General features: G+C 50.0%; 1 protein-coding gene across 15 annotated transcripts; it reads right to left on the bottom strand.

The window, feature by feature from the left end:
* Positions 1 to 2,641: 2,641 nt before the first annotated feature.
* On the bottom strand, positions 2,642 to 50,822 carry ZNF362 (zinc finger protein 362). Of its 15 annotated transcripts, none has more exons than XM_084651520.1 (10): positions 50,145 to 50,198; positions 47,979 to 48,063; positions 42,072 to 42,290; positions 11,437 to 11,596; positions 10,456 to 10,702; positions 9,548 to 9,863; positions 8,383 to 8,607; positions 5,295 to 5,373; positions 4,610 to 4,768; positions 2,642 to 4,049 (listed from the first exon to the last, which is right to left on the bottom strand). In XM_084651520.1, exons 4-10 carry the CDS (start codon positions 11,593 to 11,595, stop codon positions 3,933 to 3,935), a joined length of 1,302 nt encoding a protein of 433 aa, XP_084507646.1. In that variant the 5' UTR covers position 11,596; positions 42,072 to 42,290; positions 47,979 to 48,063; positions 50,145 to 50,198; the 3' UTR covers positions 2,642 to 3,932. The 15 variants fall into 15 exon arrangements, with proteins under 15 accessions (XP_084507646.1, XP_084507639.1, XP_084507644.1 ...); XM_084651513.1 differs by having other exon boundaries at positions 11,533 to 11,596; XM_084651518.1 differs by lacking the exons at positions 42,072 to 42,290; positions 50,145 to 50,198 and adding an exon at positions 50,295 to 50,493.
* Between the last annotated feature and the right edge of the window lie 71,074 nt (positions 50,823 to 121,896).

Raw genomic sequence — 121,896 nt, 5'->3', positions numbered from 1 at the left:
CATCAATTCAGAAACAAAGGTCAGGGCAGAGGGCAGGGTAAAAAGAGAATCAAATTAATAAACAGAGTAGGCAATAAACAACCTGGTAAAACAATGATATAGTTAAGGCTTAAAAAGTGTATAAAAATAACACAGTTAATATCCAAAACGGAACCAAAGAGTACATAATATATATGAGTTTTTGTCTAGTCTTTTTTGGAGGGCTGAGGGACGTGGGGCATTCTTCCTTCTCTATACATAGGTGTTATGTGTGTATATACACACACACACACACACAACTCCATGTATCCATCCATCCACAGGCATGGGCATGGCTTTCCAAACAGGGAGGCTGGCAAGGAGCTGGGCAAGTCCATCTACTTGCTGCTTTAATACTATATTGAATTGGTTTCACCCAACAGGAAGGGATCTATGGTTTGCTGCTGGGAGGGGAGAGGGATGGGATAGATCCACTCTGCTTTTTTAAATCTCTCATGGTTGGGAGGGTTTCTGTTCTGGCAGTGAAAGGCTTCAGTGGCCACAGGCGGCTGTATCACCTCCTGCTTGGGAGGATGGTCTCTCTGGCAATGCACAGCGCCTCCTGCTGGGAGAAGCTGGGTTAGTGTGTGAGCAGCCAGCCAGTGCTTCCAGCTGGAGCAGTGGTGAGCTCTCCATCAGTCCCAGCTCCTACCTAGACCCTACCGTGGCCCTGCTGAGCTGAGCTAGCTCTGAGCTCCCGCCCAAGAAACGCTGCCGTCATTGACTCTGGCTGGGCCAGGCCCCTCCAAAGCTGCTGCATTGGAGGTATTTACACATGGTGAATAATTCTTCCTGCTGCATTTGCTTCTTGGTGACAGGTACGTGGGGTTCTGCAGGGCAGAGAGGCAGATCCACAGCACCCTCGGCTAGGGGAATCCCCCTCCAGTCCATCTGGCCAGAGAGCAGGGTCTGCAGCTCCCAAAACAGCTCAGTGCCCACAAAGGCCAGAGATCAAGCTGGTGCCCCAGCTGTCCCGAGGGAATCACATGGAGGGCAGTAGGATCCATGCCTGCGGTACCTCTACTGTACCCAGTGGGGTGACCCCAGGGAAGGGAAGGGCCTCATGTCTCACGTTGCTGGATTTCTCCCTCCTAAGCTTGCTCCAAGGTCCCTGCCATGGGACTGCACTGCTGGGGGGCTCATTTCCAGGAGGTGCCAGGGGAGGTGGGGAAGGAACGCCGCTCCGGGAATACAGACCTCTCTGCGTTTCTCCCATCGCTCGTCTGACCAGGCACACGGTCCCAGGACAGAGCGAGCCAACCCCCTCAGGCACTGCCAGTCCCTGCTACTGGGCATAGCCCCCTGGGCACACAGGCTTTCCTCTTCCCCTTTAGTGCTTTAGTTTGCTCGGGAGGGAGCTGGTTTGTTACCTGCATCCCAGGAGGGCTCACGGTCTGATCCTGCCCCACTAACCTCTGGAAGAGCTTTGTCATGGCAGCAGAATCAGACCCCAACAGATCAGAATTTCAGATCCAAGCGGTGCTAATGTCCCAGCTCACCTCCGATGCCAGCAACAGGGAGCAGGGGCAACACAGGCTGTCCCCTGCACTCTCCTGCTCATCTCCCCAAGTCCTGCAGAGCCCTACCGTGCTCAATACAGCCATTTGCAAGTGACCCTCAAATCTAATTCTAACCGGCCCTGTTTCACACAGCACAAACCAAAGCCCAAACCACGGTGCCGGCTGCGCCCAGGTAGGGTCAGCCAAGTTCAGAACAAGTGACTTGTGCTGACAGGTGCAGCCGGGTCAGAAATGGAGCCAGTCACAGGCCCTCGTGTGCACAGGGCGAATGGGAGCTGTGCCCCGCCAGCAGCTGTTCCAGTGAGCACCAGGCCAGCCCCCAGGCGCATCTGCAGGCTGGCGTGGGAGTCCCTGCCCCAGGCAGCTGTCTCCCAGCTGTTACTGTGCCAGCCAACAGGTGCTCTGCAGGTGGGCTCATTACCATCCTGCAGACACGGCAGGCGCCACAGACTGCTCCAAAGCCCCAGGGCACAGAGTCAGCACTAGCCTCGCCGCAGGGTTCAGGGACCCAGCGAGAGGCAGGGACCGGCACCAGACGAGGTTTCTATGTGAATCCTGTGAAGGTGCAGAAAGCGCTTGCCAGTGCCCTGCTGGGAACCTGGAGGGAGGAGCAGAGTTAAGGGAACCCTTAGCTGGGAGGGCCAGAGCTGGCGTGTAGGAGCCCGCTGTACTGCACTGCGCAGGGGATGGTAGCTGGGGGTCTGGAGGGAGCTTTCCCATGGGGCGGACTCCCCTCTCCCACATGCAACACTCTGCCTGGGGCCCAGCCCCTTGATAAGCAAACACAGGATCCAGGAGGTGATGGTGAGAGAGGAGACCCCAGGCTGCCGCTACTCTGGAAACCCTGGCAGGCTGCGTGGTGCCCCGGCTTCCGGAGCAGCAGCCCTAGATGCCCACAGTGGGGAAGAGAGATTGAAAAGTAAAATCCATGCCAAAGAGCATAACCTGCAGCGAGCCCCCTGCACCCATCTCTCACACTCGCTCTTCTGTAGCAAACGCCCCTTCATAGCTCAGGACAATCCCTAGTTAGCACCAGGTGGACTCGGGGGGAGGTAGCAGATCGTGGGCAGCTGAGGCTCCCAACACCCCCCCTGCCCCCGCCCCCCCCCCAGATCCTCAGCACCATGACCAGTGCTCCTCCAGTCCCATACACCATGGCTGGCTTAGCAGAGCTGGAGTCTGGAAAGGGGAGCCCCACAGCTGGGCCTATATCAGAACTGGCCACAGTCTGCCTGACTCCTGCCCCAATCCTATAGACTACAGCTCCCAGCAGGCAATGTGCTTTCCCGATCTGGCGGGATACTGCTTAGCTCACGCTAGAGCACGGCATGCTGGGACCCGTGGTCTTCATGGGCTGCATCTCTGGATTCCACAGAGGCATGACCAGCCCTGCTCTCCATGAACTTGGCCAGCCCCAGCTGTGTCCCTGTCGTAGGCTGAGCGCCTCCTCCGGCAGCCACCACACTTACCCCCGCTGGGCACAGCCCCAGCAGCGATGCCTCGTGCCGCCGGGGAAATGTGCACGGACCACGGCGTGGCCGCAGGGACAGCCAGTCCTGCGCAGCTCCAGCCGGGACAAATGAAACAAACAAAAGGAAACAACCAAAATGTCCCAACGAGGTTGGACAAAGTGGCAGAGGGAGGAGCCCCAGTGGGGAACAGCGACGTCTGTGGAACAAAGGTCTCCCTCTTGCGGCTGCTGCTCCAGCACCAGCAGATCCCACCTCTCCAGCCAGCAGGTTAACCCATTCCCTCCTCAGCCGGCCTCACGCTGGCTCCCAATGGAGAGTCCCGGAGGGGCAGCAGATACCAAGCGCCAGGCTGGGTACGTCCCAGAGTCTCATCCTGAGGCTGAAGGAGCCCGAGCGCCAGGCCCTAGATCCTGCCTGCCACGCCATCCAGCGCTTCTCTGTCCAGTTTGGGTTTTCGGTTTTAGCAGCACCAACTTCTTGGCCAATATATATATATCTATATCTCTCTCTCTATCTCTCTCTCTCTCTACTTGTATCCAAAAGAGAGCAGAAAGGAGTACGGAGGATGGGGCAGAAAGAAGGGAAAAAAGAAAGAAAATGAAGGAACCAAACAGAGATTCAAAGTGCTCTGAAATAGTCTTTGGATGTCACCAAAACTGTGGACGAGTCCCTGGCTCTCCCGGCAGGGTGCTGGGGGTGGGGCCAGGGCCGAGGGGTGTTTTCCAAACATTAATTCATTCATTAATTTCTCCCAAAAGATGAGGGTCTTCACAGTCGCTCCCCGTGACTCGGCAGGCGCGGGCACTCGGTGGCGGTGCTGGGGGGTGGTGGTCCGTGTGATCGTCTCCAAGCTGCCCCCTGGCGATCCGGAACTGGGGGGAGGAGAGCTGCGCAGGGTAGGGGTGGGCAAGGAAGCCCCAGATTAGATGAGCGAGATCCGCACTGGGATGCTGGGTGACTCCGTCCTTTGAGGCGAGTGCTGGCTCACTAGGTGTTCCACCACGGTGTGTTTGGACATGTGCTTCATCAAATACGTCTCCTGCGGGGAAAGAGAGCCGGGAGCAGGGTAAGCGCTGCAGCTAGGAGGGTTGGGCCCACTGCCTGCCTCCAGTGGGGATGGAACTGACCCGTCCCCGGCACCCTCTGTGCCCAGAAGGGAGCCCCCACCCCATGCCCCCACCCGGAATCCATCCTCATTCACCTGCCTGGGAGAGCTACAGGACAACTCAGAGGTGACAAGCTGATTGGCTCTCCCAAGGGATCTGCCTCCACCTGGCGGGAAGAAGCCCAGGCTTCAGGCTCTAGCCAATAGAAAACAATTTTCTCTTACCAGCTGGTTTGCGAGTGGCTGAAGCCTGATCCCTGCAGCACCGTAAGAGCCTCCCTCCCAGTGCTGGGATGACTGCTGCGCTAAGGAGCTCCTCACCCAATGAGCACCTGGCTGTGGGCAGAGAGACCCTCCCTTTCTCATCCCGCATGGCTGAATTGGCGCAGGCTGGGGGCATGAGCCGTCTCTGGAACACACCCTGCCTGCGGCATCGCAGGCCCCATCCCTGCCTTGGCTGGTGCTTGGCTCCCCACGCCTCCTGCCACACTCACCGAGGTGTAGGCCCTCCCACACATGCTGCAGCAGTAGGCCTTGGCGTGTTTGATAGCGTGTGCGGAGAGGTGGATCTGCAGCGATGCCGAGTCTGAGTACGCCCGGTAGCAGTTCGGACACTTGTAGGGCTTATCCTTGTTGTGCTGTCGCTGGTGTGACTGTGAGGGCGGGGAGGAGGCACGGGCAGCGTTACGTAGCACAATCCATGGCAGCTCTTGGGCCGTGCCCGCCCCCCCATGCCCAGCGGCTGGGGGACCACGTAGAGCAGCCTGCTCTGCTCCCAGGATCCACACCAATGGCAGACCAGACACCCCTGTGGGACAGGGGCCAACGACTATCGATCCCCACAGCCCCCTGCCTGGCTCAGGGCATTGGCGCCACCTCCCCCTGTCCTAGGTCCCCAGGCACTGAAGCTGCTCCCTGGAATCACATCCATTGGGTTGGAAGAGATGTCTCCCCCTTCACTTCAACTACCCAGCTCCATGACCTAAGCCAGGGCTTTACTCCTCTTCCCCTTCCCCCATCAGCCTCTTAGTTTCTGTTCCCCACCCCAATCAAGAGCTCTCTGCCCCACTCCATCCCCATCCTGCAACCACTTGTGTCTCCCCACTCCAAGGGCTCGGCCCCCCCTGGGCTGACCCCACTGGGCTGGGCACATGCCGGGCACCCAGCCAGGGCACTGACCTGGAGGTTGGAGAGCTGCGTGAAAGCCTTTTCACAGCCAGGGTGTGGGCACTTGTAGGGTCTGTCGCCAGTGTGAATTCTGCAACACAGCAACAGGCATGTCAACCCAGGCCCTGCCTAGAATGGGATCAACCCCCCTGCCCTACTCTACCGTGGGGATGCACCAGCCCTCTAAGGCCCCAGCACACAGAGGGTACCTGGACAGCCCCCTTCTCTCCTGCCCCACTCAGTGAGCAAGGTGGCTCTGTCCCCAAAAAGGGCTGCGTCTGTTAGCATGCTGGATTCCAGCCCTGCGAGAGCCACAAACACAAAAGCAGGAGCCACCCCCCACCCGCAATGGGGTGGAGCCGGACCACCCCAGCTGCAGGGCAGTGGGCCCCCAGCATGCTGTCTAGCCAACGCCAGCTTGGGGCAAGCCTCCACTTGCCTCCCCTGGAGTTAGAACCCGAATGTCCCGTTCGCACCGACTCCCTCACTCGGGTCCAGTGGTGCTTTTAGCTCGAGCTGGCTGGCCCGAGACGTGCACCACTTGTCACCTCCCCTGCTGTGGGGCCACAGACTAGTGCCACTCTGCCACAGCCTTCCCACCATGCTCCCCCGTTCCCGGGGGGCAGATCAGTTCTTCCTCAATCTCCTGGGAAATACCGGCAGAGCCGCCCAGCCCCCTCAACGTGAACGCCCGGGGCTGTGCCCCCAGAAGTCCTAGCACCTCACACCAGCGCGGGCAGGGCCAGCGCAGGCCTGGCAGCGGGAGAGCTCTGACACAGCCTGGCCGTGCCCACTGGAGCCGGGCTCTCTCGAGAGGAGTCCCACGCTAACTCTGTGGTGAAGACAGGCGCTGCCAAAGCGCTGGCACCACCTGGCAGTTTAGTTATTTCCTGATCAGCAAGATCATGGCGTCTGACTTGTTCAGCCCGGAGGGAGGGCAGAGCTGCCACCTCTGAGTACAAAAACCCAGGACAACCGGGATGCTCCTGGGCCCATTAGACTGGCCAGGTACTGAGCACCCTGACAGATCTCCCAGTACAGCTACCTCAAAAGAGGGACGATCCTGGGCAAAGCTGGACAGGTGGCACCCTTAAGGGAAAGAGGGAGGGAGGTTTATAGGGCCAGTCCAAGGAGGCAGGCAGAGGATGGCTGGCCTGTCCCAAGGGCTCACAGGAGGCAATTGTCCCTCTGGCTTCATTCCATTCAGGCGCCCAGAGTAGAGGGGCCAGCCTGCTCCTTCATGTTTGACGCTAGGGGGCAGTGCAGGAACCCAGGGGCAAAGGGAAAGGAAGCCAAGGGTGGGAATAGGAGTCAAACCCTGTATCATTCTAGGGGTCCTGAGGTGGCCAGAGAAACGCTCTCCCAGTCAGGCCCAATCGGAAAGCCTGGGCTAGATAGCAGCCTTCAACTACCTGAAGGGGGGTTCCAAAGAGGATGAAGCTCGGCTGTTCTCAGTGGTGGCAGATGACAGAACAAGAAGCAGTGGTCTCAAGTTGCAGTAGGGGAGGTCTAGGTTGGATATTAGGAAAAACTATTTCACTAGGAGGGTGGTGAAGCACTGGGATGGGTTACCTAGGGAGGTGGTGGAATCTCCATCCTTAAGAGGTTTTTAAGGCCCGGCTTGACAAAGCCCTGGCTGAGATGATTTAGTTGGGGTTGGTCCTGCTTTGAGCAGGGGGTTGGACTTGATGACCTCCTGAGGTCTCTTCCAACCCTAAACTTCTATGATTCTAGATTCCACAGCTCCATGCAACAGGATGGCTGGGCACCTGTTCACAGGCAAAATCTGGCACGAGACACCAGGGGCACGTGCCACACACCCTCTGCATGCAAACACTGGTGCAAGGGGTGCAGACCTATCACCACTGAGCCAGGTCTCATAGGTTCTGGTGAATTTTTACATGGCTCTCGGGGAGCTCAAGGCTGGACAGACCTCAGTGGTACAGATGAAGTGGGGGGCTACCAGCAGCAGGCTCCTGACAGGACAGCAGTGGCATACCCAGGCTGTGCTTATCCCAGTGCATTCTGGGACTCCTGAGGCTGCTATCCCATAGTTAGGGCCCTACCAAATTCACAGCCATGAAAAAACGTGTCATGGCTTGTGAAACCTGGTCTCCCCCTGTGAAATCTGGTCTATTGGGTGCTTTCACCCTCTACTCTACAGATTTCACAGGGGAGACCAGAGTTTCTCAAATTGGAGGTCCTGACACAAAAGCAGGGTTGCCAACCTTCCAGGATTGTCCTGGACTCTCCAAGAATTAAAGATAATATCGTGTGATGAAACCTCCAGGAATTCATCCAACCAAAGCTGGTAACCCTACCCAAAAGCGAGCTGCAGGGGGGGTTGTACAGTTATTTTAGAGGGGTCACGGTATTGCCACCCTTACTTCTGTGCTACCTTCAGAAGTGGTAGCCAGAGAGTGGGTGGCTGTTGGCCACGTGCCCAGCTCTGAAGGCAGCGCCCCACCAATACCAAACCACGTCACCTTTTCTTCTGTGCTGCTGCTGGCTCTGCCTTCAGACTGGGCTCCCGGCCAACAGCCACCACTCTCCAGTTGCCCAGCTCTGAAGGCAGCACCAGTGCAGAAGTAAAGGTAACCATATGAACCCCCCCTACAATAACCTTGTGACCCCCCACAACTCCTTTTTGGGTCAGGCCCCTTACAAGTAGAACACCCTGAAATTTCAGGTTTAAATAGCTGAAATCTTGAAATTTACGATTTTTAAAATCCAATGACCGTGAAATTGACCAAAAAGGACCATGAATTTGGTCCCTCCCCTACCCATAGTGCCCGGCGCTGTTGATGGGTGAAGGTGGCTAGGGGTAATCTCCCCATACAAAGCACTGCACTGTGGGACCATCGGGGGGACAGGGGAACTGGTGAGGCTACAGCTTCCCAGCTGCTCTGGGACAAAGGCTGTGGGACAAAGCAGTTCAGCCAGACAGGAGTTACAGGCTTGGTCCAGCTGTCAGAGGCCTGTTTGCTCTGGGATGCCACGGGGCAAGCAGGTGGCATCTGCTCAGAGCCAGCCAGGCATTGGCCATTGCAACGCTCCCCAGTCAGCTGGGCCCCATTCCCTGGGCAGCCCCACCCCTCACCTGGTGTGCTGCTGGAGATGGGAGAGCTGGCGGAAGGATTTCTCACAGTAGGAGCAGTGATACGGCTTCACGCCCAGGTGGATGCGCAGGTGCTGGGCCAGGTAGGAGGCGTTGGCGAAGGATTTGGAGCAGTGCGGGCACTTGTGGGGTTTGGCCTCTGTGTGTGACTTGGAGTGGATCTGCATCTCCGACTTGGTGAAGAAGGTAAGGGGGCAGACTTTACACCTGGGAAGGGACAGCGAGAGGGGCCCAGGGGCATCAGCAAAGGAATGGCAAGCAGCACGCCCCCCCGCCAGGCCCTGCACCTTGGAGACATGCTGCCAGCTCTAGGACGGCGTGCCCTGCAGTGCTACAAGGACCGGGGTCTGAGAACAGTGCGGGACATGAGGCCATTGCAGCCCCGGCCTGCCCCGGGAGTAACTCCGGCCTGGCTGCCATGGGCCAGATCCACCGAACAGGCCTGGCTTCCTACCCAAGACTTGTCCCATTCCCTGGTGATGGGCACACACTGTTCTGTAGGCTGCGCGGAGCAAGGGGAAAGTCCATGGGAAGCCAGTGTGGTGGGGCAGGGCAGCCAGTCTCTGATGGGTCCCACAGCAGCATCATGGCTGCAGAAGCTAACAATGCAGAGACTGAGGACAGCTGGAGGGGGAGCACAACTTCCGCTCACCAGCACTGGGTCAGTAGCCAAGGGGACCATCTGACCTTTCAGTCCACACAACTGTCCCCCACAAGACAGGCAACTGTGAGCGCCACATTCCACGGATGGGGACACTGAGGCACAGAAAAGGGAAGCGACTTGCCCAAGGTCACCCAGGGAATCAGTGTCAGAACCAGGAAGAGAAGGAACCCAGTCACCCTGATTCCCACCCCCCTCCTAAGGATGGGACTAGGACACAGGAGTCCTGGGTGCCAGTCCTGTGCTCATGCCCCACTCTGGCACAGAGGGTGGTGCATGGAGGGTGGGGCCACACCTCAGTAGAGGCCTGGCCAAACGAAGGCCATAGGGTGGCACCCGAACAGAAAGGGGCTGTTCCTATGCCAGGTGCCCCTCCTTCAGCAGAGGGAAGGGAGCAGCCAGCAGAGCCAAGCTGGTGTGGGGGCTGCCCGCCTGCCCAGGGCTCCTGGGGCTGAAGAAGTGGCACTTTGCTGTGTATGTTCCAACCTGTAGGTTTTGCCCTCTTTAGCGGTCTCGCCTGAGGCCAGGATGGGGTAGGGCACCACGAGGACGGGTGGCCCCGACGGGTTCTCCGCCTTGATCTTCTTCCGCCCTCGCTCTGACTTGGGCGCCCCCAGCAGGCTGTGGCCCTGGATTGTCTTGATGGAGTCCAGGAGTGGGGGGCTGGTGATCCCTGAGATGAGGGTGGGCGAGGAAGCGATGAGTCTGCTCTGGCTGGTGGAGGTTGGGGTGGAGGGGGTGCTGGTACCAGTGCTGGATTCCGAGGTGCTGACCGCGGGGGCACGGGAGGCCAGCCCCAGGCCTGAGAGGTAAAGGGGGAGGGTGGGGGGTCACTGGCACGCAGCTCAGCAGGGATGGAGCTCGCCCTTCTCCCCCAGGGGGCAGCCAGCTTTCGGATACTAAGCCCCCATCTCAGGGAGTTCCCCGGACAGGCGTGGCTTCCCCGATACAGCTGATCCCACTTAGGGGACCCAAGCCATGGGGGGGGGGGGGGGGGCTGACCCAATGCCCCCCCAAAACTCCCAGCCCCTGATAATGGAGGCAGGAGGGGACCCCCTGCAGCTGCAACATAGCACACGGGGGTTCCATGTGGCAGAAACACAGCACTGAGAGGTTCCGTACCCCGTCGGCAGAAAGGGCAGTGGGTGAAACAGAGCGTCCTGCCAAGGGGGTAAGCATGGCTTAAGAGTTGGTGGGCAGAGCCAGCCTCTGCCTAGGGATCCTGCCGGGTAATCTGGGTTCCCTCAAACACAGGGGGCCCCGCTCCTCTGGAGTCCTGTCCCTTCCTGCCTGGGCAGAGATGCACATCCCTACCCCTCTAACCCTGCTCGGAAGCCCCTTCCCTTCCCTCCCCCCCCACGCTGCTCCCCACGGTGCTGCTTGGCTGTGGTTACCTGTGACCGTGCTGGTGGCCGGCCGGGCATGCAGGGCCACGTCAGGCTGGGGGACGGCCTGTGGGTGCAGCCCTGGGACCTGCTGCAGTTTGGGGAGGGACATGATGGACTGGCTGCTCTCCGCAGGCGAGGGGGGCACCAGCAGGGGCTGCTGGGAGGACACCGAGGTTGGGGGCAGGTGAGGGGGCCGGATCTTCTCTGCCATCAGCTGCTCCTTGATTTTATTGATCAGAACCAAGTTGTCCAGCTGGGACGAGGAAAGCAAGATGCACACGTCACTGCCAGAGGCACGGGAGCATGGCAGGTACTGGCCTCACGGGGAAGCTGCCAGCCCCGGCACAGCACAGGCGAGGGGACACTAGCTCCCACCCCCCAACTGTGCCACTGTTCTGGGGCATGGCCCCTCCTCTGCAAATCCACATGTGGAGAGGGGAAGGGTGCTCCCACCCGCGGCCCCACCTCTGCGACTGCTTGGGGGAAAGAGGGCCAGACTCTTGCTGGAGCTGCATGCGTCCCAACATGCAGTGGGGCCCCCAGCACTGGCAGATCCTATGCCAGCATGTGGCCCTGAGCTTCCACCCACCCACCAAGCTAGCTGGCACACTGTTCTGCGCTGGGATGCCTGCCAAAGGCTGCCCCTCACCCAGCCAGCCACAGCTGGGGTACCTGCCATAGACGCTGCAGATGGAGCAGAGGCAATAGCTCATCTAATGCACTCTCTCGCGCGCACACCCCCCCCCGGAGCTCAGGGCTGGATTGTCCCTTCTCGTCTACCCCTGAGTCTCGCAAAGGGGCTTCCTTCCCTGGCTCCCCAGCCCAACAGCTCCGTGGGTCCTGAAACATGGTCTCTCATCGCCACTTGCCACAGGACTTTAGCAACCTTAATCTCTCCCCAGGGGTCAGTCCCTCCCGGCCGTGGCCCTGCCCACTGCTCTTCCCGGGGTCTCGGCTGGCCCTGCCACAGCCCCCAACAGCCACTACCTGGGATCGTGCTGCTCTGCAGCTGGACCTCACCCACGACTGCAAAAAGCTGCCCCTCCTCGCTTCTCTTGCTGCAGGGTAGGGAGGGGGTCTTACCTGGCTGGGCATGGTGGGAGGGGGCGGCCAGAAGTAGGGGTTGTTAAAGCGAGGCTCCGCCATTCTGCAAGGAGGCAAACAGAGAGAGGGTCACAGTGTGGCACTTGCTGCTGGGCTCCGTTACCCCCTCCACAGCTCAGTAGGTGCCACACAGCAAGGCCTGGCTAGGTCACGCACCCACCCACTCCCTGCCAGGCCCAGCCTCCTCCCCATGCAGGACAGATGGTGCCAGAGCTGGAACTTTGACATGACATGAGTTTTATCCAGAGCCTGCTCCCGGACACCGCTACGGGCCTGGGACCGACTCCATGGGGCAGGGGCACACGCAGTGGGTTTATTCAACACATCTGTGCATGGTTTATCCTCTCCCGCTCCGCACACCAGGCCCACGCCCCGGCCCATCTCGTCAGGCTCAGTGCATGAAATCAGTGTCGGGGCCTCTGCTCCAGGGCAGCCCCTCTGTCCCCTGTAGGCAGCAGGTGACAATGTGGGGTTCCTGCCCCCAGGTGCCAGCTGACAGCAGCAGAAGGCTGCCCCTCCTGCCCCAGGAAGGGCGATGGCCCGGTTGTGTTGGTCTTTTATGAAAGGGCCTGTGAGGCAGAAGGGTGCCCCTCTCCCCCACCAGCATGGCCCTGGGGTTCAGTGTAGTCGCCATCTCGGGCGGCAGGGCTCCCACAGCCATAAGGATTCCCCCTTCACTCCCTAGAGACCACCCTCTGGTCCCTTCACTGGAGCCATCCACCTCCAGCTCAAGGGCCTGGGAGACAAGGGACTCTGCCTGGCTGGGGTGAGCTGCAGCACCCCCAGGCCTGGCAATCAAACCCAGATCCTGATGGAGCAGGAGGGTGCTAAGGAGCAGCTGCTCTAGGATCCTTTTGGCTGGAAAGATAGTGGCAACAACACAACATTTGAGGGTCGAAGGCAAAGCAGGGCCAGGTGGGAGGAGTCCCCAAGGGGTCAGAGTGGGATGAGGACGGCACCCCTAAGCCCCATGCAGGAAAGCCCTGTGGCTCTCAGGGGGTAACCAAGATGGAGGGTGCCTTCCCCAGACCATCCCTGCACAGAGAGTGTGGGATGATGGAGGATCACAACAGACCTGGAAGACAACGAATCAATAACAGCCCACACCACCTCATACCCCTTCATGGTTCAGCAGGAACCCACTGCCCCACCAGATCTCACCAGCTCCTCTCAGTAGAGAAGCAGAGACTAGTTAGGGCCCATCTAATCCAGCACGGGGGGGGGGGGGGGGAAGGAGAGAGAGAAGAGTCCCCTGCAATCGGCTCCCTGGGCTTTGTGCAATGGAATGGCAGAGCCCCCAGCAAACAGGTTCCCAGAATGTCCCCAGGGAGACGATGGTGCAGCCGAATAGCTCCGACATGCCCATTTAGGATGAACACGATCCCTCTCCTCACAGCACAGACCCCTAACGTTCTTCCCACTCCCTCAGCAGGATGGATTTCCATGGGGCTGGCCCTGCACTTCTTCTCTGTCCCGCTGTCTACCCATGGCTAACACAACTAGCCTAGCCCTGAGGTTACGCGCATCCCATTCCTCAACAGCAACATTCGGGCCCCTAACTCACCTCTGGTCATTGCAACTGAGAGAGCACAAGGGTGGCCACGGCATGTGTTTTTCTTTAATCCTGCACCCCATCTCTGCACTACACTGATCCCCCCGGCAGGGAATGAGGAGCCAGACAGGTGGGCCTACATCCTACCCACAACCACCAGCCGGAACAATCATTCCTTCTCCCTCCTTGGGTTTTACACCCACAAACACCTGTGCAGGGTCACCATGGCCATCTCTCTCCAGGCGATGCTCAGCTGAGTCGTCAAGCAAGAGATCTCTTAGCAGCTCTCCCTCCTTACCAGGGAGTCCCTCTGGGGATACAGGAAGGGAGGATTTCACAGGCCCAGCCCCGAACGCTATCTACGCTCACCCTTGCACATTCTGCCTCAAAACCTCACTGACAGCTCTGTTCGCACGTGACCTCTGCTTTTAGGTGCCTTGACTCGGCATTGCCTGACATGAGACACCCTGAGCCGGATTTCTAGCACTTACAGCTCTCATTGACAACATCTGAAGATGTGGGTGCTCAGCGCACTTGCAAGTCCGGCCATAAGTGTCTCAAGCTGGGACCAGAAATCAAGGCAGGCACCCAAAAATCAGAAGCTACTTGAAAACGTGGTTCTTCACGTCCATACCCTTGTAAGGCTGAAGGGCCACAAAGCTGGAGAATTAATGCAAATGCCACTGTCTAATTTGCATAGTTGATGAATATGCATTTCTTCATTTACTTGCAGATCAGAAATTAACTGAGTTATAATTTTTCAGGATCATAACACACCACCCACTGCCTGTCTGCCCTGAGCTATTTCTCTCTCCCCCCTTCTCAGTCGTAAGTTCCTCCCCGCAAGGAGGCAGCCATGGGAGTGACCTGATACCCGCATGGAGATGGCTGTGGGCCCAAGTGGCACCTGGACACCTTGAGGCAACTGAAGGTGGATCAAAAAATGACACGAGTAAATAAATAAAATCTGGGCTGTCTGATGAGATGTTTGCATGATTGTTGGCAACATTAACAATAGGATCATGGCCCCTGCTATACATATTTGTTGAGATAACTGGCTCTGTGGATACAGGGAAAGCGGTGGATGTGCTATATCGTGACTTTAGCAAAGCTTTTGATACAGTCTCCCACAGTATTCTTGCCAGCAAGTTAAGGAAGTATGGGCTGGATGAATGGACGATAAGGTGGATAGAAAGCTGGCTAGATTGTCGGGCTCAGCAGGTAGTGATCAATGGCCCCATGTCTAGTTGGCAGCTGGTATCAAGCGGAGTGCCCCAAGGGTCGGTCCTGGGGCCGGTTTTGTTCAACATCTTCATTAATGATCTGGATGATGGGATGAATTGCACCCTCAACAAGTTCATGGATGACACTAAGATGGGGGATACGCTGGAGGGTAGGGATAGGGTCCAGAGTGACCTAGACAAATTGGAGGATTGGGCCAAAAGAAATCTGATGAGGTTCAACAAGGACAAGTGCAGAATCCAATGCACCGCTACAGGCTGGGGACTGACTGGCTAAGCGGCCATTTGGCAGAAAAGGACCTGGGCATTACAGTGGATGAGAAGCTGGATATGAGTCAACAGTGTGCCCTTGCTATCAAGAAGACTAATGGCATATTGGGCTGCATTAGTAGGAGCATTGCCAGTAGATCGAGGAAAGTGATTATTCCCCTCTATTTGGCACTGGGGAGGCCACATCTGGAGTATTGCGTCCAGTTTTGGTCCCCCCACTGCAGAAGGGATGTGGACAAATTGGAGACAGTCCAGCAGAGGGCAATTAAAATGATCAGGGGACTGTGGCACATGATTTATGAGGAGAGGCTGAGGGAACTGGGATTGTTTAGTCTGTGGAAGAGAAGAATGAGGGGGGATTTGATAGCAGCTTTCAATTACCTGAAGAGGGGTACCAAAGAGGATGGAGCTAGGCTGTTCTCAGTGGTGGCAGATGACAGAAAAAGAAGCAGTGGTCTCAAGTTGCAGTAGGGGAGATCTAGGTTGGATATCAGGAAAAACTATTTCACTAGCAGGGTGGTGAAACACTGGAATGGGTTACCTAGGGAGGTGGTGGAATCTCCATCCTTAGAGGTTTTTAAGGCCCAGCTTGACAAAGCCCTGGCTGGGATGATTTAGTTGGGGATTGGTCCTGGTTTGAGCAGGGGGTTGGACTAGATGACCTCCTGAGGTCCCTTCCAACCCTGATATTCTATGATTCCTGTGAGGACGTGAGAAATCTTGGCTTTCACAAGATTTCAGGGAAGCAAAGTACAGTGAGTGAAACTCCTACGTGCCATGCCCAGGAGACATGGGAAGGGCCACTAAAATACAAGCTCAGAGACCATGAGTTCTAGCCCCAGCTCCTCCGCTGCCTGCTGTTGCAAGTTCCGTGCCCTTTCTTCACCCTTATTCTGAACCCAGCTCTCATAACATCATTCACCCATTTTACAGGCCAGGCTGACACTAAAAAGCTGTGCTTGCAGAGCTACATTGGCTAGTCACAGCCCTAGGTGACACATGCTGGCAGAGCCCCCAGTGCAGCTAAGCCAACAGGAGAAAGTGCTTCTGTTGACACATCCTTCGGGGAGGTAGAGTTACTTCCGGGCAGAAAAGCTCCTTCTGTTGACATTGCAGGGGTCATGCTGACATGGGCCCTGTGGCGTAGACATGGCAACAGATAACTGAGCTCGAGGGCTTGTTCTCACTCCCCTTCTGCCCCACTGCCCCGTACACACACAAAACCCCTTCGTGAGTATGAAAGCACTTTTAACTCCAGTTGGCTGGCCCATCAGGGTCTGGGCTATCACGGGAGTTAGCACAACCGCACTGCTGCTAATCCAATCACTCTGGGCAAGCTGTGTGCGACTTCACAGCGTGGCCTCTCTCCCTTGAGCTCCGTTAACTTGAGCAGCATTAACTCATGTGTAGATCATGCAAGTGAACTGTTAAGACCTGGTGTAAGAACCTGCCTACTTCAGGCAGAGCTAGGAACAGAATCAGGGCTCTTCTGTAACACAGCCAAGTCTCCTCCACTTTGCCACGTAGGATCTGTCTGCTCTGCAGAGTTAGGGCATGTCTACACTACAATTTTAAGTTGACCTACGTTAGGTGATATCCACACTACCCTTCTTCTGTTGGTGGTTCCACTGACTGAAGAGGGGCAGCGTGAGGTGCTGAGCACCAAGGCTCCATGCCAGGAGTCCAGCTGCCTCCGAGCTTCTTGCCCCCCACCCCCGGCTTGGAGCGGTGGGGCGTTGTGGAGCTGTGCAATTGACAAGTCAGCCAACAGCTCATGTAGGGAACACAGTGTCTCACCCTAACTACACCAACATAAGCCCTTCGCCTCTCGTGGAAGAGGAGTTACTATGTTGGGGTAGGAGCAGCAAAGAGTCCGGTGGCACCTTATAGACTAAGAGATTCATAGATTCATAGATATTTAGGTCAGAAGGGACCATCATGATCATCTAGTCTGACCTCCTGCACAACGCAGGCCACAGAATTTCACCCACCACTCCTGCAAAAAACCTCACACCTATATCTGTGCTATTGAAGTCCTCAAATCATAGTTTAAAGACTTCAAGGAACAGAGAATCCTCCAGCAAGTGACCCGTGCCCCATGCTACAGAGGAAGGCGAAAAACCTCCAGGGCCTCTTCCAATCTGCCCTGGAGGAAAATTCCTTCCCGTCCCCAAATATGGCGATCAGCTAAACCCTGAGCAAGGTTCAGAGATGTACTGGAGCATAAGCTTTCGTGGGTGAATACCCACTTCGTCGGATGCACGGCACAGGATTCTTTGCTGCTTTTACAGATCCAGACTAACACGGCTACCCCTCTGATACTATGTCGGTGTAGTAAAGCACTTACATCGGCAGGAGCACGGCTGTAGTGTAGACACTGACATAGTTAGGTTGACATATATATTGACCTAACTCTGTAGTGCAGACCAAGCCTTATCCTGGCTTCTTACCAAGATGCTTGCCTGCCCCACCCCACCCCCCCCAAATCCCTCTGGCTTGAGTGTGGCATTGCTTTCACCCCAGGCTAGCTGGCCCAGCTTGGGGGAAGGTTTAGAACCCAGGTTCCGCTAACACTGGTAACCTACCCACTTTGTGATGAGGATGCCACAGAGGTGCTGCCAGTCCTCCAATGCCTTCCCACCATGCCCCTCACATGCCAGGACAGAGAAGTTCTCCCACAACTCACAGGGAAAGAATCACAGAACGGCTCAGGTTGCTGCAGTACAAACCACCATGTGGATGTTCCCCTGACATCCTAGTGACACACACAGGGAGTGCAGCATCCGTGAGGACATGGTAAGCCAGGTAGGGTTTTGCAGCGCAGCTGCTCACACCTGGGCTACGCCAACCCAAGTGCCAATCATATGGGATAATTGCAGCGAAGACAGACCCATAGACTGTTAGAAGGAACATGGCAAATTAGAGGCTTCTGAAACCCACAGTAACAAAGGGCAGCTTCGTGTTACTCTCTAGCCACTTGTCCACGTAGATGTTTGTGACTCCGATACTACATCGCTGCTAGCTTCAGTGGTACAGCTCCCATGTTTGCACTCAGAGGTCCTAAGCTCAGTCCCACAAGTAACCCAGCTGGGGAGTGTTGTGACATTTGGCTCTGCTGTCTGGAATCACTCAACTGCCGTCCGCTCCCAGAGCCAGGAATCCTGCTGCCCAGGTGAGCCATTGCCAGCTCACACACCTGTAACCCACCAGCATGTATGGGCCGGTCCACGCAAGGGGAATAACACACCTTCCCAAGCAGTTACTTCTAGAGCTAATGGGAAACAGGTCTGTGCTGTGGATCTGTAGAGTGTGGGTTTAAACCCTGTTGATGACCCACTATGGAGGAGAAAAAATATATTTACCTGGGAAGCTGGCTTAGCTGTGGGAAGAATTTTATATGGCAAAGCACTGCTTTCAGCAGTGAATTTGGATGGTCTATTAAAAGGTGTTTCACTATTGCATTTGTTTGTTATAAGTGGGAGCTGTCCCTTTCAGAACCAGCTGGAGACAGAGCAGAGAGGTGGGAGATGTTTCCTGTGCCCAGAGCGGAGCAGACCCTGCCTGTGACAGGGCCACAAAAGGGCAGAACCTGATTTAATACATTCATCTTCCCACCAAGCAGCCTCATTCCCCAAGGTGTAACGTGGGTGCTTACGGGCACTGGATCCCTCAGGGCTCTAAGAACCCTGGGCCTGTAGGTCACCAGTGCGAACCCAGGCTGGGCCCAGCCAATGGCTGTTTGGGGAGGATCTGTTCCAGCTCTTACATCCCAAACTCACCATCATGCTTTGCACTGGACTGCAAGCTCTTTGGGGCAGGGTCTGTCTCCTATAAGGTGGCCATTCACCCAGAGACTCCGGTACCTCTGGGAATGGTGTAAGCCTGCCCCTGCCAAGACCCTACCCAGATGACCACGGAAGCACAGTGCGTGCGAGGTCACGCTATGTGGGGGTAGGGCAGCAAACTCTTAAAAATGGCACCCACCTCCTGTGCAGTGGGACCTCACACACAGGCCACATGGAGGGGAGGGGCATTTTTCACTGCTCCACTCCTGCCAGCGTGACCATGTGTGCAAGGTCACGCCAGCTGGGGTGGAGAGGCACGCTCTTTAAAATGGCGTCCCCTGTCTGACGCCTCAGGTCCAATTCTGTGCAAGTACTGGACTCTGCAAAAGCAGGACTGCCCAAGAGGCTTGCCTGATATCTTCCTGTGTGTCCATGCAGTGCCTAGCACAAAGGGCCCAGTCTCAGCAGGGCCGCATGGGAGTGCCTCATTTACTATGAATGTAAGAGAATCGGCAGCCCTGGCCCCGTGGCACACACCCGTTACTCGGTGCCTGGGAGAGCATGCCAGAATCAGGAGCATCCCTGGAAATTGGGCATTGCATGTCACCAAGTCACCCACTGACACTCCCAGAGAGTCACATTTTAGCTCCACCCACAAATAATTCTCTAAGCCCCATCCTCAAGGGATGGCTTCAGCAAGTGGGAGGAAAGAGCAGCAGCCTTTAAACTGGTTGCTGGAGTAAAATGCAGTGTTATTGCAAGTAAACTACATAGGAGAGTAGCTAAGAATCCTGCCTAGCGACCTAAAGGAAAGCTGATGTCCTATCCCGGACCTAAATCCAAGGACACAGAACAATGGCAGCTTGTTCTAAGAACTGGGATCACTTCATAACTTTCCAAGCAGTTAATACTGATATTCCAGCTGGGGTAGGATTAAAAACCATAAACTCAGGGCTTGTCTACACTTAAAATGCTACAGCGGTGCCTCTGTAGTTCTTCAGTGTAGACATACCTACACCGACAGGAGGGATTCTCCCATCGGCATAGGGAATCCACCTCCCCTAGAGGAAGAATTCTTCCATTGACCTATTGCTGTCCTCATGGGGACTTAGGTTGGCTTAACTAAGCCGCTCAGGGTGTGGATTTTTCACTTCCCCGCCTGATGTAGTTAACGAACCTAATTTTCTAGCCTCCGTTTCAAGGCTGTTTGCTGCAAATGCCACGATATCACATATGGGTTGAACATGACATGATAGGACAGAGGAATCAGCAACACTGGTGATCCATCCAGGACAAAATAAATAAATAAAATAAATAAATAAAATAAAATCCATTTGCCCTGAATGAAAAGATAAAAATTGAGCTTTGTAAAATGCAAAAGCTTGGGGCTGTACAAAATCCAAATAACCTACATCTCGGGTTCATTCTAGGGCTGTAACTGAAAAGCCAAACATAAGTGCAGATATGCTCTGAGCCGTATGATTTAAATAAAGACATAAATGGAAACGTAATCCACTGAAAACTGTTCAAGGAGCAGCAGCTAAACTCTCTCAAGAAAAAAACGCAACATTCTCAGTATTAGATGCATGATATGCATTTTGGCAAGAGGAGTCAGATGAATCAAGCACTAAGCTAGTGACTTGTAATATGTCATTTGGATATTAGAAGTTGCAGTGAATTCGCCCCGTAGGTATTAGTTCTGCTCCTGTAGTATTTCAAAGTGTTACGGCACAGACTTTTCAAGGATTACAAGGTGCTCAAGTTATAAAGTGAATAATGTTTTAATTTAGTCTGGGCAATGAAAGACTTGGGCAAGTTTGGCAGACAGCGAGGGAGACACACCAAAACTCAAAAACCCTTTCAAAACCCAAAAACCAAAGTCCAACTGAAATTTACCTCAATGGCTGATCCAGATAAACTGAAATGCCTCATCTCTCAATGTCAAGTGGAGGCAAAAATTTATGGGGATGATAAATTATTTGGAAAAATTCATTCCAAATCTATCATTGGCTAATAAAAACCATTTTAGAGGAAGCTCAGAAAAGTGAAAACAACATAATGACTTGACATAAATAGCAGTTTAAAGCCCCACTTCTGTGAAGCTCTTAAACATGGGCTTAACCTTATTAAGCACATGACCAGTCCCACTGAAGTCAATAGGACAATTCACATGGGTAAAAGATAAACGTATACATAACCCTTTCCAGGATCAAGGCCTGCATCACTGATTAGTAATCTGCTAGTTTTAAAAGAGCGTTTAATTAAGCCAGTTGCAGCTGCCACTTCTGACAGACCGAATGCAAGCCCCTTATACCAGAACAGTAGCCACTTGCATTTACACTGAGAACCCTAAACAAAGGAGAAGGAAACTGTCCAGATTGAAAAGGAGACGTTGAGTATTGCGACTGACTGTTTGAAAGTCATGCGCAGACAGGATGGATTAGATTAGCTGCATGAGAAAGGAAACAATACTGTAGAATTGATCACAAGCCATCACAAAGTTTCTTTTGCACTAACTACAATCAAAGACGTGACCTCCATGTGGAATATAAATCAGTCAAGAATTGGATTCCCTTACTAGGGAAGTAAATAGATCAACATCACCTGATGCCAAGACTGATGAACGTGAAAGTCAAGTACGGAGGCATCTGACTATTAGTATTTAAAAAATTAGCAAAAATCTCACATTGAAACAGAATGAGCGTGAATCATCAGTTTGACAAGGAAAGGCCAGCAGCATGAGACCTGAAACTGAAACCACACTGGCCAGTTAGGGAAGGCAACGAAAAAAACTTGACTGTTCCAGAAGCTCTGAGAAAAGATGCTCAGTAAAAAAAACAAACAAAAAACACATTGCCATCATCAAGGTATCGAGAAACGCAAGCGAAGGCCAAGAGAGATTTTGTTCTTGCCTGAAACAATTGCTCAAATAAGAGACATGCCTGCTTGCTGTAATGCATGTAATCATTTCCCAAGAGCAAAACCAAAACGAGGCAACACAACATCAAAAAGCGCCAAAGAGACTGAAGCAAAAGCTGGGGAGAGATTTATTTCAGGTTGGCAAAGTACCCATTTATTCATTACTAGCAAATTCACGGAGACGTCAAACTATCGGACACAAGCAGCACTTAGTGCTTACCCAGATCCCATCACAATCAGCAAGACCTGAAATTACCAACGCCTCTAATTACTGACCCACTCTCAGGCGCAGAATCTCAGGAATTTGCCCTGACCTGCCATCACCTCCTTGCCAGTGTATCCCAGGGTAACGGGACAGCCAAGAGAGTTATCCAGACAGTGAAAATCTCCCTCAAAGAAACTAACCGAGACAGAGGTCTGCGTCCAGCCCTGCTGGAACTCAGAAATATCCAGAGAAAAGGATCTGTTTTACCAGCACACCTGCTATCAGCCAGACAAGGTTTTGCCTCTCATAAGACTGCAGTTGCTCAAAGCTACAAAAAGAACAGACTAGACAAATACGCACTGGAAGGAAAGCAAGAGAGACAGAAATTTGCCTAAGACACACACACAAAGCCACTGTCCACACTGCCGTCTGGACATGCAGACTACCTGGGAACAGCAGGAAGGCAGCAAAAACTGTTACCCTACAGCAGAGACACAATTACAAGCTGTGGAAACAGACTGTCTGTCTGGGCCAGAGAAAGGGAGATTTGCCTGAAATACCTGAGATGTGCAAGATACCTGCTGACACAGGAGAAAAAGGTGATAACTGGATTCCTCAATGAACAGAGGATACAAGAGGCTCTGTATCAGCAACCACAGGAGCACACCAGGTACCGGTATCACCAGGGTTATCACTTGCAAATTATCCAGACTCTCAGGTAGTGCCTCGCTGAAGCCTCACTATTAAAGGGGGCACTCTCAGAAACTGGGTTTGAAAAAAAAAAATACTATCTAGTGAACAGCTTTTCACCTGCACATCTCAGAGCGCTTTCCAAAGGCAGTCAGCGTGCCCATCACCACCATTCAGGTGGGGACACTGGCGCACAAAGAGGGGAACTGACTTGCCCAGGTCACCCAGTAAATCAGTGGCAGAGCCAGGACCAGAACCCAGGTCTCTTAAGTCACAATCCTGGGCATTAGCCACTAGGCCATACTGCCTCTCCAGTAGGGGGTGGAAAAAAATCATAGTTGACATTGGGCAACTATCCAGCTGACAGGCTGGATTTTTCCCCAACATTTGCCCCTTGGGTGGAAATCATATCCCCCGACCCCACCCCAGACACTAGGGCCATTAGCTTGTGACTTGGGCACTCCAATCCCACTATGGCTATTTATTGCAAATGGGACTCCCAAGACCCATTATGGATGTTAAAAATGTTGCTAAGAGACCATCCCCGGTAGAAATGACAGTGGGTCACTCCAGCTAATCAGGATGTCTGCCCCCTCTTTCTGAGTGATCTTTCTAATCCATTCACATGGTTTCATTTACCATCTTTACACTGACGACTCAACAGCTGCCTTCCCATTCCTGACTCATCTCCCTCCATCCAGTCTCTGGCTCTTTGACATCTCCGGGATGTCTTGCTGTCAGGTTCAACTTAACATGTCTTTCAGCCAGGCCTCACTCCACTCTCTCCATCACTGTTCAAACCCTATCATCTTCCCTGACTACAGGCCTGAGGGACATCTTCCCCCATCTTCCCCCCAAGCCGTGTCCAAGCCCTGCTGTTTACTGCTCCTCAGCATCTCCATACTTTCCCACCCAGACAGCCAAACTCAAATTGGAGGATTGGGCCAAAAGAAATCTGATGAGGTTCAACAAGGACAAGTGCAGAGTCCTGCACTAAGAACGGAAGAATCCCATGTACCGCTACAGACTCAGGACCGAATGGCTCGGCAGCAGTTCTGCAGAAAAGGACCTAGGGGTGACAGTGGACGAGAAGCTGGATATGAGTCAACAGTGTGGCCTTGTTGCCAGAAAGGCTAATGGCATTTTGGGCTATATAAGTAGGAGCATTGTCAGCAGATCGAGGCACGTGATCATTCCCCTCTATTCAGCATTGGTGAGGCCTCATCTGGAGTACTGTGTCCAGTTTCGAGCCCCATACTACAGGAAGGATGTGGACAAATTGGAGAGAGTCCAGCAGAGGGCAACAAAAATGATTAGGGCACTGGAACACATGACTTATAAGGAGAGGATGAGGGAACTGGGATTATTTAGTCTGTGGAAGAGAAATGGGGGGGGGGGATTTGATAGCTGCTTTCACCTACCTGAAGGGGGGTTCCAGAGAGGATGGTTCTAGACTATTCTCAGTGGTAGAAGAGGACAGGACAAGGAGTAATGGTCTCAAGTTGCAGTGGGGGAGGTTTAGTTTGGATATTAGGAAAAACTTTTTCACTAGGAGGGTGGTGAAACACTGGAATGCGTTACCTAGGGAGGTGGTGGAATCTCCTTCCTTAGATATTATTAAGGTCAGGCTTGACAAAACCCTGGCTGGGTTGATTTAGTTGGGGATTGGTCCTGCTTTGAGCAGGGGGTGGGACTAGATGACCTCCTGAGGTCCCTTCCAACCCTGGTATTCTAGGATTCTATGATAGTCTGAGGCCTCATGGACACCTGTCCTTATCTCCAGTCCATAAAAAATGCTGCTGCTAAAATAACCCTCTTTGCCCATCACACCCCCCATGTCACCCCTTCTGTGAACTCTTCCACTGTGCAGAAGATTCAGGTTTCTTGCCATCATATCAAGGCCCTGCCTAACTCTGCTCTTTTATCTGCCCCCTTCACTCCCCAAGCGATGACAGCCTTGAGTGCCATCTCTCAGCTTCTCCCACCATCTGTTTTTTCACACACTACCCTGATGCCAGAAGTGCCACCCCTGATCCATACGACTGTTACCCTCCCCAAAACCCACTTGTGCACAGATACCTACAATCTCTCAGTAACACTGGCCAGCTTGCAGGGCAGCTGGGCAGAGCTGAAATTAGCGACTTAGCAAGAGAAGGAGAGAAAGTGCTTTCAAATGATTCAGCCCCATTAAGGAATGGGCAGAACTCATCCATGGGACCCTTATCACTGTCCTCTGTGCTTCCCTCCTACTGTCTATTAGGAGTCCTGGTTTAAATTAGATTATGTGCCCTTCAGGGCAGGGACTGTGTCTTCATCTGCTTTTGTACCCACACTGCATAATGGGCTTTTGGGTGCTTGGCAATGCAAACAGAAGTGACTGGCCCAAGGCCACACACTGAGCCAGTGGCAGAGGCAGAATTAGAGTACAGGTGCTCCTGGCTCCGAGCCGGGAGAGCTGCAAAGGAGACACCTCTTGTGACATCAAAGGGTGTTAAAATGCTAAGGAAGCCTGGATTTAAAACACTTTCCAAGAGGTCAATCCCAAGGAAGCAAGGTGCCCTATTTTTGTCCAGCTGAGGACCAACTCTGCATCTTTCCCAGACTCAGTATGCTGCACCCAGCTGGCACAGAACAGATTTCCAGCTGCCCTCATCCATAGCACAAAAGTGCACACCAGAGAGACTGGATCCCAGCATGCATGACTGCCCACAGACCACCCTTCCGGATCACAGACAAGGAGGCTGCAGGCTGCACTGTACAGCTCCCAGGATCTCCGTCTCGGAGCTGCATGTCAGCTATCCCTGTTCTGTTAGGGCACCAAATGCCTGGGATGGCCTGGCGCAGCAGCTTGGCTCTGTGCTGAACTCCGGGGGCAGCTGAGGAACACAATGATTTTCCAGGAATGGCTCAGTAATAAGCATTCATTTTCCCCGATGGCTCCTGCATCCTCACTCCAAATCCCAGCCATCAGAGCAACCGTGGCTCTCAACACAGCCCCCTCCAGTCCCATTAATCACTCCCCAGCTCCCACCCGTCTGCTACACGACTCACGCATCCAGTCTGTGAGAGATCCTGGCGGATGATGGGGAAGGCTGCGGAGATCCTTTTACTGATTAGCAGATCAGCTGAGGGCACTGCTGAACCTCACGCCAGCAGCCCTGAGAGCTGGGAAATGCGGCTCCTCGTGACAGAGCAGGCACTGGGAGCGGGAAGGGGGAGAGGAACTGGTTGGTGGGGCTATTCGGATTTCATTCCTACAGCACCGTGCTGCCAGGAAAGGTATTTACACTCATCTGCTATTACAACAATGCACCTCTACCGCTACTGACCAGAGTGGCTGGCTCGCGTTTCCTGCAGCCCGGGGGACTCGCGTCTCCACGGCAATGCACTGGTGCCGCCCATACACCACAGCACCGGGAACACATCTACACAGTCTCAGTGCGGCCAAGAAGAAGTCCACTCCCTCTCTGGGATTTTCCTATGCGGGGTTTTCCCCATTATCATCAAGGATGTCCAAGTAGATTTTGCTCCTGGGCTAGTGAAAGGGCATGGCAGCTCTGCAGGCTGCCTGGTACCTTGCTCCTCCCTGTGCACCTTTCTTCCAAGGATTGAATTAAGTTTCCCAATAAACCCTTAGAAGGCGAGGATAGGCCCATAGGAACTGCCTGAATGGATCCAAGCTGGGGTCCATCTAGCCCAGTATCCTGTCTGTGACAGTGTCCACTTCCAGATGCTTCACAGGAAGGTGTAAGAACCCCAGAGGAGCAGACGTGGGATAATCTGCCCCCACGTAACTCTCATCCTGATCTCTAATATTAGAGGTTGGCTTAACCCCTAAAGCATAAGGGTTAATATCTCTTCCACAATTATTGTTGTTGTTGTTGTTAATTATGACAACTCAAGATGTTCTTGTCATCCATATAAATACCCAATCTCCTGTTTGAATCTTGTTAAGTTCCTGGCCTTTATTTAGTATTACTCTCCTCATTTGAGATGGGGAAACTGAGGCGCAGGGCAGTGAGTCATTCACACAGTGAGTCAGTAGCGAAGTTAGGAACCCAGGAGCCCTGATTCCTAGTCAGGATGAAATATTATATATACAGAACAACAACTATGGACAATACAACAGCATTTCAAAACAGAAGTTACAAAAAAAAAAAAAAAACTAGTATGAAAACAACTTCTCCCTCCAAAGTAATTGTGAAAATAAATATCCAAGAAGAGCCAAATCCTGGGAGGTGCGGAGTCCCCACAGGTGTGCAATATCTGTGTCCTAGCCTGTACCGCACTTACTCTCAGCTCCTCCACATCAACCTGACTCAAGGCCCAGGGCAGCAGCGGGGGCTGCAGATCTGCTGAGTCACCGCCTACGGTCCCAGAGTCCCTATTTATCGTTGGGAAGAGATTTGTTCCTATGCACGTCTCTTGGCTGCTCTATTCTTACACCGTGCTCCCCGCCGTCGGATCTCAGTGCCAGTGCTAGGGAGAGAAGCCAGCTCTCCGATTTCCCCTCCTGCTTCTCCTCTGCCAAGGACTCCCCAAGCCCGACACATGAGCTGGGGAAGCTGAAAAGCCCAACACAAACCTGGCCAAGAGAGAAAGAAGTAACCCCTGAAATTCAGGCCTGAGAATGCGCCATATCCAGCCTGACTCCACCCCTTCCTAACTGGGGGAGCCCCCTTCTGCCTCTCCAGGCTCCGAAACGATGCGGCTCCCTTGTCCCTCATCCCCCTCAAAGGGGGACCCCTGTATTTTGTAATCAGAAGCAGATCCCTGGCAGGGCATTTAACTAGAGCAGATCCCATTCAGGAGCATGAGGGAGTTCTGAAGTGCCGCACCAACTCAGCCTTGATAGGAAAGCCTTGGGACATGAGCACTTCCTAAAAGGGGGGGCATGGCCCTGCCCCCTCCATGCCCCGCTCCCCGCAGCTCTCCACAGGTGTCTGGGCTCCCTGGGCCAGGCTCCAGCTTCCAGTCTGGCTGGGGGGCAGGACCTTGGGGGGAAGAAGAAGAGCAGGGGGCCAGGCCCGTGGTGAAAAGTGGAAAAGCCATGGCCCCTTGGCCCCCTTGTTCCAGCACCCCGGCCCCCAAAGCGAAGAAACATAAAAAGGAGACTCTCAAGAGAAGGACGCAGTCTCCCCGGCTGGCCATGCTTGGGCGAGGGCAGAAGGCAGACAATTAAACTGGGGTGTGCCTTCCCCAGCCCAGGCCTACAGGCTGCTGCAAGTGGTCAGGTTAGCAAGGATCCAGCCTGCTCCCCACAAACCAACAGGCATTCCCCGGGACCAGGATCCAGCCTGCAGGGCACGAGCTGCTTTTCCCCGAGGGACTGGGATCCCATCCACTACCACGCTGGTGGCCAAGACAGGCTTGTTCACCAACTGCAGGGAGCCAAAGCTGGAGTGACAGCCTCTGTGCCCTACCCCCCCAGATGCTGCACAGCTCATCCGGCTGTGGCTTTGCCGACTTCCTCCAGCAACAGAGAGCGACCACATGGGCACTCCAACACCCACGGGTGCCGCCTGCTGCCCAAACATCGCATGGAGAATGAGCAAGAGAGTAAATGTGGCACATACAGGGAAGGGGGAGAACAGATGGATGGATGGATGGATGCACTGAATCAACATGACAAGACTGCCTCAGGTGAGGAAGAGAAGCAGAGAACAGAAGCAGCACAAAGCCCGAGTGAGATGCAGGGCACTGTTTTTAGGGGGTCACAGATGGGAAATCTGGGGGAACATAACTATCTGATTTAATGATGGTTTCTCACACAAGCAAAGAGTGAAAATGTCCCCCAGGTTGGGCCAGGGAGAGGGGGACATCACCAACCTCCAGATCTAATCGCCCCCCTCCAGCCGCTGGAGCTCCCCACTGAAGCCTAGTAAGTGGAAGGCCTATAGCACGGGAAGCTGAAATGTCCCTGGGTCCCTCCTCAGCCCAGGCCGCAGGTTCTGGAAAACAGGAAGTCAGGGCTATGATTAGAAAAGGTTCTTGGAACCAGCCCAGGTTAACAGGGTTGGACAGCAGCTCCTCTCCCCTGAGGAGCAGGTGACGAGCCACACGCCTTTCCTTGTGGTACAAAGAAGCCCTGCACTGCCCCTCACCCAAAGCCAGCCCTCTCCCCTCTCCTGCTACCCAGCCCAGCTTCACGGCTGCTCTGCCCTGTTATTTCTACCATGCTGTGAACATGGTTACACCCATTCCTCTCCAGCACGACTGAAGACACAGATTGGTCATGTGGGGTTTTAATCATGCTCCTGAGCTGTGCTACAGACGTGGGCTGGCAAAATCGCAAGGCTCCTGCATGGCTGATGCAAGGATCACCGGGAAACATGCAAAGGCATCTTTAGCATTTTCATTGCATAAAACACACATCTTTGCATTGGCCAAACTATCCCACACAGCAAAACCGCCAACCGCCTCTTGGGGCGCACACACCAGCCCTATTTAAAGGTCAACTGTCAGGTCAAGTTTAGCCCCATAATTTAAGCTTGGTAAGAACAAGCTGCTAAGGAATCCAAGACCTAGAGAAATAGCTCTGCAAAATGGAACAGAAATTCCAATGGACGCAAAGAAATCTCCCCCTGCAGCACTTGCAACCCAAGCATTGCTGCAGGCTGCTAGCACAGGAAAGCCACAAAGCAAAATCAACTAAACACTGACACTGAAACAAAAGTGACGGAGACCCATCCGTTTTCACTAACTCCCCCACTGAGAGGGGGCACAGAAACACGCACACTAAAAACTACCTGAAGAGTGAAATCCTGGCCCACTGAATTTAATGGGAGTTTTGCCACACGCTTCAATGGAACCAGGATTTTACCCTGAACGTTTACATCATTCTTGCAGGTTTGAGAATCTGAAATGCCACCAGCTCAGGGCAGGGAGAGGGCATCCCCTAGGATCCTGTCTGCATGACAACTATAGCCAAAGCAGAGGGATCTGGTTACAACACACAAAATTAGTATAGACGGACCCTATCCACTTCACTGTAACTGGGCTAACACGTTGGGCTGGTTCTGGTTTTAACCCAGTTATGGGTGTCCAGCTACACTGTAACCATCTCCTCTGTCCCACTGGAAAGCTCCTCTCCCTCGATAGTTCCAATGTTCTCAGCCCCATAGTGTTGGGTGACTCCAAGGCACAAACAAATGTTCTCTTCACTGCCCCGCTGGGAGGCAGGGAAGGGTTATAGATTCATAGATATTTAGGTCAGAAGGGACCATTATGATCATCTAGTCTGACCTCCTGCACAACGCAGGCCACAGATCATGGTTTTGGTTATCATGGTTTTACATCTGGAGAGAAGGCACAAAGTGGATTAAGTGACTTGTCCAAGGTCACAAAGGAAACTTGTGGCTGATCCAGGAACTGGGCTCAGGGGTCCCGAGCGCCAGACGAGTGCTGTAACCACAAGGCAATCCGTCCTTCCCCCACAGTTTTATTCCTGGCATGAGTCCTGCTCCTAGACCAGCAAGTTACAATGGAGTTTAATGGCAAATCCCTCCTGAGAGCTCTCCAGCCCTGGCAGGTCCATGAGGGACAAAGCCAGATTTTGAGCCACAGCCTAAAAGTCCCCTGTGGAGTCCCAGGACACAGAAATCCCAGTGCAAGGAAAGTTCACCCTGAAAATGAAAAGTGGTCGCTGGGCAGATCCCTCCTTTCCCCTCTGGGCCAGGATATCTGGGCTTGGGCCTGGCACCAGCCCCACAGCGTTGGCAGAAAGCATTGCCCCAGGAGAGAAACAGCGAGTGAGTCCCCTGCCCTGTCCTCTGATAGGCATCCAGGCCCAGCCCTGGAGAGTCTGCCACGAGGCTAGGCCTAGCTCGGAGCCTGGAGCTCACAGGCCCTGCCCTGCTGGGACCTAGCTCAGCCCAGGCCTGGTGCTCTTCATCCACCAAGCAAAACCAACCCGGGAAGTGAGGAGACACAGTCCCCACTCCTCCGTGGCCCAGTGCCCTGGGCAGGGCCTGCAGGAAACCCGGGAAGGGGGAGTTCAGTCTCCAGGGCTTGGGCAGGCCTCACCCCTTAGTCCCTGTGCAGTGCAGCGAGCCGTGCCCAGAGCCAATGCCAGAACCAGCTGCTCCCTACCCACCACCTGCCTGGCGAGTGTCAGCTAGGGCCCCAGTTCCCCAGGGAAAAGGAGTCACGTTCCAAGCAGGATGGGAAAAGCTTCTCAAGCTCCCTTCACCTTGGGTGTTGCCCCACATCCTGTCCCCCCGGTTCTCACCATGCCCCCCCGCTCTTCTCCCCTTTGCACTGCTCTGCACCATGTGCTTCTCCCCACACCCTGCAGCCCCTCCCCCCACTGTGCTCCCCCCCCCACTGTGCTCCTCTCTGCACTGCCCTGCACCCCCTCTCCCCACTGTGCTCCTCTCCCCGCCCAGCACCCTCTCCCCCCACGGTGCTCCTCCCTATGCTGCCCTGCACCCCCCCCATTGTGCTCCTCCCCCCATTGCCCTGCACTCCTTCCCCCCCACTGTGGACCTCCTCCCTCCACTGCCATGCACCCCTCCCTCCACTCTACTTCCCCCTCCCCACTGCTCCAAGCCCCCTCAGCTTGGGGTGTGTCTTGGGCTGTGAGTTCCCTGCACTCTCTGGCCTCCTTTCAAACCATGCCAACTGGCTCCTACCTGCCAAGGGTAGCAGCCTGTCTGCTTCACATCCTGCATTCTTCCCCAGGACCCAGCACACAGAGCCAGTAGCCTGCTGAGCACCTCATTTCACCGCCTGGTGCTGCTTGGGCCACAGGCATCCCAGCAAACCCAGCAGCTGCCAGCCAGCAAGCAAGGTCCCCCCTCCCCGACACTCACAAACCAGGCTAGGGGCAGCTGAGGAGGACAGGGTGACTATTAAACCCCTGTGAGGCAATCACCCAGGAAATGAATTTGGTGGGTCTCAGAAGGTCAGTATGGAACATCTGTCTGCATCCTCGAATCCTACAGCTGTATACAATGCCATGAAACGAGTCACCTGTGTGCTGCAAAGGCCCAGGACCTCTGTAGCTGGGGGCCTGCAGGGCAGGCTTGAGGGCCAGTGTCTCACCATGTGGGGCTCAAAGCAGCACAACTAGGGGGGTCCTGCCCGTTAGAACTGAGGCACGCCAGGGGAGCCTTGTGTGTGTGGGACTGGAATAGCAGGGGTGCTGCAGATCAGGATGGAGATGCATTGGCTAAGCTTTCTGTGGGGGAGCTATCACAGGGCCTGCTTGTCCTGTCCCTGGCAGCCGTCAGGGTTACTAGACTATCCCTTCCCTGGATCCTACAACTCAGAACCAAGGGAAAGCCCATTTCAGGAACCACCCTCCTAGCCATCAGCTCAGCAGCAAGTCACTGCACCGCCCACCAGTTTCACAAATCTGATTTTTATGAAAGCTTTGGGTGTCCCCCGAGTCAATCAAAAAGATGAGAGATTTACTAGGGCTGCTACTCAGACTGCAGCTGTGCTGTGCAAAATCCCCCACGAGTGAAACATACAAGAACCAAACTGCCTCGTGATCCATTCAGGTTGAGGTACATGGGCTGGATGCCAGGGAAGCGTGTGGACAGAGGGCTGCAGTCTCTAGTGCTGGCACGTCCCACCACCTCTGACCTCACACAATATTGATTTGTAGATGACGTGCCAAGGGCTATCCCAGCTCCACCCAACAAGGCCTGGAAGTTTTCTAGGGCCTGCTGTACTAGTCCTTTAGGGGCAGTGCAAAGGGAGAAGCTTTGGGCTTCTTTATGTATGTCAGCTGGCCAGAGCCCCCTTCAGTTTTCCTCTCCAGCTCATTGGGGCAGGGACTGAGTCCGTCGGTCACTGCCCTTCACCTGGCTCATCTCCTGGGTTGGGAAATCTCTCTCTTGTTGCCCACCACTTCTCTCTAGGTTGCACTCCACCCACTGGTCACTCCTGGGGGCCCCAATACATCTGTGTACCCCTTGCACGGCAGCAGGCTAATCTCTCTCCACCCTGGCAGAAGCAGGGATTGGAATCCAGAGGGGAAAACAAATGCCCAGTGCTGCCGTACCAACACCGCAGCAGCCAAACCCTGCTAAAGACACACCCCACAGAGTGGCTGAAGATGAAACCCACTGCTGGGATCCCTTCTCCTTCAGGGGGAAGGGGGTAGAGCAGAGTCGCCCCTACAGCCTACTCTTAAGGCTCTCTCCAGATCAGCTTGAAATTACTCAAGGGATGGGACTCGCATCCCCTCTCTTGGGCAGATGGTTGGGAAGCTTTTCCCAGTAGCCCCCCGGCCCCATGTCCCTTTGCTTGGTTCCCATCTTACCCCTGTTACATCCCCTTTGGGCTGCCTTAAATCAGCCTCCTCCATCATTGGTGCTTGCGCCATCATGGAGCTAGAGGGTCTCACCTCACCTGACATCCCACCTCCAGCCCCACCTGAACCAGCCAGCAAAGATCCACCAAAGAGCCAAACCTGACTCCTCCAGGAAAGAGCAGTTCCAGGCACTCTCACATCCCAGCCACTCAGGGCTAGACCACAGTCCAGCTACCTGGCCCCACAGGACCTCACCATCCCTACACACCCCGGGGGAACGCTGCAGCTGTAAACACTCTGCCCCAGATTATGCCCTTCCTTTTGCTTTATGCACTCGGTCCTGGAACTGCTGAGCACCCACAGAGTGAGGGAGGGATAGCTCAGTGGTTTGAGCATTGGCCTACTAAACCCAGGGTTGTGAGTTCAATCCTTGAGGGGGCCATTTAGGGATCTGGGGTAAAAATTGGGGATTGGTCCCCCTTTGGGCAAGGGGTTGGACCAGATGACCTCCTGAAGTCCCTTCCAACCCTGATATTCTATGACACACTGGAGCCCAAGGGTCCAGCCCTGCTACTGCTGAAATATCAACAGTCCTGAGCTTCTACCGCAGAAGGCAGTAGCAGCTGTGGTTGCTCAGGGCTTCAGAGGCACTTTTCCTAACACTAAGAACATCTGCAAACCTGGCAACATGTGTGGGCCCAGCCCTGCAATCCCAAGTGCAGAGCCCGTACCAAGCCCTGTGCGCTGCTTCACACAGTGCTGAATGCATGTCTGCAGGGTCTGCTCAGCTTCCCCCCATGGCCACCGGGGGCGGCAGGTATCGGGCCCCACAAGGGGGAATCAGTCTTTCTGGGCCAGATCCTGGCTCTGATTTCAATGGCGCTACTTTGAGCTAACACCAGTGTATTTGCACCACTGGGCCTGAGCTTATCAAGTGATTCTCAACAATGCAACAGGAACGGCTTTCAGACCAGGATCACAGAACCAGGCCTACTCATAACTATAATGTTTGCTTGTTGGCCAGGCAACAGCTAAAAATTACTAAGACAAACACCCCCCAACACACACACAGTGTTTTCAGATGCTTAGACATACTGAGTCAGAAATTTTCCCAGGCAATATGATAAACTGCTGCAGAACTTCAGATTCCATTACCAAAATTACTCTTTGTGGTTATGAAGAAAATCTGCCAACTTTGAACCAAATACAACCAATCCAGCCATGTCTGCCTGAGTCTGCAGACAGACTGTCAAGGTTCCTTCCCCACTCTGAACTTTAGGGTACAGATGTGGGGACCTGCATGAAAAACCCCCTAAGCTTATTTTTACCAGCTTAGGTTAAAACTTCCCCAAGGTACAAACTATTTTACCTTTTGCCCTTGAACTTTATTGCTGCCACCACCAAGCGTCTAACAAATATATAACAGGGAAAAAGCCCGCTTGGAAACGTCTTTCCCCCCCAAAATCCTCCCAAACCCTACACCCCCTTTCCTGGGGAAGGCTTGATAAAAATCCTCACTCATTTGCATAGGTGAGCACAGACCCAAACCCTTGGATCTTAAAAACAATAAAAAAGCAATCAGGTTCTTAAAAGAAGAATTTTAATTGAAGTAAAAGAATCACCTCTGTAAAATCAGGATGGTAAATACCTTACAGGGTAATCAGATTCAAAACACAGAGAATCCCTCTAGGCAAAACCCTAAGTTACAAAAAGTCACAAAAACAGGAATATATATTCCATTCAGCACAGCTTATTTTATCAGCCATTTAAACAAAATAAAATCTAATGCATACCTAGCTAGATTACTTACTAAGTTCTAAGACTCCATTCCTTTTCTGTTCCTGGCAAAAACAACACACAGACAGAGAAAACCTTTGTTTCTCCCCCCCTCCAGCTTTGAAAGTATCTTGTCTCCTCATTGGTCATTTTGGACAGGTGCCAGCGAGGTTATCCTAGCTTCTTAACCGGTGAAAGGGTTTTTCCTCTGGCCAGGAGGGATTTTAAAGGTGTTTACCCTTCCCTTGATATTTATGACACAGACACAGGGCCATCCTCAGGCATATGCAGCTGCATAGGGCACCGGAAAATTTGGGGCACCATTCCCCTCGCTCGCTGTGGCTGGACTCCTCTGTTCTCCAGCCCCTCCCCCCGCACTGGGTTGGCGGGCTTCTTTCTTCCCCACCCCAACGCCCCCTTCACTCGCTCCTCAGCCAGCCAGCTGAGGGCTCCAGCCTCTGGCTCTGCTGCCCCAGCCCCGGGGAGCCCAGAGCGGCACGGCAGCACGGCCCACTGCTGCCAAAGCAGAGGCCCTCCCTGAACCCTGCCTGCCCCACTTGGTCTCTGGTGGGGACAGCCCAGGGCCAGGACAGGAGGAGAAAAACTTCCCTGTGAGTGGCGGTGGAAAGAGCTGGGCCGAGTGGGGGAGGGAGAAGGGGGGGCTTAAAGTGACAGTGCGCTGTCTCTCACACTTCCCTAACACACACTGTCTCTCTCACACACACATACATTCTGCCTCCCACAATCCCCCAACACGGATTGTCCCACAGTCCCCCAACACAGTCACACACACACAGTCTCTCACTCTGTCTCTATCACACGCACTGGCTCTTTCTTACACACACATACACATACTCTGTCACACACACACACACTCACTTGTATTATTATTGTTCTTACTGCTTGGTATTTCCTGTCAAAATGCTTGTGGTGAGCCAGGAGTGGCTAGGGGCTGCAGGAGGCCCATGGGCTCTGGCAAGATGCAGCCCCCATGTGACAGCGTGAAGCCTACCTTGAGCCACCGCTGATGTGTGTCAGCAATGCGGGGGGGGATTCTGGGGGTCCGCAGGCGGGGCGGTGGCTGTGCCCACTTGACATGCTGAGGTCAGTGCTGCCGACTGGGGACCACCTTCCGTGGTACATAGGGCATCAGTTTAATAATACTGCATAGGGCCCCAAGGACAGCCTGAGGGCCTAGGGCCCCTAAGGATGGCCCTGGACAGATCGCACCAGGGCCTCTACAGTTGCTCAGAACTCTGCCAAGTTACAGCTCAGCGCAAGCTAACCAAAGCTGCAGTTTCCATGCTGCTATTCAGAACTGGGCAGGCAGCTTGGGCAGCTGTGAAACTGACAAAAATCAGGTCAATTTCACCCTGCTTGGGAAGTGCAAGGAGTACTAGAGACAGGTGGACACTATACTACCTGCCCTAAGCCACCACCCTATCCTCACAACAGCTAAAAGGGCCTGGAACAGGAGGGTGGCAGGTTAATCCTGTGGCTACTGGGTGTCTGGTAAAATTTCCCAGCCCTCTGCATAAGTGGGCATGAGAGTGGGAGGGAGAGACAGGCAGGATAAATCAGACAGGAGAAGAACAGCAGAGAAACAGTGGGCGTGGAAGGAAAAAAAAAGAGACTTTTAAAAAAATGAACTGGATCTTACCTTGCTCCCTAGCAGGGGTTAAGTGACCATAATCACTCTGCTTCACTATTGTTTAGCCCACTTGTTTGACTTGTCGTAACTTGAGCGCTGTGGGGCTGGGACCATGTCCTATATTTGCAAACACAATTAGCCCATGGAACTCACTGCTACAAGATATTGTCAAGGTCAGTTGCTTAGAAGGATTCAGAAAGGGATTAGACATTTATAGGGATAAAAGAACAATCAGAGTTAAAACCATAAATACTAAAAGATGCTTTGGAAGGGATACAAACGCTCCTTCCTTGGGGCATGAGCTACTGGGGGTCAGGAGGAAGCTTCCTCTGGGGGTAGGTTGGTCCATAGCTGCTACTGCAGTGTGTCTTCCCTCTGAAGCAGCTGGTGCTGGCCACTCTCAGAGCCAGGCTCCTGGGCTAGGTGGACCCCTGGTTTGACCCAGACTGGTAACTCCAGTGTACCCTGTCTCTGTTCAGCATCCAGCACAATGAGACCTGATCCCAACTGGGCCGCTAGACGCAACCATAACACAAGCAAGTAAAATTACTGCTAAGGGAGGCAGGAACATGTACAATGTAGAGAAGGGAAAAGGCAGAGGGGGAAACAAGGGAGCAGATCCTGAGTTTCACGAAGGCTGCACAGCCTTTCCTATGCCAACCCCGCTCCTGGGCTCCAGGCAGGAGACATAGCCGAAGGAGAGGTAGCCCAGTTACAATTTCCCTATACCTCTGGCAATCTCCAGTTTCCACATTGTCCCCCTGGGGGCACGGGCAGCCAGCGTAATATACAATGGGCAAGCAGAGAGTACCCAGTGGCCACACGATAGGAGCCAGTGCCTTGCTGCTCCGGGCACACCTGGTCAGGGCTCTAAGAAACTGGCCCATAAGGGAGCAGCGGGAGAGAGATGGAAAAGCAGAGAGACCCTGAGGGCACCACTGGAAGATACTCCACAGGAGAGAATGGAGTGAAGCCAGAAGAGGAACAAAGGTGCAAGGGACAAAGGACAGGGGGATGGCCCAGCAGCGCTCTCGTATATTACTCAGCTAATTGCACTGTTATTAGCAAATAATCTACTTGGCAAAATAGGGATTCCATCAGCTCTGCAGCTCATCAATGACATCGCTCATCCCCTGTATTGGGAACACATCGGCCAACTGTTCAGCCTGCCCTCCCAGGAGTTATGCTTTGTAACAGGAATTATTAAACAGGGAGCTGATGGCCACTCTTACAGCTCAATGCACAGCCATCCCAAGGCCCGATTCTGCAAACACCTGTGCACCAGAGCAACTAATTACGTGAGTTAGCCCCATTTACTTCGATGGGACAGCTCATACAAGGGAAGTTGTGGGATAGACCCTTGTTCCTTTAGCCCTGGTCTACACTATGGGCGGGGGCGACCTAAGAGACGCAACTTCAGCTACGCGAAGTTCAGCGTAGGTCGACTAGGTTCAGCTGTGAGGATGGCGGCGAGTCAACCGCTGCCGCCTCTCGCAAGCTGGAGTTCCGGAGTCGAGGGGGAGCGTGTTCGGGGATCGATTTATCGCGTCTAGACGAGACGCGATAAATCGATCCCCGATCGATCTATCACTACCCGCCCATGGCGGGGGGACAGTGAAGACCTGCCCTTAGGTTGCAGGGTCATGGCCTCACAGGTACTTTTCACCATGGCTAACAGACTCAGCAGTCAGAGGGGTCATTGCAGCACATGCAGACAGACCTGATCTAGCTAGCCTGGGTACTGACAGCAGCGAAGCCACGGCAGCAGAGGCTGGCTGCCTGGGAAGGTACCCAGGGTCCCACCCTGAAGTCCATGCTGTCACAGATTCACTGCTATTGGGACTCCCGCGAGCTAGATGAAGGCTGGTTTGGGTATGCCTATACATGCTGCATTCACATCCCCAACTGCAGTGCAGACATACCCTCAGCCTTTGGGTTCATTGGCGGACGTTTTTCAATCCCTGGGCATGACTTTTCAGAAAGGCGTATCAGGAGCTGAAATGGTCTATGCCGTAATTCAGGCAGAAAGACGACATCACCGTTTGGTGGTCAGCAGGGAAGGAGAGCACTGAATGGCATAGTTGATGAATACCTCGCCAGACCCCAAACACATCGCTCACCCTGTCTGCGGAGGGCCCCAATGCACTCCCAGTTATACCAGCATTTAGCTTCACTAACTTGACTCCATATTGTCACACAGAATTAGCCCCAAAATAAGGCACAGAACCACTAGCCCCCCTGTGCTTCATTCCCTACATGTCCTGTCTTATTCCCTGTGCAGGGCTCCTGAGGAATTACCAGCATGTGGTTATGCAATTAAAGCCTGTACCATGATGGGCAGAGTTACAGGAGCAGGGACAACCTTTACAATGACATTTCCTGACTGCTGAGCCCTCACTTTACAACCTTAACATCCCCTGAATAGATTTTCATTCAGTCAATTTCCTAAATCTCAGCCCCCAAAGGACCCTCTTGCCCCAATCCCACCCACCCAAAGAAGTCTACAGTGTGGAAGGATTTGTGAGTGAGCAGCAGGTGATTCTGCTTAGCACAAGATGTGCATTCACCCTCTAAAGACATTTACATGAATCGTGGCACAATTCAAAAAGAGGACGATCTTGCTTAAAGTACTAACCTAGGACTCCAAACACCTGGGCACAATTTCTGGCTCTGCCACAGACTGAATGACCTTGGCAAAGTCACTTAGATCCTGATCCATTGAAGTCAATGGGAGCTTTCCCAGGGAGTTCAATGAGCACAGGATCAAGCCTTCAATCTCTTTGGCTTCACTTTAAACACGAGTTTAAATTCTTTGCGGAATCAGGGCTTTGTGCCTTCACTCCCCATGTACACAATGGGAATAATACTCCTTCCTCTCTCCTTTGCCTGTATGGACCATAAACTCATGGGAGCCAAGACCTCCATGTCCTTTATGCAGCACCTAGCACAACAGCGTTTGATCTCAATTGCTGCCTCTAGGTGGCACCGTAATACAAATACGAGCTGCATTTCATTCAGCACACGTTCACATGGTGCTGCCTTATTCCATCCGCACCTTCCAAGAGCGTTCACTCCGCTTTGCAATGCACAGGGCCAAGAGAAGACAACTAAAAAAATTGCCCCTCACATGTCATGTGTATTTTCAATGCTTTACAATTGAACTAAATCAAAATGGATTTTCATCACACCTCTGAAAGGCCGAGTCAGACCTAGGAACTCTCCCCCAGTCGAATTTCATTTTTCAATCCCAACCTGCTGATGTGCCAACACTGTTCAGAAATAAACATCGTTACAGCCTCTTAAAAATAAGGCTGAAATTGTATAATTTTTCCATGACTCAGGAACAGCTGAACCATTTTTGCCCAAACTTTCAACCACAATAAAAATCACCTTTGGGCAGAGAGTGAATGTCTGAGGACAGCATCAACTCGTCAGAATGGAAAGGCTTACACTACAGGAGCGGCTCTGAATTGCATACTCCCATACTCCCACCGCCATACAATCCCTGCCACACAAGCCTAACATGGAAACTTGTCTCCATCACCAATACCTGCTTCCCCACCTCCACTGATCTATTTCTGTAGGGTGGCTCGGAGGAGTCAAGCTGCAAAAAACTGGCTTGGCTTTGCAGGATCTCTCAAGACAGCTGGTAATGAGCACACCAGTATGTTATCGTGGGGTAACCAGTGAGCTCCAGGCTGCATAGACTGGCTTTTATTATTGTAGGGTTAGTTGTAAACATTGGGGTTGCTGGAAGCTTTTTTTCTTTTTAAGATTAAAATGCAGCTTAAAAAAAAATCCACAGAAAGGAAGACACAGCCTTTGCAAACAGAGAAAGACCTTCCAGAAGGGTTGCTGTATGGGCCTGACCCCAGAAGGGGGGTCTCTTTAATAATGCTGCTGCTACGATGGCCAAATCGGTAATGTTTGGAGATCTACAAACCTGCCAAGAAGAATCATCAAAACAGAACAACAATGTCAAGCAATTGATTTCTGTCCCCGCTCTATTTTACAGTATTTCATTTAGAACAGATGGGATTGCCCTCCCTCCCGCCACAGGCTGAAAAGATTGAGGCTCAGCTTAGATTTGGGGGTGGGGGGGTGGGAAGGGAGATGTATATGTGTGTATGTGCGGGGGGGGGTCTAGAAGTAAATAAAACAGACGGAAGATATATGAATTCCCTCTCTATATTTCCAGCTAAATATGAAAAATGGAAGCTGACACACAGCAAAAAAAAGCCATTAAAATGGAAATGATAAAGGGTGGGAAGCACTGCGGGAGATACCTCCCCCAGGCCGGCGGGAGATGCTGCAGCTCACAGCACCCCCTCAGCCTCTCTCGCCCACACCCAGCACCGCCCCTGGCGGCATCACTCAGGCAGGGCACCCCAGCCACCCGACTGCTCTGAAAAGCCCCCCCTGCCACTGGCAGTCAGGAGAGATGGGCCAAGGCGGCGTCTTTCCACAAGAGAGCCCCAAATGCCTGGAACGGCCAGCGCCCGGTGCCACGCACCCTCTGTCTACAACACGCATAGGGGAGCGGGAGGCAGGGAGACACGCACGCAGGGCTAGGCCCAGGCCATTAGGCACGCAGAGACAGGCAGAGAGACGCACGCTCACAGGGACGCGCTCAGAGTCAGGCAGGGTCACGCACGCACACAAAGCAGACACAGGCATGCACACACTTAGGTATGCATAGCGAGGCATGGACAGGCGTGCGAGCTTCCACCCACGACGGGATCAGCTCCTCACCCTGCCTATTCTCAAGGCAGACACAGCATTGCTGAGACCTCACTGCACCCTGTAGGGCCCTGGGTCTCGCCTCCTCGCTCCCAAGTGGAGTCCCAACCCCGAGCCATCCTCCCGCCCGCAGCCTGCATCTGCTGAGCGGGCTGGACGAGCCGGGCACGGAAGGAAACAGCCCTGCTGCTGGAAAGGCCGAAGCTGGTGCCAAGCAGTTCTTTTTCTGGAGTTGCTGGCTGTCAGCTGCCCCAGGATCCTCCAGAGTGGGAGCAGTGCAGGGCACTAGCCTCATGGAAGCCACAGCCAGGACAGAAGAGAGCCACATTGGGAACTGCCCACGGGGGATTCCTGGGTTCCAGGGACACCTGAGCTGTCCCTCACCCACGGCTCCTGAGTGGCTCATCTATGAGCTCAGCTCCTGCCCCTCCCTACACACAGGGGGAGGGGCCCTGGAGTCCTCACTCCTGTGAGATGCTCCCAGACTGGAGCCATGGGCGTGGCAGCCCTCAGGACGCAGGAGAAGGGGCTCCTGAGAGCCAGGCCTGGGGAAGGGAAGCAAGCTGCAGTGTGGGGGGATGTGGCTGCCCCTGCAGAGAGCAAAGCTCATGCTGCGGCTGGAGACTGCACGCTCTAGCCCGTGGAAGGAGCGGCCCCATCACAAGGGGACAGCAGTGCTCCTTAGAGACAGAGGCTGATCTTTTCTGCTGAGCACAGAGGGCAAACTGGGGGCAGGATGCTCCTAAAGCAGGGGGCCAGTAGGAATCGCTGGATAAAGAAGCATTCAAGCCCCGAAGTCCAGATAGCATGGATACTTGCCCCAGGCCTGGCACAGGTGGGCATGGGAGATCTCGCCTCCCTATGCCTCACCCAGACACCCACGGGGGCAAGGACACAGATCTGCTCCCAGGTCTTCACTCAGTGACTGGGAGGTAGATAACAGACAGAGCATTGCAGAAAACCAGCCCCTCAGGACAGAGCAACAGCTGGGGAGAGGTAACCTAGGGTAGCCACAGGGAGTTTGGAAGCATTCTGGGTAGCAGGGGGAAAAGGGGCGTGGAAAACAGCACTGATAGGGCCCGGAGTTAGGAGCATGGTTTGCAGGCAGGGCATAAGAGAGGACCCGTGGTGGCCCCAGGCTATGAGGTCTGGGTGGAAGTCATGGATCCAGGGTGGGAGGGGAGTTCAGATAAGGCAGCTGCAGCAGAGGGGACCTGTTGCAACCCCAGGGCAGTGGTGTGAATAAAAGCCCCAAGGCAAGAGAGTGTGGAAAGCAGCTGGCACAAGGGGATCTACACAGCCCCAGGGGAGGGGAGGGGAGGGGATGGAGCCCTGGTAAGGGGTTCAGAAGGCAGCTGCAGCAGAGGGACCTGTCATGGCCCCGCAAAGGGAAGACGTTATGTGCACTCGCGTTTCAGTACTCACAGGCTGGCCTCAGAAGCCAGGTGGCCGCAGCTGCCTGGGGAGACGTGTAGATGATGCTCCAGGCTGGCGGAGGTGGACGATCCCTCCTGGCGCAGGCGGGCAAAAGCCCCAGTCCCAGAAGCACACTAGCCTTCACCAATTCCTACCACTGCCGTTAACACAAGCTACACTTCTATCGGGGACTCCTCTACTTTTGCAGCCCCCTGTGTCTCGTCTTTGCTGAAATAAAAAGAAACAAGAGATTCTTTTCATGGAAACTGCAAGGCAGCACATGGCTGCGTATGCTCCTGGCTAGTGGAGTCATCACAGCAGTAGAGGCTGAGACACCAGTACCACTGACCCATCCAGCCACCTCTGGGGTGGAATGTGGCAGCTGATTAACAGCACCCAGTAGCCCTACGCAACAGTTGGGGGCAAGGAAGGAAGAGCCTGTATCTGTTTTAAACTGCAGGGGGATCTAGGGAGGCAGGGAGAAACTATCCCCAGCTGCAGTCTGGCCAGGACACCTGGACTAAACACACCGCTCCTGGGGAAAGTGCCATGGGATCTTTAACAGCCAGAAGGAGTCAGAACTTGGGGCTGTCTTTTGCATGGCAGGCTGTGTCAACAGAGCATCCCTGAGCACCATGCAGGAGCTCATCAGCACGGACACAGAGAAGCCAATGTGATTTCCTGTGGCACAGCGCTCCGGAGTCCACACCAGAGCACTGAGAAAGGGGTGAGCCACCGACTGAATTGCTAGTGAGCAGCAACCCCAGGCCACAGCCAGTCCAGGGAAAGAAGGGAGGATGTAAAACCGTAGGGATGGAGGAATGGGATCTGTAGTCCCATTTCCGTGGAGACGTTGAGATGCCCGGCCTGAACAAGCACTGATCCAGCTTCTCTCTGGGATTCGGAACTGGGCTAACTCACTGACAGCAGATCATGCTCATTCAAATGCCACATGCCCAAAGCACCAGTTCCAAAGCACCACCCATCAGCTCCCAAAGATGCTCCTGTTTGTTCCCTGCTGTGGGCACAGCAGGGTGAGGAAAAGCCCCGGAAGTCAATAGGAATACCACAAACAAGTGGTCACAAGCAGGCTACCGCCCCAGCCCTCTCCACAGCAGCACTGGGCTCCCGTGACCAGACCCCAGCCAGAGCCATGCCTACCAATACCCCAAAGCAGGTGGCCCCCCCCAGCACTGCCAACACATTTCTTGCAGCCTTTTCTCTGCGCTCCATCCATCAGCTCAGTCCCTTCTCTCTCCCCACACCACTCACACCCTCCGCAAGTTCTCACCCTATCCGAGAAGAGACTGATCCAGTGGTTACGACAGAGGACTAGATATCAGGAGTCCTAGGTTCCATTCCCAGCTCTCCCACTGACTCACTGCGCAACCATTGGCAAGTCACTGTCCTGCTCTGTGCCTCATTTTCGCCACTGGTAAAATGGGGATAACGATTGTGACCTTACCTCATTGTGGGGCTTCAGCTCTTCACTCCATGTAAAGCACTGGGGGAACCCCAGGAAGAATGGGCTGAATATCACTCTCCTCCCCCCATTCGGAGCTCAGCCCCAGGCAGAAGTGAGTGGGATCGGGAGTGGAGGGAGAATTGGCTTACTCTCCTGAAATGGATTTGTATCAGAGTTTTAATTTTTCCCAGAGCGCCACGATTTTGGCAGCCAGCATTCAACAAGGCTGTACGATCCTTGCGAACAGGCACAGGGAGGAATGGTTCACCTTGGGAGTGAACTGGCCTTCCCAAATTAGCCTTCAGCTATGGTGGCCTTGGCACTGGGAAGCCCTTTCTGCAATGGGAACTCGTGGCCTCCTGAAAGCAGCTGATGAGGAGACACCATGTGGCTCTCTACGGCAATGGCTGTGAAATCACACGAGAGGTCCTCTTCCTACATACACACCAACTCTACTTCTCCCGTGCAGAAGGAATTTATACCAAGGCAGAGACAACAGAAAGAATAACAGCCACGAAAGCAAAAAAAACAACCCCAAAACCAAAAACAGAATCCCAGCCAGAAAACCCGGGAGAACAAGTCTAAAAACCCAGCCTCAAGATCTTACTTTTCGGAAGAAGCAGTCGTGGGGATCCTGCACCAGAAGAATTAAGCTTTGTGTTTCTGCCCTCTGAAGGTGTTTTCATTCCGATTTCCTCTCCTGATCAAAACCGATAAAAGCCCCAAAACAAACTCCCTTCCCCTCTCATGCGCCCACCTCCTCCCTGACAGCTGGGTGCACTCCCAGTCCCCTGGCAATGTAGAGGTCTTCAGCAGCTCCCCTACAAGGGGTAATGGGCCCTGTCACCCACGCACCCACTCCTCCCCTACTTCTGGAGGCCACCACCACCAGTGCACCTACCACACGATCAGGAAAGCCCCAAAGCCGGAGCCATCTCCTTGTGCCGCCTTGAGCATGTACGTGAGTCTGCTGCCAGCATACTGGCTCCTCAAGCCCTTGCCAGACCTCTCCAGCACCTCTGGGGAGAGTTTTTAAAAACAACCACACACAAGGCAGCTCTTGGGAGGGTCACAGACCAGACTGGAGGCTGACACAACCCTAACAGCCACAGCACAAACACAGGCTAGCGAGAAAACTCACCTGCTGTAGGTGGCCCATCAGGACTAGGACAAGGCAGTGATTTTGTCGGTCTTGGGCACTCCCACGGCCCCCATCACTGCAGTCCCTGAGCACCTCACAAGCATTAGTGGATTTGGTCTCACACCCCATGTGAGGCAGGGCCAGGCTAATATCACCCGCCCCACTGAACAGAGGGGAACGTAGACACAGAGGCTCAAGACCACCCAGGGAGTCTGAGGCAGTGCCAGGACTCAAACTCCTGTCTCTCAAGCCTCCGGCTGGCCCCCTCACCGCCAGGCCACGCTCCAGCTCCCCTCTGGCAGGCAGAGGCCCACGTTCTCGGGGTGGTGTGAGGCGCCCAGGCTGGGACAGCTGTGGACGCTGCAGATCAGGACTGAAGGACGCTGGCAGAGCTTGGACAGCATGGCCCACGCTACCCCCATCGCTGATGGTTGTGTTAACCCTGGTTTGCACCAGCAAGGACACCTCTATTTCCAGAGCTTTAGAAGAGTTGCCCTCTCCCTGTGCACACCTCGCAAATCACAGAAACTAAGAGCGCCCTCTTGGGCACGAACCAATCCTTCCCGCTTTGGCTGAGGGAGCCTAGCGCAACAGGGCCCTGATCCTGAATCTGGCTTCCTGTAATACAGGAATGCCTCCACCACCAACCACATGGAACGCATGCCGTGCAGAAGACTGGCTCCCAGTGATCTCCAGAAAGACTTGTGAATCTTACAATGTGGGAGTGACCAGACCCCCTCCCACCGTCTGCCCCAGTTCTTCTGCCCTCACAGTTTGTAAGGAGAGAAAACAAACACACATACCAAGGAGCAAAGGGGACATGAGACAATAAGGTACAATTGAGGCAAATGGCCTCCCTTACAACGTGTATATGAAAAATTGGGTCAGCACCAGCACTGGGAAAATGTGACTATCCAGCACAGGGTGAAATGGCCAGGTCTCTGCCCACACTGTTTATTAGGAAAATCAAGGCCCGGGAAAATGCATGCAGCACGATTCCTGCATTTGCTTCAGACGCGTTTGAAAGATGGGGAAAATCTGCAGCCAGAGGTTGAAGCTGGTTAGTTAGCAGAGCTATGGAGGCACACAGGCAAACAGCACAGTTCAGGGCTACGATCCTCAGAGCTAAAAGAAAAGGAGTACTTGTGACACCTTAGAGACTAACCAATTTATCCGATGAAGTGAGCTGTAGCTCACGAAAGCTCATGCTCAAATATATTTGTTAGTCTCTAAGGTGCCACAAGTACTCCTTTTCTTTTTGCAAATACAGACCAACACGGCTGCTACTCTGAAACCCATCCTCAGAGCTGGCGCAGCTGTGGGGTTTCTAATGCAGAGACTCAGAGCGCAAGAGAACTGAATGGCGAGGTTTTGTGTTTAAAATCCATTTACCTGCCACATTACACTCTGGGTTGAATTCGCCAGTGTCAAAGCATTGGGGTTGGCAGCAGGAGGCATCCAACCGGTGGTGAATAGTTAGGAGAAAGCAAAGGCCTAACTAGACCCTTTCTACCAGCAGACAGAGCAAGGCTGGCAGGGGTGACCTGCAATAGCCACAAGACTCCGCAGCCACTGAGGGGAACCTGAGACACCAACAGGCCCCATCAAGAGTATCAGACTAAAATAAAAGCAAAGCCACAAAGCTCAGAGCATTTGCCCAGCTCCTGAGGTCTGGCGCCTCTGCTCTAGACCCCAAAGTCAGACTTGCATGTCCCCGAACAAGTTCGGTGCATGGCACTGTGGAGGCCCAGTCCACACCAGGCAAGATTTATAGAATGAAAGTGACTTATCCCAGGAGAGATGTTACTGGAATGCTGCGCATTTCCACTCCAGAATGGCAGATCACAAAGCAGGGATCCAAGAACTACTGGGTCCTAATCCCAGCCCTCACACTGACTCCCTCTGGCTGCAGCACCATTTACTACTGGTGTATCTCCACTGGCAACAGCAGAAGCACTGGTACGAACAGGGTAAGGTTGGCTATCACCATACTGTCACGGTCAGACAATACGCCGCTAAGAACACCTGAGCCCTGTCTACACTAGTGTTTCCACCACTACTACTATCAGCAAAGCTGCTCCCCGGTGAGTTAGGATTTATATATTTATTTATTTATAATACAACATGGGTGTGAAACACTACTGGCGCAGAATGGCAGAGCAAGGGTGTAGCACACTCAAGGTGTTACTATTTCTGTGCTACTGTAACAGGAATAAATAACACCACAGCCCACATCAACAAGGAAGTATAAAAGCTTAGTGGAATCAGAGTGCACAGGCCAAAGGGAAATCTTCATTACAGCGCCCTCTCTGCCAAAGCAAACCCTCCAGTTCAGCCCTGTTCTCTCCCCTCGGGTGCTCCCCGGAAAGTTAACACACACACACACACACACAGGCATTTCTATCACACTCCTGAGAAGGCAGAACTCCTGCCTAAGCCCTGAACATTACAACAACAAAGCCATCTAAGAAGTCCACACCACGTTAGCGTCTAGCTCTGGGCACCAGGCCTCGTTAGCAATTTGGATCACCACAAAAACTTCCCTGCACGCAGAGTTTTTGTGCTAATTAGGAAAGCGTCTTTTGGACGCATCGAATTCCCAATGCTCACTGCTGACACAGCAGAAATCAGGACAGTGGGTGAAGTTACAATGCCATGTTATCTAGCAACAGGGTGTGTAGATGCAGCACAGTAGTTTTCCATCGCTGCACAGTGCGTAGATAACACCACCAACACTTAGCACTTGTAGAGGCCCTTTTCATCCAGAGAGCTCGAGGCGCTTTACAAAGAGACAAGTATCACTGTACCAGTCTTACACATGGGGAAACTGAGGTCCAGAGAAGTTAAATGACTTGCCCAGGTTCCACAGGAAGTTGGTAGCAGAACTGGGACTAGAACCTACATCCACCGATTCCCAGCTCTGTGACAGACAGACAGACATTATACACACATGCACTTGTGGGTAATGTTTAGATGTGCTGATGGCTAACTTGCAGTTTGATGTACTTCTGCTGTTGAGGAAGGTGTTTTGTTTCATTCCAAATAGTTTTTTCAGACTGTTTTGGGATCAAGATTTGAACAATCCACAGACTTACAATGAAAAGGATTCCTAGAGGGGCTGGATCCAGCAATCAGCAGGAAGCCCTCAATGGACATTCACCAAGGTCCACATGTGGGCGGCTTGGGAAGATCTCCAGCACGGACATGGGGTCTGATTTGTCACAGCCCTACTTTTGAACAGCTTCATGCACTTTGGTGGGTTACTAAGACACACAGAAATCTGTCATTGAGCATAACTCAGTGCGCCCACCTCTGTATGTACTGTCGGTGCTTCCCCTGACATCTGTCCATCTCCAGAGATAGCAGAGCACAGATGTTGCGCGCAAGGTGTTGTTCTATAGGGGACAAGGAGGACAACTTCACACACACCCCAATACACACATCCCCAAAACACAGAAAACACCCCCAAAATGAGCCCAGAAAGACACACCTGGGGACTACAGATACTGCCTTCAAACTAACACATCCATGGGAATGCCGCATTCTCTTTAGAGAAAATAAACGAAGGGCCAAATTTCTCCCTGTCGTAGCTCCACAGAAGTCAGAGGAGTTATCCCACGAACAGGACCGGACTAAACTATTTAGGAATATTTGGACAAAAGCAGAACCAGCCGTAGGGCTGGGGCCAGATTTCATCCACCCCCCTCCAATCTTCTAAATCAGGATTTAAAAAACTTTTGCCTCTTCCCCAAAATGTGACTTTAGTTTAAGCTGACCCATCTGCTATCAGTCGCCAGAGCAATAGTAACAGAACAGCTCAAACAGGCAGCTGAGAAATTGTCCTTCACTCTTCCCAGACGGGCAGCAAATAAAAGTGCAAGATTACAATACCCTATAAGAAGGATGTGTGCTCTTGACTACACTTGGTACAATACTTCTGAATGAGCAGCTTGTCTAAAAATAAATAATGTATATCCTCGAATACTTCTCTTAGTCTGACTCCCTTTTAAATATTCTAGAACAGACTGTATGTACAATCCAACATGCACGTAAAATTACGCATGTATTATAGTAAGTGCATGTACACGCGATGCACACAGCACACGCTAAACACATGTTCACATATGCACAGACCTCTCTAGACAACGGCACGAAAAATTGTGTCCGTTTCTAAAACTGCAGATTCCACACTCTGAAAACACTACATTCCTGCTAAAGTGCAACTGCAAAATATTCCTGGTTAAACATTCCGCTTAGAATATTGCTTTCCATCGAAATTAAAAAAACAAACACTTTTTCATTACCACCCCCCAAAAACTGAATCCCTTTTAACCAACACGCAACATTCACAACAATCTGTTTTTTAAAAAAATAGCTACATTCAGATTCAATTAACTTTTCCATTAAATAATCCAAAGGGAGAAAGAGAAAATACAGAGCAGGGTTTTTCACTGCGTTTTTGTTTTTAAAAGGCTGTTTTAAAAAACTTTTGCATAAGTTAACTTTAAATCTTAACCCCCTTCCACAGAAATGTTTGACTGTTTCCTTTTTTAAAAATCCAATTACATTGTATCCCCCCCCCGTGCAAGCGAAGATCTTTGCAACAACACAAAAACGCAAAGCAAAGAAAAAAACACCCCTTTAGGTGCCCCTTTTGCCTTTCAGCTGCCTCTCCCACATTCTCAGACAGTTTTATTAAAATTTTCAGACAAAAGAAAAACAAAAATGGCAGCCTGGCTTATTTTTAAAACAGGACAGGGACGCCATATTCTGCAGATCTGCAAAAAAAGACAGAAATCTGAGGCTTGGCCACTCAAAAACAATCAGGCAGCTCCAAAGTGCAAAGGGAAAGCTCCATTTGCAATCCGTCTATTTGCATTAAGCCCCATGAATCATTGTTTACCGGAGAATTGCACCAAAGGGGTTTTTTGAATAACCCGGCTTTAAAAAAAAAAAAAAAAAAAAAAAAAAAGCAGACACTTCCTATACCAACAATCATGCTCCCTTGGCGAATTGCAATCCAGCCAGCGATCCGTCTGCAAGGAAGAAAATGAGCTCCCCCCTTTAGCTTCCTCTCTTCCTCCTCCTCCTCCTCAACCCGCCCAGGCTTTAGTGCGGGGGGGGGGCACTGAAAAGACAGAGCCCCCCACGCAGCCGACACTCATCGGGATCAAATGCATGCATCAGATTAAAAAAAAAAAGGGAGAGAGAGGGGGAAAAGCCCCTCAAGCCCTCCTCTCGCCGGACTCCAGCAGCCGGAGCCCGAGCCCAGCAGCGCTCGCCGGAGACTGACATGCGATTGCAGTTTGCAAAGGAGACCAAGAGCGACAGAAAACTGCATGCAACTTTTTCTTGCGACCCCATCTTAAAAAAATCCCCCCCCCTTTGCGGCTCCCCCTCCATGCTCCTTTCTTAGCGGGGAGCCCCCACCCCCGCCACCACGGCTCTCCTGGGGGGAGGGTTGTTGCATACAGACCTTGGTTTGCCTTAACTGCAGGTTTTTTGGATTTTGTTTTGGTTTTTGGCAAATAGACATAAAAAAAGAACCCCCGCCCGCCCCCCGCCCCCCAGCCGCGCTTGGGATGGTCTTTCTGGCTTTGCCGTGTCTGAAAGGCTCAGTTCAAACCTTCCGGGTCGCCTGCCGTTCACTTCTGGGTTCTGCAAGCACCAAAGCCGCGCAGCGCCAGCCGAGGCGGTCGGAAGTGCACGGACCCCCTTTGGGAGGGAGGTTTCGGGGGGTTCTTCTCCTCCTCCCTCTTTGCTGGTGTCTGGGAGCCTCCTCTTCCCCCCCCATCCCTCCTTCCGGAGTCTGGCAGAGAGCTCCCAAAAATGGGCAGACACAATATGCTAGTAAGAGATGGGGGAGGGAGCCTTTGGAAAAGAAAATCGGGGAGGTGGGGGGGGGGGAAGCGGCCGCTGCGTGCGAGAGGAGCGGGGCAGACGGGGGGCTGCAGCCGGGCAGTGCCCCGGCAGAGTTTGCAGGGCTGTGGAGGCCGGGCTTGGCTCCCCCTCCCAGTCTCTTGACTCTCCTTGATTATTCCGCCCCCCCCCCCAAAAAAAAAAGTTGCCCAGTGTTTCCCTTCCTGGCCCTAGAGCCAAAGCCGACCACACCGGAGCGCGGATCTGTCACCTCACCCAGAGTCTTGGGAAGCCAGGATTGTACACGGTTCTCCATGTCCTCTCCTGATGCACCATGAGAACAGTTCACTTTGCATGACAATAGCCCCTCTTTTCCGCAGCGCTTAAAGTGCTTCACCAAAGTGGGGAAGTGAACACACTCTTTGTGAACACAGCCCTGTTCTTTTTGCGAATACGACTAACACGGCTGCTACTCTGAGACACTCTTTGTGAGGTGTCCTACAGCACCTAGCAGAATGGGGGCCTGGTCCACTGCTAGTACCTGAAATAATCATTCTTATCCCCATTTTTCAGATGGGGAAAATGAGGCACTGAAGCGTTTTCTCCACAGGGAGTCAGTGGCAATGTTGGGAATAGAACCCAGGTGTCCTGCCCCCTATTCCCCAGCTCTATTTGAAAAATGAGAAAATGCTGCCCATTTTAGTCCTGATGAAAGATGCCCTTCCTGGCACTGTCCCAGCTTCTCTTACTGTTTGGAAAGATATAGTCAAAGTAATTTGCATAAATTTTAAAAGTAATTTTTCCTGCACAGTTCTTCATTAGAACCTGCTTGGGAAGTTGGATAGAGAGTTGGGTCCTGGTTCTGCAGAGTCACTCCTGGCAAGCAAAGCCCCATCCACTTTAATTTATGCTTCACATGAGCACAGCCCCCCCGCCTCCCCAAGTGCAGTTCCTTATAGGATTGGGGCCACAGACTGAATCAGTTTCTCTCTCTCTCTCCATTTCCATCACTGCAATATCTGTGCACTGTTATTATGAGCATTGTATTGGCTTTGTTATTTAATATTTGTCTAGTGCAAAAAATGTGCTAGTTGCTACAGAAGCAGGTGCTAAGCCAGAAAGTTAAGAATCACAGCAAATTATCTTCAAAGGAGCAAAATTCTGTGCCCATCTGCAGCCACATGCTTCCAAATGGGTTCTTTCCTCTGTAGGCTGCTTTGTTACTGTTCATGGGTGAACTGCTTACTGTCCACATGGGGTAGTATCAGAGGGACATTCTTTGGGGATGGATGGACATGGAGCAGGCAGGGTGGCGTTAATTTATTTTATAAGGTTTAAAGAATTCCTTTGGGAACGACTCTGACCAAAGTAATTATATGCACTTCACTGTGGCAGAGAGAAAGGTAGGTTTCCGTTTGCTTGTTGGAGCATTTTCAGTGTCTGTCTCAGGTTCTCAGCATGCTCACAGCTCCAGCTGTGGGATAGTAGGCTGAGCATGGAGTTGGGCATCCAGAAATAATTAAAAAGTGCTGGATAAGCACAAAATATTATTAGAACCCCATTCTGAGTATCCGCTCAGCTGCCACTTGCTACAGAATGTTCTAATCCATGGGGCATTTTATTTTGTCAAAAGATTTTTAAATCGCCTTTAAAATATGGCTATTGATCACTATGCAATGGATATTTTCCATCACATTTCTACTACTCCAGTTCCTCACCCAGCACTCCAGTCCAGCAATCCCTTCCTCAGGCAAGTGAGGAGTTCAGGGATCAAGTACTACCTTTCTAAGAACAAACCTGCCAGAATCTCAGTGTAAGGCTAAAGAAGACCCTGTTAGACTGTAAATCCTAGAATCATAGGAATGTAGGACTGGAAGGGACCGTGCTAGGTCATCTAGACCAGTCCCCGGCACTGAGGCAGGACTAGGCATTATCTAGATCATCCCTGACAGGTGTTTGTCTAATCTGTTCCTAAAAAACCCCAGTAACGGAGCTTCCACAACCTAAGTAATTTGTTCCAGCGATTAACTATCCTTACTGCTAGGAAATTTTCTCTAACGTCTAACCTATATCTCCCTTGCTGCAATTTAAGCCCATTACTACTTCTCCTATCTTCAGTGGATAAGGAGAACAATTTATCACCCTCCTCTTTATAACAACCTTTTAGGTATTTGAAGACTGGTATCATGTCCCCCTGTTAGTCTTCTCTTCTCCAAACTAAACAAACCCAGTTTTTCAATCTTTCCTCATAGGTCATGTTTTCTCTGCACCTTTAATCATTTTTGTTGCTCTCCTCTGGACTTTCTCCAGTTTGTCCACACCTTTCCCAAACGGTGGTGCCCCAGACTGAACACAGTACTCCAGTTGAGGCGTTATCCATCCTGAGTGAAGGCATTATTTCTCATGTCTTGCTTACAACCCTCCTGCTAATACATCCCGGAATGATGTTTGATGTTTGTTTTGTTTTTTTTTTGCAACAGTAGTACATTGTCCTTTACTTTTGTTGACTCATATTTAGTTTGTAACCCACTGTAACCTCCGGTCCTTTCCTGCAGTACTCCTTCCTAGGCAGCCATTGTCCATTTTGTATTTGTGCAACTGATTATTCCTTCCTTAGTGGAGTACTTTGCATCTGTCCTTATTGGATTTTTATTTATCCTATTTTTTTCAGACCATTTCTCCAGTTTGTCAGGATCACTTTGAATTCTAATCCTGTCCTCTAAAGTGCTTACAACCATAGGCGCCGACTCCTACTGGCGTGGGAGGGTGCTCGACCCCCCTCTGCTCCCGGCCCTGCCCCCGGCCCTCCCCCACCCCTTCCCACCCCTGCACCACCCCTATTCCAACCCGTTCCCCAAATCCCCACCCCAGCCCCACCTCCTCCCCTGAGTGCGCCGCGTTCCCGCTCCTCCCCCATCCCTCCCAGAGCTTGTAAAGCCACAAAACAGCTGTTTTGCGGCAGCAAGTGCTGGGAGGAAAGTGGGAATACGCTCAGAGGAGGAGGTGGGGGGGGGAAGCTTGGCTGCCGGTGGGTGCACTCACCAATTTTTCACGGAGTCAGCGCCTATGCTTACAACCCCACCCAGCTTGGTATCATCCACAAACTTTACAAGTATATCCTCTGTGCCATTATTCAAATCATATATAAAGATATTGCATAGAACCAGACCCAGGACAGATCCCTGTGGGGCCCCACTCATTATGCCCTTCCAGCTTGATTGTGAGCCAGTGATAACTACTCTCTGAGTACAATTTTCCAACCAGTTGTGCACCCACCTTATAGTAGGTTCATCTGGGCTATATTTCCCTAGTTTGCTTCTCCAAAGGTTATATGAGACAGTATCAAAAGCTGTACTAAAGTTGAGATAAATCACATCTACTGCTTCCCCCCATCACAAGGCTTGTTACCACCTCAAAGAAGGATATTAAGTTGGTTTGACATCATTTGTTCTTGACAAATCCATGTGGACTCTTATCACCTTATTATCTTCTAGGTCAGGGGCGGGCAAACTTTTTGGCCTGAGGGCCACATCGGATTTCCAAAATTGTATGGAGGGCTGGTTAGGGGACGCTGTGTCTCCCCAAACAGCCAGGGGTGGCCCAGCCCCTGCCTCCTATCCAACCCCCCCACTTCTTGTCCCCGATGGCTCCCCCAGGACTCCTGCCCCATCCACCACTCCCTGCTCCCAGACCACCCCCGGACTCACCACCCCTGACTGCCCCCTGCCTCCCCATCCACCCCCCCTCATTCCTGACTGCCCCCCCTCCGGGACCCCTGCCCCATCCAACTCCCCTGTTCCCCGCCCTCTGACCGCCCCGACCCCTGACCACACCCTCGAACTCCCCTGCCCGCTATCCAGCCCCCCTGCGCTCTGCCCCCTTACCGCGCCGCCCAGAGCACCAGGTAACTTTGCAACAGCAGCGCGCTAAGACTGCGGGGGAGGTGGAAAGCAGTGGGGGAGGGGCCAGGGGCTAGCCTCCCCAGCCAGGAGCTCAGGGGCTGGGCAGGAGGGTCCCGTGGGCCAGATGTGGCCTGCAGGCCGTAGTTTGACCACCTCTGTTCTAGGTGGTTACAAAGGGATTGTTTGATTATTTGCTCCATTACCCTTCTGGGTACCAAAATTAAGCTAAGGTCTGTAATTCCCTGGGTTGTCCTTATTCCCCCTTTTTATAGGTAGGTACTATATTTGTTCTTTTCCAGTCTTCTGGAATCTCTCCTGTACTCCTTGAGTTCTCAGAGATGATTGCTAGTGGCTCAGAGATCTCTTCAGCCCAGCCAGTTTCTTAAGTATTCTAGGATATATTTTGTCATGCTCTTCCAACTTGAAGACATCTAACTCGTCTAAGGCCAGGTCTACACTAGACATGGCATGGTTTGGGCATGGCTACACTTGCAGATGTAGAGCGCTTTGAGTTAAACCAGCCCTCGGAGAGCGCAGCAGGGAAAGTGCTGCAGCCTGTCCACACTGACAGCTGCAAGCGCACTGGCGTGGCCACATTAGCGGCACTGGGAGCAGTGCATTGTGGGCAGCTATCCCACAGAGCACCTCTTCCCATTCAGGCGCTGTGGCTTGTGGGAAGGGGGCGGGGAGTGCGGGACATTCTGGGTCCTGTCCCAGCGCCCGTGATGCATCAGTTCGCATCCCAGCAATTCCTGTGCTTCCATCCATATTTGGCACCATCTTTCAATGTTTTTTGTACTGCGCGCTCTGTCTTCCCTTTCGGTCTGTGGGAATGGAGCCCGAACTGCTGGGGAATATGCTGACGATATATGCTGAATATGCCGCCAGCACATCAAGTTTGGCAGTCGAGTTACTCCTTAAGATCCAAAGTGACAGTGAGGACTTCGACAATGATATTGACTCGAGTAACGCATATGACACGAGATTGCTTGTGGCATTCATGGACATGCTCACCACCATGGAATGGTGCTTTTGGGCTCGGGAAACAAGCACTGAGTGGTGGGATCACATCGTCATGCAAATCTGGGATGACGAGCAGTGGCTGCAGAACTTTCAGATGAGAAAAGCCACTTTCATGGGACTGTGTGAGGAGCTCGCCCTCACCCTACGGCACAAGGACACAAGATTGAGAGCTGCCGTGATGGTGGAGAAGCGGGTGGTTATTGCAATCTGGAAGCTGGCAACTCCAGACAGCTACCAATCAGTCGCTAAGCAGTTTGGAGTGAGGAAGTTGACCGTTGGAATCGTGTTGATGCAAGTTTGCAGGGCCATTAATCGCATCCTGCTCAGAAGAACCATGACTCTGGGTAACGTGCATGACATTGTGGCTGGTTTTGCACAAATGGCTTTCCCTAACTGCGGAGGGGCGATAGATATTCCAATTCTGGCACCAGCCCGCCTAACCTCAGAGTACGTTAATCCGAAGGGCTATTTCTCTATAGTTCTCCAGGCGCTTGTGGATCACCGTGGGCGTTTCATTGACATAAACACAGGTTGGCCCGGAAAGGTGCATGACGCACGCATCTTTCGGAACACTGACCTGTTCAGGAATCTGCAAGCCAGGACTTTTTTCCCAGACCAGAAGATCACCGTAGGGGAAGTCGAAATGCCCATTGTGATCCTTAGAGACCCTGCTTACCCTTTAATGCCATGGCTCATGAAACCCTACACAGGGAGCCTTGACAGCAGCAAGAAGCGGTTCAACAACAGGCTGAGCCGGTGCAGAATGACTGTGGAGTGTGCTTTTGGCTGTTTAAAGGGCTGCTGGCGCTCTCTGCATGGGAAGCTGGACCTGGCTGATAATAGCATCCCTGCGGTTATATCCACGTGCTGCATCTCCATAACATTTGTGAAGGGAAGGGTGAAAGATTCACTCAGGCATGGAACTCAGAGGTTCAACACCTGGAGGCTGAATTTGAACAGCCAGAGAGCAGGGCTATTAGAGGGGCCCAGCGCGGGGCTGAAAGGATTAGGGATGCCTTGAGGGAGCAATCTGAGGCTGAAAGACACCAGTAATGTCTGGTGCCCTGCATGGGAGCGAAGTGCAGCGGTTCCAATGTTAGTAGGAATCTGTGTTTGCTACGTATGATACACTGACTTGCAGTGCCTGTTGCTTTCCTGGGCTAAGGTATCTTTTACGTTAGGCAATAATAAAGAATGTTTTCAAAGCAAAAACATCCATTTATTGAAAAGAAACACAGCTGCTTGGGAAACAGAAAGGGCAAGGGGGTGGGGGAACAGTACAATCACAGGTTTGCGTATGTCCCGTTATCATACTCAGCCTTTCTGTCTGGAGTGCCATGCAATGAGTGCTACACTTCAGGATGGCTAAAATGCCTGGTGATGGGGGTTGAGTGCAGTGGGTAAGGGTCGTAGTTTTCAGGCCTGGGTGGTGAAGCTACAGGTGTTGGAGGCAGCTGGTGGCGATAAGAACCCGGATGTTGGGGAAAGTGGGTTGGAGGTGACATGGGGGCACAAGGGAAAGAGTCCAGCTCTTTGTAGAAAGGGCAGGTCGTGGGGGCAGCACCAGAGCAGCTGTTTGCCTCGCGGGCTTTGCGGTAGGCATTCCGCAGCTCCTTCACTTTAATCCTGCACTGCAGTGCGTCCCGCTCATGGCTCCTTTCCAGCATGTCCCTTGATATCTGCCCTAAGGTAACGTAATTCCTATGGCTGGAGCACAGCTGGGACTGGACAGTTTCCTCCCCCCAAACACTGATGAGGTCCAACACCTCGCCATTGCTCCATACTGGGGATCGGCTGGCGCGTGGAGGCATGGTCACCTGGAAAGATGTGCTGAGAGCACTCCACGCCTGGCTGAGCAAACAGGAAGGGGATTTTCAAAATTCCCAGAGAATTTAAAGGGCGGGTCTGATGGGTGGTCACCTGAGGGCAGGGCAGTAGAGTTCAAAGCAATGACCAGAGTGGCTAGCAGAGGCATTGTGGGACACTTCTGGAGGCCGATCAGAGCGCACTAACAGACCAGGGCATCCACACTGGTGCCATGGTGCTCCAGCAGGGGGCACACCAAACGTTATTCCACTCACCGAGGTGAAGTACCAGGACCGCTGTAGCCACGGAGTCAGAGCGCTCTACGTGCCTTGCCAGTGTGGACTCATCGTGAGTTAGAGCGCATCAAAGCAGCCCAGGGCGCCCTAACTCCCAAGTGAAGCCATGCCCTTAGTTTGACCCAACTATATCGCTCAGGGGTGTGAAAAATCAACACCCCAGAGTGATGTAATTAAGCTGATCCAACCACTGGTGTAGACAGTGCTAGGTTGATATAATAATTCTTCCACTGACCTCTCTACTGTCTCATGAGGAGCCGAATTAACTGCAGCAATGGGAGAACCCCTCCCGTAACTGTAGTGAGTGTCTACACTGAAGCACTGCAGTGGCAAAGGTGCAGAGTCTCCAGAGAAGACATAACCTAAGTAATTCTTCACTTGTTCTTTCCCTCTGATCCTACCCCATTCACTATGTGAACTGTCCGGTCACTGCTACCCTTTTGGGTGAGAACGGAAGCCAAAAAGTCATTTAACACTTTGTCCATTGCTGCATTTTCTGTTATTGTCTTTCTCTCCTCATTCAGTAATGGGCCTGCCCTGTCCTTGAATCGTAGAATCATAGACCCAAAGGGTAAGAAGAGACCATAAGGGTCATCTAGTCTGACCCCGCACCAAGATGCAGGATTTGTTATGTCTAAACCATCCAAGACAGATGGCTGTCCAGCAAAGGAGCTTCCACAACCTCCCGAGGCATCTGTTCCATTGGCCGACTGTTCCTACAGTTAGGAAGATTTTCCTGAAATTTAATCAAAATCTGCTCTGCTGTAGTTTGAACCCATTGCCTCTTGTCCCTCTGTGGCCTTGGCCTTCCTCTTGCTTCTCCTGTGTTTGTAAAATGTTTTCTTGTTACCTTTTATGGCCCTAGCTGGTTTAAGAGGACCCTGAGCCTAGTGTGCATGAGGGGTGTTTTGGTGGCTCCTGTGATGGGTGAGGGCTAAAGGACAGGATGGGCCAGGTCCCATGAGATTTCCAGCCACCACAGGACTTTCAGCATAGGCTTGAGGTCTTGCAGGATTTGGCATGAGAGTTGGCGCCATGAGAGAAGCCTGTGCACAGGGCCACCTCCTGTTTGCTGGTTTCCAGCTGCCTTTCCACCCTCCGTCCCTTATCTAGCAGGCTGTGCTCATCACCACTTTGGGGCTGGGAAGGAATTTTTCCCCATATCCCCAGACTGGCTGGGGCTTTTTGCCTTCCTTGCGGCAAAGCCTAGGGGTTGGGGCAGTCAGAGAGCTGGGTTCTCCCCCTCCCTAAGGGCAAAGTTTGGACCTGTAAGACAGCCATTTAGTTGTCACAACTTATGGCTGAAGTCCAGTGCAGGAACTCAATGATTGAAGCTCCATATCCAAACGTAGCACAGTGGGCATCCTAAGGGCATCTTCTTACGAGAAGTGAGCATCATGTCTAACCTCCTAGGGACAAATGCGATCCAAGGGCTGTAGCACAACCCTGGGGGGTCCACCCCACCGATGTGCTTGATGGTGATGCTGGCTGGGGGGCAAGATCCCCTCTCCCCAGAGCCCACGAAAGGAGGAGGGATGCAAGCAGGTAAGTAGAGGCAGCCGGAGACCCTCCTAGTGTGATGATTAGCTCCTCTGAGTTGGGAGCTGCCAAAGGATCAGTGGGATGCGAGTGACTGCGCTGAGCTGGCCCCCACAGGAACCTTGGAGGTAATCTGACTAATAGCACTGTGGGCTGGATAACCCCACATTGCGTGTCTCTACCTCCTTCTGCACCATTCTGATTTTGTCCCTACACCCTTGTGTTGGTTTTTAATATTCATCCATTGTGATTTGACTTAGGTTCCCCTTTTTTCATGACTTTTTTTTGATTTTCAGGTCTTTGGAGATCTCCTGGTCAAGCCAGGGTGATCTCTTGCCATACTACCTATCTTTCTGATGGATTTTTTGACAGGGTAGCAAGCCCTGTGGACGGGGGAAAGCAGTAGACGTGGTATATCTTGACTTTAGTAAAGTTTTTGATACTGTCTCGCATGACCCTCTCAAACAAACTAGGGAAATACAACCTAGATGGAGCAACTATAAGGTGGGTGCATAACTGGTTGGAAAATCATTCCCAGAGAGCAGTTATCAGTGGTTCACAGTCATGCTGGAAGGTCATAACGAGTGGGGTCCCGGAAGGACCGGTTCTGGGTCTGGTTCTTTTCAATATCTTCATCAATGATTTAGATAATGGCATAGAGAGAGTACACTTATAAAGTTTGCGGACGATACCAAGCTGGGAGGGGTTGCATGTGCTTCGGAGGATAGAATTAAAATTCAAAATGATCTGGAGAAATGGTCTGAAATAAATAGGATGAAATTCAATAAGGACAAATGAAAAGTACTCCACATAGGAAGGAACAATCAGTTGCACACATACAAAATGGACAATGACTGCCTAGGAAGGAGTACTGCAGAAAGATCTGGGGGTCATAGTGGAGCACAAGCTAAATATGAGTCAACAGTGAAACACTGTTGACAACAAAAAAAACACCACCCGAACATCATTCTGGGATGTATTAGCAGGAGCGTTGTAAGCAAGACATGAGAAGTAATTCTTCTGCTCTACTCTGCACTGATTAGGCCTCAGTTGGAGTACTGTGTCCAGTTCTGGGCACCACAATTCGGGAAAGATGTGGACAAATTGTAAAGGGTCCAGAGAAGAGCAACAAAAAATATTAAAGGTCTAGAAAACATGACCTATGAGGGAAGATTGAAAAAAAAAATGGGTTTGTTTAATCTGGAAGAGAGAAGACTGAGAGGGGACATAAGTTTTCAAGTACGTAAAAGGTTGTTACAAGGAGGAAGAAAAATTGTTTTCTTAACCTCTGAGGACAGGACAAGAAGCAATGGGCTTAAATTGCAGCAAGTGAGGTTTGGGTTGGACATTAGGAAAAACTTCCAACCTGTCAGGGTGGTTAAGCACTGGAATAAATTGCCTAGGGAGGTTGTGGAATCTCCATCATTGGAGACTTTTAATAGCAGGTTAAACAGACACCTGTCAGGAATGGTCTTGATAATTAGTCCTGCTTTGAGTGCAGGGGACTGGACTAGATGATCTCTCGAGGTCCCTTCCAGTTCTATGATTGGGGTAGTTTGCTCTTGTGCCCATAACATCTCTTTACAAAAATGGCCAACTCTCCTGAAATCTTTTCCCTTAGACTTGCTTCCCATGGGATCTTACCTACCAATTCTCTCAGTTTGCTGAAGTTTGCCTTCTCAAAGTCCAGTGTCTCTGTTCTACTGTTTTCTCTCCTGCCATTCTTTAGAATCATGAATTATGTCATGAGCACTTTCACCCAAGCTGCCTTCCACCTTCAAATTCTCAAGCATTCCCCCTAGATTTGATTCTGACAATTAGAACTTCTCACCTAGTCACTTTTTCCACCATCTGTAATAAAAAGTTGTCTCCAATGCATTCCAAGAGCTTGTTGGATCATCTGTGCCCTGCTGTATTATTTTCCCAACAGATGTCAGGAGAGTTGAATTCCCCCGTCTCCACCAAGTCTTTTGCATTGGAGGATTGTGTTAGTTGCCTAAAAAGAGCCTCATCCACCCTTTCTTCCTGCTTCGGTGGTCTATAGTAGACCCCTACTATGACCTCACCCTCATTTCTATTCTTTTATCCTTACCCACAAACTTTCAACAGATCTGTCTCCCACTTCTATCTCAGTGGGAGTGTCTATATCTCTAATATAGAAGGCAAAACCTCCTCCAACCCCTTGCCTAGTCCTTCCTAAACAAGCTGTACCCTTCTATACCAGGTTTCAGAGTAGCAGCCGTGTTAGTCTGTATTTGCAAAAAGAAAAGGAGTACTTGTGGCACCTTAGAGGCCAACCAATTTATTTGAGCATAAGCTTTCGTGAGCTACAGTATGCATCCGATGAAGTGAGCTGTAGCTCACAAAAGCTTATGCTCAAATAAATTGGTTAGTCTCCAAGGTGCCACAAGTACTCCTTTTCCTTCTATACCAGTATTCCAGTCATGTGAGTTATCCCACCAAGATTTGGGCAGCCAGGCATTCACCTGCAGGATGTGTCTGTCTCTGACTGGGTCCCTACCCTTAACCAGAATATAGTAAGAAGTTGTTTTTTAAAGAAACACACAATTGAGAAATCACACTTTTACCCCCACCCATCCAGCTCTCTCCCAGTCTAGCAGTAGCCGCAGGCTCAGCAGGGATCATGCAAGTGCTTTTCAGATCATACTTTTACCTACTCTTATTACAAATTACACTTAATGCCCTGATCCTGCAAAATCCTAGGCATCTGCCCAAGTTTACTCAGGTGAGCAGTTCCATTGAGGTCAGTCGGACTACTCCCATGAGGAGTACAGGATATGCATACACTTTTGTTAGCATCAGTGTCAAAGATTTCTGTAACTTCTCTATTTTTTCCAATGCATTTATTTGGTGCATTTGACAGCGCTTTGTGTGTAGTTAGTTTTCACTGTCTGCCCCACAGAGTCAGTTAGACTCTGACCCTGCATTTACATTCCTGCTTACCTTTAGTCATGTGAGTGATATCCCATGTGTATGGCCCCATCCTGCAATCGCTTACACACTTACTTGAGCATATGCTTAACAAGTAATTGCAGGGACTTAGTTTCCCATGTTGTCCGTGCAGGTTTCACACAGCAACAGGGAAGGGAAAACATTTCAAAATGTGATTGAGTTTTACAGTTCAGGTCTTATCTGCCTGTTTTCTCCGAGAAAACTAAGGAGAACTGTAGAATCACTAGGATTAGGACATTGCAAGTAGCAAGGCAGTATAACCTGGGCATTTGGGAGTGGAAGGGATTTCTGTTCAGACCCTGGGTTTCTGTTAACCAACGTTCAACTCAAATACCTGGCACACAGTTGAGAGGAAAGATATCTTTTGTTAAAGATTGTGCATCCCCACACCTTCAATGAAGTGCCACGAAAGCTCCCACTTTAGTTCTCTGGCCCTCCAAGGGGACCTGCAGGATAACAGGGATGATGAGAGTTGATGAGCTTGCTATTTCTTAGGGAAAAAATAAGCATAAGGAAAAAATCTTTACAAAATAAACAAACACTTTTGAGGCCTTCTGTATCCATCATAAAGCAAAAAAAAAAAAAAGCTCTTTTTTCCACCCTTTTACAAGCAGCCCCTTGGTTGTGCCTGTTGAATACAATGAGAGAGGAGAGAGCAAGCTTTTCATAACCATTCTTCATTTCTTCAGGCTCAGAGAGAAAGCCAGCATTTCCCCATCTCTCCCCCACACCCCGAACTATCCAGCTCTCTCCCAGCCTAGCAGTACCTGCAGGCTCCGTGCGGATCGTGCAAGTGCTTTTCCTAGACCTGGAGTCCCTAGCACAAAGGCAGATCATGCCGTCCCACAGGGGTAAGGGCAGGGGATTGCCCTGCCCTCTCCCACTGAAAGGCCACAGGGACCATATAGGTCCCCAGGGATCAGCATAACCATGGAGATCTATGGGAGGCTAGGGCCACCTGTGCAGCAACCACGCACCTCTACAGCTCTCCTGGAACCATGCTACCAGGCACTTTTCCATGCAGCTTCAGCTCCTCTGTCCCTCTCAGTAGGAAGCTTGTCCCAGAAGAAATGCAGCCCCAGGGAATGGTCATAGGGCTGAGGGATATGGTGTGCATCCTCTCTGGCTCTGCTCCCCAGCCTACCTAGTCTCCACCTTGTGCCCCATCCTCTGCATAGTGCTGTGCAGGCAGCCAGAGGTTCCCTTTCATGCACAGATTCTGGGGGTTGGGAGGACAATCTGGACCACTGGGTGTGAACATCTGAAACATCTACCATCCTATTCCAGGAGCCACAGTAATATTCATATATCATTTCCCTTTCAAATATTCTGTTATTTTCCATCTCGTTTCTAGGCTCCCAACCTGCTATCACCATACAGTCTTTGGCAGATCCAGTCCATTAAGTGCAAGAGTTAATAGGATAAACCAAAAGCCCTCATCCACCTGCTAGCCAGGAAGAGCTGGAGTGCAGCAGATAGGTGGGTGAAAGGTGTTGGGGCCTTCAAACAATTACTTTTTAGTTAAATCACATGTTTTTAAAAAGGATAGTTTTAAAGGGGGCTCCAAAGAGGTAGGATACACAAATCTGAAATATCCATATATAGTCACACTGTTTAGGGAATATATATTAAAATTAAACTCACCATTTGAGAAGCATGGGAGCATATTTTGCTGGTCACTATGCACACTTTGAGCCTCAACACTCCAGAAGTCAGTGTATATTAACCCCCTGAAGCATGCTGCTGTATGCTTTTGCATTGACATTAGGGAATCCAAGCTTTAAAACTGAGCAAAGGAAGTAACTTTTGCCTACAGCACACAGCCCATGGAACTCACTGCCACAATATATCATGGTTTAGTAGGATTCATAAAAGGACTGGACCTTTATGTGGTGTGGCAGAGCTCCAACCTTGTCCCTGTGGGTCCCATGCTTCCAGACAGTTTATGCTAATTTCAGAGGCTAACTGCAACCCTCCATATAGCCCTTCTCTCTCGGGCTAGGGATGAGCCTTGTTCATCAGTAGCCAGCAATGGAGGTTGGTAAGAGAATTCCCCCAGTCTCCGTTACTCCTACAGCCTCATGCCAAAACAGTTTAGCCTCCTGTCCTGACAGGGACCTGTTTTCCCCTCCCAGGAGATGTTTCTGTAGTGGTGGGTTGGGGAGAACCCAGGCCCACCCTCTACTCTGGGTTCTGGCCCAGAGACCCTAATGGTAGCAACTGTTAGTAGCCAACCTTTCACTGCCAGAGTTGCTACATTTCCCTGGGCTACTTCCCCACAGCTCTCTTTTTTCTCCCTTCCTAATGACTTGAGGGTGTCTTCATTAACCAGTCCTTCAGTCACACTTTCTCTTCTCTGACTCCTCTTTACCTGACTGGAGTGAGCCCTTTTATATTCTCAGAGGGGCCTTAATTAGAGTCAGGTGGTCACATTAGCTTAATGGCCTCACCTGACTCTTTGCAGGTTAATTGGAGTCAGGTGCTCTCATTAGGCTGGAGGAGCCCCTGCTCTGGTCAGTCAGAGAAAGGAATCCTGTTCAGCCAGTGGTCAGTAGATCCATCTTTAGCTCCTCTGCTGAACCTACTGGCCTGGAGGGAGGAGGGAGATGGCTGCTCCTGTGGCTGGGCCTTGGGCCCTTGCTGCTGCTGCCGCTGCTCCAGACACCCGCCCCCCCTTCTCTGCTACCTGGATGCTGGCCGGCCGCTGGAACCCCCGTCCCCACCCTTGGTTGCTGCTGCTCCAGCTACAGCCCCTTGGAGTGGGGCCTGCTGGCCCGCTCCCCGGAGGAGGGGAGTGAGGGACCCCAGCCCTGGCCGTTGCTGCTGTGGTCACCACCATCACCACCACCTCTGAGGGGTCCTTTCTACCTGCCTGGCCACCAGGCTGCTGCCCGGGAGCTGCTGCTGCCTTTGCTGCCTGGGAGCTGCTGGAGCCCCGGGGAGGAGAAGAAGAGGACCATCCACTCCTGGGGGAGCGCACAGGGACTCTGCAGACCACTGTGGAGGGGGCCTTAAGGCTGAGTAACTTTTGAACTGTGCTCTTGTGGTGGGGGTTTTGACTGTGTTTGTGGGGACATAGGGGGTGTGGTGTGGAGCCTGCCCTCCAGTCCATCTGTGTGTCCTCCCCCCCCCCCCCCCCACCACCGTCGGCGCTGCCCCTCCACCACCCCCAGTGGACACTTACCATCTGCCTCAAGCTCCTGCCTCTGGGACTCTGCTGCTTGCTTGGCCTGCCGCCCCCTTTCACCACCTTTTTGGGCCTGAAGCAGCAGCCAGCCCGCACTGACTCTTTGCAAGCGCACGTGGGCGCATGTGCCACCCCCCCCCCAGACTGACCCCCTTCAGCAAGCCCCTGGCTTTGTCCCTTGCTACCTGCCCCATTTGCCCTTTGCAGCCTTTTGCCACCCCTTTTACCCTAGCACCTCGCTAGCTTCAGTCTGTTTGCCCCGCCCCTGCCTCTGAAGCTGGCCCCTTGGTTCCCTGTCCTACCTCCAGCCTGGTTCTCCCCCTCCCCGCGTGGTACCCCTGCCCTCATTGGCCCCTAACTTAGTGCGCCCATGCCCCCTCCCATACGCTTATGCCCTTCCGCTGTTTCAGTTTGCCCCTATCTCACTGCACCCCCCTAATGTTGTCATGACCCCCCTCCCCTAGTGCAGCTAGAGGAGCCGGATTTCTATCCTGAGTCGGTGACTGCCCCCCAGAAGCCCTTGATAGCCCCCCTGTCCAGCCCACCCCTTTTGACGCCCTCCTCCTCTCCCTGCAGCCTATCGGGGAGGAGTGGTTGACCTGCCTCTCCTTTCCCCTCCTCTCTCTGGTGTTTTCCTCTCCCTCCCCACTCATTATGGCAGGGGACAGGGCGGGTGGGGCCCCTCCAGCAGCCCCGGCTGCCCCTCCCCCGCCTGCCCCTCCATCACCCCCCCCAAGCCTCTACCTCAACCGCCGCTGCCAAACAACCTGCCAACTGCTCCCACTGGGGCGCCCGCCGCGGTGGGCACCGGGGTGACCTTCCTGCTGCCACGTCCCTCCCCCCCTCAGATTTTGGGGGAGCCCCCCCAGCCGGCAGGAAGGGCCAGGGTAAGAAGAAGGGGAAGGGCCCCGCTAAAAAGACCAGGCCCTCCATGGCAGGGACTACCCCCATGACCCGCTGTTCCCTCCACCAGCTCAGCGGGTGTCCCTCCCCCGGCCCCCAGGGCCTACGCCCAGGTGGCAGCAGCCCCCCCGCCTGCCGCTCCGTCATCTCTCCCGCCCACCGCCTCCGCTACCATCTATAGCGGCCAGGGACCCTTCCCCATCATGACCAGGAAGCACGGCGTCCGTTGCCTCCTGGTGCCCGCCTCGCCCCACGTGGAGACCTACGTGCGGGCGTTGGCGAGGGTGGTGGGTCCCATGGCCATTGTGGCAGCCTCCAAAATGTATGGCAAGGTCGTCGTCTTCTTAGCATCGGAGGCTGCCGCCCAGGAGGCAGTGGAGAAGGGCCTGGCAGTGGGGGGCGTGTTCGTCCCCCTGGAGCCACTAGAGGACCTGGGTGCCCTCCTGGTCCTGACCTCCGTCCCTCCCTTTCTTCCCAATGCCGCCCTGTTACCCGCCCTCTCCACCCTGGGGAAACCCATCTCCGTTATCGGCCCTCTCCCGTTGGGCTGCAAAGACCCCCCCCTCCGTCATGTCCTCTCGTTCCGCCGGCAAGTGCAGCTTCAACTGCCGCTGGCGGCGCATGAGGGCGAGGCGCTCGAGGGGTCCTTCTTGGTCCCCTACCAGGGGGCCCATTCCCGGGTGCACTACTCCACGGGGGAGGCCCGGTGCTACCTCTGCCGGCGATGGGGCACGTCCGGAGGGACTGCCCCTTGGCCCGGCAAGGAGGAGCATCCGGGACCTCAGAGTCCTGGCAGGGCACTGGCCCCGTCATAGCTGGCGCCCCTAGCTGCCCGGCGCCCAGAGCCACCCCTCCTCCTCCTCAGTCCACCAGTGCTCCCGCTCGGGCCCAGACGTTGCTTCCCCCAGTGTGCCCAGACGAGCGGGAGAGCCCCGCCTCTGCTGCCTGCAATCCGGCGGGGCCCCTAGAGGAGCATGCGGCAGGGATACTGCCGAGCGTGGGAGAGCCCCTGCCCCAGGGGGAATCTTCCCTCCCTCATGCCACCCCACCGCTGCCTCCCACGGTCCCTGAGCCATCGCACCTGCCCCCGAACCCAACCTCTGTTAGCCAGCCCCCAGATGATGCCATGGAGGGCTGGGCCCTAGTCCAGGGGAAGCGGGGCAAGCAGAAGGCTCAAGCTCCGCTCCTTTCCACCAATGCGGAAGCCCCCGGAAGACCAGAAAGAGGGGCACCGATGCCGAGCCTTCTGCCTTGCCCACGGGTGTGTTCCATCCCCCGGTACCGGCTGAGGAAGACGTGGCAGCACAGGAGGGCAGTACCACACCTCCATTGGAGTCCCTTCCCTCCAAGGCCCCCGATGGAGCCCCTCCTGCCCCGTTCACATCTGGACCCCTGTGAGCCCCAAGGCGAGCGTCGCTTCGGGCACTCGCGGGGAGAACTCTGGGGTGGTGGAAGGAGAGCTCCCTTCCGTCTACGAGAAGATTGAGGCCCTGGGTCTGACCCTGGTCACCCAGGGGGAGGACGACCCTCTGCCAGCAGGCCTGGATCTGAGAGACCTCACCCCGGCCCCCCCTTCTCCATGCTCCCTCCCCCGAACCGCTGCTTCTGCTCCTGCCTCTGAGGGTTCCCTGGGCTCCTCCATCTGCCCGGCCGCGGGTGGCACCCTGCTGTCGGCCGCCGAGCCCACTGAGGCGACTTCCGGTGCCGTGCGGCTGGTACCTGAGCCCCACGGCCTGTCCCTCATGGGCGTGGGGCAACCGACCTCCTTCCCGGGCGGGGTCCCTACTGAAGGCTGTCCACCTTTCGATGCCATGGCTACTACCCCGGCTATGGAGCCAGAGCCCGGCATCACAGAGGGCCCCCTTCCCACCCCCCAGATTCCTGAGCGTGACCGAGAGGGGCCATTTCCCAGTGGCCTGGCTACTGGGGCCCAGGATCCTGCCTCTGCCCCTCTCCCTGATTCTGCTCCCGACCCCTGCCCTGCTCCTACTCTAGATCCCTGCCCTGCCCCTGATTCCAACCCCATCCCTATCCCCTCCACCTCCTGTGATGCCATTGCCACCCCTGGGGCCGTCATCTCATCACTCCCAGATGATAACCCCCAGGGAGCAGCCTCTGTATTTCCCTGTCCTGACTCACCAGGGGCTGCTATCTTCCCTCTGCCGCCCCCAATTGAGCCGGGGTTTGAGGGGGGCCATGTGGCACCAGCCCATCAGGCGCCACGTCGGGGGTCTGCCCCTTGCCTGCCCATCTCAGTGGGCCATGGGGCTGTGTCCGTGGTCCCCCTGGAGGAAAGTCGGGTGCTAGTGACTCTGGCCCCCTATAAGCTGCAAGAGGAGCTGCGGGAGTTCCTTGAAGACGTCCGTGGCTCCTGTAACAAGGTGCAGCTCACTCTCCAGCAATGGGGGGACTTCCATCAAATCCTCCGGGCCGCGAAGGCCCTCATGGGGGAGGGTAAAAGGACTGGGAAGCAGGCCGCTCGGGCCTACCAGCGGGTCCACTTCTTCCATGACTCCTTACTCACCTACAGGGTAGGTCATGGATTGTTGCGTGGCCCAATGGGGGCCACGAGTGTCCCTGCTGGCGAGGATCTCCCCCCACCCCCGCCCAGCCCTCCTCATGGTACCACTCATCATCGAAACATTGAACACCTGGGGCTGTAGGATGGGTCTCCGCAGGTGTCAGGTGCTCTCCTTCTTTTGGGGCAGGGGGTACTCTGTGGTTTTCCTGCAGGAGACCCATACAGATCCAGCTGCCAAAGACAGCTGGTGGCTGGAATGGGGGGACAGGGTCTACTTTAGCCATCTCACAGTTTGTACGGCTGGAGTGGCGACCGTGTTCTCCCCCGACCTACAGCCCGAGGTGCTGGGGGTCGCCGAGGCTGTGCCGGGCCGCCTGCTGTACCTTTGGGTCCGTTTGGAGGGGCTCATGGTCAATCTTGTCAATGTCTATGCCCCAACATCGGTCCCGGAGCGGCTGCATTTCTTTCAGCAGGCATCCGCCTTCCTCGGCAGTTTGGATCCTCACAAGTGCCTGGTCCTGGGCGGGGATTTTAATATGATCCTCGAGGAGCGGGACCACTCGGGGACCAAGCAGTGCCCGGCTGCCGCAGACATCCTCCGGGAGATAGTCGACCATCACTCCCTGGTGGATGTCTGGCGTGACCACCCGGACAACATCTTGACGTTCACCTTTGTCCGGGTGGAAGCCCATCAGTCGCGCCACTCCCAGTTGGACTGCATTTATTTAGCACGCTTCCACCTTTCACAAGCCCACTCCTCCAGCATCCGGCTGTCCCCATTCTCTGACCATCATTTAGCCACCATGATTGCCTCTCTCTGCTCAGAGAGGCCGGGGCCGGCTTATTGGCATTTCAACAACAGCTTGTTGGAGGATGGGGCATCCTTCTGGGAGTTGTGGCTGGCCTGGCGAGGGCAGTGACATGCCTTTCCCTTGGCACGGCGGTGGTGGGACCTGGGGAAGGTGCGCGCCCGGCTCTTCTGCCGTGACTACACCCGGGGCACCAGCCGACGGAGGGATGCAGCGATAGAGCAGTTGGAACAGGAGGTCTTAAAGCTGGAGAGGTGTCTGGCCACCAGCCCTGAGGATCCGCCCCTCTGCGGAGCGTGCCGGGAGAAGCGGGAGGAGCTCCAGGCCCTCAAAGATCATCGGGCCCGGGGCGCCTTTGTTCAATCCTGCATCAGTCTCCTTCGGGAGATGGATCATGGCTGCCGCTTCTTCTATGCCCTGGAGAAAAGGAGGGGGGCCAAGAAGCACATAACCTGCCTTCTGGCAGAGGACGGAACCCCTCTCATGGATCTGGTGGAGATGTGCGGGAGGGCGAGAACCTTCTACGCAAGCCTTTTCTCCCCAGATCCGACTGATCCGAACACTTGCAGAGTGCTCTGGGAGGAGTTTCCTATGGTCAGCGCGGGTGACCGAGACCAGCTAGAGCTGCCTCTCACTCGGGCCAAGTTCTCAGAAGCCCTCCGTCGCATGCCCACCAATAAATCTCCGGGCATGGACGGGCTGACCGTGGAGTTCTACCACGTGTTCTGGACGTCCTCAGCCTAGACCTAGTCACCGTCTGGGCCGAGTCTTTGCAGAGCAGGGTCCTCTCTCTTTCGTGCAGGCAAGCCGTGCTCACCTTATTGCCAAAGAAGGGGGACCTCTGCGATTTATGAAATTGGCGTCCCCTATTGCTCCTCAGCACGGACTACAAAGTCATAGCAAAAGCCATCTTGCTGTGGCTAGGGTCCGTGCTGGTGGACATGGTCCACGCAGACCAGACCTACACCGTCCCGGGCCACAGGTCCGGGACCTCTTGGAACTCTGGTGTAGGGATGGTCTGTTGTTCACCCTCCTGTCCTTGGATCGGGAGAAGGCATTCGACAGGGTGGACCATGGGTATCTCCTGAGCACTCTGCGAGCATTTGGCTTTGGACCCCAGTTTGTGGGTTTTTTCTGGGTGCTGTACGCCTCCGCAGAGTGTCTGGTCAGGCTCAACTAGACCCTGACCGAACCAGTCAGCTTCGGATGAGGAGTACGGCAGGGGTGCCCCCTCTCAGGCCAACTGTATGCTCTGGCAATTGAGTCTTTCCTCTGTCTCCTCCATAGGAGGTTGATGGGGTTGGTGCTGCGGGAGCCGGAGCTGCGGCTGGTCCTGTCGGCATATGCCGACGACTTGCTCCTCATGGTCCAGGACCCAGCTGACTTGGCGCGGGTGGAGGCTTGCCAGGCCATCTATTCAGCAGCCTCCTCCACCCGGTTTAGAGGGCAGGGTCGTAGAGCGGCTCCAGAAATGGACAGGACTACTCCGGTGCCTCTCCCTTTGAGGGAGAGCGCTGGTGTGCTTAATCAACTAGTTCTGTCCATGCTCTGGTACCGGCTCAACCGGCTCAGGGAAAGTCCTGGCCCCGGGTTTCCTGGCCAACCTCCAGACATCGATTCTGGAGTTGTTTTGGTCCTGACTGCACTGGGTCCCTGCAGGGGTTCTCCATCTACCCCTGGAGGAGGGAGGGCAGGGCCTGAAGTGTCTGCACACTCAGGTCCATATCTTCCGCCTCCAGGCCCTGCAGAGGCTCCTTTTTGGTGCAGGTAGTCCGGCGTGGAGCGTACTGGCACATGTCTTCCTGCACCGCTTCTGAGGGCTCTGCTATGACCAGCAGCTCCTTTATCTCTATCCGAGAGGTCTTCTGCGAGACCTCTCTGGGCTGCCGGTCTTCTACCTCCGGACCTGGAAACTGGACCTCCTCCAGACCTGGAAACTGTTCACAGCGACCAGGTCCATGGCAGCCACCATGGGGGGCAGATCTCCTTGCGGAGCCCCTGCTACACAACCCCCAGCTCCGTGTGCAGGTGGCAGAGTCCCCCTTGGTGTGCCAGAGGTTGGTCCTGGCAGAAGTCACCAGAGTTGGAGACTTCCTGGACTACGACCGGGGAGACTGGCTGGATCCCCTAATGTTCGATCAGCGCATGGGGCTCTCCAGGCCTCGTACTCCCCGGCGTGTACTTCAGGAGGTGAGGGCCACTTTGCCACCTGCTGCTCGGGTTTACCTCGACCGGGTCCTAAGAGAGGGTGTGCCCTGCCCACTCCCCACCCCAGGCCCTCCGGACCTTTTGATCAGGCCCCTGCCCCGTGGACCCAGTGCTTAACCACCCTGACACTTAAGTTTTTCCTAATGTCCAACCTAAACCATCCTTGCTGTAATTTAAGCCCATTGCTTGTTGTCCTATCCTCAGAAGTTAAGAAGAACAATTTTTCTCCCTCCTCCTTGTAACAGCCTTTTACATACTTGACAACTGTAATCATGTCCCCTCTCAGTCTTCTCTTCTCCAGGCTAAACAAACCCAATTTTTTCAATCTTCCCTCATTGGTCATGTTTTCTAGACCTTTAATCATTTTTGTTGCTCTTCTCTAGTCTTTCTCCAATATGTCCACATCTTTCGTGAAATGTGGCATCCAGAACTGGACACAATACTCCAGTTGAGGCCTAATCAGCGCAGAGTAGACCGGATTAGGGGACTGGAACACATGAGTTCTGAGGAGAGGCTGAGGGAACTGGGATTGTTTAGTCTGCAGAAGAGAAAAATGAGGGGGGATTTGATAGCTGCTTTCAACTACCTGAAAGGGGGTTCCAAAGAGGATGGATCTAGACTGTTCTCAGTGGTAACTGATGACAGAACAAGGAGTAATGGTCTCAAGTTGCAGTGTGGAGGCTTAGGTTGGATGTTAAGAAAATCTTTTTTACTAGGAGGGTGGTGAAACACTGGAATGTGTTACCTAGGGAGGTGGTGGAATCTCCTTCCTTAGAAGTTTTTAAGGTCAGGCTTGACAAAGCTGTGGCTAGGATGATTTAGTTGGGGATTAGTCCTGCTTTGAGCCCGAGGTTGGACTAGATGACCTCTTGAGGTCCCTTCCAACCCTGATATTCTATGACTAAGAATTACTTCTCGTGTCTTGCTTACAACACTCCTGCTAACACATCCCAGAATGATGTTTGCTTTTTTTTTTTTTTTTTTTTTTTTTGCAACAGTGTTACACTGACTCATATTTAGCTTGTGATCCACTATGACCCCCTGATCCCTTTCTGTAGTACTCTTTCCTAGGCAGTCATTGTCCATTTTGTATGTGTGCAACTGATTGTTCCTTCCTACATGGAGTACTTTTCATTTGTCCTTAATGAATTTCATCCTATTTACTTCAGACTATTTCTCCAGTTTGTCCAGAACATTTTGAATTTTAATCCTATCCTCCAAAGCACGTGCAACCCCTCCCAGCTTGGTATCATCCACAGACTTCATAAGTGTACTCTCTCTATGCCATTATCTAAATCATTGATGAAGACATTGAACAGAGCTGGACCCAGAACTGATTCCTGCAGAACCCCATTCGTTATGCCCTTCCAGCATGACTGTGAACCACTGATAACTACTCTCTGGGTAGTTATGCACAGTGCATAGTTTCCAACCAGTTATGCACCCACCTTATAGTTACTCCATCTAGGTTGTATTTCCCTCATTTGTTTATGAGAAGGTCATGCGAGACAGTATCAAAAGCCTTACTAAAGTGAAAATATACCATATCTACTGCTTCCCACTGATCCACAAGGCTTGTTATCCTGTCAAAGAAAGCTATCAGGTTGGTTTGATACGATTTGTTCTTGACAAATCCATGCTGACTGTTACTGATCACCTCATTATCTTCTAGATGTTTGCCAATTGATTTCTTAATTTGCTCCATTATTTTACTGTGTACAGAAGTTAAGATGACTAGTCTGTAATTCCCCGGGTTGTCCTTATTTCCCTTTTTATAGATGGCACTAGATTTGCCCTTTTCCAGTCTTCTGGAATGTCTCCCTTTGACGTTGCACTACATATGTTTGTTTATAAGTGTGGATATGATGTAACTGGAACGTGCTTTATGCAAAAATTCTCTTATAAGGTATCATTACAAAGCTTCTGATCTACTGGGTGTGTTCATCTTATTTGTATGTATGTATCATTTATCATCTAAAACTAGAAATCAGAAGTATAACTCTGAGTTCCTATTGTAATTATGCAAAGTGTGGGCCATTAATGGTGGCTTAGAATCTTGATGACTCCCATTGTCTGGGACAAAAAGAAAAGTAGTACTTGTGGCACCTTAGAGACTAACCAATTTATTTGAGCATAAGCTTTCGTGAGCTACAGCTCACTTCATTTGGATGCATTCAGCTGTAGCTCACGAAAGCTCATGCTCAAATAAATTGGTTAGTCTCTAAGGTGCCACAAGTACTACTTTTCTTTTTGTGAATACAGACTAACACAGCTGCTGCTCTGAAAATTGTCTGGGACAATTGACTGTAGATGTCTCTGTTTACCTGCAAGTCTCCACTGTATACATGTGGGCCAGTCCTCGAGGAATGGAGGGGGCTCACAGGACATGTGATCATGTCACCTGAACTGGAATCCATCTTTAACCTGGTGCTTTTCCATTTAGAAGGAGGTGTGGGAACCCAGAAAGAGACAAAGGATTCCCGCCTTCTGCCAAACTATAAAAGGGGGTGGAACAGAGCAAAGGGTCCCAGTCATATGGAATCCTCTGCTTTCCACCTAAGATGCCTGCTGGAACTAACAAGGTCTGTATCAGGGGAAAGGATTGGGCTCAGACTAGGAAGGAGTCTAGTCTGTGAAAGAAGCTTATTGGAACATCTATGAGGGTGAGATTTACTTGGACTCAGTTTCTTAATATATTAGGCTTAGACTGGCGTGTTTTTGTTTTATTTTGCTTGGTAACTTATTTGTTCTGTCTGTTATTACTTGCAACCACTTAAATCCTACTTTTTATACTTAATAAAATCACTTTTGTTTATTAATTAACCCAGAGTAAGTGATTGATACCTGGGGGAGCAAACAGCTGTGCATATCTCTGTGTTATAGAAAGTGGACAATTTATGAGTTTACCCTGTATAAGCTTTATACAGAGTAAAACAAATTTATTTGAGGTTTGGATCCCCTTGGGAACTGGGCGCTGAAGATAGGGGGACCTGCTGAGCAGCTTTTGGTTAAAATCTGCAGCTTTGGGGGCATGGACCGGACCTAGGTCTGTGTTTGCAGCTGGCTAGCATGTCTGACTCAACAAGGCAGGGTTGTGGAGCCTCAAGCTGACAGGGAAAATGGACTCGGAGGCAAATTCAGCACATCAGCATCATCCGATGAAGTGAGCTGTAGCTCACGAAAGCTCATGCTCAAATAAATTGGTTAGTCTCTAAGGTGCCACAAGTACTCCTTTTCTTTTTGTGAATACAGACTAACACGGCTGTTACTCTGAAACCTGTCAGCACATCAGGTGACAGTCCCAAGGGGGGGGGTCTCTGTGACTGAACCCGTCACACTCCCATCTTCCATGACTTTTCAAAGATAATCACTCATGGCTGAGATATCTCAGTCAGCTCCTTGAGTATTCTAGGATACATTTTCATTAGGCCCTGGTGATTTCGAGACTTGTCTAAGTAATTTTTGACTTGTTCTTTCCCTATTTTAGACTCTGATCCTACCTCATTTTCACTAGCATTCATTATGTTAGATGTCCAATCGCCACCAACCTTCCCGGTGAAAAATGAAACAAAGAAGTCATTAAGCACCACTGCCATTTCCACATTTTCTGTTATTGTCTTCCCCCCTCATTGAGTAATGGGCCTACTCTGTCATGTGCTCCAGCCCCATGATCTTTTTTGTTGTCCTTCGCTGGACTCTTTCCAATTTTTCCCACATCCTTCTAGTAGTGTGGAGCCCAAAACTGGACACAGTACTCCAGATGAGGCCTCACCAATGTAGAATAGAGGGGAATGATCACGTCCCTTGATCTGCTGGCAATGCTCCTACTTATACAGCCCAAAATGCTGTTAGCCTTCTTGGCAACAAGGGCACACTGACTCATACCCAGATTCTCATCCACTGTACCCCTAGGTCCTTTTCTGCAGAACTGCTGCCTAGCCATTCGGTCCCTAGTCTGTAGCAGTGCATGGGATTATTCTATCCTAAGTGCAGGGCACTTATAATTCGGGGGCTGGAGCACATGATTTATGAGGAGAGGCTGAGGGAACTGGGATTGTTTAGTCTGCGGAAGAGAAGAATGAGGGGGGATTTGATAGCTGCTTTCAACTACTTGAAAGGCGGTTCCAAAGAGGATGGATCTAGATTGTCATCAGCTACCACTGAGAACAGAACAAGGAGTAATGGTCTCAAATTGCAGTGGGAGAGGTTTAGGTTGGATATTAGGAAAAACTTTTTCACTAGGAGGGTGGTGAAGCACTGGAATGGATTATCTAGGGAGGTGGTGGAATCTCTTTCCTTAGAGATTTTTAAGGTCAGGCTTAACAAAGCCCTGTCTGGGATAATTTAGTTGCGGTTGGTCCTACTTTGAGCAGGGGATTGGACTAGATAAGCTCCTGAGGTCCCTTCCAACCCTGATATTCTATGTCCTTGGTCTTCCTGTTGCTTCTAATGTATTTGTAGAATGTTTTCTTGTTACCCTTTTATGTCCCTAGCTAGTTTAATCTCATTTTGTGTCTTGACCTTTCTAATTTTGTCCCTACATACTTGTGTTGTTTGTTTATATTCATCCTTTGGAATTTGACCGAATTTCCACCTTTTGTAGGACTCTTTTTTGAGTTTTAGATCATTGAAGATCTCCTAGTTAAGTTTGGGTGGTCTCTTGCCATACTTCCTATCTTTCATACACAGAGGGATAATTGGCTCTTGTACCCTTAATAATGTCTCTTTGAAAAACTGCCTTCAATTGTTTTTCCCCTTAGATTTGCTTCCCAGGGGATTTTACCTACCAACTCCCTGAGTTTGCTAAAGTCTGCCTCTTGAAACCCATTGTCTTTAATGTGCTGTTCTCCCTCCTACCCTTCCTTAGAATCATGAACCAGCCTCCCCCCTAGTAGCTTTCTCCACCTTCTGAAATAGAAAATTGTCTCTGATACATTCCAAGAACTTGTTGGATAATCTGTGTCCTGCTGGGTTATTTTCCCAACAAATGTCAGGGGAGTCGAAGTCCCCTATCACCACCAAGTCCTGTGCTTTGGATGATTTTGTTAGTTGTTTAAAAAAAGCCTCATCCACTTCTTGTTCCTGCTTAGCTGGTCTGTAGTAGACCCCGACCAGGACATCACCCCCCACCCTTTTAAACCCCTTTTATCCTGACCCAGAGGCTTTCAGCAAGTCTGTCTCTTATTTCTATCTCAAGCTCAGTCCAAGTGTATACATTTTTAATATATAAGGCAACACTTCCTCCCTTTTTCCCCTGCCTGTCCTTCCTGAGCAAGTTGTACCCTTCTCTACCAATATTCCAGTCATGAGTATTATCCCACCAAGTCTCCGTGATACCAACTATGTCATAGTTGTGTTTATTTACTAGCATTTCGAGTTCTTCCTGTTTATTCCACATACTTCTCGCATTAGTATACAGATATCTAAGATACTGATTTAATTTCCCCCCACTCTCCGTTCTGTCTTGTCTCTCCCTTATTTCTGTTATAACAGCCCATACTCCCCCCAGATTCTGACCCTTCACCCAGGTCTCCATGTTTTTGACTTACCTGTGGGCTTTGGTCATCTGACCCCATCAAACCTAGTCTAATATCTATTCTACAGACAGGAAACTGAGGCACAGAGTAAGTGACTTGCCTACAGTCACACAAGAAGCTGCCTCTCCCAGGTCCTAAGCTCGTGTCCTCACCACTGGGCCATGCTTCTTTTCCTGTTAGATAAACCCAGCATCCATCTGAGAGTCAGGCAGAACCCTCTCCTCCACGATGCTGTTCAGTAAAACTCCATTACTGGGCTTCTTGCACCTTCCTGTGAAGCAGCCAGCACTGGCCAGCGTCAGAGACCCACCACTCCAATCCCAGATGGTGTCTTCGATGTTCCTAACGCTGCCTGCCAGTGGCTGTGGTGGTGTCCTGGGGATGCACCTCAGATTGTATCTGCTCCTCTTCGCTTAATCACAAGGTGTATGATTTTCAGGGTTGTTGAGTGACTGAGAGTTTGTGGCCCCATGGTCCCTGAGGTGTGTCTGAAACCTGCCTATGGTCTGTCCTACTGCCCCTCTCCCGGCAAGGCTGAGTGCCCCGTCAGAGAGGAGGACGGTTGCCTGAGACACTGCTGGAACTAGGAGTTGAGTTTTCCCTCTCGCAGAGCAGAGCCAGGCAGAGCAGCTGGCCTCAGACATTGTGGAGCCCTCAGACATCTTGCCATTTAAAGGCATGCAGTGGCAGAGTCCCTGCCAAGGAGAATGGGCTGGAAGTGGCTGGGCCACTGTCAGCCAGAGGTGTCAATCTGAGGAGGTTGGACTGTTTGCCAATGGGCCTTATTTCCTGGTCTCCCCTTGTTCGGGGATCCTCCTCGCTGCCTGCCAGCAGCAAAGGAGCATGATGTGTGTCCAGGCTATTTAGGCCTTAGATCAGAGCCTTGGCTCCCAGGTCTTCACATACTGATGATGAATTACGATGAGCAGCATGGACTGCAGTCCCTTAGGCTGAGTGTCTCAGCATTTATCTTGGCTAGTGCCCACACACCTGGGTGATAGGCACATTAAAACTTTGGGTCAGATACTACAGAGACAGAGTGAAAGACTCTGGGATATGGTAAATCAGATAGGAAGACCTTATTGAGAGAGAGACAGATTGGACACAATACTGAATATAGAAAGATTGCATTAGCTAACAGACTGCAAGGAGAGGGGACAGGTGGATAGATAAATTAGGATATAGTGAGATGCCAACATTCAGTAAAAAGGAAAGTCAGCCGGAGAGACTCTTTTGGGGGAACATGTGACCAGCAGTTTTAAGAGTCACCACTGATGAGCTGGAGTGCGATAGATTACGTGTCCAGTGGGTCCAGCGATGTTAATTCTATTGCTGCTTCACTCCATGTTCATGCCTATTGGAATGAACTATTCCATTAAAGTACATCTTTGCCAGTGCCATGGCCTGTGTGGAGGATGCTCTTTCACTCCCACCAGTGGACCTGTGACTTAAGAGCCTCTTAGTGCCAACTGGCAATGGGCACAGATGGGTGCTGGGGGTTACAGGGAACTTCTGAGTCTGGCATGTACATTCTAGTTTGCCAAAGGGTGTCCTGTGAGATCTCAGGTGAAAGCTGGTATCCCACTGGTCATCAGTATCATTGCAAAACACACATACAAATGTTGTGTGAGGAGTTACGTATATACACTGAAAATTGTGTTCTTAAAGTCTGTACCTTGGGCCTGGTCACCTGCAAAGTGGGAAAAAAAAAATTTGTCTCAGACAAGAGATGCTTATCTATCTGGCTGTTTACATTTAAATTAAGTATTGTGTGTTTCACAGGGTGTCTCCTCTCACCAGTCTGAACCTAATGCTAATGAAAGATTGTAGAAAAACTTCAAAGAGAGAAAAGTAACAAGAAGAAGCAAATGGTGGTGGTGGAGATGAGGTGCACATCACAGGTTTGCTCTACTATTTTGGGGGATAAAGATGACACCCTGGCATCCCTCACCTAGGCAGTAAATGGACAGCAAATTTGCCTCCTGAAAGTGGGATCTCAACCAGGCTTGGCTGAGAACACTCTTTAGACAAGAGGATAACACACTTTCTAGACTAAACGTAACTAACGAGTTATGATTTTCTTTCATATGGAACCATTTGTTTCCAATATTCTTACTCACTGTTACCTGAATGTCTGTTCTGTGGTAATTAACATATCCTTATTTTCACAACAAATATGTCTCAGTACTGTGGTGTTTGTTGCCCCAGAATGGAGGGGTGTTGTTAGCCCAGATTTTCATCAAGCTAATTGCAACCATATTGTGTGCATTCAGCTGCCATAAATTAATAAAATAGAACACCACCTAGTTAAGGGTTAACTTGAACAAACAGGGCTTCTGAGGCAAGATCAAATGCTAGCTGCAGGTTTGCAGTTTCTGCTAATCCGAATTGGAGGAAGGGAGAAAAGAGTCAATAAATTGAGACTAAAAGAAAATAAGTGGATAGAGAGGTTGAGTTCGAGCTCCTTTGATTTAGAAGCTTCTTATGACTAAGACTGTTAGGAATGTTTGTTGATAAGTAGTTTATTGAAGTGAGAAGAGGTGATGACCCAGTAGGAGTCACTATGAGCTGTATGTTTTGTAAAAGTTAGTTATAAAAAGACTAGACGGGGTGGCCAACCAGTGGCTCCGGAGCCCCATGCAGCTCTTCAGAAGTTAATATGCGGCTCCTTGACTAGGCACCGGCTCTGGGGCTGGAGCTACCAGCGCCAACTTTCCAATGTGCTGGCAGGTGCTCACTGCTCAACACCTGGCTCTGCCACAGGCCCTGCCCTCACTCCACACTTCCTGCCCCCTCCCCTGGGCCTGCCGTTCCCCAGAGCCTCCTGCATGCCACGAAACAGCTGATCGGGAGGTGTGGGGAGTGCTGCCGGTGGGTGGGAGGTGCTGGGAGTGAGTGGGGAGGGAGCTGATGCGAGGGCTGCTGATGTATTACTGTGGCTCTTTGGCCATGTACATTGGTAACTTCTGGCTCCTTCTCAGGCTCAGGTTGGCCACCCCTGGACTAGACAATAGAGTGTACTTGGAGCAGTTTTCTGAAGTGATCCTGAGAGACTTTTCTGACCCCATACTCCCCAGCAGGGAAGTGACCGGCCATCGCAGAGCTACTGTGAACTGCTGTGAACTACTCAACACCATCTCAAATTCTAGGTAATGATTTGGGATGTTCTAAACCAATTGCTTATGTTTAAGTGTGCTTAAATCTAATAAACTGATGGTTTTAGATAATGCAAGTAAGCACGGCTTTTATCTTTCACCAGCCGGAAGCGCTGTGTTCCCATGATTTATTCCTGGCACTGCTTGTGGTGAGACCCTTGAGTTGCCCCTACTCTGGGCTCTGAAAGCCTGGGTCACAGCGTTAAGCAAAGTGCTGGACCTGAGCTGAATCTCACAAGCTGGGTGTTCTGCTTCTTTGGGAACAGCGGCCTGGTGGTTCTGGGAGCGTCTGCGGCTAAGGGGTTGGACGCTGTGGGGCAGTCGGGGCTGCTGTGCATCTGTCACGGCCTGCACAGAGAGAGCGAGACCTGTGTAGGCCTGGAAGGTAGGGCTGGTGCTGCCAGAGGCTGGGGGCTTCAGGGAGCTGCTGGTACAGACAAGATTTTCTCACTCTCTCGGGGCAGGTGCTGGTGGTCACAGACCCCTCTGCCCATAGCCCACAGGCTATATTGCCTTTCCTGCAGCCAAGTCATAGGGTATGTCTACACTATAAAATTAGGTCGAATTTATAGAAGTCATAGAATCATAGAATATCAGGGTTGGAAGGGACCCCAGAAGGTCATCTAGTCCAACCCCCTGCTCAAAGCAGGACCAATTCCCAGTTAAATCATCCCAAGTCGGTTTTTTAGAAATCATTTTTATATATTCGAGTGTGTTTGTCCCCACAGAAAATGCTCTAAGTGCATTAACTCGGCGGAGTGCTTCCACAGAACCGAGGCAAGCGTCGACTTCTGGAGTGTTGCACTGTGGGTAGCTATCCCACAGTTCCCGCAGTCTCCGCTGCCCATTGGAATTCTGGGGTGACAGCCCAATGCCTGATGGGGCTAAAACATTGTCGCGGGTGGTTCTGGGTACATATCGTCAGGCCCCCGTTCCCTCCCTCTATGAAAGCAGCAGCAGACAATCATTCTGCGCCTTTTTTCTGTGCAGACGCCATACCAAGGCAAGCATGGAAGCCGCTCAGCTCACTTTGGCAATTAGGAGCACATTAAAGCACATTAAACACCAAACAGGAAATGAGATTCAAAGGTTTGCGGTTCTTTTCCTGTCTACCTGGCCAGTGCGTCTGAGTTGAGCGCTGTCCAGAGCGGTCACAGTGGAGCACTCTGGGATAGCTCCCGGAGGCCAATACCGTCGAATTGTGTCCACAGTACCCCAAATTCGACCCGGCAAGGCCGATTTAAGCGCTAATCCACTTGTCAGGGGTGGAGTAAGGAAATCGATTTTAAGAGCCCTTTAAGTCGGAAAAAAAGGGCTTCATCCTGTGGATGGGTTTACATCGATTTAACGCTGCTAAATTCGACCTAAAGTCCTAGTGTAGACCAAGACATAGAATCATAGAATATTAGACAGAACCAAAACCTCTATTTGATTAATATTTATATGGCACTAGAAAGAGATGGGCCCCAAACAAGACTCAGGCCTCACTGCCAGACAAGACAGACCCAGCGTGGGAGGGGAAGCAGAGGCAAAATGACTCCTCCAAGATCACACGGCAGGTCAGTAACCTAGCCCTGGTTCCTGATTCCCAAGCCAGTTCTTTAGCTGGATGTGCTGCCTCCCATGCAAACATTGCACCTATGCGAAGAAAACCTGATGAAGGAGCCCCAGGGCAGCACTATCAGAATCTGCAGCTAGATGGACAGTCAATAGCTCTAAGAGGTGTAAACTGCTCATTTCCCTACCTAATCTAATCAATTTTAAATTTCTCTGTAGCACCCATTGCAGTCCTTTCTATGCTCATATGAGGTGTGTGTTGACTCTGAAGCCTTATGGTGACAATATAAATGTCAGCACTATTAATTATTTTATCCCCGAGCTTTTTAGCAAAAAACACCTGGCTCCTCAGTGCTGGTGGATGAAGCTTGGGATTGTGGGCAGAACTGGAATAGAATGCTACCGATTTTTTTCAAGTTGACATGAGCCTGAGAAGGAGCGACCAACTCTCAACAGGCACATCCCTGGGTGGTAGATGGGGAATGTCTTGCAGATGCAAGATAGCTGCAAATATCCAATAAGCAGCTGAAGAGCATCTCTCAGCAGGGTGTGAGGGTAGCTGATGGCACAGTTACCTCTCTAAAATGCTACTGAGGCCCTATGAGGGGGATATCAAGGCAAATACAAACTGCCAGATGGGGTTTGGTAGCCTCAGTAAGCAGCTCACATTGGAGAAGAGAAACTCCAATTTCAAACCAAGGGTATCAGGCCTGTACAGCTGATCCGTAAAGCTCACCCAATAGATATGCTCGTGTGAACTGATTCCCTGCAAGTGATGCACAAAAGCCTTATCTGACAGTTGTAACAGGGCAAGGACCACGACAGTTGAAGGAGCTAGTGAATGGACTAAGCTGAGATACGGCCATTGGAACATAGCAGCTCTGACTGGAAGAAGCTTGGAACTATGTGAGGTCTTAAAGAGAAGAGGTCTCCCTGGGAGCATTATCCCCTCCCTGGGTCTGGGAGACTGGTTCGCCGCCCTCAACATGAAGGACGTGTACTTCCACATAGCGATTTGTCCCGCACACCAGCGCTTCCTACGCTTTCGTGTTCAACCACAAGCATTACCAATTCACGGTCCTACCATTCAGCTTCTCAACAGACCCTCAAGTGTTCACCGAGTACATGTCAGTCATGGCTGCTTTTCTCCATCAGAGACCGGTGCAGGTATACCCCTACCTCGACGACTGGCTGCTCAGGGGCTGCATCAGGGGGCAGGTGCAGTCCCAAATCCATTTGGTCAGGTGCACGTTCGAGCGACGGAGTCTCCTCCTCAACTTGGGGAAGTCGATCTTGGAACCGACCCAAAAAATAGAATTCATGGGGGCGGTGTTAGACTCAGTTTAGGCATGAGCTCTTCTGACAGAGACCTGATTCTGAGCCATCATGGACATAATTCAAAGCCTACAGTAATTCCCAACCACAACAGCAAGGAGGTGCCTGAGTCTCTTGAGCCACATTTGCACTTATGTGACCCAACATGCCAGGCTGCGGCTCAGACCGCTGCAGGCATGGCTCACCTCGGTCTACCACCCAGGGTGCGACAGCTTGACTTCAGTGGTCACGGTGCCATGGCAGGTCCTCACATCCCTCCACTGATGGCTCAACCCTCAAGCGGTGTGTGAAAGAGTCCCCTTCCACAACCCTCAGCCTTCCCTGTCCCTGGTTACAGACGCATCCGCTGTGGGATGGGGGGCGTATCTGGGAGACTTCCAGACACAGGTCACAGATGAGCTCTCCCTCCATATCAACATCAGGGAGCTGAGGGCAGTGTGCCTTGCTTGACAGGCCTTCCACACCCGACTGCAAGGCCAGTGCATGGCAGTTCTAACAGATAACACCACCACCATGTTTTATATCAACAAGCAGGGTGGAGCCCATTCCTCTTCCCCTATGCCAGGAGGCCCTTCGGCTGTGGGAGTTCTGCATAGCCCACTCCATTAACCTGGAAGCATCCTTTCTACCAGGAGTTCAGAACACACTGGCAAACCGTCTAAGCAGGTCCTTCCACACTCACGAGTGGTCCATCCGGCCAGATGTCATACCTCTCATTTCCCAAAGGTGGGGGTTTCCCCAGGTTGACCTGTTTGCCACCCACCACAACAGGAAGTGCCCAATGTTCTGCTCTTTCCAGGGTCACAGCCCAGGCTCTCTCATAGATGCATTCCTGCTACCCTGGAGAAGTCACCTGCTCTATGCCTTTCCCCTGTTCCCTCTTGTGCACAAGGTCCTGCTCAAGGCCTGCAGGGAAGGGGCAGAGATAATTCTGGTGGCCCCAACGTGGCTTTGGCAACACTGGTACACCCCGCTACTGGAGCTGTTGGTGGACACACCCGTCACATTGCCTCTCCTCCCCTTACTCACTAAGGACCTTACTCTGTCACCCCAACCTGTGGTCCCTCCACCTCATGGCCTGGAAGCTTCATGGGTGAACCCCATGCAACTTCTGTGCTCAGAACAAGTAAGGGAGGCCCTCCTCGGCAGCAGGAAGCCCTCTACTAGAGCCACGTATCTGGCAAAGTGGAAGAGATTCTCGAGTTGGTGTGACCAGCGTCACCCCCCTGCTCCAGGCGCTGGTACCTCTCATCTTAGAGTACCTCCTTTGTCTGAAACAGCAAGGCCTGGTGGCATCCTCCATAAGGGTGGCACCTTGCTGCTATCTCGATCTTCCATCCAGGAGTTTCAGGTTGATCTGTCTTCACTAACCCTATGCTTGGTCGCTTCCTCAAAGGTCTGGACTGCCTATATCCCCAGATCAGGCAGCCTGTCCCTGAGTGGGACCTTAACCTGGTCCTCTCCAGGCTCATGGGGCCCCCTGGCGACTTGAGCCACTGGCGACTTTCTCCCTTCTGTATCTGTCACGGAAGACAGCTTTCCGGGTCGCCATTACTTCAGCGAGGATGGTGTCTGAGCTAAAGGCCCTCACCTTGGAACCGCCTTACACAGTTTTCCACAGGGATAAGGTGCAACTCAGGCTGCACCCGGCCTTTCTCCTTAAGGTGGTGTCGCATTTCCACACCAGCCAGGACATTTTCCAACCCGTCTTTTACCCTAAGCCTCATGCCAGTAACCAGGAGCTGCAGCTGCACTCTCTCAATGTTCAGTGAGCACTAGCTTTCTACATCGAGTGCACTAAGCCATTCAGGAAGTCGAACCAGCTGTTCATAGTGGTGGCAGGGGTCCCGGTCTCACCTCAAAGAATAGCCTCCTAGATCACGTCATGCATCTGCATGTGCTATGAGCTGCCCAAAGTACCAGCCCCGGCTCTTACAGAACACTCTGAGGCCCCAGGCCTCGTCAGCAGCATTCTTGGCCCAGGTCTCGATCCAAGAAATCTGCAGGGCAGCAACTTGGTCCTCAGTGCATACCTTCACCTCTCACTGCGCCGTTGTCTGGCACACCAGAGATGATGCGGCTTTTGGCAAAGCAGTGCTACAATCAGCGTTTCCTTCACTCCAATCCCACTGTGACGTTCCCATGGTGTTATCTGTACTGGTGATCTGCTAGATCACTCCAATCCTCGACTCTCAGAGCCAGCCTTACCATGCTCTGGTGTGAGAACCCCCACTCCTGGGCTGTTCACACACAGCCTCTGGCGTGTAAGCTGCTCCTTGGATTGTGCAACCGAATGACACTAGCCAATATCTCTGGTCTCAGACACAACCCTAGGAACCTCCCTCTTGCAGTGTCCAGTTATGCCCACTGGACGCTGCAAGCTTATGAGTTCATCAGTTTAACAAAGAAATTGATATCCCCCAGGCTTGTTATCCCAAGGGGAGTCTCTGACATGCTTCAAACCAAATGCACTGCTTCAGGTAAAATAAATTTATTAACTACAAAAGATTGACTTATAATCACTTAAAATCTAAGCACAACAAGTCAGATTCGGTCAAATGAAAGAAAGCAAAATGCATTCTAAGTTGATCTTAACGCTTTCAGTGCCCTTACAAACTTAGATGCCTCTCACCACAGGCTGGCTGGTTGCCCTTCAGCCAGGCTGTCCCCTTTGATCAGCGCGTCAGCCGCTTGGTGGTGGTGTCTGTAGATGGAAATGGAAGAGAGTGGACATGGCCAATGTCTCTTTTGTATCATATTCTTTCTTCCCTCTTAGCTTTCCCGCCCCCCACCTTCAAAGTCAGGTGACCATTACCTCATCGTAGTCCCAAACTGACCAAGGGAAGGGGGATGACTCACTCGAGAGTCCACCAGACCCTTTCTTGCTTTCTAGGCCAGTGTCCATTTTTCCTGTGAGGCTGGGCTGGGTTTGTCACATACCTGCCTTGATGAAGTGTGAACTGCCCCTCTGCTCCTGGAGAGTTTTGGCTGGGTTGGTTTACACCATGAGGACACAGTTTCAGCCTCATGACCATATATATGAAATTACAACCTATAACTTCACTATAACAACAATGCTCAGTGCATCATGAGCCTTCTGAAAACACCCAACATGACAAACTTTGCATTGGATACCACACAATCATATTAAAAGGATGAACATGGGGGTGTAACGTGTTCCCCGAAGGCACAGAGTGTCACACCCACCGCCTAAGTAAGGCTTGGGAGTCACCTGATTGGAGTCTGTTAAAAGCTAAATCCCCACTCTGGCACTTCGAGTGCAGAAGGTGGGAGCCTGCAAGGATTCAAAAAATTAATACCGGCCACCCCTGGTTTATAGTAAACTCCCAAGGTTACAGCTTTTCTCTGACCTTGGATGGGTAGATGCTGCCACCACCCAAGTGCAAAACCCCCTTGAGAACCCAGGAAGGCGCACTTGGGAATTCCTTCCTGTGGGATACCCTCAAGCCTTTTCACCCCTCCTCCAGCAAAGAGCTGAGAAAGAAAAAACAAAGGAAATCAGCTGTTGCTACCAGCTAATTAAACAACATATGCACAAACCTCTTAGGACAGAAAAATCCAATCCTGTTCTTTAAAAAGGTAAAAGTTATTAAAACAAAAAGAAAATACATCTGGAAACTCAGGCTATTGCTAGATTTAAAAAAAGAGAATCTACAAGGATTAAGCACCAAGAATAACTTTCTGGAGGTTCAGTTTAAAGGTTGCAAGCAAAACAAAAGCCCCTGCGGTTAGCACAGAGAAGTCCACAAGCCAAAAAAATAAAAAGAGAGAAACCTAATTGCGTCTTCCTAGACATTTCCTGATCTACTTACATATCTGGGGTTTTAAATGAGTAGTTTTTTACAGCATAGTTGCTACCCTGTTTCCTCTCTTCGGGAGAACAACCACAGACAGACAAAAAGGGAGTCTTGTTTCAATAAAAGTTCTAGCCTTCCCATTGGCTCTTTTGGCTAGGTGCCCACTCACTTCCTTTTACCTATCCATAGCAGTGAGACTTTTAACCCTTTACAGGTAGAGCAATTAGAGAACAGCTACTAAGAGAGATTTTATAGCTAACTGGCTGGCTGGGTCCATAAAAGGGAGCTACCCCCCCTACCCTTCATTTATCACACACCCCAAATCACAAACAGTGCTGGCCACCTTATCCACCTTATCATCCATTCATCCAGCCCATACTTCTTTAACTTGCTGGCAAGAATACTGTGGGAGACAGTGTCAAAAACTTTGCTAAAGTCAAGGAACAACACGTCCATTTTCCATTTACAGGTATTTTTGAGATCTATCATTTAGCCCATTTCTAATCAATTTAATCTGTGCTGCATTGGTTTTGCTAATTTTTTCATCAGAATGTGGGACAAAGTTAAGTCTTACAGAAGTCTAAATATATTATGTCAGAGGATTTCTTTGTCGACCAAACTTGTAATCTGAAAAAAACAAAAGAAAACAGATCTTGTCAAACTTGTTACTATTTCCATAAAACCATGTTGATTGGTATTAATTATGCTTCCATCCTTAAATTCTTTACTGATTATGTCCCATATCAGCCTTTCCATGATTTTGCTGTGGATCAATGTCATGCTAACTGGCCTATAGTGATTGGGCCATCCTATTTACCCTTCTTAAATATTGACACAACATTAGCTTTTTTCTAATCCTCTGGACCTTCCCCAGATTTGTTAAATATCAACATCAATGGCTCAAGGAATACTCCTTAGCCAGTTCTGAGTGCAAGTTCTCTGGCACTGCTGATTTTAAAATGTTTAACTTTAGCAGTGGCTGTTTAACATCCTAACTAGTTATTGTTAGAATAGAACTTATGTCATTATCACTGTAAACTATGAATACATCATCTAGTTTCTTTCCAAGTACAGCTTAGAAATATTTATTGAACGCTTCTGCCTCTTATGCCTTGTTATTGACAGTTTTACCTTTTCTACCTGGTAACAGTCCTGTATGATTGCTAGGATTTCCTTTGTACCTGATCTACTTTTTAAAACATCATTTTTATTGTCCCCAGCCCTATGACAGTGTACACACCAGCCTGTTAGACTGGCTGTGGACTCACCCTCCACCGGGAATTAAACACTTGTAATTAAGCACTTGTAATAAAACAAGAATAATGTTTTTACCAAAGCACAGAGATCTCAGTGACACAAAGCAAGAATAAAAGAGACAGGTCTGGTTACAAACACAACAGAACATGCTTTCTAGTGACTAAAACTTAATTGTACTATCTTCCCATCTTTGCATAAGCAGGTTTCTTACTTACATTAAGTTACCAACATCTCTTGCCTTACAGGCCAAGAGAAGCCAGCTTTCATGGGCTCAATGATGGATAACTAAAATGTCCTTTTTGCTTACTTTATATTACTAAAGTTCATCATCTCTGCCTTGAGAACCAGGAACACTGGTCCTGGGTGCAGATTCTGTCCTCCCAGTATGATTGTTAAATGGTCTTCTCCTTTGCTCATTTAGTTTGATGGCTTTGTTTACCTTATATGTAAATGTACTTTCACATAGACCACAATCAACCTGTGGAACTCATTGCCAGAGGATGTTGTGAAGGCCAAAAGTATAACTGGGTTAAAAAAGAATTAGCTACGTTCATGGAGGATAGATCCATGAATGGCTATTAGTCGAGATGCTCTGGGTGTCCCTAAACTGCTGACCTACACCCAGAAGCTGGGGCTGGACAAAAGGGGATGGATCACTCAATTTCCCCGTTTATTCTCTCTGAAGCACCTGGCACTAGCCACTGCCAAAAGACAGGATACTGGGCTACATGAACCATTGGTCTGACCCAGTATGGCCGGTCTTATGTTCTTAGTGTTCTCGGCCCTGTAACCAAGCCAGTCAGACAGATAAAAATTTCTTTTCCTTTGCTAGGGCAATCTGGTTTTATGCTCTGCCTTCCAAACATGTTTCAAGCACATATTTTCAGCACATACGTATAACCTTTTTTACACAGTCTGTACATACATCACATAATGATTTTTGGGATCAGTGTGTCACCAATTTACATATGATACCTTACATAACACCTCTGAGGGGTATATTATGATAACAGTTGTGGCAACGAGTGCATCAAGCCTGATGTGAGTGACAATATAGTGGGGCCCTCTGCCAGTTGGTGTTGAGGGGCTGCCAGGGTCTCATCAGCTGTGACTAAAAGGAGGAATATGGGAGATAACAGCCAGAGCAGAGCAAAAGCAGAACTTCATATTAGAGTTGGGTGAAATTCTTTGTGCAAAGAGTGATTTCGCCAACATATGCAGGTTCAGGTTGATCGAATGATCGAAACTATTTGTGAATTCAGGTCCAACTTGGCTAATAGTTCAGAAAAAAAATTAAATTTATTTTTGACTGAAACTGTCTACATGTTTCACTTCAGCATTTCTGAAATGAAATGTTTTGATTTTTTCATTTTGGAAAGATGTTTCATTTTGGAATTTACTTAAATTTAATTAAAAAAAAAACACTAAAAATGCTTAAAATCCCCCCAAACACAAAATAACCCCCCCAATCATATTGTTTGACCCCAGATCATTTTCTTTTCAGATTTTCATTTGTCAAGAAAAACTGAACAATTTTTGTTTAGGTGAACCCAAAACTAATTTTTTTTTGGTTTGACCACCAATTTGAAAAATCTGTTATTTGCTGAGCTCTATTCATTATACTAGCCAAGCACAAGTGTAACCCACCCTGGCACAATATGGGGGGCTTTGTGCCTCTCAAGTGGTTGATTCACAGCTGAGGATAACAACCTACTACAGCTGCCAGCTACTTGTTCATCTCAAGAGGAAGAGGTGCATACATTTAGCAACCAAGTTCCCAGGTTCAAGTGCTGCTGACAACCCAAGAGGCAAGTTATATATGCATGTGACAGTATGTGAGGGATCAGAACTGATCAAGGGTTTGCATTATTTTAGTGGCCAGAGGCCTGTGAGGAAAATAAAATACTTTTAGACAGAGCTGCTCCTTTGGCTCAAGTAGCAGAAATCTGTATTTGCTTTTTGAGGAAAGTTGCAAGTTCTATTCTTAATGCTACACATACCTGGTCTGCCTTCAGCAGTGGACTAGGAGTAGTTCTCCAGCGCAACGATCAGTTTGTAAAATCCTATGATTTTAATTTTACATGTGCGAAAAAAAATCATTTAAAAATGTATTAATGAAACCTTAAGGATTAGACTTTAATTGCACAAGTCGGAATATTCAGAAGGATGATTTCCACAGAACTATTACATTTCTTCCTGTCTAAGTGTATCATTTGTTACATAAACCTACAGCACTGAGCTCTGGGCAATCAACAAACAATGCAATGCAAAAATGTTAGTGTTGATGTAATAGTAAGGGTTAGAAATCAAGTGCTCAATTGGTAGGATACTGAAAAATTAAACTGCCTGATTTTCAGTTGTGCCAAATCTCCATTGATTGCAGTCTGAGCAGTGGGAGCTTTGCAAATCATGTCTTGTGCTTTTATCTCAGTCCTGTTGCACATCCTGAATATTTGATGGCACAGATTAAATAAGAAGCAGTAAGGCATTAAGGTTTATATTTAACAAGGAAAACAGTAATAGAAAATGCTGCTAATGTGTGACATGGCTGAGTTAATGTTATGGTAGAAACCTTAGCTTTAGGCATTTCCTGCCTTTTCAGTGCTTGGTTTGGAATGGGAGAAGGGAGAGATGTCAGAGACTCCATATGTCCTCTAGGGACTTCGCTATTGCTGTTGATTTTACATGGAAGGTACCTGGTGATGGGCAGCAGTATTAAACCTTAAGATCTCTGCCTGTCTGTTCAGGGTTTGCTATACCTCTAAGTGTCTGTCAACCTTAAAAATGCATTAATGTCACTTTCACATTTAATTTCTCCATTTTCTTGTGTTTGTTTTGTGGGGTGGGGAAGTGGGACTAAAACTTGCAAGATCCCTCTGCTTTGCTGATGCTAAGTGCCACCCCAGCCCTACTAACTCACTTTGAGCTCACGCTGGCCAACACTACCTAGCATAGCCGCAGGATTCAATGGGATCCCTCCAGAGGGGCTGGAACAAGGCAAAATGAATAGTGACAAAAATGCTGGCTTTAGACATTCATGAACTAGGTCTGTCAATCACAGTTAACTCATGTGATTAACTCAAATTAATCACGCTTAAAAAATTAATCGCAGTTTTAATCACACTGTTAAACAATAGAATACCAATTGAAGTTTATTAAATATTTTGGATGTTTCTTTTTATATAGTAATTCTGTGTTGTAATTGAAATCAAATTGTATATTTTTATTACAAATATTTGCACTGTAAAAATTAACAAAAGAAATAGTATTTCAATTCACCCCATACAAGTACATAGTGCCATCTTTGTTGTGAAAGTGCAACTTACAAATGTAGATTTTTTTTTGTTATATAACTGCACTCAAAAACAAAATATAAATCTTCAGAGCCTTCAAGTCCACTCAGTCCTACTTCTTGTTCAGCCAATCACTAAGACAAACAAGTTTGTTTATATTTAAGGTAGGTAATGCTGCCCTCTTCTTATTTACAATGTCACCAGAAGGCGAGAACAGGCGTTTGCATGGCACTTTTGTAGCCAGCATTGCAAAGTATTTACATGCCAGATATGCTAAACATTTGTATGCCTCTTCACGCTTCTGACACCATTCCATGCTGATGACGCTCATTAAAAAATAATGCACTAATTAAATTTGTGGCTAAACTCCTTGGGAGAATTGTATGTCCCCTGCTCTATTTTACACACATTCTGCCATATATTTCATGTTATAGCAGTCTTGGATGAAGACCTAGCATGTTGTTCATTTTAAGAACACTTTCACTGCAGATTTGACAAAAAGCAAAGAAGGTACCAATGTGACATTTCTAAAGTTACCTACCGCACTTGACCCAAGGTTTAAGAATCTGAAGTGTCTTCCAAAATCTGAGAGGGATGAGGTGTGGAGCATGCTTTCAGAAGTCTTAAAAGGGGAACACTCCAATGCAGAAAGTACAGAACCCAAACCACCAAAAAAGAAAATCAAGCTTCTGCTTGTGGCATCTGATTCAGATGATGAAAATGAACATGCATTGGTTCACAATGCTTTGGATTCTTAGCAAGCAGAACCCATCATCAGCATGGATGCATGTCCCCTGAAATGATGGTTGAAGCATGAAGGGAAATATGAATCTTTAGTGCATCTGGCACGTAAATATCTTGCGATGCCGGCTACAACAATGCTATGTGAATGCCTGTTCTCACTTTCAGGTGACATTGTAAATAAGAAGCGAGCAGCATTATGTCCCGCAAATGTAAACAAACTTGTCTGAGCAATTGGCTGAACAAGAAGTAAGACTGAGTGGACTTGCAGGCTCTAAACTTTTAGATTTTTTTATTTTTGAATGCTGCGGTTCCCAGCCAATGGAAGCTGCAGAGCTAGCACTTAGGGCGGGGGCAGCGCATGGAGCCACCTGCTATGCCTCCACCTAGGAGCAGCCGGGACAGGTCGCTGCTTGTGGGGAGCTGCCCAAAGTGAGCACCCCCTGGATCTGGCACTGTCCTAAGATCCAAGGGTTTGGGTCTGTGGTCACCTATGCAAATTAGTGAGGATTTTTACCAACCCTTCCCCAGGAAGTGGGGTGCAAGGGTTGGGAGGATTTTGGGGGGGAAAGATGTGTCCAAACTATGTTTCCCAGTAAACCCAGATAAAGTTTGGTGGTGGCAGTGGAAATCCAAAGGCAAAGGGTAAAATTAATTTGTACCTTGGGGAAGTTTTAACCTAAGCCGGTAGAAGTAAGCTTAGGAGGTTTTCATGCACGTCCCCACATCTGTACCCTAGAGTTCAGAGTGGGGAAGGAACCTTGGCACCTACAAATCATTTGTTTCTCCTGGGCCACATCTTTAAAGGGAATTTCTGCAGACTGATTTTGTAAAACACCTTTCCTGGCATTGATTACATGGTTATTAGCGATAATGAAAGCCAAACTCACAGTTAGCTTATCCATGATCTTGGCCATCCAGACTCTTGCTCAAATTCCAGAGGGTCAATTTTCAAACCCATTGTAACTATGCCTTTGTTGGTCACAACTGAGAATAGCTATTTCTCAGCAGTTTGTCCTGAATTTGGGCAGACACTCCCCAAACTAGTTGTTGTTCTCCCATGAGATATAGCAAACCAGCAACAAAAGTAAACTTCTGTTTCACCACACTAGCTAACAAGAAGTCAGGTAAGCAATTTCCTTTGATATTCTAGTCCTTGTATCACCACCAAAAACACTGAATTTAAAGATGAGTGGTTCCTCATCAAACAAAAGATTCTTCTGATCCCAGAGGACTAGCCACACACCCAAGTCAATATATAACTCAGATCTTAACCAAAAACACACTGTTGCCAATTCTTTAGTATCTAAAATCTAAAGGTTTTTTTTAAAAAAGAAAGATGAGTTAAAATTGGTTAAAAATTAAATACATACAATAATTGCAGAGTTCTTGGTTCAGGTTTGTAGCAGTTATGGAATAAAATGCTAGCTTAAGTCAAGTCTCTGGTTGCTTCCAGTCATTGGAAGGACCTCAGTCCCTCGGTTAGAATGCTCCAGTTAGTGTAAGTCCATAGTCCAGAGGCTGGAGCAGGAAAGAGGCAGGAGCAGAATAGAGGTGGAGGTGTTTCCAGTGCCTTCTATAGCTTCTGCCATATGGAGGGAAACCCATAGTTTCAAACAAAGCCCTCAGCACAGCTAGTGGAAGATCACAGGTGACCAGATGGGGTTTGGAGTCACATGGGCAAGTCACATATCCATGTATGATTTCACCTAGTCATAGTGGAAGTCATTACCTATACCCCAAACAGCACATCCTACACAGGAAAGTCCATTCATTGTAGGTGGGTATCTTCCATTGTGAGTTAAATGTTCCTTGATGAGCCACTTAATTTGAATAGTTCCTCCAAGATGTGCTGGATAATGCCTTGTGGGTGTTACCCCAAGAGCAAACATTTGAAATCCAGTATTGGCTCTATACTCATAACTTCAAATACAAAAATGATACATGCATACCAATAGCACAATCATATTCAGCAAATCTTAACCTTTTCATAGACACCTTACTTGATAACCTTGGTACAAGATTTGTTGCAAATATATAACAGTGGTTGCAACAATGATCTATATGGTCATATTTTAATCAGACATAGAGGTAGAATAACTTGCTTATTGCAAACCAGTTGCCTACAAATCATTTGTTTCTCCTGGGCCACATCTTTAAAGGGAATTTCCACAGACTGAATTTGTAAGACACCTTTCCTCGCACTGATTACACGCTTATTAGCCATAATTAAATCCAAACTCATAATTAGCTCATCCATGATCTTGGCCATCCAGACTCTTGCTCAATTTTCAAAGCCAGTTTTCCCCATTTTTTGATAGGTGCTTGTTCCCCAGTCATTGTCCAATTAGGTGGTTCAGTTTTAGATTACCTATTCCCTTACAATAGTCTTGTCTGGTCTAGTAATGGTTGTGTTTGAGCCAGCGTTCGCTGTTCCTGTGCATTTTGCAACTCTTATTACACATTCAAAAGCCAAACTCCCATTATTGTTGTTTAACTGCCAAGATCTAAACCAAAACTGATCCTTGTGCCTCCAAGCTTTGCCCCTTCAGCTTGGTATCCCGGTTTCCTAAATTGGGTGAGGGATTTTAATTAGATACCTGTGGTGCTTTGTTATGAATTTTAAGGCAAGTCAAGACAAACTTTCTTTTCTCACCATTTTTTTCATATTAACTGAACCGCGTCCCTTAATTTTTGCATTATCACCAACTCCTCTTGTTTTATAAAATGAATGTAACAATTTCTCCAGTTGTTCAACTTCCAGCCATTGGCTCTTGTTATACTTTTGTCTGCTAGGTTGAAGAACTCCTTATTATCAAATGTCTATTCCCCATATAGGTACTTGTAGGCTGAGATCAAGTCACCCTGTGACATTGCACCCTCATATTATTCCTAGTTATATGATTATGATATAATTATGACATAATTATGATGTGTTTTGTACAAGATATGTCTTGTCAGGTGTCTGTGGCAAAGTTAAGATTTGCTAAATATGATTCTTATTTGTGTGCATGTATCATTTTTGTATCTGAAGTTATGAATCATAGAAGATTAGGGTTGGAAGGGACCTCAGGAGGTCATCTAGTCCAACCCGCTGCTCAAAGCAGAACCAACCCCAACTAAATCAACCCCAACTGAATACTGACTACGTATCTGTATTTCAAATGTGGTTACACCTGGGTAGCACCCACTAGGCAAAAAGCTTCCAGTCTAGACAGCTGATTGTGAAGGGCCTGTTCAGGGTAATGGGCCATTAAGAAAAACAATAGGCCTTAGGAGAAGCTTATCTCCCACCTGGTGAGCCTTTCTGAGAATGCTCCAGACAGCCTGTAAGTAATGGGTGCTATGACTCAGCAAGGGCATGTGACCAGATCACATGACACTGAACCCCATTTTGATACCTGTATTTTTTCACAAACTGGATGGGAACTGTTTTTGAAAGAAAGGGTTCTTGTCATATGTTAAAACTATGTAAGGTGGGGTGTGCCATCATCTAAGGGCCTCACTCCCCACACGAGGGAGAACTACTGGAAACACTTGAGGAATAAAGACTGAACTGGGAGAAGTGCTGGTCCCAGGCTAAAGGGATTTTTAGCCTGTGTATAGAAACCTGGTGGACTGCTTGTATTGTCAGCCAGGGCGAGCGATTGCTAATTCATACCCAATCTTTCTAGTATTTTAGGCTTAGTTTGTGGTATTTTTTTATTTGCTAGATAATCTGCTTTGATCTGTTTGCTATGACTTAAAATCTACCTTTTGTATTTAATAAACTTGTTTTTTGCTTTATCTAAACCAGCGTGCCATTAAGTGAAGTGTCTGGGGAAAATCTCGGCTTGGTTAACACAAGTTTGTTGCATATTCCTCTCCACATTGAGGGAGAGGTGAACTGGATAATAAATTCATACTGGTTGGGGTTTCATCAGGGCAGAAAGGTCCTAGGTCCTCTGGGGTCCTAGGCTGGAGAACTGGGGGTTATTTTGGCTGTGGCCTCTATATTTTTGGTGCATGCAGTTGCTCATCAGCCTGCATGCAACTGCAGCTGGGTGGGTCCCTTCCTGCGCGAATGCGGGTGGGAGTGTAAGACTGGGAGTTGTCTACATCTTGTCACAGCAACACAATGTAAAAGGAAACCCAGGCTGGTAAGTCAGAGGGCTCAGTGGTACGCCAGTTCCAGGTGGCATCCCAGGGGGAACCCATAACACACTCCTTTACAGTCTCTTTGATAATCTAAATGGATTGAGTTCTTTGAGTCAATTATTATAAGGCATTTTTTTCAGTGCTTAATTTGTAATGAATAAGGTGGTGGGGCTCCAGCAATGAGGCGGGGCTCAAGCAATCTTTTTACTTTCATAACTGACGTGGCAAGCCCAGAGGTGCTGGGGCTGTGAACTGCCAAGCCTAGAGGTGCCGGGGCACAGCCCTAGCACAAATTAAGCACTGATTTTTTTGCAATCTTTTAATCATTCTCTTGACTATTCTCTGACTCCTCTCCATTTTTTCTATATCCTTCTTGAATTGTGGATGCCAGAACTGGGCACAAACTCCAGTAGTGGTCACATCAGCAGTGCCAAATACAGAGGTAATATCGCTGCCCCGTGCCTCCCGATGATCACTTCTTTACTCATCCAGAGAGTGCATTAGCCTTTGTAGGGTCATGGTTTCCAGCTTATTCTTTAAAAAAATGAAAGCTGAGATTCTCACCTAATTCCATGACTCCAGGAGCTGAGGCTTTTAAGAGAAACACCAAATACTGCAAGAGTCATGATAGTAGTGCGGTAGCTGGCAACGCTGCCTGCAAATCGACAGTCTCAAAAGTGGCTGCTCATCTTCGATGCTTCCCGTTTTCGGGTCCCACTTTGTGATACCAGCAATCTGATTTTCAAAGGCACTGAGCATCTTCTGCTCCCATTGAACAGTGCCATTAGATGTACAAAGCCTCAGTACATTGGTGCTCTTCATCTTCCCAGCACTTTGCAAATATTAACTAGCACTAATTAATGCTAATTAACAGCAAATGGTCCTCTATTTGGGGGTGGAGTGGGTGAAGAGATAATTAACATACTGTCACTTTTTGTCAGAGAGAATTTAATCACCCGCCCCACAGCTTCAAACCAGCAGCTCCACCCATCACAGTGGTTCCAGCACACATTTAAAAATGGCACACTGCCACCCATGCACTTTGAAAGGGGCTTTGCACATTCCAGGGATTAATTTCATTGTTGTGCAGCTGCAGGAATCTGCATAACCACACACGTGTATGGACATGTGAATGGGCACACACAGCCACGCACACACATGGACACATGCATTCACAGAAGGCAGGCATGCACATACATCAAGGCTCTTGCACACACACATTTTCAAATGTGGGAGACGGACTGGAAGAAAACTTTGTAGGGGGCTTTATTTGCAAGTTTCTTGCAGCCACAAATCCATTGATAGCCAAACCCCTCAGACAAGCTCTCCCTGCTATAATATACATCGTTCCGGGATGTGTTAGCAGGAGTGTTGTAAGCAAGACATGAGAAGTCATTCTTCCGCTCTACTCTGTGCTGATTAGGCCTCAAGTGGAGTATTGTGTCCAGTTCTGGGCGCCACAATTCAGGACGGATGTGGACAAATTGGAGAAAGTCTAGAGAAGAGCAACAAAAATGATTAAAGGTCTAGAAAACATGACCTATGAGGGAAGATTGAAAGAAAATTGGCTTTGTTTAGGCTGGAGAAGAGAAGACTGAGAGGGGACATAACAGTTTTCAAGTACATAAAAGGTTGTTACAAGGAGGAGGGAGGAAAATTGTTCTTGTTAACCTCTGAGGACAGGACAAGAAGCAATGGGCTTAAATTGCAGCCAGGGCGGTTTAGGTTGGACATTAGGAAAAACTTCCTACCTGTCAGGGTGGTTCAGCACTGGAAGAAATTGCCGAGGGAGGTTGTGGAATCTCCATCGTTGGAGATTTTTAAGAGCGGGTTGCACAAACCATGAGCAATGTTCCCTCTAATTTTTGACAGGCCACGTGCGCAAAAAATTTCTTCTGTGCAAATTGTTGTGCGCGCAGGGTTTCGCCATATGGGGGGGGTTTAGGATCTGTGCGCGTGCATGCGCACAGCTTAGAGGGAACATGAGTGCAGGGGACTGGAAGAGATGACCTCTTGAGGTCCCTTCCAGTCACTGGAATGAAGCCTTGCACACTTTTCTCTCCCTTTATTTTTCCTTTCTTCTTGTGTGACATTAGGGCAGATTCTGTTCTGAGTTATGCTGATGTAAATCCAGAGTAACTTCTTTAAGGTAAATGGAGCTACTCTGGATTTACACTTGTATAAATCAGACCCACTAATTTGTCTGAAGGGGGAAGGGGAGGAATAGTGACTAGCCCATCAGATGGTAACAACTTTCAGTCTCTTCCATGCCCATTGTTTTTACTTCTGCCACCCAGGCACTTTAGCTGGCTCTTTCCGCACAGGTTCACAGATGCTGTCAATGAAAGGGTTACATAGAATTTAAGGCCAGAAGGGACCACCAGATCATCTGGTTTGACATGTATATCATAGCCCAGTAATTAACACCCAGCCACCCTGACAACATGCTCAGCAACCTGAACTAAACCAAAGTATCACAGCCCTCAGGAGATTTGCCTATTGTGTGCCACAGGCAGAGAACAGGAGGGACCAAAGTGCACCAATGTGCAAGGACCTGCAATGGCCAGAAATTGGTTCACAAATCAAGAGAAAAAGAGCCAAAATGTGACAGAAATAGAACTAACCACAAACCTCAGTGACTTTATCTACGCTGGCGACATTTTACAACCATTTCCCCCATTGGTACCACTGGGTCAGCTGTGTCCGTGTGAGCACTTCTGGGAGCTATAATGCATGACCCATCCAGGTGGATTATGCTACTGCTCACACCAGGGGAGCTGAATCAGGGCAGCAATGGTAGAATGTGTTTTATGCATTTCCTCACTGTAGGGAGAGACCTAGAGAGGGACACAAGAAGAACCAGCATGATGCAGGAATTACTGGGTGAAATGCTACGGATGGCCTAGGCGATCCCAGTCTATCGAAGAGAGGTATATGCCCCCCATTATCACAGCATCGGAGCAGCTCAGAATCTTGAATGTGTCACACAGCTCCCTTGTGTGTGTCAGGGAAGAGCTGGCGTCCCTGTGATAGACAGATGGAGAACTGAGAGTAAGAGACTTGCCCAAGGGCACATGGGAAACCTATGACAGAGGAGGGAATTGAACCAGTATTGTACTAGTGCCCTAACTGCTTGACCATCCTTTTTGTCCCTTTTACCCTTAAAATAGGCACTCTCGTCTCAAAATCCATGCATGGGACTTCCTTCCCGATCTCAGACCTGTCAAATTAAAGTGCACTGATGTCTTTGTTCCCTGTTGGCTTGTCTCTGCCCTGGAAATGGGAGCTGGGGGAAGCTGTTTTCTCCGGACTCCTATCTCAGTTAAACAGGTGCAGCTGCAGGGACTCTAAGAAAAGGCTGCTCCCACCAGATTCCCAGACCAGAGAGCTTCAGTGGAAGGGGCACTGTTCAAAACAAATCTGGCCCCAGAAGCTCCCATGTGCTTCTGTGAGGGGGGGAGCACAATGTCTCAGCGACTCATCTGGTCTACTTTCTGCATTCCACTGGACAGGAGACAAGTTGGCTGGGAAGTGCCTATGCAAACAGCTACACACACTGTAGAGCTGTGGTTCTCAACCCGGGGTACACGTACCCCTGGGGGTACACAGATCTTCCAGGGGGTACATCAGCTCATCTAGATATTAGCCTAGTTTTACAACAGGCTACATAAAAAGCACTAGTGAAGTCAGTACAAACTAAAATTCCATGCAATGACTTGTCTATACTGCCGTATGAGTATATATTCAGAGTATATACATTGAAATGTAAGTACAATATTTATATCCCAGTAGATTTATTTTATAATTATATTAAAAGCTGTTTTATCCAGCCTGTTGGGAGAAATGGGGGAGTGCCAGTAAGTGAAAAATGCCAGTTAATTAAGAGGGCGGGAATTTGGGTCCAGGGTGGGTGGGTGGGTATGTGTGTGTGGAGCTGGGGGTTAGGGAGTGGGAGGGGGTGCAGGGCGTGGGCTCTAGGAGGGAGTTTGGGTGCGGGGGGTGAGGAGCTGGGGGTTGGGGCATGGGAGATCCAAAAAAGATGGCATCACCAAACTCCATGTGGACTATAGAAAACTAAATGAAGTCACTTTAAAAGATTTGTGTTCATTACCACAAATAGGTGATACCCTGGGTGTTGTAGCAGGTTCAATCTGGCTTTCCACACTGGCACTTAAAAGTGGGTATTGGCAACTGGAAATGGATCCAAATCAGAGGGATAAAACTGCTTTCTCAGCAGGACAAGGCCTGTGGCAATTTAAAGTGATGGCTTTTGGCTCATGTAAGGCAGTGGTTCTCAAGGAGGGATTCATGTACCCCTGGGGGTACACAGAGGTCTTTTGAGGGTACATCAACTCATCTAGATATTTACCTAGTTTTACAACAGGCTACATAAAAAGCACTAGCAAAGTCAGTACAAACTAAAATTTCGTACAGACAATGACTGGTTTATACTGCTCTATACACCATACTCTGAAATGTCCGTACAATATTGATATTCCAATGTATTTATTTTATAATTATATGATAAAAAAGAGAGTCAGCAATTTGTCAGTAATAGTGTGCTGTGACACTTTTGTATTTTTATGTCTGATTTTGTAAGCAAGTAGTTCTTAAGTGAGATGTAACTTGGGGGTACACAAGACAAATCAGACTCCTGAAAGGGGTACAGTAGTCTGGAAAGGTTGAGGACCACTGGTGTAATGCACTGGCCACCTTTGAGAGGCTAATGGAGAGGGTATTACAAGGCATAGAATCATAGAATATCAGGGTTGGAAGGGACCCCAGAAGGTCATCTAGTCCAACCCCCTGCTTGAAGCAGGACCAATTCCCAGTTAAATCATCCCAGCCAGGGCTTTGTCAAGCCTGACCTTAAAAACCTCTAAGGAAGGAGATTTTACCACCTCCCTAGGTAACGCATGACCCTCTCAGCCTCTTTGTTATACCTAGATCATATTCTGGTGCACACTAAAATAATGTGACCTGGAATCGGTACATTTCCAAGTGGTCTGTGTTCCAGTTAAGGCTGCCAATCTGAAACTCAACCCAAAAAGATGTGCCTTGTTTCAAAAAAAGAGATAATCTGCTTGGGCACACAATTAGCGAGGGGGGAAATGTCCATGACAAAACGGAAATCAAGGCTGCATGGAGTTGGCAAACTCCCCAGACACTCCCAGATGGGCTAAGTTTAATAGGGCTCTGCTCCTGTTACAGAAGGTTCATTTGTGGGTTTATCAGTATTGCAAAACCTCTGCATAGGTGGGGTGACAAAGGGAAACTATTTCAGTGGTCAGCACAGTGTGATGTAGCATTTTCAGAGTTGAAAAACGCCCTTGTCACTGCTCCTGTCTTAGCCCTGGTCTACACTACAAGTTTAGGTTGGATTTAGCAATGTTAGATCGGTTTAGCCTTGTACCCATCCACACTACAAAGCCATTTTTTCCGACTTTAAGGGCTCTTAAAACCGGTTTCTGTACTCCTCCCCGACTAGTGGATTAGCACTGAAATTGATCTTGCTGGGTTCAATTTGGGATAGTGTGGATGCAATTTGACGGTATTGGCCTCTGGGAGCTATCCCAGAGTGCTCCACTGTGACCGCTCTGGACAACGCTCTCAACTCAGATGCACTGGCCAGGTAAACAGGAAAAGCCCCGCGATCTTTTGAATTTCATTTCCTGTTTGGTGAGCGTGGCGAGCTGATCAGCACAGGTGATCATGCAGAGCTCTTCAGCACAGGTGACCATGCAGTCCCAGAATCGCAAAAGAGCTCCAGCATGGACTGAACGGGAGGTACTGGATCTGATCGCTGTATGGGAAGATGAATCCATGCTATCAGAACTCCGTTCCAAAAGACAAAATGCCAAAATATTTGAAAAAATCTCCAAGGGCATGAAGAACAGAGGCTATAACAGGGACCCGCAGCAGTGTCGCGTGAAACTTAAGAAGCTCAGGCAAGCCTACCAAAAAACTAGAGAGGCAAATGGCCGCTCTGGGTCAGAGCCCCAGACATGCTGCTTCTATGATGAGCTGTGTACCATTCAAGGGGGTGCCCTTACCACTGCCCCAGCCCTGTGCATGGACTCCATCAATGGACTCTCACCCAACAGGGATGCGGATTTTGGGGATGAGGAAGATGATGATGAGGAGGAGGTTGAAGCACAGCAAGCAAGCGGAGAAACCTTTTTCTCTGATAGCCAAGAACTGTTTCTCACCCTGGATCTAGTACCCTCCCAACCCACCGAAGGCGGGCTCCCAGACCTAGAAGGCGGAGAAGGGACCTCTGGTGAATGCACCTTTGTAAATATAATACACGGTTTAAAAGCAAGCGTGTTTAATGATTAATTTGCCCTGAAGACTTGGGATGCATTCGCGGCCAGTACAGCTACTGGAAAAGTCTGTAAATGTGACTGGGGATGGAGCGGAAATCCTCCAGGGACATGTCAACGAAGCTCTCCTGGATGTACTCCCAAAGCCTTTGCAAAAGGTTTCTGGGGAGGGCAGCCTTATTCCGTCCTTCATGGTAAGACACTTTACCATGGCAGGCCAGCAGCACACAGTCTGGAATCATTGCATAACAAAGCATGGCAGCGTATGGTCCCAGTGTTTGCTGGTATTCAAGCAACATCCGTTCTTTATCTCTCTGTTATCCTCAGGAGAGTGACATCAGGAGAGTGATATTAGTTGGGTTTGTGCTGCATGTTAACCTGAAAACTGCAGCCCCTCCTTTTAAAGGGCCAACCCAACAGGTGTTTGGTATGGGAAATGAGGGCACTGCTGTTTGAAACCATTCCCACATGTTAGGAAGGTTAATGAAGCCAAAAGACTGGCTTACCATGTCTGCCTGCAAGCCGAACTCTGTTGCCCGCCGGCCCTGCGTGTGTGATCTCTCACACCATACCAGCAGGTCCTCAATATAAAAGGCAAAATGTGACCTTGTAAAGAAAGCACGTGCTATGTAATGTTAACAGCTTGGTTCACCATGAAAGAGTCTACCCATTGTTCTCTAAAATGTTTCTTTTTAAAGACTAATCTCCCTTTTTTCTCTCCCGCAGCTGCAAATGTTTCATCGCTGCACGTATCATCTCCATCCCAGAGGCTGTCAAAGATTAGAAGCCAAAAAAAACGCACTCGTGATGAAATGTTCTCTGAGCTCATACAGGCCTCCCATGCTGAAAGAGCCCAGCACAATGCGTTGAGGGAGACAATGTCAGAGTTCAGGAAAGCACAAAATGAACGCGAGGACAGGAGGGATGAGTGAGAGGAGAGCTGGCATCAGCATGATGAGACGAGGCAGGATGCAATGCTGAGGCTACTGGAAGATCAAACTGATATGCTTCGGTGTATGGTTGAGATGCAGGAAAGGCAGCAGGAGCACAGACCGCCATGGCAGCCCCGTGTAACCAACCGCCCTCCTCCCCAAGTTCCATAGCCTCCTCACCCAGATGCCCAAGCACCAAGTACCCAATGAGTCCACCCCAGAGGACTGCCCAAGCAACAGAAGGCTGGCATTCAATAAGTTTTGAAGTGCAGTGTGGCCTTGTCCTTCCCTCCTCCCCTCTTCCCCTACACCACCCGGTGCTTCCCTCCTCCCCCACCCCTCCCGGGTTACCTTGGCAGTTATCCCCCCATTTCTGTGATGAATTAATAAAGAATGCATGAATTTGAAACAACAATAATAGAATAATAGAATATCAGGGTTGGAAGGGACCTCAGGAGGTCATCTAGTCCAGCCCCCTGCTCAAAGCAGGAGCAATCCCCAACTAAATCATCCCAGCCAGGGCTTTGTCAAGCCTGACCTTAAAAATATCTAAGGAAGGAGATTCCACCACTTCCCTAGGTAATGCATTCCAGTATTTCACCACCCTCCTAGTGAAAAAGTTTTTTCCTAATATCCAACCTAAACCTCCCACACTGCAACTTGAGACCATTACTCCTTGTTCTGTCATGAGCTACCATTGAGAACAGTCTAGATCCATCCTCTTTGGAACCCCCTTTCAGGTAGTTGAAAGCAGCTATCAAACCCCCCCTCATTCTTCTCTTCTGCAGACTAAACAATCCCAGTTCCCTCAGCCTCTCCTCATAAGTCATGTGTTCCAGTCCCCTAATCATTTTTGTTGCCCTCCGCTGGACGTTTACCAATTTTTCCACATCCTTCTTGTAGTGTGGGACCCAAAACTGGACACACTACTCCAGATGAGGCCTCGCCAATGTCAAATAGAGGGGAACAATCATGTCCCTCAATCTGCTGGCAATGCCCCTACGTACACATCCCAAAATACCATTGGCCTTCTTGGCAACAAGGGCACACTGTTGACTCATATCCAGCTTCTCATCCACTGTAACCCCTAGCTCCTTTTCTGCAGAACTGCTGCCGAGCCATTCGGTCCCTAGTCTGTAGCGGTCCATGGGGTTCTTCCATCCTAAGTGCAGGACTCTGCACTTGTCCTTGTTGAACCTCATCAGATTTCTTTTGGCCCAATCCTGTAATTTGTCTATGGCCCTCTGTATCCTATCCCTACCCTCCAGCGTATCTACCACTCCTCCCAGTTTAGTGTCATCTGCAAACTTGCTGAGAGTGCAATCCACACCATCCTCCAGATCATTTATGAAGATATTGAACAAAACCAGCCCCAGGACTGACCCTTGGGGCACTCCACTTGATACTGGCTGCCAACTAGACATGGAGCCATTGATCACCACCCGTTGAGCCCGACAATCTAGCCAACTTTCTATCCACCTTATAGTCCATTCATCCAGCCCATACTTCTTTCACTTGCTGGCAAGAATACTGTGGGAGACCATGTCAAAAGCTTTGCTAAAGTCAAGGAACAACACATCCACCACTTTCTCCTCATCCACAGAGCCAGTTATCTCATCATAGAAGGCAATTAGATTAGTCAGGCATGACTTGCCCTTGGTGAATCCATGCTGACTCAAGGATAGTGAGTTTGTGTGTGTGTTTTTTGGAGGGGGGTGAGGGGGTGAGAGAACCTGGATTTGTGCAGGAAATGGCCCAACTTGATTATTATGCACATTGTGTAGAGAGTTGTCACTTTGGATGGGCTATTACCAGCAGGAGAGTGAATTTGTGTGTGTGTGGGGGTGGAGGGTGAGAAAACCTGGATTTGTGCTGGAAATGGCCCAACTTGATGATCACTTTAGATAAGCTATTACCAGCAGGACAGTGGGGTGGGAGGAGGTTTTGTTTCATATTCTCTGTGTATATATAAAGTCTGCTGCAGTTTCCACGGTATGCATCCGATGAAGTGAGCTGTAGCTCACGAAAGCTCATGCTCAAATAAATTGGTTAGTCTCTAAGGTGCCACAAGTACTCCTTTTCTTTTTGCGAATACAGGCTAACATGGCTGTTACTCTGAAACCATGCTGACTGTTCCTGATCACTTTCCTCTCCTCTAAGTGCTTCAGAATTGATTCCTTGAGGACCTCCTCCATGATTTTTCCAGGGACTGAGGTGAGGCTGACTGGCCTGTAGTTCCCAGGATCCTCCTTCCTCCCTTTTTAAAAGATGGGCACTACATTAGCCTTTTTCCAGTCGTCCAGGACTTCCCCCGATTGCCATGAGTTTTCAAAGATAATGGCCAATGGCTCTGCAATCACATCCACCAACTCCTTTAGCACTCTCGGATGCAGCGTATCCAGCCCCATGGACTTGTGCTCGTCCAGCTTTTCTAAATAGTCCCAAACCACTTCTTTTTCCACAGAGGGCTGGTCACCTCCTCCCCATGCTGTGCTGCCCAGTGCAGTAGTCTGGGAGCTGACCTTGTTTGTGAAGACAGAGGCAAAAAAAGCATTGAGTACCTTAGCTTTTTCCACATCCTCTGTCACTAGGTTGCCTCCCTCATTCAGTAAGGGGCCCACACTTTCCTTGACTTTCTTCTTGTTGCTAACATACCTGAAGAAACCCTTCTTGTTACTCTTAACATCTCTTGCTAGCTGCAACTCCAGGTGTGATTTGGCCTTCCTGATTTCACTCCTGCATGCCCGAGCAATATTTTTATACTCTTCCCTGGTCATTTGTCCAATCTTCCACTTCTTGTAAGCTTCTTTTTTGTGTTTAAGATCAGCAAGGATTTCACTGTTAAGCCAAGCTGGTCGCCTGCCATATTTACTATTCTTTCTACACATCGGGATGGTTTGTCCCTGTAACCTCAATAAAGATTCTTTAAAATACAGCCAGCTCTCCTGGACTCCTTTCTCCCTCATGATATTCTCCCAGGGGATCTTGCCCATCAGTTCCCTGAGGGAGTCAAAGTCTGCTTTTCTGAAGTCCAGGGTCCGTATTCTGCTGCTCTTCTTTCTTCCCTGTGTCAGGATCCTGAACTCAACCATCTCATGGTCACTGCCTCCCAGTTTCCCAACCACTTTAGCTTCCCCTACTAATTCTTCCCGGTTTGTGAGCAGCAGGTCAAGAAGAGCTCTGCCCCTAGTTGGTTCCTCCAGTACTTGCACCAGGAAATTGTCCCCTACCCTTTCCAAAAACTTCTTGGATTGTCTGTGCACCGCTGTATTGCTCTCCCAGCAGATATCAGGGTGATTGAAGTCTCCCATTAGAACCAGGGCGTGCGATCTAGTAACTTACGTGAGTTGCCGGAAGAAAGCCTCATCCACTTCATCCCCCTGGTCCGGTGGACTATAGCAGACTCCCACCATGACATCACCCTTGTTGCTCACACTTCTAAACTTAATACAGAGACTCTCAGGTTTTTCTGAAGTTTCATACTTGAGCTCTGAGCAGTCATACTGCTTCCTTACATACAGTGCAACTCCCCCACCTTTTCTGCCCTGCCTGCCAATGACTTTATTGGCTCTGCAAGCGGTGCTCAAAGCGGGAGGGGAGGGTGGTTGGCTTACAGGGAAGTAGAGTGAACCAAGGGGGCAGGTTTTCATCAATAAACAAACAGAACTTTCACACCGTAGCTTGGTCAGCCATGAAACTGGTTTTCAAAGCTTCTCTGATGCGCAGCGCGCCCTGCTGTGCTCTTCTAACCACCCTGGTGTCTGGCTGCGCATAATCAGCAGCCAGACGATTTGCCTCAACCTTCCACCCCACCATAAATGTCTCCCCCTTACTCTCACAGATATCATGGAGCACACAGCAAGCAGTAATAACGATGGGAATATTGATTTCGCATAGGTCTAGCTGAGTCAGTAAACTGCGCCAGCGTGCTTTTAAATGTCCAAATGCACATTCTACCGCCATTCTGCACTTGCTCAGCCTATAGTTGAACAGCTCCTGACTACTGTCCAGGCTGCCTGTGTACGGCTTCTTAAACCATGGTATTAAGGGGTAGGCTGAGTACCCAAGGATAACTATAGGCATTTCAACATCCCCAACGGTTATTTTCTGGTCTGGAAAGTAAGTCCCTTGCTGAATCTCCATTAGACAAAACTTAAAGAAGAGAATGACCTGAGTCACTCCCATTTATGTGCAGGCGCCCCTGACAGACTTTACCGAGGTCTGCCAGGAGCACTCATGTCCGCCCAGGCACCCCTGACAGACCTCACTGAGATCTGCCAGGAGCATCCATGTCTTCCCAGGCTCCCCGACCAACCTGACTGATGCTGGCCAAGAGCATCCAGGAGATGACAAGGACGGCTACCAGTCATAATGCACTATCTGCTGCCACAAGGCAAGGAGCTGCTGCTGTGTAGCAATGCAGTCCCACATCTGCCAGCACCCAGGGGACATACGGTGATGGTGAGCTGAGCAGGCTCTATGCTTGCCATGGTATGGCATCTGCACGGGTAACCCAGGAAAAAAGGCGTGAAACGATTGTCTGCCGTTGCTTTCATGGAGGGAGGGAGGTGGGGGGGCCTGACAACATGTACCCAGAACCACCGACGACAATGTTTTTTGCCCCATCAGGCATTGGGATCTCAACCCAGAATTCCAATGGGTGGCGGAGACTGTGGGAACTGTAGGATAGCTACCCACAGTGGAACACTCCGGAAGCCTATGCTAGCTTCGGTACTGTGGACACACTCCTCTGACTTAATGGTCTTAAGTGGGGATACACACAATTGACTGTATAAAATCACTTTCTAAACATTTGACTTCTATAAATTTGACCTAATTTTGTAGTGTAGACATACCCTTATAGTCAACCTGTGTTTCAAAACCCCTTTCATATTGGACATGATGCTGGTGCTTATGCATTGGGGGCAGTACTGACACAAGACATAAGGGCTTATTACAGCAAAAGTCTAATTTCTCTATATAGAGATTATTGCACAACCCAAAAGTAACTCCTAGCAGTGATTAAATCTATAGAACATTTTCACCACTAGCTGTATGGGAGAAAGTCTGTAGTCACGACAGACCACGCATCCCTGAAATGGCTCTTAGAGTCAGGAATCCTGAGGGGCAACTTGTGAGGTGGTTAGAAAAACTGCACTGTTATGATTTCACAGTAACCCACAGACTGGGAACAATTTCCCATGGTAGTGATGATGCCTTGTCCAGATGGTTCTGTTGGGAGGCTAATTGCTAGCTGTTAGAGAGCTTATTCCTTCACTCTCCCACTTCCCTGGTCCTTCTCGCATGAACAGAGAGCAACAATACCCGAAGTCCGACGGTGCAAACAATTCGATGTTTATTGGGGTGAACTTCCAGCAAGCTTAAATACAAGTTTCTTTTTCCTTATTTTCGAATCCCAACTTACTTCCTGTTTGCCCCTAATTTATATAGTAATATTCTTAGCTATACCTTAACCAATCATTCTACTGAAATTTAACTAACCAATCCTAACATATTGTAACATGATTAGCTAACCAATTATATCCCACCACCTTAATTAGTTTACACCCAGCAAAATTAATTATACAGCAGACAGAAACAATCACAGAACCAGACAGAGACCATGCCAGTAAGCAATAGCAAAGTGGGAACTATAATGACAAAATAATACAGAAGTGAGGATTTCACAACTACATCTATAAAGACATAAGAGTTTCCCAGCTGTGTCTATTGATAAGTGAGTTCTTACCAGACAGAAAACTATCAACCTCAATTTCCTTTTACATCTTCTAGGCACTTCCCTGTCTCTGGAGGTGATAGGCACTATCAGGACAGGATTGTATTCCTAACAGCCCAATAGCACCTTCTTTCAATGTGACTAGTTTGGAATGTGAGGATGTGACCAGTCGCTTCCCAGCTTATGGCTGCCTCTGTCGCTTAGCCAAAGGCCTTAGCCTAAGAACAGGGCCTCAGACTGTCACAGTAAGAGAAGGACCTTACACCAGCAGACAGTGATTTTGATTCTTTCTTTTATACCTCTAACTAGCCAAGTGATAAGAATACACCTAAATTCTTAAAGTACAGGCCTTTACAGACATGCCTGAATATCTATATCCTAACACTCCACCCCCCCACACTTTTTTTTTTCTTCTTTTGGGATCCTCCTGCCCAGGTATCCCTAGAAAAGCATAGGACATATGATGACACACTTTCTGATGGGGCCAGGCATCAAGGTGGAAGGTGTCGATGCTCCAGCTGTCTCACTGCCCCTAGTGTAGTACCATGCCCTGCACCTTCTCTCGTACGGGCATACCATACCTATTCCAATTAGTGTTCCAGACTTCCCACTATAGTGGGCCCGAGAAGGTTGGGTCCGGGTTGTCTAGTACACTTGGGGGGGGCTTACTACATTACTTATAGGTTATAATTAGTGGCTGTTCTCTAGGGGGTTGTGCCCCCCTTGATCTTTTCCATATGCAATGTAACACACATATAGTTAACAATACACCAGCTGCTATGGTAATCCACAGCAACACCCAGAGTCCTGACCTCTGCAGTATGGTCCAACATCCTGGCCACCACCAAAAACACTGCTTCTCCTCCTTTGATAAGGTTAAAATTTTGTCAGCGCCATCCTGTAGTGTTTCAGAGTAACAGCCGTGTTAGTCTGTCTTCGCAAAAAGAAAAGGAGGACTTGTGGCACCTTAGAGACTAACCAATTTATTTGAGCATGAGCTTTCGTGAGCTACAGCTCACTTCATCGGATGCATACCGTGGTAGTGTGTATTGTAAGTGTGTCCAACTGTTGGTGCTTGCAGCAAGTTGCTCTTGTAATCTTTGTGTACTTTTGTCCATATTGTGTGTCCATTGAATATCCACAGTGAAATTTGGTATTGTCCAAACCAATTCAACTACTTGGTACGGTATGGGGTAGTAGGTGCTGGTTCGATTGTTTACAACGATTAAGTCCACTGATCCATTGGTGCACCACAGTCCAGGTGGCAGTGTATAGAAGTTCATAATATTGTCATACACTGGAAGGATTTTACCTCCTAGTGTTATATTGCAGGATTGCACACATTCCCAACAGAATACACCGTACCCCATATACATTACCCCTAAATGCCCCCCTGTTGCAATAGGCCATTGATCCTGCTCCTCCATAGTCATAGGAGAGGGGCACATCCATATTCCTCCTCTGGATATACAACTGCTTAATGTGATGACAGTCCAATTTACCCCATTCCATCCCCCCCACCTATTCCCTAGTGGCTCCCAACGTGCTCCCCCTTCCCTACTTACTCCCATAGGGTTCAAGGGAACCACCTTATTTGCATTTCCTTCCTTCCTTCCTGCCCTAAGCAGAAGAACAAGGAATTGGCTACTTGAGGGAATGAGTGTGCTCAGAAAAGGATGGCTGGCTCTCTTCCCACCCCCACCCCCACACTTTACAGAAGTGCAAATGTTTCTAGTTCAGCCACTGGAAGAGTGTCAGTGGGGTTGCAGAAACAGACTACAGAGCAACTAACAGCTTCCCAAAGAGAGAATTCTGATATTAGAATAGTGTGTCATTGGGAAAAAATCAGCTGGTAAACACAGCCACCCTGGAATGCACTATCTCCTTAAAATGCCACAGTAAAGCTTTTTGGTCACAGTGGGAGAGCTTAGACTTGAAAGATGTAATAATCATAGAATCATAGGACTGGAAGAGACCTAGGATTGCCAACCCTCACGGTTTCGCCAGAAGTCTCCTGGAATCAGGCTCTATCTCCCTGGGGCTACTGAAAACAAACCGAGAGATTTTAGGTGCTAAAAGTCCGGCGGTGCAGCAGGGCTAAGGCAGGCTCCCTGTCTGCCCTGGCTCTGTGCTCCATGTCTAGTTGGCAGCCGGTATCAAGTGGAGTACCCGAAGGGTCGGTCCTGGGACCAGTTTTGTTCAATATTTTCATTAACGATCTGGAGCATGGCGTGGATTACACCCTCAGCAAGTTTGCAGATGACACTAAACTGGGAGGAGTGGTAGATACGCTGGAGGGTAAGGATAGGATACAACAGGACATAGACAAATTGGAGGATTGGGCCAAAAGAAATCTGATGAGGTTCGACAAGAACAAGTACAGAGTCCTGCACTTAGGACGGAAGAATCCCATGCACTGCTACAGACTAGGGATCGAATGGCTAGGCAGCAGTTCTGCAGAAAAGGACCAAGGGATTAGAGTGGACAAAAAGCAGAATATGAGTCAACAGTGTGCCCTTGTTGCCAAGAAGGCTAACGGCATTTCATAGAATCATAGAATCATAGAATATCAGGGTTGGAAGGGACCCCAGAAGGTCATCTAGTCCAACCCCCTGCTCAAAGCAGGACCAATTCCCAGTTAAATCATCCCAGCCAGGGCTTTGTCAAGCCTGACCTTAAAAACCTCTAAGGAAGGAGATTCTACCACCTCCCTAGGTAACGCATTCCAGTGTTTCACCACCCTCTTAGTGAAAAAGTTTTTCCTAATATCCAATCTAAACCTCCCCCACTGCAACTTGAGACCATTACTCCTCGTTCTGTCATCTGCTACCATTGAGAACAGTCTAGAGCCATCCTCTTTGGAACCCCCTTTCAGGTAGTTGAAAGCAGCTATCAAATCCCCCCTCATTCTTCTCTTCTGCAGGCTAAACAATCCCAGCTCCCTCAGCCTCTCCTCATAACTCATGTGTTCCAGTCCCCTAATCATTTTTGTTGCCCTTCGCTGGACTCTCTCCAATTTATCCACATCCTTCTTGAAGTGTGGGGCCCAAAACTGGACACAGTACTCCAGATGAGGCCTCACCAATGTCGAATAGAGGGGAACGATCACGTCCCTCGATCTGCTCGCTATGCCCCTACTTATACATCCCAAAATGCCATTGGCCTTCTTGGCAACAAGGGCACACTGCTGACTCATATCCAGCTTCTCGTCCACTGTCACCCCTAGGTCCTTTTCCGCAGAACTGCTGCCTAGCCATTCGGTCCCTAGTCTGTAGCGGTGCATTGGGTTCTTCCGTCCTAAGTGCAGGACCCTGCACTTATCCTTATTGAACCTCATCAGATTCCTTTTGGCCCAATCTTCCAATTGGTCTAGGTCCTTCTGTATCCTATCCCTCCCCTCCAGCGTATCTACCACTCCTCCCAGTTTAGTATCATCCGCAAATTTGCTGAGAGTGCAATCCACACCATCCTCCAGATCATTTATGAAGATTTTGGCATTTTGGGTTGTATAAGTAGGAGTATTGCCAGCAGATCGAGGGATGTGATCTTTCCCCTCTATTCGGCATTGGTGAGGCCTCATCTGCAGTACTGTGTCCAGTTTCGGGCCCCACACTACAAGAAGGATGTGGAAAAATTGGAAAGAGTCCAGTGGAGGGCAACAAAAATGATTAGGGGACTGGAACACATGACTTATGAGGAGAGGCTGAGGGAACTGGGATTGTTTAGTCTGTGGAAAAGAAGAATGAGGGGGGATTTGATAGCTGCTTTCAGCTACCTGAAGGGGGGTTCCAAAGAGGATGGAGCTCGGCTGTTCTCAGTGGTAGCAGATGACAGAACAAGGAGTAATGGTCTCAAGTTGCAGTGGGGGAGGTCTAGGTTGTCTGTTAGGGTGGTGAAACACTGGAATGGGTTACCTAGGGAGGTGGTGGAATCTCCTTCCTTTGAAGTTTTTAAGTTCAGGCTTGACAAAGCCCTGGCTGGGATGATTTAGTTGGTGTTGGTCCTGCTTTGAGCAGGGGATTGGACTAGATGACCTCCTGAGGTCCCTTCCAGCCCTGATAGTCTATGATTCTATGATATTCTAACGGCCCATGCTCCCCCCAGATTCCAACCCTTCTCCCAGGTCTCCATGTTTTTGACTTACCTGTGGGCTGTTGTCTCCTGCCCCCATTGAACCTAATTTAAAGCCCTCCTCACTAGTTTAGCCAGTCTGTATGCTGTTCTTCTTCCTCGCTAGGTAACCCCATCTCTGCTCAGCAGTCCTTCTTCCTGGAACAACAGCCCTGGTCAAGAAAGCCAAAGCCCTTCTGGCGACAGCTCCAGGATGCGTCTGTCTCTGCCTGGGCACCTACCCTTGACTGGAAAAATAGGTGTGATGCTTCTCCGGGCACCTTCTTACCAACTGCCTCCAGCATGAGGGAGTCTTGCCTGTACTAGCTGGACACCCTAACACAGCCAGCCTGTCAGCCTCCCAAGCACTTTTCTCTGGGCTACTGTCTTTGCCTTGTAGGTTGGCAATAGATGCACCCCAGCTCTTAAGTCCCTTCGAAGTGTTCCTCTGTGATATCCAGCCCTTGATCATTGGATACCCACAGAAATCCCAGATCCCCTGTTCCCAGAAGACCAGTGTGCCCCAGTTTACCAGTTTTACATTAGCCCGCTGCTCCTGTAATATGCACCGTACTAGAGTTCAATTATAAAACAAAAGGAAATGTATTTAGGAAAGAAAAGGAGGACTTGTGGCACCTTAGAGACTAACCAATTTATTAGAGCATAAGCTTTCGTGAGCTACAGCTCACTTCCTCAGATGCATATCGTGGAAACTACAGCAGGCTTTATATATACACAGAGAATATGAAACAATACCTCCTCCCACCCCACTGTCCTGCTGGTAATAGCTTATCTAAAGTGATCATCAGGTGGGCCATTTCCAGCACAAATCCAGGTTTTCTCACCCTCCACCCCCCCACACAAATTCACTCTCCTGCTGGTGATAGCCCATCCAAAGTGACAACTCTTTACACAATGTGCATGACAATCAAGTTGGGCTATTTCCTGCACAAATCCAGGTTTTCTCACATCCCCCCCACCCCCATACACACACAAACTCACTCTCCTGCTGGTAATAGCTCATCCAAACTGACCACTCTTCAAGTTTAAATCCAAGTTAAACCAGAACATCTGGGGGGGGGGTAGGGAAAAACAAGAGGAAACAGGCTACCTTGCATAATGACTTAGCCACTCCCAGTCTCTATTTAAGCCTAAATTAATAGTATCCAATTTGCAAATGAATTCCAATTCAGCAGTTTCTCGCTGGAGTCTGGATTTGAAGTTTTTTTGTTTTAAGATAGCGACCTTCATGTCTGTGATTGCGTGACCAGAGAGATTGAAGTGTTCTCCGACTGGTTTATGAATGTTATAATTCTTGACATCTGATTTGTGTCCATTTATTCTTTTACGTAGAGACTGTCCAGTTTGACCAATGTACATGGCAGAGGGGCATTGCTGACCCCGTCTCATAATGCCAAGCCTGCTGCCAGCTTCTCCTCACAGATTAAAGGATGCCAGTGTATCTTTCTGCACCCCCAAATATACCAGAACAGATCTTTGATGTTCATCGCAAGATAGAGTTCTGTCCCCCCACTGTTGATTACCTCTTACCTCTTAGTATCCTTCTGAAATCTCCACCAGCTCTTCAGTTAGTATTTGACTTAGAACGCCAATAGACTCCTATTGGATGACACACACTACACAGTGGTTCACTATGGCAGTAAATATCTCCCACCATCCATCTGAAGAAGTTTGTCTCAAGACACGTTGCCTTTGAATGACCAGATTTTAACTACAGACCTAGAGAAAATCATATTTGGTATATATACGTAACTCCTCCCATATTCTCCATACATACATCTCACAGTGATTATGATGACCAGTGTGACACAGGCTTTCATTAGAGACCTTACATCACATTCTTTTAATGAACCAGGGAATCCCTATACCTACGTACTCCAGTGCCATCCAGAGGTTCTTGGATCACTATAAGAGATGAGGAAAAACAGTGAGTGATCATAGAATCATAGGGTAAGAAGGGTCATCTAGTCTAACCTCCTCCCCAGATGAAGGATTTGTTGTCTACTCTAAAACCATCCAATACAGCCTCCTTTTAAAAACCTCCAATGAAGGAGCTTCCACAACCTCGCGAGGCAGTCTTTTCTATTGTCCTACTGTTCGTTGTTCTTGTGATTTAATCCATATCTGCCACGCTGTAGTTTGAACGCATTGCCTCTTGTCCTGCCCTTTGTGGCAAGTGAGAACAACTTTCCCCCATCTTTTTTATGGCAGCCTTTCAAGTATCTGAAGACCACTATCATGTCTCCCCTTAATCTCCTCTTTGCCAAACTAAACAGACCCAATCCTTCAGCCTTTGCTCGTATGGCTTGCATTCCATTCCTTTGACCATCTTTGCCACTTGCCTCTTCATCCTTTCCAGGTTCTCTACATTCTTTCTACACATTGGTGACCAAAACTGGACACAGTGCTCCAGCTGATTAGAGCGGTACTATCACCTCTTATGACTTGCATGCAATGTCTCTGTTAATACAACCTAGAATTGCATTTGCTTTTTTGCAACAGCATCACATTGCTGACTGATGTTGAGGTTATGATCCACCACAACTCCCAAATCCTTCTCAGCAGTGCTGCTGCCGAGCTAGTTTTCCCCAATTCTGTATGTGTCCATTTGGTTTTTCTTCCCTAAGTGTAGCACCTTATATTTGGCTTTGTTGAATTTCATATTGTTGTCTATAGCCTGGGTCTCCCATTTATCAAGATCCCGCCAAATTTTAGCTCTATCCTCCAAAGAGTTGGCAACCACCCCTAGTTTTGTGTCATCTGCAAATTTGATCAGTGTGCTCTGTATACCTACATCCAGGTCATTACTAAAAAAGTTAAATAACATCGGACCCAGAACATATCCCTGTGGAACCCCACTTGAGACCTCCCTCCAATCCGACATCATTCCATTAATAGTTTGTTTGCAGTTGTTTAACCAATTATGTATCCATTTAATGGTAATTCTGCCAACCCCACATTTCTCCAGCTTACTTATCAGAATGTCATGTGGGACTGTGTCAGAAACCTTGCTGAAGTCCAGGTATATTATGTCAGCCACATTCCCCCATCCACCAAATTATTTATCCTGTTGAAGAAGGAATCAAGCTGGTTTGGCAAGATTTGTTCTTGGTAAATCCATGTTGGCTGCTAGTGATCACCCCTTCTCCGGGACCTATCCTGTCATCCATGAGTTTGCAAATATTATTGCCAGTGGCTCCGAGATTTCTTCAGCCAATTCCTTCAGTACCCTGGGATGATTACTCAGTGGGTAGTGATCAACAGCTCAATGTCTAGTTGGCAGCTGGTATCAAGCGGAGTGCCCCAGGGGTTGGTCCTGGGGCAGGTTTTGCTCAATATCTTTATTAATGATCTGAATGATGGGATTAATTGCACCCTCATCAAGTTCACAGATGACACTAAACTGGGGGGAGAGGTAGATACAATGGAGGGTAGGGATAGGTTCCAGAGTGACCTAGACAAATTGGAGGATTGGGCCAAAAGAAATCTGATGAGGCTCAACAAGGACAAGTGCAGAGTACTGCACTTAGGACGGAAGAATCCCATGCGCCGCTACAGACTGGGGACCAACTGGCTAAACAGCAGTTCTGCAGAAAAGGACCTGGGGATTACAGTGGACGAGAAGCTAGATGTGAGTCAGCAGTGTGCCCTTGTTCCCAAGAAGGCCAATGGCATATTGGGCTGTATTAGTAGAGGCATTGCCAGCAGATCGAGGGAAGTGATTATTCCCCTCTATTCGGCACTGGTGAAGCCACACCTGGAGTGTTGTGTCCAGTTTTGGTCCCCCCACTACAGAAGGGATGTGGACAAATTGGAGAGAGTCCAGCGGAGGGCAATGAAAATGATTAGGGGGCTGGGGCACATGACTTATGAGGAGAGGCTGAGGGAACTGGGATTATTTAGTCTGCAGAAGAGAAGCGTGAGGGGGAATTTGATAGCAGCCTTCAACTACCTGAAGGGGGGGTTCCAAAGAGGATGGAGCTAGGCTGTTCTCAGTGGTGGCAGATGACAGAACAAGAAGCAATGGAGCAAGTTGCAGTGGGGGAGGTCTAGGTTGGATATTAGGAAACACTATTTCACTAGGAGGGTGGTGAAGCACTGGAATGGGTTCCCTAAGGTGGTGGTGGAATCTCCATCCTTAGAGGTTTTTACAGCTCGGCTTGACAAAACCTTGGCTGGGATGATTTAGATGGGGTTGGTCCATTTTTGAGCAGGGGATTGGACTAGATGACCTCCTGAGGTCCCTTCCAGCCCTGATAGTCTATGATTCTATGGATAGCATCAGGCCCACTGACTTGAATTCATTCAAATTGGTCAGAAGAGCTCTGATGTGTTCTTTACTTATCCCGATCTGCATCCCCTCTCCTTTATTGTCTGTGGTAACTGCAAAGCTGGCACACCAGGTGCCGGCTCATGCCAGATCCCCAGGCCAATTCACTTGTGTATTAGTATAGATCAAAGTGATCATTAAATGTATAAGAGTGCATTTGGTGTTTAAACTTCATGAAAACTAGTGGGAAGTTACTTGCATTGTTTTCACTTGTCTGTATCCTGTTATAATGTAAGAGCAAACATTGTCATTGTGTGTACCCCATAACTAAATAACCCATCAAATGAGAAAGAAGCCTTGTGGAATGTAAAAAAAGAACTTTAATGAAAATTAATGGAAATTAATGGAATAGCTCACCTTACCTGATCACTCTGGTTACAGTGTGTATGGTAACACCCATTGTTTCATGTTCTCTGTGTATATAAAATCTCCCCACTGTATTTTCCACTGCATGCATCCGATGAAGTGAGCTGTAGCTCATGAAAACTTATGCTCAAATAAATTTGTTAGTCTCTAAGGTGCCACAAGTCCTCCTTTTCTTATTACATCACTGTCACCATTTGGAATTACAAACGGTGACTCACGTGTAAATATATTTTACCTGCTTTAACCTCTCAGTAAGTCTCACTTCCTTTTATTAGCTAATATACCTTTAGTTAGTTTACTATAGAATTAGTTGTCAGCCTTGTCTTGGTGCAAGATCCAGAGTATCAGTTCATCTGGGGTAAGTAACTGGTTTCCTGGGACTGGATGCAACCTGATGTGGTGTAAGTGACCTTTTATCACAAAGTCCAGTTTGTCTTGGTGGCAAGATAGACTGGAGAATCTATGACGGGGTGGGCAAACTTGTTGGCCTGAGGGCCACATCGGGGAATAGAAATTGTATGGCGGGCCATGAATGCTCACAAAATTTGGGTTGGGGGTGGAGGCTCTGGGGTGGGGCTGGTGATGAGGCGTTTGGGGTGTAGGAGCGTGCTCTGGGCTGGGACCGAAGAGTTCAGAGGCCAGGAGGGGAATCAGGGCTGGGGTAGGATTGCAGGAAGGGGTGCAGGTTCCGGCTCGGGGTGTGGGCTCTGGAGTGGGGCTGGGGATGAGAGGTTTGGGGTGCAGGAGGGTGCTGCAGGCTGGGATTGAGGGGTTTGGAGAGCAGGAGGGGGCTCAGGGCTGGGGTAGGGGCTCACTTACCTCAAGTGGCTCCCGGAAGCAGAGGTATGCCCGTTTTTCAGCTCCTATGTGGAGATGTGGCCGAGTGGCCCTGCAAGCTGCCCCATCCGCAGGCACCGCCTCTGCAGCTCCCACTGGAGCGCCGGAGGGGGCCATTGGAGCGCATAGGAGACAGATCGGGGCCATGCCATGGCTTCCAGGAGCCTCGTGGAGTGGCTCCTGACCCTGCGCCCCAGCTAAAGCACCAGAGTGGGACCATGCAGCTGCTTCCGAGAGCCACATGGTGCCTCCCCCAACCCTGCACCCAGGCTGGATTGCTGGAGTGGGGTAAGCCCAGATCCTGCTCCCCAGCGGGAGCTCACGGGGCCAGCTTAAAACTGCTTGCCAGCCGGATCCAGCCCACAGGCCGTAGTTTGCCCACCCCTGGTCTATGGCAACTGTCTGTAACTCCATGGTAAGACTGTTATAGTGATCCTGGAGTTCAGATTTGTTCCTGGCTTGGTGAAATCTAATTATAGAATACACCACCACTTTGGGGGCAACACGACTTTTGTGAAGGGAAAGCATGCCTCACCAATCTATTAGAATTCTTTGAGGAGGTCAACAAACATGTGGACCAGGGTGATCCAGTGGACATAGTGTACTTGGACTTTCAGAAATCCTTTGACAAGATCCCTCACTAAAGGCTCTTAAGAAAAGTAAAGTTGTCATGGGATAAGAGCAAAGGTCCTCTCATGGATCAGTAACTGGTTAAAAGACAGGAAACAAAGGGTAGGAATAAATTGTCAATTTTCACAATGGAGAGAGGTAAATAGCCAGATTCCCCAAGGATCCATACTGGGACCTGTGCTGTTCAATGTATTCATAAATGATCTGGAAAAAGAGATAAACAGTGAGGTTGCAAAGTTTGCAGATGATATAAAATTACTCAAGATAGTTAAGTCCAAAGCTGACTGTGAAGAACTACAAAGGGATCTCACTAAACTGGGTGGTGACTGGGCAACAAAATGGCAAATGAAATTCAATGCTAATAAATGCAAAGTAATGCATGTTAGGGGGCTTATTCCTTCACCCACTTACTTCCCTGGTCCTTCTCGCATGAACAGAGAGCAACAATACCCGAAGTCCAAAGGTGCAAACAAGTCGATGTTTATTGGGGTGAACTTCCAGCAAGCATGATTCCAGTTTCCTTCCTTAGTATCCTCCTTCCCAGCTCTGACACCACAAAGCCTTACACCTGTGTCCCTGTTCCCATTCCTGCCCTTAGCCAAACATGATTCCAACTTCCTTACTCCCATTCCCTGTTCTCATTTCCCCCTTTAGCAAAACATGATTCCAATTTTCTTACCCCCATTCCCTGTTCCCATCTCCCCCTTTAGCAAAACATGATTCCAATTTTCTTACCCCCATTCCCATCTCACACCCCCACCCCCTCACTTCCTCATTGACTACAGATTATATAGTAAAACTTGAGTTCTGCTTAGCTATACCTTAACCAATCATTTTCCTGAAATTTAACTAACCAATCCTAACATATTGTAACATGATTATGTAACCAATTATATCCCACCACCTCAATTAGTTTACACCCAGCAAAATTAATTATACAGCAGACAGGAACAATCACAGAACCAGACAGAGATTATACAGACAAACAACAGCAAAGTGGGAACTATAATGACAAAACAATACAGAAGTGAGGATTTCACATCCCAGCTATTGATAAGTGAGTTCTTGCCAGACAGGATGCTATCAAACTAAGTTTCCTTTTACATTTTCTAGGCACTTCCCTTTCTCTGGAGGTGATAGGAATACAATCCTGTCCTGATAGTGCCTAACAGCCCAATAGCACCTTCTTTCAATGTGACTAGTTTGGAATGTGAGGATGTGACCGTTCGCTTCCCAGCTTATGGCTGCCCCTGCTGCTTAGCCAAAGGCCTGAGCCTAAGAACAGGGCCTCAGACTGTCACAGTAAGAGAAGGCCCTTACACTGGCAGACAGTGGTTTTGATTCTTTCTTTTATACCTCTATCACTAGCCAAATGATAGGAATACACCTAAATTCTTAGAGTATAGGCCTTTACAGACAGGCCTGAATATCTATATCCTAACACTCCACCCCCTTTTTTTTTCTTTTTCTTTTTGGGATCCTCCTGCCCAGGTATCCCTGGAAAAGCATAGGACATATGGCGACACATTTCCTGATAGGGCCAGGCATCAAGGTGGAAGGTGTCGATATTCCATTTGTCCCACTGCCCCTTGTGTAGTATTGTGCCCTGCACCTTCTCTCGTACGGGCATACCACACCTATTCCAATTAGTGTTCCAGACTTCCCATTAGAGTGGGCCTGAGAAGGTTGGGTCCGGGTTGTCTAGTACACTGCAGGGTTTGGAGGGCTTATTACATTCCTAATAGGTTATCTCCCTATGCAACGTAACACAAGTACAGTTAACAATACAAAATCCACAGCAACACCGAGTCCTGACCACTGCAGTATGGTCCAACATCCGAGACACCCCCAAAATACTGCCTCTCCTCCTTCGATGGGGTCACGATCTTGTGTCCAGTTGCTGGCAGTTGCAACAAGCTGCTCCTGCAAGTTTTGTATGCTTTTGTCCATATCACAAGTCCATTGAATGTTCACAGAGAAATGGGATATTGTCCAAACCAGCTTGACCACTTGGTATGGAATCAGGCAGTAAGCCCTGGCTTATTCACAGCAATAAGATTCACAGATCCATTTGTGCACCAAAGTC

The sequence above is a fragment of the Lepidochelys olivacea genome, assembly GCF_965140295.1.
Source record: "Lepidochelys olivacea isolate rLepOli2 genome assembly, chromosome: 18".
NCBI classification, from domain to species: domain Eukaryota; kingdom Metazoa; phylum Chordata; order Testudines; family Cheloniidae; genus Lepidochelys; species Lepidochelys olivacea.
The sequence above is the reverse complement of the archived record's forward strand: the minus strand, read 5'-3'. Positions and strand labels throughout refer to the sequence as shown.

Excerpts from the sequence above, each read along its gene's own strand:
- ZNF362 (XM_084651511.1), bottom strand. Across the intron at positions 8,608-9,547 it reads AAAGAGGGCAAAACCTACAG|GTGTAAAGTCTGCCCCCTTA; the intron begins GTTGGAACATAC and ends GTCCCTTCCCAG. Across the intron at positions 5,374-8,382 it reads CATCTCCAGCAGCACACCAG|AATTCACACTGGCGACAGAC; the intron begins GTGAGGGGTGGG and ends GCTGTGTTGCAG.